Source organism: Pelmatolapia mariae, linkage group LG14 (assembly GCF_036321145.2).
Source record: "Pelmatolapia mariae isolate MD_Pm_ZW linkage group LG14, Pm_UMD_F_2, whole genome shotgun sequence".
NCBI lineage: Eukaryota > Metazoa > Chordata > Actinopteri > Cichliformes > Cichlidae > Pelmatolapia > Pelmatolapia mariae.
Genome location: NC_086239.1, coordinates 20,230,622 through 20,374,800, shown reverse-complemented (window position 1 = coordinate 20,374,800; position 144,179 = coordinate 20,230,622). Strand labels below are relative to the sequence as shown.

At 40.2% G+C, this 144,179-nt stretch overlaps 2 protein-coding genes across 6 annotated transcripts; both read left to right on the top strand.

The window, feature by feature from the left end:
- The first annotated feature begins 29,312 nt into the window (after positions 1-29,312).
- Positions 29,313-80,800, top strand: elna (elastin a). Of its 3 annotated transcripts, XM_063493691.1 has the most exons (48): positions 29,313-29,602; positions 41,504-41,572; positions 43,273-43,320; positions 44,394-44,474; positions 44,681-44,707; positions 55,734-55,784; positions 55,867-55,917; positions 57,440-57,502; positions 57,807-57,875; positions 59,618-59,665; positions 59,785-59,847; positions 60,201-60,227; positions 60,340-60,414; positions 60,943-60,984; positions 61,078-61,161; positions 61,250-61,282; positions 61,392-61,469; positions 62,206-62,235; positions 62,416-62,613; positions 63,104-63,202; positions 63,332-63,493; positions 63,610-63,738; positions 63,873-63,983; positions 64,943-65,020; positions 65,135-65,161; positions 65,339-65,416; positions 65,508-65,546; positions 65,825-65,932; positions 66,119-66,145; positions 66,252-66,284; positions 66,524-66,607; positions 66,707-66,736; positions 67,202-67,254; positions 69,041-69,068; positions 69,175-69,189; positions 69,312-69,341; positions 69,888-69,914; positions 70,837-70,884; positions 72,146-72,178; positions 72,271-72,357; positions 72,851-72,907; positions 73,483-73,527; positions 74,322-74,360; positions 74,948-74,995; positions 75,980-76,012; positions 76,872-76,904; positions 79,226-79,303; positions 79,390-80,800. In XM_063493691.1, exons 1-48 carry the CDS (start codon positions 29,527-29,529, stop codon positions 79,434-79,436), a joined length of 2,919 nt encoding a protein of 972 aa, XP_063349761.1. In that variant the 5' UTR covers positions 29,313-29,526; the 3' UTR covers positions 79,437-80,800. The 3 variants fall into 3 exon arrangements, with proteins under 3 accessions (XP_063349761.1, XP_063349762.1, XP_063349763.1); XM_063493692.1 differs by lacking the exon at positions 75,980-76,012; XM_063493693.1 differs by lacking the exon at positions 67,202-67,254 and having other exon boundaries at positions 66,707-66,738.
- A 2,638-nt stretch (positions 80,801-83,438) lies between these two features.
- Positions 83,439-140,725, top strand: limk1a (LIM domain kinase 1a). 3 transcript variants are annotated; one of them, XM_063494293.1, is made up of 16 exons: positions 83,439-83,669; positions 86,710-86,809; positions 114,974-115,112; positions 130,243-130,352; positions 131,414-131,629; positions 131,960-132,065; positions 132,421-132,635; positions 132,777-132,963; positions 133,216-133,302; positions 134,286-134,417; positions 134,577-134,636; positions 135,288-135,353; positions 136,044-136,212; positions 136,332-136,387; positions 136,979-137,136; positions 137,541-140,725. In XM_063494293.1, exons 1-16 carry the CDS (start codon positions 83,612-83,614, stop codon positions 137,707-137,709), a joined length of 2,028 nt encoding a protein of 675 aa, XP_063350363.1. In that variant the 5' UTR covers positions 83,439-83,611; the 3' UTR covers positions 137,710-140,725. The 3 variants fall into 3 exon arrangements, with proteins under 3 accessions (XP_063350363.1, XP_063350364.1, XP_063350365.1); XM_063494294.1 differs by lacking the exons at positions 83,439-83,669; positions 86,710-86,809 and adding an exon at positions 100,037-100,103; XM_063494295.1 differs by lacking the exons at positions 83,439-83,669; positions 86,710-86,809; positions 114,974-115,112 and adding an exon at positions 124,669-124,890.
- The last annotated feature ends 3,454 nt before the right edge of the window (positions 140,726-144,179 follow it).

Below are 144,179 nucleotides of genomic sequence, written 5' to 3'. Positions count from 1 at the left end.
GTACATTCACGTAGTTGTAAAAAGCATGATAATATATTAAGTAATCCAAAGTATTCAGAATACGTTACTGTCATTGAGTAACGTAACGGAATACGTTACAGAATACATTTTGGGGCATGTATTCTGTAATTTGTAATGGAATACATTTTAAAAGTAACCTTCCCAACACTGTCTATAAATAAAATCGACTTGACTTTTCTAAACATTGCATTGTGTGTAGTATATACTAACACTCACATTGTTAGTTAATGAACATGGCTATGCTAGCTTTTAATCACTTAGCACTGCAAAACATTTATGTGCATAAGGTGTGCCACTTGTATGGCCTCACAAAATGTGATAAGCTTTTAAGTATATGGAGCAGAATACAACAATAAACGTCTGCTCCATCAAAAAACAAAACTAAAAAAACTGGCATATCCTAGATACAACTTAGTTCATATTTTCCTTTCGTCATTCCCTCCCAGGCGAGCACAGCTGCAGCAGAACAAGAGAACAAGAGGCGCTACGGGAGAACTGGAGTAAGACAGAATGATTCGGGGTGGGGGGTGTTTTTGTTTCCTTAGTGCCCAAATTGTGACTAAGCTGGCAGTGCTTACTCAATTAGCTTGAATACAGAACAATAATGCCAAACCCTTCCTGACCATGTTCAGTGGACATATCACAGACATGACGCAGTCGTTTTGCCCCATTAAGCATCCATATTTTAATGCCAAGAACCACATCCAGAAATTAACAGACCAGCTTTGAGAATGTGGCACAAGCGCAACAATGTGCCAATGGGATTGTCAGGAAAGGCCTCTGCTGTTAAACTGTGCATCTGTTCACGAGGAAATGTTCAGTCTCAAGTCTTTACTTCCACAGTGCACATAATTACAGTCTGTCAGAAATGCCATTAGGCACTGGTTGTAGTGTGTTCTTGGAAAAGAAAGCTGGCTCTGTTTTGTGTGGGTTTTAAATTTTTTATGTTTTGAATAGCGACAAAACCAACAGGTTGGTTTCCATCAGTCAAACTCATTTATGCATTAAAATTGAAATTACAAACCAAAAAAGCTGTAATATTGTTTAAAATGAATTTTTTTTAAATTTACAATAGAACATAAAAAACATATTAAATGTATAATTTTAATAAAAAATAGTATCTCATTTTGAATCTGATAGCAGTGCCCTCTGGGAACATCTGGGAACTGAGGAGAGCAGCTGCTTGACCTCTGGGAGAGGAATGTAGTCCCATTCTTGTCTGGTATAGGATTATATCTGCTCAACAGTTCTGGGTCTTCCTAGTTGTAGTTTTCATTTTATGATGTAGCAAAGGTTTTCAGTTGGTGAACGGTCTGGACTCTGGGCAAGTGGTTTGGCACCCGGACTCTTCTACCATGAAGCCACACTGCTGGATCATGTTCACATGTAGCTTCTACTCTTAAAAAACAGAGTTTTAACTTGTATTTGTGGATGTAAGGGTGAACTGTGTTCACAGACTATGATTTCTAGAAGTGTTCTCGAGCCATGCAGTGATTTCCATGACAGAATCACACCTTCTTTTTTTAAAATATGAAGGTCACAAGCATACAGTATTTATTTTCAGTCTTGCCCGTTGTGCACAAAGCTTTCTCCAGATTCCGTTAATCTGTCGATGATTTTTTGTACTGTAGATGCTAAGATATTCTTCTTTGCAATTTTACGTTGAGGAACATTATTCTGAATTTGTTCCAGAATTTGTGTTTTTTGCAGTTTGGTGAACCTCCACCCATCTTCGCTTCAGAGAAACTCTGAAGTAACTCTAAGATGTTCTGTTTATACCCAATGTTACTGACCTGCTGCCAGCTGAACTAATTCATTGAAAAATGTTCTTACAGCAGTTTCATTTTAGTACACTTACAGCTTACTTTTCCAGCCTTTTGTTTCTCATCTATTCGCTTCTGCTTATCCTTCTCAGGGTCGCGCTGGAGCCTATCCCAGTTGTTTTAGGGCGAGAGGCAGGGTACACCCTGGACAGCTCGCCAGTCTAACACATACACAGAAACAACCAATCACACTCACATTCACTCCCCCATTCACATCTATGGGCAATTTAGTGTTTCCAATTAACCTATCCCCACTAACTACATGTCTTTGGACTGTGGGGGGAAGCCAGAGTACCCTGGGAGAACATGCAAACTCCACACTGAAAGCCCCTTGGTGGAACTGAACTCAGGACCAGTGATGGGAATAATGGCGTTACAAGTAACGGCGTTACTTTTTTCAGTAACGAGTAATCTAACTAATTACTATTCCTATCGTTACAACGCCGTTACAGTTACTAACAAGGAAACGCGGTCCGTTACTATTTTTCAACAAACAGACGGTTGAAGCTGTGTTCAGCTTACCACATCTTATATCAGTAGCACGGAAGTAGCTATAAGTAATCTGGACGCTACAGCTTTAAGCAGCTGCGCGCTCCCGCAGACGCGAAAATCACGATCACTGTCTAGCACAACACCTGGAGCTAAGGGGGCAAAACAATCGCATGAGTGCTGCTGTTTGACTGAGGAAGAATAAAGTAGTTGTGGTAAGCCAATCACATGACCACTTAAAGACAAAGCAACAAGGTGATATATACCAGTTTTTAAATTGTGTTGATAGGCCACGTAAAACCAGAGTCATGATAAACAATATATACGCGGCGTTTTTTCCTCAATAGTTTCGTCACGTTTACTGTCTAAGGACAGCGCTAGCAAGCACTCTCTGCTTATGACCAAAAAAAAAAAAAACAGCGGAAGTTTTAGGAGTGACGGCGAGAGAGACAGAGAGAGAGAGAGCGAGTTTTGAGATGTGAGAGATTTGTGACGTTTAGTGTGTTTGGCGTGTGTAGTTAATGTGTTGTCTTGTGTAGTTAGTGTGTAGTGTTGTGGATAGTTTTGTGTTGTGTGTCAGAACAATAAGGTGACTGCTGTCTCCAGGTAGAAAAAGGAGTGATACACCTGCTGCTGTCAGACCTGCAGGTATCAGGCTGTGATGTTCTCCTTTATAGTGGACAGAAATATTTGGAGTGGCACAAATAATTTGTGTGGCATCTTATTGAATGCAGAACAGCTGATTGTTCTGTAAATAGTTTGAAATGGTTATTTTAAAAAAAGGGTAAAAGTAAACTTGTGCATAGGATTTTAAAATTGACAATTTATATTTGCATTTAAAGTTATGAAATATGATTCATTAAAGATGTTTGTGGTTGTTACAGTAAAAAATATAACTTTTTCTACTCTGATTTTATGGTTTTTGTCTGATTTTAGATCAATTGTGTTAATACAGTATGTCAAAATGAAAACATAACTGTAAATTCAGACACGTGAGGTTGTGCTGAAAAGGATGATACCAAACAAGGCAAAGTAAATAGTTTTTAAAGGTAAAATGTGGAGGGAAAATCAAAAGTAGTTAAAATGGCCAGTTATACCCTGGACCCCAGAGGGTTAAAAAAATTTTTTTTTAAAGTAACGCAATAGTTACTTTTCAAGTAATTAATTACTTTTAGAATATTGTAACTCAGTTACTAACTCAGTTACTTTTTTGAAGAAGTAACTAGTAACTATAATTGAATTACTTTTTCAAAGTAACTTGCCCAACACTGCTCAGGACATGGTGCTAACCACCATGCCATCGTTCTGCCTTTTGTTTCCCCCATCACAATTTTTTTTTTTTCATATTGTGTTTTTAATGTGTTGCTGTAACAGGGAGTATTAGGGCCACATTAAGAAAAAATTAGTCCCAATTTTGAGATTAAAGTCAAAATTGCAAAAATGTGAAGATTACAGCTGTCGTTTCAAGCCAAACAACTTCCATGGCTCCTATATACTATATATCTCTACAAAATGCTTTGTGTAGAGGAGTTAGTGAAAAAAATTGATTAGATGTCTTATTCTGTCTTGTGATACAACACACATCTTCTTTACTGCACGAGGGTGTCACCATCGGTACACCTTCGTCTGTTCATTTTGCACAATTCTGCCCAAGTTTAAGTGCCTTTTTTCCCTTTCTTAACAGATGCAGCTTTGTGCACCATCACTTCAGTGTCCCTATATTTCTTCCCACATTGTGTTTATGTGCTAAAAGAGAAATAATTTCCTTAATTTCACTAACTCATCTATACAAGGCATTTTGTATAGAGTATAGCAGCTGTACCAGTTTGTCTTGAAATGTCAAGTGTTATCTACACATTTCAACTTTTTCCTTGAAATTTCAACTTTATTCTCAAAATGATCGTGGTTCTTCAAAAATAACAAGATCAAATGTAGATACATAAAATATAATTTAAACATTATTAAACTTCCAAAGCTGAACAGGGTGAATATAGCACTCAAATTATAATTTTAAAAAGAATCCAGAATTTAATCTTGTTCATTATTGGAGTTATTTGGCAGATTGGATATCATCAGTATTAGCTCAACTCATCAGAGACAGAATCATATTCTGTTTACGCACTTTGGTCACAACATCGGTAAATGGTCTATGTGCAGACTACGTGACACAGGACTAAGGAGACTCAACAGAACAAAATGTTCACATTCCTTAATGAAAGTGGGCTTTATACAGCCATTAGGAGGCTGGCTGGCTGGCTGGAATCACATAAGATGCTCTTACCCCTTACCCAACCACATCTAACAGAAGGGATCAACATTCCTCCAGTTGTGAAACATTCATCCTGATTCAGGAATGCTCCCTCACGCTCTGATGAGACCCTTGCTTGTAAGACACGGGCAGCTGCGTGGCGACATATGTTGTCTTGCTAAGCCTAACCTCAGTCAACACTGTATGGAGTGAAACTAACACAGCACAATGACAAATGTAACTGTGAGCAGCCTGATTTTCCTGCCCACTTATTAATGTTACTGAAACTGTTTTGCCACATAAAGAAGAAACACAGGCATAATGTTAAATATTTTACTATTTTAAAATATTTATAAATATAAACAAGTCCATCCATCCATTCCCTTGACCACTCATGCAATTCAGAGTCCAGGAGTGCTGGAGCCTTTCCCAGCTGTCAGTGGACATGTTGCCAGTCCATTAAAGGGATAATTCAGAGAGACAGACAACCATTTATTCTCAGATTTACACCTATGGCCGATTTAGAATCACCAATTAACACCCCACCTTGAAAATGTGTTAAAATCAAACCCATGAAAGTTAATGCTCTGTAAGGTTCGGGCTACCCAAAGCTCCCTACTTCCACTGAGTCCTACTTATTCATGGGCTGAAGCTCATTCAAGGTTGCTTTCGAGCAGTCCAAAAAGTTACCTCCTACCTCCTTTTCCTGCCCACTTTACTTCAACTGTAATGGAAAATGTCATGAGATGAGGGAAAGGTGTTGAGAAGAATTAATAAGGACTTAGAGAGAATAAGTGAAGCACGGTGTGTGAGAATCTGGCTTTTTATACCTAGTTTCGTTTAATGTGATTGTGGATGTTGGGTCTGCAGTGGTGAAACTACAATGTCCTGGAGACAGACTGCAAAACACTCCTCTTAAATGCTTTGGCACATGTGTTGTTACCGTGTTCTTTAATGTATCTGATAGAAAAAAGAACCATTTGGGAAAAGTATGAGTTAATTACCAAAACTGTCATTTTTAGTCTTCTTCTTTCAGCTGCTGTTGAGGTCATCATAGTGAGCCCAGGTATTTAAACTCCTTCACCTTCACTACCTCTACTCCTCGCATCTTTTCACCTGTGTCCCTCTCATTCACATATATGTTCTGTCTTGCTTCTACTGTCTTTTCATTGCTCTTCTCTCCAGAGCATACCTCCACCCCTCCAAGCTCTTTTTCATCTGCTCCCAATTCTCACTGCAATGTCATCTGCAAAGATCATAGTCCACAGAAAAAGGAATAAACAGCCCATAAATTGACATGAAATGTTTGTCACATTGAGATTGGTTGCTCATCCTGTCCATTCATAATTTCTCTTCCTGTTGGAGATCCAGTATCATCCCTGTGTTTATGAAGTCTTCCTTGGACTGAAGGCAGATTAATGATAATCCTAATGAAACTGTTGAGGTTGCTTCTCAAAAAAGTAATGTATTATGCATTACTTTTTATCATTTAAAAAAATTACGCTAACTACTTCCTGGATAAAGTCATTCCTTTCACTGCTTTTTACATTAATTTTTCACTACTCCATAACATGGCCTTAGATGCATACTCCATAGATGCACTGTCACATCATTACCAGCTGAGGGTACAGTCCCACACAGAGAGAGAAATCTCAGTTTGAATTTTAACACAAAGCTGTCGGGAAAGTTGGAACCCAACACAAAGAGATATGTTGGCCCCAGCAATTCTACTAATTCTCCCAGTTAAAATACAAATAGTCACTTAGTATAAATAATCATATCTTTAGTATAAATAAGAACATTTAAAAAAAAAAAAAAAAGGTGTAGACACATGTGATTTCTCATGTCTGTTACCTTTGGCTGGGAGAAGCAGAGTCTACAAAGCACAGAGTTCAAAACAGTCTTACAACCTCCCGGAAGAAGTTGTTATTTAGTCTGGTGGTTCTGCTCTTGATGGTCCACAGCCTGAGGGGAGGGGGTCAAACAGTGTGTGCTGGGTCAGTAGCATCTTTTCAGATAGAACAGGCCCTTTTCCTGCATCTGCTTATGTAGATGTCTGTGGTGGTGGGGAATCTGCTGCCAACAATCCTCTGTGTAGATTTCACAACCCTCAGCAGAGGCTTCTTCTCTGCCACAGAGCAGCTGCCACACAGTGATGCAGGAGCACAGGACACTCCACTACGCATTTGTAGAATGAATTCAGGACTGAGCTCCAACGTCCAGCATGCCTCAGCCTCCTGAGAAAGTAGAGGCGCTGATGCGCACTCTTAACCAGGAAGGAAGTATTGTGGCTCCAGATAAGATTCTCCGTGAGATGTACACCAAGGTACTTAAAGCTGGAGACCACTTCCATGGCGGCTCTCCTGATAGGCAGGAGTGGAGGGGAGTTTCTGCCCCTTCTGAAATCCACAGTCATCTACTTTGTTTTGTTGACTTTCATGCAGAGATTGTTATCCCTGCACTTTCTGGTTTTTTTTTTTTTTGTTTGTTTGTTTTTGTTTTTTTGCTTTAGCAACATCTCGTCACTGCTGTGTCTTCTGTAAATTTTACAGCATGACAACTCTGACATTTTTCTCAGTGGTCATAGGTCAACAAGGTGGACGGGAGGGAACTCACACCACAGCCCTGAGGAAATCCTTTGGGGCAATAAAGCTGTAGGTAATGTCAGCCATCCTCAAAAGTTGAGGACTAGCAGTTTTCTCCTCCCTCCACACAAACTAAAGTCAGATGACTGTAGCAATAACCGCACAGGAAAAAAAAGATAATTCTTCTATCAGTCCATCATCCAGATATATGAAAGAACTGTAACACACAAGTATTGATTGTTTGCTTAGTAACTTTAACACAATCTCTGAATTTAGTACTGGAATGTTTTACAGGATGCAATTACAGTAAAGTCTCTTTTACACGCTGTTAATATGCTGATCAAAGATCCTAAAAAGTGAATGATATCTGATAACTTCAGGTGACTACAGGCGAAATAAGTGCTGGCAACACAAAGTGGGCAGGACCCACAATTAGTTTTGGATTCATTACTTAAGAAAAGTAATGTATTTAATGTCTTACTCACTAATGTAAGTAATATACTTCATTCCTCGGCCAAAGAGGCGTCAAAGTGATCACCGCAGTAATTCTGCTTTAGAAAGATGAACAGGCAGAAATGGAGGCTACGGGACCGACTGCTCATCACTGTTTTTGTTACCTCTTGAAGTTCGGGGTCTGCCTGCTGGGCTGCAGTAGGCATAGATTCAGCTTTAACGCCACTCTGGATTCTTTGCTAGCTTTGCATTAGCATTCTGTCTGCTAAGTTGTGTTAGCAGTATAATGCAGATGTTTCTTTCCTGGATGCAGTTTTCACTTTTGTGCAATAAAAATTAAAGCAATGTCCATATCGTCACACCTCAAAAGCTAGATCACTGAACCACTCCAGCATTTCCCTCCCACCCACTCATGAAGTGAAATCAGCTGATTGCAGCATGAGCGCACAGGAAGAAAAAACAAATGTCTGTTTGATGTTTTTTTCTTTCTATCCACCTGGTGTGCAGATAACTGAAGAACCTTTGTAACACAGGTAACAACACAATTGTAACTGTAATGCTGTAATGTAATTACTGAATTTAATAGAATAATTTGCTACTTTGTAACATTTATTGCCCAACACTGCCAGTGATAAACTGAAGAGACGACTAATGAGAGTGATGATTACCATTGATTAACCTATGAGCTGCTGTAAAATTTAATAGAGGGTCACCTAGGCAACCAGGGCCTGGAATCTCTGCAAGCAACCAGCGACTTGCTTCCAGTGTGCGCATCACTTTTCACATTACTTTGTAACATAGTAATGTTGAATTATAGCAAACCTTACATTCACTTTGATCATTTTAATATAGTTTAAAAGTCTTTTTAGAGAGATTTTTTAAATATAGAAATGTACATTTTTCATATTAGGCAACAACTAGATCAGCAGAATTTGATACAGCAGCATAATGTCCATAGCTCACCTGTGTGTTTAACAGCATGTCACTGCTTCAAAACAACATGGCTTCAAATGGGAAAGTCACTGCTAATTAACATTTAGATTATTCATTGTCCAACCAACACATAATCACCAACAATTTCTCTTCTCCTTTCATAATGCATGGGGCTACTGTTGAAGAATGGCCTTTTAATTAGCTTTCATTTGCATTTAAAGAAGCAAACCAGCTTTAGCTATCATACAGATATTTCAGAGCCAGTTCACACAGTTAGTGAACCTTCCAATAAAATGTATTCTTTAATAGTAGCCCCAGGCTCACTTTCACATGTTTGCAGCTTCTAGTCTGTATCTTGCACAGTTGCACCAATATCACACTTAAAAATCTCTCCACAAACAGACATATAAACACTTTACAAAGTACTTAAAACCCATCTGTTACACTTCCCACAGTAGGCCCATGTGTGTGTCATCATTTTGCCATCACACACACACACACTAAACAATAACAGCCTGCGGTCACAGTTAGTTATTGTTTACACAGCTAATCTCTGTCACCTCATTTTGTAAGCTGTGCATGTTGTTACCACATGTTACCTAATTTAGGTTTGTTTTATCTCGTGTTTGTTACTTTGAAAGTGTTTCAGCTATGACTATAATCATGTGAAAAAAAAGTTCTCACAGGAGTCGGCGCAGCCCTGTGAAAAACTAAGTGCACACCTCGATCAGTAGCTTTATCTGTTATCAGTTCCTGTAGAACATCTTTAGCAGTGAAAACCTGAAGTAATTGTTTTCTGTATGATTTTATCATTGTGTCACACTGTGCCTGAGGAATTTGGACCCACTCTTCTTACCAGCAGCGTTTTAATTCTTCAATGTTTGCAGGCATGTTCGTTTATGCACGGCTCCCTAAAGGTCCCAGTACAAAGTTTCAATTGAGTCGAGGTCTGGACTGGGCCCAAGCAGCACCTTGATTTATTTATGAATTTTAAACTATTTAACCATTCTGTTGTAGATCTACTTTGTTTGGGATTAGGATAACATCTGAATCTAGAATAGTTTGGTATACAGAGGAGTTGACTCAATGACTGTAAGGCCTCCAGGGTCCTGTACTACAAAGCAAATTCAACATAGCCAGGGTATCTTTCTGTTATCTGGATTCACTTATCCTCACATCAGCAATCAGGATAATTGTTCACACGAAACTGGTTATGAACTCGCTAAGTTAACCCAGGGTTTTCTCCTGCACATTCACATGAAAGGGGTGGCATTGGTAGCATCTGACCAGTCGCAGTTATGAATAACAGTACTGTCAGCAGAGTGGCTGATTTTACAAAAGAAGATAAAAACTATAATACTGGGAAAACATGAAGAGGTTACACACACAATGTAATACTGTAGAGTCTGAGAAGTAGCTCTTGGGTTATTTTCTGATCTTAAGATGAATTTCTTGGGATGTCCATTCCTGGGAAGATTGTGCCATTAAATGTGAAAACACACCTGAATGCGTCAGACCAGCAAACTGCCAGAACTGCCTTTATAGAGGTGCTCACACTTGCTGATGATCGCATAACGGAGTGGATTTGATGAACAGCACCCGGCTGTTAATAATCATCCTAAATCCCGTGGAAGCAGTAAGAATGTCTCGAGTCATTTTCACATGATAATTCATTTATGTATGACAGGAAATTGTGACAGTTGTTAGTACTATAAAACAGTTGATCACGTCAACGATCAACACAAAACATTAGAATCAGTAAACAAACATTTATGACTATGCTAATAATGTAAATACCAGCATTACACAGCACAAACACTACACTGACAAAACACCACGACAAACGTTCGCTACTATAAATCACCATGTCTAATTATTTCAGTTCAACTGAGGACCAAAAAATGATCTAATGTCTTTATATAGAGTAAACATCCTGCATCACTGTAATCATCTCCTCACTGTTTTAATACATACATCAAAGCAACAAAAGCCCATATGCATTTTTTTCCTCATACTGTTTCAGTAAGTTTAACATGTTGCACATTGTTTCTGTCAGTGATGGATTTTGGTAATGATTTCCAGTCATTGCTTAAAATAAAACTGTCCACTGAGCCCATCTTTCTCTGCATTGTTGCATGTGGTTATATATGATTCAGCTGAAATATTATAAAAACACATATTTTACCATGACAAGGACTGTCAATGAACCAACCCCAAATTGAAAAGACAAGAAAAGTGTCTGAATTTTGATATTATATTTTTTAATACTATATTATAATTTTTCCTACATGAATATTGAAAAGCTAAAAAACAAACAACAAACTGAAGTATGAATTGTGCTATTTTTGGACTGTGCAGCTAATAATAATAATAATGATCTGGTTATACACTGGTCATAAAGCTGTAGTAGTACAATGTTATTGTCCCTCACAGCACACTCATTACGTAAGATATATTGGAAAAAAAGGAGTGAAGTCAGTGAAAAAAGATAAACTTACTCTTACAAATTTACTCTGACTCATATATTAAGACACATGTGTTTATACAGATGGACTGTGAGTATTCGTTTTTCTTATTTTTAATGTCTCTTTCATGGTGGGAGACTTCTTTAAAACTGAACAACTGTAGAAAATATGAGAACAATCCCCAGCCATCTCACAGAGTGGTTAAAGTCCCTTTTCATACACTGCTACTAATATAAGGGGTCCTAAAATCTTATTTTTGCAGGTCCAGTGTTTTTTGGGGGTTTGACAATTCATGCATTCAACAATAACAGTAATCAAGAGTTCCCATTTTTCTTTTATATAAACATGACCCAGAGATTCAGATCTAAAATATAAATGGCAAAAGGGCCAAGAGAAGAGTAGAGTCTGTGGGAAAACAGGACTCTGCAACACATGAGTATAGAAATAAGAAAAAAAGGACTGGGTCAAAGCAAATATACAAAAAGGCAGGCCACACGGATGGACAAAAAAATGAAAGCGGTAAGGAAATACACAAATATAGCACCAAAGATAGATGCCACACTGTGACATCAGTGCTCTCTAACTTGAAGACTGTATCCTGCTTGTGTATGTTAAATCAAACTATACTCTTTCTTAACTGTTTATCTGTTTATCAGTTCAATTCAACTGTAGTTATATAGTGCAGCAGTCACCTCAGGGGGCTTAATACTGTAAGGTAAAGAGCCTGCAATAATGGAGAGAAAACCCCAACAATCAACAATCAAACCCCAAACTCCCTCTGAGCAATCATTTGGCAACAGTGGGACGGAAAAACTCCCATTTAACATGAAGTACCTCAGCAGCACGGTGGCACAGTGGTTAGCAATGTTGCCTCACAGCAAGGTCCTGAGTTCTATTCCACCATCAAGCGAGTCTTTCTGTGTGGAGTTTGCATATTCTCCCCATGTTTGTGTGGGTCCTCTCTGGGTACTGTTAGGGTACCTGGGTCGTTGACTCAGTGGTTTCAGTTTTGTACCTTTTTATTTGTGTTCTTATCTTAGTTTATTTATGTGAAGGTTTTGGTTTCTGTTTTGCATTTCTATTTTTTCCCCAGTTCTTCTTGGTGTGTGATTATGTGGTTCTCAAGTTTTGGTTTCCTTACTCCTTCTATTCTGTGTCCAGTCAGTGTCTGTGTCAAGCAGGCACTGGACAGGCACTGGACAGGACGAGGACGTCCTGTCTGGCCTGCACGTCCTCGTCCTGTCCCACGTCTCTGTTCCCTCTGTTGCAGTGCCTGCTTGTGAGTCTGTGTCTGTAAGTTCAGTCTGTGTTTCCTGTTTTACTTTAAAAGTCTGTGTCTCATGTTAATGTGTCTGGTTTTGCTTCCTTTGTCTCGTTAGGCCTGATTTGCCCCAGCTGTGTTTCCCTCCTGTTTCCCATTCCCTGATTGCTCCCTCTGTGTATTTAAGCCCTGTGTTTCTCTATGTCCATGTCATGATCTACCCTCATCTTGCTGTGTGTTCTGTCTGTCTGCGTAAGTTTATTTTGGATTCTCAGGTTTGTTACCTTTTTGAGTTCAGCATTAAAGCTGTTTTGAGTTCACGTTTTGCCTCCGAGTGTCTGCACTTTGGGTCCTCCATATCACCACTCCTGCCTGCACACAGCCTTCACATGACAGGTATTCCGACATCCTCCCAGAATCCAAAGACAGTTAGTGGGGATAGGTTAATGGGAAACTAAATTGCCCATAGGTGTGACTGTGGCTGGGATAGGCTCCAGCCTCCCCACGACCCTGGGAAGGATAAGTGGCATAGAATGGATGGATGGAACCTCTGGCAGAACCAGGCTGAGGGAGGGGCAGCTATCTGGTGGTCGGTTCACACCGAGAGCCAATTACAGTAAGTATCACCAATCAAGATAACATCAATTACTTGTAAATATGGGAAGATTCAGACAGTGATAGCGTCTGAACTCAAGAAAGGAAGGTCCCCAGCCAATTCAAACCTAGGAAAGTCTTGCTGTGAGGTGACGATGCTAACCACTGCACCACTGTGGTGCCTATGGATATCTTAAGAGTTTCATGTTGCAAAGCTCAAATAATATCAAATATGTTGAATTTTTGAGTTTATTAAAACTGTTCTGAGGGGGTCCAATTCAAGTGAGTGTTAGTAATCACTGTCTGACAAAATTTATTTCATAATGAAATGCAAATAAAAATGTTAATTTAAATGTTAATTTAAACCTGATGAGACATGTCTGCCCTCTCTAAATTTCATATGCCATAAAAGGAGGGTGTGTTTCAGTCTGTAATGCTTTTTCTAGGTTGATGGCCATCATTCAGTGTGTTGATCCTGGAATCTGGTTGCAGTGATTCAGTGTGCTGTTATTTCATTAAGCACCATTACATCTGAGTCATTTTTACTTGGATGTCTTTTACTATCATATTGATTTATGGTAAAACATTAAAAGTGTTTGCAGTTCAGTTCAAGTTTTAGAACTTTCTTCATAAAGAAGTACCACAAATTAAAGTATTTCAAACTTAGTGTTTTTTTTTTTTGTTTTTTTATTTATTTATTTTTTTTAAATATAATCATTAGTTTCAGTTACTTGTTGCCTTTTGAAGGACCTCTGAATTGCACTGATATGGTATCCGGAGTATATTGTTTATTGCAGCTTTAGTGGCTGTTTTAGAGTGAGTCTTAATGTCAAAGTGCACCGTTTGCCCAGTTCTCAGGCCATGTGCTTACATGTGCTTACCACATGCTCCTTACTTGTGCAGCCAGAAATGGTTGTGAGCTGAAGTAAACAAATGACTAGTTAAGAAATTCTAAATGTTAAGCAAGCGAAAAACACCGAGATTACTTTTGTCAGGAACTGCAGTCAAGCACAGGGTCGAATAAAATTTAGCTGCCACGCTGCATTTATGTTGGACTGAAAGTCGAAATCGAGACTTTAGTGCGGTGTTAAGCTGGTCCGTTTTTTTTGTTTGTTTTTTTTCTGGATATGCAAGGAGGAAAGTGTTTTCTGATATATTATCCACAGGACGACCTGTTGCTGTGGCTTTGTTTTGGTTGGAAAGAGTAGAGTTCACTTTCCTGTGTCATAAAGACGGCACCTTGGTGCCTTTTTGGCTTGTAGATTCCAGCTGTCCTGTTGTCTGTTGTTGTGTATAAGCAGTAAGTAATGTATGTTTCAGGGTTTCCTGCTTTTTTTTTTTTTTTTTTTTTTTTTTTTTTTTTTGTGTGTGTTTGTTTTTTTTTTTTTGGGGGGTGTTGTTTACACTTCAGTTATACATTATCACTGATATAATCCAGATGATTTTCTTTCACAGAATTTACTTTAAAGGAATAACCCTATTAAAATACCATTGTTATCATTGGGTGTATTTCGTTAGTTTGTCAGGAATTTCCAGCCTGCTTTGCTTAGTGTCAAGTAAGGTAAGTGGATAAGGAGATGGTGGTGTATTTGGTTGCAAAAACAAATTTCCTCAGTGACTCGAGTTCAGTAAATGGAAGATTCCTTTTGATTGTTTATAAGACCCCCAATTTTTTTTTTTTTTTTTTTTTTTTTGTAAAGTGTCTCCTTTCAGGGTGTGACCCGGTTTGACTTTCTGTGAGATCCTGCTGGCTTATCTAGGGAAAGGGACCGTTTGCCAGTCTTTCCTCCAAGGGTGTTTATGATAATGGTATTAATTCATGTTTGCACACTATAGTACTTAGTACTTATCGTATCTGAGCTCCCTTCTCTGGTTCCAACAGTTCCGTTATGGAGGAAAAAAGGAAGTCCTAACAATGTTAAGGAAGTGTGTTGGTATGCCTGTCGGAAATGAGTGTCACTGCTCTTAGTTTACCCCGCATCTCTCGGTTCAATTAACTGCAACTAAATTTCATTTAGAAGTATTTAGTATAATTCTAACTTTGATCTGTAGAAGAAGGAAGTTTCATGTTTGTTGGGGGCCAGTGGGTGGGGGTTTAAGTTGGGGAAAACTTGGTGAAATGCATGGGAATGGTTATATTTTTGGCCTCACTTAATTGGTTTTCCCATGCCTTAGGTACAACAACATTTTGTTAACATGTCAACTTAATGTTTATGGTATCCTAAGCATTTCTTTTGCTGGGCACCATCTGACATGATGAAAAGTTGTTTCATCAGCATTTCATATTGCCCGTGTACTCTGCTGCCTTCACTCTCTCTCACTGTGAAGTGGCACACTGCCTGATTTCTGTCCCCAAGCCCCAAAGAAAGCCTGAGAAATTTTCTGATAAGGCAAAAATAAAACAATCTACAAATATGTAAGCATCACTTCTCACTGTGAAGGGATATTGGCTTACAATGCCAGGACTTTAACATGTAAAATAAAATAGGTCTTTTAGGTGATGCCCGTATCAGTATTTAATGTGAGTGATTGACGCTGTAATGTTTATTATTTCAAACCAATGTAGATCAATGTGCCTTTGGCGAGGGTATACAGTGCAAGCTCCCTATATTTGTTTTTCCATTTGTGTATTATTCTTCCCATTTTATTTATGCTTGTTTGCTTTTTGATACTCTGTTGCTATTTTTTTGGCTGTCTTTGCTCACTATGGATGGTTTCACCTTTATAATCTTTTACTTCAAATTTCAACAAAGTTGTCATGAACCGAAAGGTTCACCCAGGAAAGTGGACCCAAAAACGCAGACAAACACGGGCAAGGAGTGCTTTACAGTGATATTTATTTGGAACAGTGACCTAAAGTGACGAGGGAGGCCCAATAAGGAAGAGAGAACTGGAGCTTGATCACTAGAACCTGGAGAATTGTTTGCCTTACTGTGCCAGTCCGGGTTAGTATCACTGAGGGGAGGGGAGAGAGGTCCGTGGAAAGCGTCTGGAGGGTCTCAAGCTGAAGCGTGGAGGTCGGAGGGCAGGCGGGTGAGCAGGCTGGGAGACAGAGACTGCCCGAGTAAGGTGAAGCCAGGGTTGGAACTCCGCTGAATGAAGGGAAGACAGAAATTACTCCAAGAGATAAATCACATGAGGAAAACCACGAAGGGTAAACGTCATTTACCACCGAGAAGAGTAGAGCAAACTGGCGAGGAGGAGCCAGTTGAGTCAGCTTAAGTAGGTCTCCCGCTGATTGCTCGCAGATGAGGCTCAGGTGAAGCACTGAAGTCTCCGCCCCCAAGGGATGGCTCAGCAGCCACAAAAGGAAAACCCCTCCAGGTACTCCCACGGACCATGACAAACATTTATTTACACAAATTGAGTATCAATATTTCTATACTTATTACAAGAACAAGCAATAACATGTCTTTTTTTGAAATTGTGCTCCAACTGGCAAATTCAAATGTAATATTTCAGGTGGAGTCTAAGGCTACGTTCACACTGCAGGTCTTAATGCTCTATTCAGATTGTTTTGTTTTTTTTTTCCTTTTTTGTTTTTTTTTGATCAAAAACGATTTTTTTGTTTTTGTCTGCTTGTTCACTATACAAATAAAATGTGACAGCAAACCCCCTCTGTTTAGACCCAGACCAAACAATATTGTTTGACTGATGGACCTTAATATAAAGACTTGTTTCGGACTTTACGTTTCCCAATTTTGCTTTAAGTTATAAAGTTATTTTGTTATTTACATATGGCCTAATAATTATCCTTATTGCTGTTTTAGAGAGGAGCAGTGCTTCAAAGGATAGTTGCAGATTTCTGTCAGAATCTGCAGATTATACAGTACAAGTAATGTTCACGTTTCTCCAACGTTGTCTTCCCAACAGTTTCACTAACATCTACACTGGATGGCCAGGAAGCGTTCGCGATGTCTTATCGGGTGCTTCTCCGGCACTGATGATTGGCGTCTGTCTTGTGTCAGTGACGTAAAAGACGGATTTAATACGACATGACCATTCAAACAGCAGTCGCTTTCTAAAACATCAGATATGTATCGGATTCAGTACCACATACGAAAGTGACCCAGATTGGATATGAAAATATCGGATTTGTGCCGTTCACACTGTCATACCATGATCGGATATGGGTCGCATAGGGTCAAAAAAGTCGGATTTGATGCGCTTTCGCCTGCAGTGTGAATGTAGCCTAAGACCTGACCTGACACATAAACATAGACAAACAGGCACACACAGACACAAACATGCATTCCCACTCTCATGCACACATGTACAAATACTGAGCACTCGCTCAACATGGAGAGACAAACAGAAATGAAGACTGTACACACACTCACACACCCCAAACATAGGCCACACACACCCCAGGGCCAATCCGCCCCCAGACCCAGGAGATGTTTCCCTTTACTCTGGGGTGGAGACAAGCAGTAGCAGGGAGGCACAGCATCCCAGACCCCGACCAGATGGCTAGTTCCTTCTCCCGGCCCCCTGCCCTAGACGGCAACCAAACAACGGGGGTGTGAAGACCCCATACCTTACTCCACCACATATATGGTGTTCCTGGGTGCTGTTCTAAAGTGCATTTAAAACATGGGAGGGGCATGGTACCCTCTGCCAGATAGCAGCTGGTGTCAGCACGGCCGCTCCCGAAAACCCTCAATGTCTACATGTATTTAAAACTGAGAGGTGGGCACCAGCACCAGAGGTGAGGTTGAATAAACAGACCATCCTCTGGATGCTGTTTAGTATACATTTTCACTGCTATGCAGATGACACCCAACTTTATCTATCCATGAAGGCAGATAACAGACACTAATTAGTTAAACTGCAGGAATGTCTTAAAAACAAAGACCTGGATGACCTCAAATTTTCTGCTTCTAAATTCAGATAAAACTAATCAAATCAGATTTTTACTCTGGATGGCCTCCAGTAACACTGTGAGGAATTTTGGTGTAGTTTTGTGGATATGTCTTCAGTGCGAATACTAAACAAATATGTAGGACTCCTTTCTTCCATTTGTGAGAAATTGAAAATGCATGCCATGATAGAGTTCGGGTCTTCGGAGGTTAATGAATTTATTTTATGATTTCACCCTATTAGAGCACTTCACTCTCAGACTGCAGGCTTACCTGAGGTTCCTAGAGTATTTAAAAGTAGAATGAGAGGCAGAACCTTCAGCTTTCAGGCTCAACTTCTGTGAAACCAGCTCCCAGTTTGGATTCAGGAGGCAGACACCCTCACTACTTTTATGATTAGGCTTAAAACTTTCCTTTTTTATAAAGCAAATAGTTAGGGCTGGATCAGGTGACCCTGAATCCTCCCTTAGTTACATTGCAATATACCTAGGCTGCTGGGCGCTATCCATGATGCACTGAGTATTTCTACTTTACTCACCTTTTTTCACTCACTGTGTTTATACACCTCTCTGCATTTAATTATTAATTATTATTCATCTCTGGCTCTCTTTCACAGCATGCATTTGTCCTGTCTTCCCCCTCTCACCCCCAATCATTCCCAGCAGGTGGTTCTGCCTGGTTCTGCCGGAGGTTTCTTCCTCTTAAAAGGGAGTTTTTCCTTCCCACTGTCATCAAAGAGCTTGCTCATAGGGGGTCTTATGATTGTTGTGGTTTTCACTGTTTTCTTTGTATTATTGTATAGTCTTTACCTTAAAATATAAAGCATACTCAGGCAACAGATGTTGTGAGTTGGCGCTTTATCAAAAAAACTGAAATGAAATTGAATTGAATTGAAAATATATAATATATACAATAGATAGTTTTGTGACTGACACTTGGGGCTTGGATTTGGATGGCATATGTGTCTATGAAGGGTTGTAATATTTCATTAAGGTGGTGCACAAATTATCCAAACAGCAGAACATTTCAGCTACAGGTCACATGGGCACATGAGCTAAACTGACCCAATCACGTAACTCTTCCTGTTGTCAGAAAAAGAGAGGCTAACTCCATTTTTATAAACTATTGATCGGCTGCTATTACTTTACTTTTACTGGCTGTACTGACATGTTGATATAGTATTTTGATTTCATAACAGTGACAAACAGATGAAGCAGCTTGCAGAGTCATAAAAACATAATTGCTCAGTGTTATAAAATATTAAGTAATTGCTGTCATGGGTCAAATTTGAAATTCAAATAGAAAATTATAAAACAGAAAGTGAAAAACAAAACTGACATGCAAAAGAGATGCTCAGCAAACAAGAGGCCAAAAGGGCAGGTGGTTGAGCACCACCTGGAGTCTGTGCACGTGCCTGCAAACAGCTCTGGACAACCCAAAGCTTTACACATGAACCAACTACGCAACTTTTATCTCTTTAATAAGTAAAAAAGCAAACAACTGTCTCTGTGCTGAGTCATCCTCAAAGGATGTCATGATGAATAGTTGTTTATTTTTCATTCTAACCCTGAATTTGGAAAAAGGTCAACCCATTTATCTTGTAACCCTGCTAATCAGAGAAACTTAGGTTACCTCTGTAATGATGCTGGTCTGGGCTTTATTTTACACCAGACTGTATATGCCTGTGAGACCTGCGTTGTGAATTTAATTATCACTGCCAAAGATGACAAAAAATGATACACAGAGATTTGAATGTTTTATTTGAGCCCTTGCAAAGCTCACTGAAGGTCTGAGTCTTGAAGATTTGATGCCAAACATGAGTCACCCTGCTTCCTGGGTTGGCTCTTACCAGAAGTCATCAGTTTTCCCTGGGCGCCTGGGCTTAGATCTGATGTTCCCTGGATCTTGCTTCATATGCAGAGCAATGCTAATTGCAGAGAAACAACATCTGGAGCATGGTCTGGATGTGTGAGTGTCGAACTCTGGAGGTAGGCCAGAGTGTGTGTGTGTGTGTGTGTTTGCTGGTGACACCACAGGCCACTAATGTTTGTATGGCATCAGGGCACTTCTCATCTACCAGTCTGTGAGGCTGCACTCTGCAGTGTCCCACCTCAGAGAGAAACAGAAGACATGGGCTGGAAGAATGCCTTCATCTTGCCTCAGCACTGTGGTTTACTCTTTGCACGTCTTTTGGAGACTTAAAACAAACTGAGGGTGAATGAACATCAGACCAATCTGTACAGTGTCAGCTGCAGATTAAGAATGGCCCACGCCACATAGCTAAACAACTTCACTCTGTGATTATCTCATGATGATGACGCCAGAGCTGATCCACTGCAGCAGTCTGCAGTAAGATGTAAGCACTTAGCCAGTGAACAAAGGTTTATTGTACCAATGGAAGCCCATGTGTGGACAGTTAAACAGTGAGTGCCCTCATGCTCAAAGAAATATACAAGAAAACAATGCCATCTGTATCAGCACAGTGGTTGTTTGAACCTGAGATCACTGCAGGAAGCAAAACTAGTTCACTGATGATGCCACCAGCATAGGTAATATGTATCTGTTTAGGGTGCTTGATGTTTGAATATATACATGTCGCGTGATGTCCATGGGTGTACAATGGATAGTAAGTGGGTAGGGGCCTCAGCTTCATACAATTTATGTATAATGTAATTAAGCTGGAAGCCATGAACCCTATCCTGTGCTTAATTTGTAGCAGATCCAGCTTTACTTTCTGGTGTCACTTTGGCTGATGTGCAACATAAGAACATGGAAGAACAAAATGTTAGAAATGTTCCATTTAGAGTTGTGGTATTGTGTTTTTATTACCTGCTAAAACTCAAACAAAACCAGACATTCAGAGCAAGAAACACTTTTGGCATAATTTTATTGACAACCACCTTACACTGTGACTTATTTACCACTCTATGGCAGTGTTTCCCAACCTTTTGGAGCCACGGCACATATTTCACTTTAGAAAAAAATCACAGGGCACACCACCAAACACCAATGTCACAAAAAGCACATTGATCATTTTCCCCCACGCACCGGGTATAGCAAAATTGGCTCAGTCTGTCCCCAGTATACATTTGCTTTCTTCTGACCACTACTCATGCTAGGGCCTTCATCTGGGTTGGAATTTTCTCCAAGACCCAGGTCAGACTGACTACTTTTTCTTTTCAAATACTGTTATCTCACTCACAAAATGAGTATTGTGTAATTTCTTCTTCATCTTCTTCTGTTTTACTGGCAGTTGGCAACCCATTTAATCAGAGCAGGTAGCTGTACTGCCCTCTAGTGGAAGAGAATGTAATTGTTCTGCCCGTTTCTCACGCAGATCGGTGGAACCAGATCTTCTTCAGTTGAGATAAAATTTGTCTCTGGAATACTTTGTTGTACAGAAATGTTCAAGGCTCAGTGACTGCAAGGTATCCAGGTCCTTTGGCTACAAGACAAGGCCAAATCATTACCCCTCCACCACCGTGCCTGACCGTTGATATGAAGTGTTTGCGCTGGTTTTTGCATTTAGCCAAAAACATGTTCAGGTGTAACTTTCAGGTAAAGCCATTCTGCCATATTTTTGTTTTAGAGAAAAGAGGCTTTCTCCTGACAACCGAGAGTCTGTTTGTAGTCTGTGCGCATTTTCACACCGATAGAATATTTACTCTGATCCAAATCAGTTGATAAGATGGTAAACTTGTAGATTTTTCCTGTGATTTGGTTTCTTTTCTTACAGGAAAACAAAACTACAAGGGAACCAAAATATGTCACTACAAACCACATGACGACATTTAGTCAGCTTACTGATCAGATGTGTCTGGGGCAGGAGCAACAGAAGTAAATAAGATAGGATAAGATAACTCTTTATTTTCATTGCACAGTCATACTTAGTACAATAGTACAATGAAACTGGAAAACTGTCCCATGTCGGAACTAAGCACAAGTAAACACAACAAAACACAACACAGTAAACTTTAAAGTAAACAAAAAGTTGAAAAAAGATATGAATAATAAATTAAAGAATGAATGTTCACTGCACATTATTGCCCCCCCAAAAAGTCCAAGGAGGTAGCTAATCAGGTTAGCTGTTAGCATTGATTAGGGCTATTGCTCTTTTGTAAAAGATGTCCTTGAGTCGGTTTGTCCCCGGCAACCAGAACCTCCTGCCACACCTCCACCTTCAAATACAGAAAGAAGGTGCTGTCTTCTGGCTTAGTGGGCACATGGAGAATTTACATTACATTAATGTACTAGCACCACTGACTGTGTACAGAAAGGTTTTAGCTCAGACTTGCAGCATACATCTGTTGGCTCTGATCAGGTTCACACCATAAACGACCTGCTCTGGAATTCATTTGGAACTGGATCCAGACCACCTCCTCCAAAGTGTCTCGCTGCTTGTGTTTTGGTGCAATTATCATGTTCGCACCTGCCAAATAAACCACTATAAGAGGGAAAATGAAAGCCCAATTTAAAAGGACTAAACACCACAGATGTGAAAACACCATTAAGTAAAATGCTGCTCTTGGGTTTGTTGCAGTTGCTCTGAGTATTGCACAGTCTGGCCTCTGGGTGAATTTGCTGGGACGTCCACTCTTCACACTTGCTGATAATTACTTAATCAAGTGCACCACCTGGCTGCTGGTTACCCTTTTAATTCCTAAGGAAGCAGTTTTTTTTAGTTTTGAACAGAGCTGCAGAGTCCTGTGAAAACCTTTTGTCACGTGACTGTTTAGCTCATTTACTCTGGTTCTAAGTTGGTGAGTTTGTTTCTTTAAACAAAGAGAAAATGCCAAGCAAACTCTAAACAAAAAAAAAACGTGCGGCATACACCCGATAAATGGTTTAGACTGAGGTGGATCACATTCTCAACATAAACAAGTCTCTGCAGATCTGGAGTTTGTTTGGAGATAACCTCCTCCAAAGCGTCTTAGTGTGGTTGTTTTGGTCTACACCCATGTTCACAACCGAACCACACGGGCACACACAAGGCCTGAAAGCAAGACCAACATAAACAGGCTAAACACTGCATGTGTGAAAATATCCTTAGATTAATCATCTCCACCAATGAGGTTATGTAATTATTGTGGTTTGTCTTTTTTTCCTTTTAATTTCCTTGTTTGCTTATTTGTAAGCAGGATTACTCCATTATAGGTGGATTTGCATTAAAACCTTTTTCACAGCTTGGCTCGACTTAGAAGTAACTCCTTTTTGGATTTTAGATCAAGGGTCTGAGTACAGGAATGTTTGCCACTGCAAGGCAGGGCAGAATTGAACATTTTGCATCATAGCTTCATCAACAAATATCAAATTTAAAGAAGGAAAAACTAAGAAAGTATCTAAATGTTCCCACAAAATTATCACTAACTAATCATATTCCATTTGGAGTCTCAGTAAGATGCGAAGTCTCAACTGCTCGTTGCTTTATAACATCTATTATCTGTCTGTTATCAAATTCTGAGGAAAACTGAGGGAGGAAACTGGGTCAGTAAGTTTTGAAGTGGTGAATTTATTTGAATGCCTTTGACTAAATCTTCAGTAGGTTGGAATTTAATATACTAAAGTTTATATATAAAGTTTGTGTGCCTTCTTGGAGAGCCCTCAAAAGTTGACTTTACAGACTTTATTTCCTTTCTAGCAAAGCCAAAATTCAAAGTGGATTATATTCCACGGCTTTGCCAACTGTAAAAGGTCTTTTCTAATCCTTGGTTAAGACAGTTTATTACAGTGTGAAAATCCAAATGCTGTGGTATGTTGAGCAATGCAATGTGACACAAAGAGGATCCAAAGTCTCACAGAGATTTACACTGACAAATCAAAGGAAAAACCACATAAAGTGTCTCAGTAGTAAGGTGTCAGGAAACCACGTGCCACAAGAACTGCTTCAGTGCATCTTGGCATCGACTCTCTTGAACGCTACTGAAGGATGAAACTCCATCCTTCCAAAAATTTTTTCCATCATTTGGTTTTTTGATGATCGTGGGTGAGGTCTGTCTAAAACACTGGCCCGAAGTCTCCCTTCAGTTGCTTGATGATCTGGTCGTTTGTCAATTTCATATTCATCAAACAATTCTGTGACCTTTGTACCCTAAAGATTGAATCCAAAAGAGATCACTCCCATCAGGGCAGAAACATATTTTATTAGAGGATACAGTCATGTGAAACTTTTCACAAGGCTCCGTGCAGGCCTGTGAAAAGCTAAGTAAGCCCATGATTCAACAGCTTGTAGAACCACCTTTAGCAGCATTATCTTGAAGTAATCATTTTCTGTATGACTATCAGTCTCTCACATCATTACAGGGGAATTTGGGCACATTCTTCTTTACAACAGTGTTACAGTTCATTGAGGTCTGTTTCGGTCAGGTTGAGGTCTGAACTTTAACTGGGCCATTGCAACACCTCGATTCTTTTCTTTTTCAGCTATTCTGTTATAGATTTCCTGCTGCGCTTGGGATCATTGTCCCGTCTCGTGACCCAGTTTGGGCCAAGCTTTAGCTGTAGGACACATGGCTTCACATTTCACTCTAGAGTACTTTGGTATACAGAGGAGTTTATGGTTGACTCAAAGACTGCAAGGTGCCCAGGTCTTGTGGTTGCAAAACAAGGCCAAATCATCACCCCTGTACCACTGTGCTTGACAGATAGTATGAGGTGTTTGCACTGATATGCTGTGTTTGGTTTTCTCCAAATGTGTTGCTGTTTATTATGGCCAAACATCTCCCCTTTGATCTCATCTGTCCAAAGGACATTGTTCCAGGCGTCTCGTGGTTTGTTCAGAGAGAGAACAAAGCCTGGCAACATGTCCAAACAAGCCATACTTGTTCAGTCTTTTTCTCATTGTACTGTCATGAAATTAAACATGCTAACTGAGGCCTGTAGAGTCTGAGATGTAGCTCTTGGGTTTGTTGCAGTTTCTCAGAGGATTGCACACTCTGGAGAAACTGACCTTTGGGTGATTTTGCTGGAACATCCATTCCTGGGAAGATTTTGACATTGTGTTAACACACACCTGCATGCTCCAGACCAGCAAACTGCCAAAACTTCTGCTTTTATAGAGATGCTCACGCTTGCTGATGATCAGTTAATCAAGTACATTTGATTAGCAGCACCTGGTTCCTACTGAGCCTCTTCATGCCTATGGAAGCAGAGAGGGAAAATGTTCTTTTTCACATGACTGTAAAAGAGTTGATTCCAAGCAATTTGTACTATTTGCAGTGAACCTCTAGGTTTAGAAACTGACCCAAACCAGAACAATGTCCTCGACAGCATAACAGAACTATTACACCACCATGGCGTCACGGGATTTGGGGTTTTCTTGAACTTGTCTGTAAGTGTGTAATTCTTAGAACATAATCATAAGGTGTTATTGAACAGCAACCTTGTCTACTAGCTATTCTTCATTGATCAATTTTCTTAATCACTGAGGATCTCTTGAGGTCTGGACTTCTTCCAGCTGTCAGGGGCAACCCTGAACAGGCTGCCTGCCCACCAGTCATCTTAATTGAAAACTAACATTACAGTTATACAGTTGACCTAATTACATTACATTGCGGTGAGCCAAATTAGTGAATCCATGTCAGACTAGCTCCTGAAGATTGGCTACCGCGCTGAAAAACCATAAATTCTGGACAATTTTTCCTTGTGGAAAAAGCAAAGAGAAATCGCAGCTTGTTAACCCATCAGAGAAGCTGTTACAAAGAACCAATAAGTTCATTGTCTAATTAATAGCAGTGGGCTTTGTGTGACCTCTCATCAACCCTCACCAGAGTCCATGTTCAGTCTCAGCTCTTTTGGCAAAAACACCATCCAACTCAGCCCAAAGGAAGAATACCAGACATGAGCTAAAATAGACATTTAGCCTCGTGAATAAATTGAGAAAAACGAAGCTCTCATCCAGAATACACTTGTTTCCCAAACAGAGTAGTCAGCTGGGGTTTTTGGTTTGAAACCAAACATGGAAAGAATACTGCCATGCAGAATGCAGGATTAGGTCAGTGTCGTCCTGATGTTTGGATTGTAATTAATGATTTACTTTAATCATAAGAGTTGAGAGCAATTTAAAACTTTCCAGGATCTTGACTGGAATAGACTGTTTTGGACTTGTTCGGTGTGTTTGATGAGTTTACCGAGGACAACACGTGTTTTCATTTACTCTTGAAGTCTGACTTGATAGAGTGTATGATAGAGTGATATTCTAAGCATATATAAGTTGCCTTTCGTTATGAGTGGTGATGTGGGGTGCACTCCTTCAGGAAGATGGGCATAAATGGAAATTATTTGTAATTAGCTGAGAAATTGAAGCTGATCCATAACAGCATGACTCAACATCATAATTCAAACCAAAATATATGCCTTGCCTTCATTCTGATTGAACCTGTAACAGCTGATATTGTTTGCATGCCTTACCTAACGTCAAGAAAATCAACACGAGGGAATATGAACATTAATGGTGGACGTCACTACTATGAAGGATACTGTGTATCTTGGAAGGCAAGACCCATTAGCATGCATGCAACAACCCAGTCTGTCAGGTTTGTGTCTGAGAGAGTAATGGCTTTGGCCGCAGCTCTCGCCAGTAAAAAAGTACCTCTGCTTAACCTCTTCCACTTAAAATCCAAAATATATGTCCCAGAGCAGAAAAAAAGAGATGCACAATGACAGCCTTGTCAGCAGTGAGGTGTTTTGTAAGTAATGGCTCAGCGTGCGGAGCCAAGATCAATCTGCGCGCAGGTGTCTGGAGAGGATGTATCACGTTAGTGATCTAACAGTGGTAATGTTGTGTCTATGAAACACTCACAGTGTGACACAGTTAATGAGTGGGGAGGTAACGAAGTTTTTTTAAACTGATTTGTTGGCGTTGTATTTTTTTAAACCATGAGTAGAAAATACAATGAGCTGTTTATCTGCTATATTTTTCCCCTGAGGTAGTTTTTGTCACCTGCACATTCAAAGACAAATACATCACCTACGTAAAAGTAATGATTTGTAAGGAAGATTTGTTGAGCTCAGCTTTGCAGGTGTTGTTAAATATGCTTAGGCAGGACTGACTGAGAAGAATTTGGTTTGAAGAAGTGGTGAAGTGTGAAGATGGATGCTCCAAGGATCAAGTCAGTGAGATCCTTCTATTACAAAAGTGAAAACAGGATAATATGAAATAAATGAGATAGAACAGTTGCCTCACAGCAAGAAGGTCCTGAGTTCAAGTCCACCTTCTGGCCGGGGTCTTTCTGTGTGGAGTTTGCATGTTCTCCCCGTGTTTGCCTGAGTTCTCTCCAGGTACTTCGGCTTCCTTCCACAATCCAAGACATGCAGTTAGTGGGGTTAGGTTAATTGGTAACTCTAAATTGCCCATAGGTGTGAATGTGAGTGGAAATGGTTGTCTGTCTCCATGTGTTAACTCTGCAACAGACTGGCGACCTGTCCAGGGTGTACCCTGCCTCTCGCCCTAAGACAGCACGATAGGCTTTCACAGGTGGGTTTTAAAGTTCCACATATGTGGACATCACATTTTGGGATGTCTAGACGAAAATACTTAATTTTCTCTACAAGGGCCTGATATCCACTTACGAGGACATTATACTGCCACTGTTCTATCAAAATTTAAAACCAGTGTCCTCATACGTTGATCTCATTTGTCTCAGAAACACAAATTGGGTAAAAAAAAAAAATCTGGTAATTCTTTGTTTTTACATTCCTCAGGTCCTAATCCACCCAAATGGCAAAGAAAAATTTAAAATGCATGCCATGAAAGAGTTTGGATCTTAGGAGGTTAAAGGTATTAACAGTGTAAATCAACCAATGTTAGTTCTACAACACCTTGGAGCCACATCCTCAAAAGCACCATTTCTCAGCCTGGACTGAGGACACTTTGGTCAGTAGACCTCAAAGTCTGGCAAGTTACATAAGGATTATAAAGCTCACTGACACAGAACATTGACTATGAAGAGTACAGAGAGTCCATCTATCAATCCATTTTCTTCCACTTATCCAATTCAGGGTCACAGGGGGACTGGAGCCTATCCCCACTGCCATAGGGCGAGAGGCAGGGTGTGCCCTGGAGAGGCTATCAGTCTGTCACGGGGCTAAAACAGAGAATCAAATAACCACTCACACCTATGAGCAATTTAGAATCACCAGTTAACCTAACAACACTAACTGCATGTTTTTGAACTATGTGAGAAAGGTTAGTACACAGGGAGAACCCACACAAACACGGGGAAAACATGCAAACTCCTCACAGAAAAGCTCTGGCCAGATGGTGGATTCAAACCCAGAACCTTTTTGCTCTGAGAGAACAGTGCCACCATGCTGAGTTCAGGAAGTGATCACCAAAATCTTGAGCTAAGCCTTAAACTTTGTCACATGACCTAATAAGAAGCCTTGTAGCAGCCTTCTGGACCTTTTGTAGAGTGTAGGGTGATCCTTTTCCTTTTTCACAAAAGATCAAGTTAGTGTTGGATTGGGTGACCCTGTATCCTCCCTTAATTACACTGCAATAGGCCTAGGCTGCTGGTGGCTTCTTATGATGCACTGAACATTTCTTCTTCTCCTTTTTCTTTCTCTATGCATTTACACACCACTTTGCATTTAATCATTAGTTATTATTTATCTCAGGCTCTCTTCCAAAGTGTGTCTTTTCTCCTGTCTTCCCCCCATCCCCTCTAACCAGTGATAACAGATGGCTTCCCCTTTCCTGAGAGAGTTTCTTCCAGTTAAAAAGGAGTTTTTCCTTCCCACTCTCGCCATTTGCTTGCTCAAAGGAAATGGCGAGAGTGGCGAGACAGTCATTGTATGTCTATATAGAGCAAACCAAACTGAACTGAATTTGATCCAGGGATGATTTGCTCAGGCAATAAAATGTTTTGCAGATGATAAAAACAGGATCATACAAGACAACCAACTTATTTAGGTTGAACAGCTGATCAAATGTAAAGCTACCAAAGTTATCAGGGGCACAAATAAAAACTTCACTATTTAAGGAGCACAATTACTTCAACCCGGAAGCCTGACATTGACTGAGGTCCTCATGAACTTTCTGAGACACCGAGTAGCTCCTAAGAAACATCATCCTTGGCTTCTTCACACGGTGTCCTCTTTGAGTGATGATTCCTGCCTTTTGCATCGCGGGTTGCCGGGCACAGCATGTTTCAGTTTCCCCAGCTGTTTTTGGAGCCAGGGACATTTTTAATATGTGGCTCTTATATTTGGTGGAAAGATGCTGACTCTTGCTGTGTTCCTTTTCACCCTCTATCCTCAGGTTTTTGTGATTGCTTGGTTAAAAGAGTTGCAAGCTCGTGGCACTGCAAGTGTTGAAAAGCAACGAGCTGAAAATTAAAGCCACAGAGCGCAGGTAATTATCTGGGTTTGTTGTTTGCTCTTCCTCAGTCTGTAACAAATAAATATGCTCTGTATGCTCTGCAAATGCTTGGCAGTCAATTCAATTCCTTCTGGATGGGGGTCTTTCTTGCTCCCTCTCCCGCTCCCTCTCTGTATCTGTGTGTATGTCTCTTGCTCTCTCTCTCCCTCTCCTTGCTGGCAGGAGCGTCTGTGCTGCTGGCAGGAGTGACCAGAATAAAAACAGCAACACCAGACATAGACGAGGAAATAAAGCAAAGTGATCCATTGAACCAGAGTGTTTGCCCTCTCATAATTACATCGAGCTTTTCCCTTTTTTCACCCTCCCCCTGCTTCTTTTTTTTTTTTCATCACTCTTTGAGACTTCGGGGCTAGTGGTAATTAGCCAGAAGAGAATAAAACCAGCTGATCGGGAGAGGGGTGGTGCATTTTGGAGCGAGATGGCTAACAGAAACATTCTGTTGCTCTTCTGTGGACTCTTCCTCTTAGCACTGATTCAACCCTCTCTTCAAGGAGGTAAGTGCATAACCGCAGGTGAATGGAGTCATAATTATTGCTGCATCAATCAAAGGTTTAGAACAGGTGCAAAAAAGTTTTGTTCCTAAACTTAAAATCCTCAGTCATCAAAATTTCTCCTGATGCTTATTACCCACAAGGCAGCAAGAAGTACATATAAAGGCTTTATATAATAAATAAAATTGATATTGTTTGCATCAGATGTTAAACTTGTGCAAAATAAAAATGCAAATTTAAAAAGAGCTCTGCATTATATTGCTTAGTATGCTTGGTTTGCTAATTTATTGATGACTGCTGCTCATTTGATTTTTATTAATTCCCACAATACAATCTATATAGAAAAGAGTTCTTATTTTATGTTTCATGTTCGCAAATAGTGTCCATGTGCATGCTGTCTATGACTCCACACTTCTGTCCCATGAGTTTAAATATTAAGTTTTAAAAGCCACATATTTATCTTAATGATTGCACTCCCCTATTGCATCATTATTATTGTGCAATCTAAATGTAAACCATAACAAGACACCCCTCAAGTCTCCGAACTCGCTTCACATGCATGTGTTTTAATGCATTTCAAACGCTTGAACTGGCTCCTGTGTGCACACCTATCCATATGCGTGCTTATGTTTATATGGCTGCAGATCCAATCCAAAAAATGTAAGAGGAGGCTCCAGCTGGCTCTTCTTTCTACTCAGGAAAAAACACATACTTCTGATTCACTCCTGATGAACTCCTGCGTTGGACAGAGTGAATGTGAGAGTGACTCTAAAAGCTTTCCGCAGCTCTTGTAGCATGTGTGTGTACAGAACCGAGGAGCTAGTTTCAAGTGCAGTTTGTAGTTGAGACTTATCAGTTTCAGACTGAAAGGGAGAGAGTTTGCCTCCCACTATCATTCAGCTAGTGAGTTTGCTTTCTCTCCTCTGCCTGCATTGCTTTGATTGCTTCTTAGTCTGGGATTTGGCTGAGATTCTGAGTTATTCAGTCCCCAACTGGAAAACATGTCAAGCATCTGGGACTGGGTATGCTGTAGTCCATTTGTTGTTGTATTTATTTGCTTAAAAGTTACAGCTGTTTATATTCCTTATCTTCCAGTGTCCAAGTGTACTTTTAGATGCATTATGGCTATGCTGTTAGAGTCCTAAAATAAATATTTTGTCCATGTAAAGTCTCACTTTTTCTAGCTGTCTTCATCTGATTGTAGAATTTCTTTATCCGCTCTGCCTCATGGCACATCCATCATGTCTTCTCATTTCTATGGAGATTTTGAGGTACTTTCATGAAAAATATATAGCAGGTAAAGGAGCCAGCAAATATCAATATTGGCTTAGCAGCGCAACTTTGATCTCAAGATGAGTGTTGAATCTATCCATTTCAAACATTTCTGTGGTGCTCAAACTAGTTCCATCTGTGTCTGTGCACTCTAACCTGAAAAAACCTTCTGGGCACGGTCCAAGGGTAAATTATCTGTGAGTAACACGAACCTCATTAACACCCAATCCACCCATTTAACGGTTCTGCCCAGAAAATGCCTCTTGTGCTTGACAAATTCACGCTTTGAATTATGGTGGACTGACACCCTCTCTGAATAACTTCAGTCAACAAATGTAAATGAGAAATGGTACTGGAGGAAATATACAGTTACTATAGTTTGTTTGTTTGGATCTCCCTCATATGATGAAAGAGGCGGACCAACTTGAAGCTTTTTAAACAATGCGTCCTATAGAACACTAGCTATGGTTTTAAGTATCTCAAGTACCTCAGTCCATATGTTGCATTCACACAGACCATAAAACAATTTAACTGGCCTGTGCCACGTTTTGAGCTTGGCTTCAAGGACAAACAAGGACAGAGTTAATGGCACAACTCTGATTGGCAGGACTTGGCTCTGAGCTCTGATAAAAAGGGGGGAAAAAGCAGTTTTCTTCCTTCAAAGTGTCCAAAGAATTCAGGAGTTTGGGATTTCTTTTTTCTTTAGTGCTGCTGGAAGCCAGTTCCACTCATTTGGCATTAGTCATGATCAGCCTCGAGGAATATAATACATTAATCGGTGCCAGTCGTCTGGCTCTAGGTGAACTTAAATGCATTGCAGAGTGGACTGCCATGCAAAAGCCAAAACACCAGTGTTGACATGCAGCAGTACCTGAGAGTTACTGGTGGGTACCTAAACTCGATGCACTACTTTATTGGTAGCATGTGCTGTGAACACTTCTTTGGCTTTAATCCCTCCTCTGGTGGGGTGGGTTGCCAACCACAGTATACTGGATTAATGTGACATATAGGTGCTCCCAGCGCTCAACAGCTCTACTCTGCAATTACTGAAGCAGTCTATTTGAAGTACCGTCTGAACAAGATGCAGGTTTTTTTGGTGGCGGGGGGGAGATTTTTCCAACAAGGTTCTTCTTCTGCTTCTCTCTAGCTGGAGCCACACAAGCATTTTAATTTGTTGACGTTGAGCGGTTTGGTGTAATTTCCAGCGAGGTGACTTCATTCAGTACACATTTGGATAGAAGCTGTTTAGTTACAAGCACTGATTGGTTTGTTATTGTGAAAGAACTTTTATTCCATGTATACATGTCCCACTCTGGCGCATTTCCTGAGAAAGTGTTAGGGAATTGTACAATTCCATCCATGTTTTACATCAAAGAGGTTTTGCAAAGTCACTCTCTGCATCAAAGCACAAAGCCAGGAGCAATTACTAACATGTTGGCTTTCCTATCGCTCTTTCTTTCTTTTTCTTTTTTTACTATAACTACTGTTAAGAAGGTTACACAAATCGGAGCAGAGGTTTAGGATGGATGAGTTGTTTTAATACGCATTATGTAATTTGAAGAAGAATGCACTGCTAATATCCAGGGAACAACCTCTTAGTTCTTGCACTTCTTTTTTTTTTCACTACCAGTCTTGACTTTATAAACCCAGCACACAGTTTAATGGAAACCAATTCTTTCTCTGACTCACTGCTTTGCAAACCCAATGTGTTACGATTTAAATGCCTACAGGTTTTGGATAGTAGTCACTTCTCACCACTGCTACAAAAACATATCAATAATTTGTTTAGCTCTTACTCTTTGTGTGTAAATGTCAGTCTGAGCATCTTCCAGTCAGATGTTTGGTCTGCAATCGAGGAGTGCCAAGTGTTCAACAAAGAGGCACATTATCTCCGATGATTCATTCCAGCCACTATGCAAGCAGCCCTCACCAGGCTGCGAGCTGGTAGGTGCAATCTTACCGGGCCAGCAATCTGAAGTGGCTCCAGTCAGGAACTTTTTCATCTTCGGCCGCCACGGCTGATGTCCAACTTCTTCTTTTAGGTTTACAACAAACACCACGACAGCACTATTTTTTTTATTTAAAAAGCCACAAAAGAGGATGAGCTGATGAGAAAAAATGGAAAGAAACTCTAATTTTAATCAAATGCATCACATGAGGTTAATCAAAATCATCAAAGTCCTCTGCGGATAAACAATGTATCCTGTGTTGTGATTGATTTTTTTTGGGAGGGGGGGTGTTGTTTTGGGTTATTCACAATATGTAGTCCTGTCAAAAACCAAATACACCTTTACTAATTTCATAAGAATTAAGAGGGTAAGTTGCAGCCAGATGCTGGTAATCAAATGCACTTTATTAACTGATCAGCAGCAAGTGTGAGTATGTCTATAAAAGCAGAAGTTTTTTCAGTTTGCTGGTCTGAAGCATTCAGGTGTGTGTGTGTGTGTGTGTGTGTGTGTGTGTGTGTTAACACAATGCCATCTTCCAGCATTGTGATCAGTTCCAGCAAGTTAACACCAAGGACAGCCTGTGCAATCCTCAGAGAGACTGCAACAAACCCAAGAGCAACATCTCAGACTGTACATGCCTCAGTTAGTATATTCAATGTTAAAGTTTCAGACCTGAACAGCTTAGGTTTACAGGTCTGCAAACCATAGTGCATGGCGCCATGTTTGGTAAAACCCAAACACAGCTATCAGCACAAAAATCACAGTCCTGGTGGAAAGATGATGATTTTAGCTTGTGTTGCAACTACTGAGCCTGGGCACCTTGCAGTCACTGAGTCGACCATGAACTCCTCTGTACAACAAAATATTCTAGAGTCAAATGTCAGGCCATCTGTCCGACAGCTAAAACCCGTTATTTCACTAGCTGGGCCCACGTCCTGATTTTAAGTTTGACAGCATTTTAGTAAGTAAAGGTGAATGCTTGGACATGAATTGAGCTGCAGTTTGGGGAAAGGCTCGAAGGGGACTGGCTGCTGCTCCCGGGCCTGGCAGATTCCCATGTACTAAATAGAAGTGAAGAAGTTAAAGAATTGAAAAGGTAAGGGAGGGTGGGGCACGTAAACGAGAATGAACACCTTATAGAACTGGGAGAACCTATATAGATGAAAACTGGAAGGAGCATGTTTGGAGGCGTGGTCCCGCTCCTGAAATTCCGATACTTAATCTCCAATTGACCATGCAACAGGACAGTGATCCCAAGCACAAAAGAATGGAAACAAAAGTGTTGCAATGGCCCAAAGTCTAGACCTAAACATGACTGAAATGCTGCGGTGGGTCCTGTGAAAACCCTCCTTTTCATTACTTTATAGGGGATTTCTTTGCAAAGCACAACACATTTTGAGAAACAAAACTTTTTTCATATCTTAAACTATATTTTAGTCGGTACAATTCACAGTGGTGTTATGTTCAGTTGTCCCATCAGTTAACTTGGTTTTTACCAAGTCAAAAGAAATGCAGGGCACACATTTTGGAACATTGCAAACAGTGGATAATGATTTTAGTCATTTATGGTCCTTTTAACATTTCATTTGTAACTCTGTTGGTTCCACTGGTTGATACAATCACATAAATCAGATTTTGGAGGGGAGTCATAACATGAACAACTTGTTCCATTAGCTTGTAGTGATTTCACATGGTTGATGGTTATCTCCAACCACGGCCCAGTTTCCTCCGTAATGCTCACGTTTGCAATCCTCACACAGGAGAGCCCACAGCAGCTGCTCCAAACCCATGTTTGGTTTCAAAGGCATGACTTTCCTAATCTTGTAATGATACCCTGTCAGCTTCCAGTAGAAAGCTTCACTAGAGCCACCAGAAGGTGAACACTGACAGGACTGAAATCTGGTCTTGTGAGTTGTTAAAATTCTGCTCACCACATGCTTATGTTTCGCTTCAGTCACTGAAACAAGATGGGAAACTGTAGAAAGGGAAGTTGAAATCAGTTGGGGGTGAGACTAACATAGATTTTAACTTTGAAAAATTTCATTTTCTGAACTGCTTCTCACATTTTTCCAACATGCTTTGGAAAATAGTGCAAAAATAGTGGAATGGATGACTGATTGGCCAGCTGTCATGTTTCTGATAACGGGAGATGTAAGAGTGCCAGGAACCGCAGTGTTTGCTTCACTGCAGTGCTCCTTGGGTTGCGCTACGAGAGCTTTCCATAAAGAGAGAACCAAACCTCCTCTTCTGGGACAGCGGTTTTGGATACATGATGTGAATACAGCAAACAGCTGCTAGTTTGCCAAAACATTTTAAAATTTTATCTAAAGCGATAGAAATACAGGCGCAGAATCATGTAAATGTGATGTAAACACTGTCCAGATCTGCCAATACTTCACAAACTATGCTCTGTGAACACAATGGTAATGGCTCTGTAAGCTTTTTATGAAGGGAATGCCTTCATTAACTGTTTACGAGGTCGTGTGTGTGTGTGTGTGTGTGTGTGTGTGTGTGTGTGTGTGTGTGTGTGTGTGTGTGTGTGTGTGTGTGTGTGTGTGTGTGTGTGTGTGTGTACTCACACACGTAAGCGTGTTTTGCATACACAAGTCAGGCAAATTGCTCAATCAACTCCAAAGACCAATTATTAAACAGCCACAGCACAGGGTCAGAGAAATGTCACATTACTCACCCAGCTTGTTGTAAATGAAGTAAGACGAAGATCTTTCAAAGAGCAATTGTAAAAACTGCCATTAACTTGGGTGGTACTATGGAAAAATCCGTCATTGGCTTTGGTTTGATTTAGTAACAAAACAAGATCTGACTTACAATTTCCTACCTTCTCTACGAGCCAGTCATTATTTTTGGGCCCAGTAACCCATATCCTCATAAAAATCAAGTGTGTAAGCCAGTGTACATTTTCCACTTAGGCTATAATTTGTGATAAATTCATGAATTACAATGGAAGGCTTTGCTGCCAGTTTTGATGCTCAGGCAATACATCAAATAAATTATCTTGCCAGCTGAACAGCTGATAAACATGTCACTTTTTAATTTCCAGGCTGACACTCAAAACATGACATTAGGCAAAGCTAAACATATCTGGATGCGGGCCTTTCCACTTGTTAGCTTGTGTCTAGTGAACTACGTCATTTTAATGAAACTCAAAACAAGGGAATTAGGCAAACCCAAAACACTACGTCCACATATGTGGACGCGTGTGAAAATGATTTCTATCTAAGCCTTCAGGCTTTTCACAGATTGTCCTCTTTGTTCTCCATAAATGCAAATGCAAATTCCCTGGAAACGAAATAATCAACTCTCGTCAGAGTTTGAATGTCAAGTGTTGACAAGATTTTCACGCTTCAAGCAACCCTCATTGCTGATACACAAATTTAGAAAGTATTTTCCTTGCATAAGGTAAAAATATAAATGATGTGAGGTTGAGATTTTCCACACAGCTGCAACTTGGCTGTGATTTATATAAGACTGGAAGCATACGTTTTAAATAAGTGGTGCGCCTTGAGCTACCGATAAGAAACTGTCTTATAAAACAGTGGCTATTTTAAAAAGTAATAAAAATCTGACTAATGACACTTCTGACACCTTTGTAAGAAACGTGTCCCTCTCTTAGGGAGTCTAGGAAATGTTGCGAATCACTAAAATAACAGAATACATGACAGGGTGAGGAACACTACATGTTGTAATGGGGTACTTAAATGCACCAACACAGTCTAGAACTGTGTGTTAAGCTATTCACAGGGGCCCCTGTAGGTAAAGTGAATAATGTTGAGCATTTTGCTGCAGTACAATGATCTGCTGGGAAATCTTAGGTCCTTGCATTGACCTGGCCTCCAAACTTCCAAATCCCTTTCCAATTGAGCATCTGTGAGAAACATCAGAAAAAGCTGGACCCAGAAAGGCCCCACACCACAATCCATATCCCAGTGTCAGGGAGCGCAGGATAGCCCTATGGATCCCCTGTCTCCCCTATCTATGATGCTGACTGGGTGTTTTTTTGGCAGCAAGAGGGACCACTCCACAATTTGACTATCCAAAACCTTTTTTTATTAGCTGTTTTTCCCTTAGCTAGGAGTGATGAGTTAGCTGTAGCCTATTCATGCTGTCATAGGTCCAGAGGTTAGGTAACCCCAGATCAGGTCATTTATTTGACACAGGCCTAACACAAAGACACACGCTCACTCTGACATCAACACCTACAGTACGGCCAATTTAGAATCAGCAATTAACCTAGTGAGCATATTGTTAGACTGGCAGAGCTGCAGAGAACTCCACTCATTCATACAAGTACTTTTTTTTACATCTACTTGTTTTTCTACGCTCTGGTGGATGCATCGGCGAGCAACATGAGGTTCAGTATCTTCCACAAGGATACGTTGACATGCAAACTGGAGGTCACTGCAGCCATTGTTTTTGCCTTCCGTGGTGGACTTTTAGATCTTTGAAGCTTTTTGCCGGTTCTCTTGTCGCTCTTTTCCCTGTTCTGGCCCCAGTGTCAGCCGAACAGCAATCAGCAGAAGCATCCAGCAATGCACAGAGAAGCTCTTGGAGGATTGCACAGGAGTGTATGTGGGTTTGGTGAAAAACCCTCTTTTCCCCATTAGGAAAGTGACAATCCCCACTAGGGTTTAAATACCTGGGACTATCCACCATTTGGTTTTAGAACTGAAGAAGCCTCTTGGCTGAGAGGTATGGAAGCCCATTTCTGCCACTAAAAAAAAAAAAAAGTATCCATAACTCGAAATTTCGACTTATTTTTATAGTTCGACTTATTAACTTGAAATTTTGAGAAAATTAACTCAAAATTTCGAGTTAGCTCTGCCCATCAGTAATCTACGTGGAATGCGCACTCAAAGCCGGATCTCAACAAATTGGCGCTTTCGAGAGTACGTTTGCTGATAGTAACACCATGTGATTCAGCTAATAACACAAGGATTTCATCATTTGTGAAGCCACACTGAAAATAATCAGCAATTTGTGCATTCATGACTGGCTGTAATACTTGTAGCTTAGCTGTAGCATTTATAGCTGAGGGCTTCAGCTTCCAGGTAACAAAGAAATGACGTAATTCACATAGATTACTGATTGGCAGCGCTAACTTGAAATTTCGAGTTATTAACTCAAAATTTTGAGAAAAATAAGTCAACATTTTGAGCTACTTTTCTCGAAATTCTGAGTTAATAAGACAAAATTTCAAGTTATTAAGTCGAAATTTTGAGTTATGGATCCTTTTTTGTGTGGTGGAAACAGGCTTCCATAGAGAGGTGAAACATCGTCACGAAAATTAAAGAAGTTCAGTCACTTTCTTTCTAAACTCCATAGACTACTATGACTTGAATGACTAAGAACCTACACAGACAGACTATAAACTATGCTTGAGGTCTGTCTCACACAGTAGTCCCGCTTGCGCTTTTGTTAATCAGAGGCAGCCAATCAGAAGAATGTTTGCTTAAAGTACTAAAGAAAAACAGCTTATTTCAGACAGTGGATAAGCTGTGTGCACCAAAACCTCAGGATAGGGATTATTGTGTAAATGATGAAAAAAATCCTCTCTTACAGTCCAAGAATCAAATGATGGAGGTGAAAATGAGGATAATAGGCTGTGTTTTATATTATGACTGATCAGTCTGTGTAGATTTGGATGTGAGGTTTGGATGTTAGCAATTATCCTGAGGGTTACAGACAGTACAAAAGTGACTTCTTTTCCTTCTCTGTCTTTATTTTTTGCAAAGTTAACCACTGAAGTGTAGCTCGGAGTCGCCTAGTTTACTGGCTACACCACATCAAAAACTTTCTTGACATCTCTTGACAGGTTTCATTGCTTGTCTTCAGTCCCCCTGCCTCCAAAATGTGGCGTAAGGGTGATTCATATCTGGCAGGCCCTTAGACACCATGTTAGGTGAAAGTGGCGAATTATTATGTCTTTGCCTTTGTGGTGGGTGGAGTGATTGCTCTAAATGTTGCTCCCTTATGTTACACTCAAAAGTGATGCAGCAATAGCTATTCCTGCTGGCAGGCTGAATTATTTAATGTGGTGAACCACAGTGAGGCAAACTCCATCTTCCATTATGAAGAGAAAACTAGAAATTTGTGTTTTAATCTTAACATTGTCTTCTGTGATTAGCATGCAAAATACCACAGGAAGTCTCAGGATCTCGCCACCAGATAATGAACTTTGTACTTGCGACTGGCTTACTTTGCTGATGACTAGCTTACTGACAACCCATTCACTAAGAGTCCCACAGCTGGACCACATTCAAGTCCAAAGTGAAACTGGTGATAAGTCAAAATTGCTGCCAGGGTTCCTGTGAGTGCATGTACATCATCACCCTCTTAATATGCACAGAGCACTCTGCAGAAAAAATACACTCTGTACACCCTATTTAGGTTGTAACAGTCATTAACATTTAACCGATAACAAGAAAGCTTATTTCTCCCTAAACAGCACCCAGTAATTTATTAATATTTTCTTTTTCCCTTCTTATTTATCCTAAGTTGTCACAACTTCTTCTGTTCCAGTGGAGATAACCTGCACCAAGAAGGTTTCTACACATAAAATTAGATTTGTTATGATTACCTTTTAGCTTTTACTCTAAAAAACTGGGGCCACCAGTCTTCTTTTCTCAACACCATGCACGTCACAAACACCCAGCAAACTTGACTGTACAGTACATCTAAATCCTGCTTGCTCTCCGAGTCAGTCTTGTCCTCCACACACATTCCAACACATTCCCATGACCTGGCTGAGTTCATGAGGAACATAAGCACATGATGATGGTGATGATTAAGAAAATCATGAAGAAATCTTCAAATTTATTGACGTAGGTCAGAGCACTTGGCAGAGGTCAGTTTGTGCCTTATTTGGATGCACAGTCTTGGTGAACCCGGTGCACTCTGTGGATGTGGTACAGTAGCACGACTGGATTCTAAGCAGAAGGAAAACTGGAGCAGACCCGCAGTCCGTCCTGCCTCACTTACAATGCCAGCACAGGAAATCCTCCTTTTGATTGCTAAATGAAGGCGCAAGATTGAGAACAATAACTGTGCGTCCACTGTGTAGTGCCTTGCACTTGAGCTCTATGCCATGGAGCCACGGGCATGGGCAAACTAATAGAGACAGACAAACATGTGCACTGCATTTCAAATTAATACACAGCCCTTTTTTGTTTCAGTCTGCAAGGCCAAACCTCAAGAAATGTGATCAGTCCAGCACTCTGATCCTTCCAGCAAGGATAAGTTAAGAGACACCCTATCATTTGTCCTACACTGCAGACAACCACAGGGGTTATAAGACCTTTCTTGGCGCATTACTTTTTGCTCAACACAACATTTTATCTCTTCATCATAAACAATCGTGTTTACCCCTTAACTATCAGCACAGTTGCAAAGTATCTGAATGAGTGCGACACTGGTGTCCATAGCTTCACTGCAAACCACTTACAGCTGCGTCAGTACATTTAAATGAAAGATTTTCATACATAGCTTCCTTGTAATTCAATAATCCAGCTGTGTGTTAAAAAATATCTTCTTCTTCCAGTCCAGGTGGTTCCTGCATCATCCTCTAGGACTTCGCACTTCACTAGTTCCCCCCATTGATTAGCACTGCTTTATTAGCCTCAGCTGTAAAACTGATAATACAGTTGCACAAATCAAAAAATATATCACAGGTTGTTAGCGCTTTCTTCAATCCGGCATACTCGATAAAATGCATGGGCTGTTTTTTTTTTTTTTGGTTTTGGTTTGTTTGGGTTTTTTTGTGGCATGTGTGATGAACTTTGATTCATCCAGCTTGGACAGTAATACCTTGTAATGTTCCTCCTCTAATGGCCTCACTCAGTGGACGGAACCGAAAGCCCAGTTTTCAAAGTGTATTCTCTAATAAACACATGAACGCCTTTGACATGTGTTTTAAATTAAATTGCCTTCCAACACATGTAAGAGCCATTAAACATAATCATTGTGGTCTTACAGCCACATTCTCTCATTTACATTGTGTTTTTTGTGATATAAACCAGGTTTTCCCCTCAAAAAATATTACTTGTAATTTTGGCTTTAGCTCACCGGTCCCGTTGGATTTAGCTGTTAGTCGTCCCAGAACAACTGCAGTCATTTTTTTTAAGTCTCCATTTCTTTTTATTTCTCTTGTTGTTCCTTGCACACATGAGGCCACCATGTCTGGGATCCAGAACGACCATCTCAGGAGTTACTCAGAGTTGCAGCCAAAAATCAGGCGAAAAATAAGGCTAGGGGATGCAGGTGGGGGTTGTGGGTATCCAGAGTGGTGCAGTAGGATTCAGAAAGAAAGTTTCCAACTGCAGTACCTCATCAGTATGAAAACGATTTGAATTTTCTCCTCATCAAACTTATAAAGTTTCCCTTTCACTGTGGATTCGGCTGGAGCTGCTGTGTGCACGTTTCATTTAATTTCTGCAACCTGGGGCGGATGTGTATACCAAGGACAGATTCCATTTTTGCTTTATGGGTCACAGATGATGGAAGTGTTTAAGAGTGTTTGTCCAATAAATGAGCTCTTTGTTTAGAAATGCTATTAGAAGCAATGTGCTTTTTAAAGAAAAATATATGGCTGCATGCCCATATTTCTAGTTAGTGTCACATGTGTTTGTGATAGAAGATAACTTCTTGCTTTTTCTGATCTGTGCTCCAGGTGTGTATCTACCACCTGGTGCTGGGTTAGGACCAGGAGGCGGTGGAACAGGAACTGGATTCTTTCCAGGTAAAAGAGCATCCACCAAGTGTCTGCACAATTTAAAAAAAAAAAAAAAAAAAACCAAGAACGCAGCCACTATAAACAAAGTCTGCTTCTTTTTAGAAAAGGTATGAGAGGTAAATCGAACTACCGTGGAGCAGAAGTTTAACTAAAAGAAATGGTAGTATAAGAATCACTGCAATGTGAACATGCAATTGACTCAAAATAAAGACACTTGCAGTATTATGTGCAAAAGAATATAAGAAACATAGCAATCTACTTGGCGGTGCTTTGTCATCAAACTTCAAAGCTGAGTTGATAGTTAAGTCTTGGCACTGATGATTCAAATGATTGAAAGTGGCTCACACAGATTTAATGTTCTTATTTATAACTGAAACCTAAGGGGTCTGTTTCTGTCAAAAGCATAAACTGGAAAGTCTGAAACTGTCTGAGTAAACATTTAACTCAAAAAGTCTTTCAAGGGTGAAAATGTGCATGTTTTTGACATGTAATCATCCTTTTCTCTTGTTGTATGTACTCACAAATATACACTCGTGTGAAAAAGAAAGTTTTCACATGACTTCATGCAGTCCTGTCAAAGCACACTCTTACCGCCTCCAGAAGAATTAATAAGGTAAGTAGGAGCCAGGTGCTGCTAATCAAATGCATATAATTAACCGATCATCAGGAAGTGTGACCACTTCCAAAGGTTGCCTGAAGAAAGCGTCTTCTCTCTAAAATAAACATGACAGCATGGCTTAGGCTTGCAAAGCTGCATTTGAACAAACCACAAGATTTCAGGAACAATTTCCTTCGAGCCAAAGTAGAGATGCTTGGCCATAACGCACAGCATTGTGTCTGCTGAAAACCAAACACAGCATATCAAACACATCATACCACCATGGTGCAGGGGGGATGATTTCTGTTTATTTTGTAGCCACAGGACTTGGGCACCTTGAAGTCACAGAGCTGACCCTGAGCTCCTCTGTCTCAAAGTATTCTAGAGTCAGATGTGGGGCCATCTGTCAAACAACTAAAGCTTAGCTCAAACTGGGTCATGCAACAGGACAGTGATCCCAACACATTTACAACAGAATGGTTGAAAAAGAAAAAAATTAAGGTGCTGCAATGACCTAGTCAAAATCCAGACCTCAACCTGACAGAAATGCTGTGGTCGAAGCTTAATAGAGCCACGCATAAACAAATGCCTGCAAACCTCAGTGAACTGAAGCAACCTTGTACAGGAGAGTGAGCCAAAATTCCTCTGCAACGATGTGAGGGGCTGATAAAGTCACACTGAAAATGATTACTTCAAGTTATTGCTGCTAAAGTTGCTTCTATAAGCTATCGAATCATGGGGCATACTCAACTTTTCACCAAACTGCATGGAGTCCTGTGCAAAACTTGACTGTATACAATCAGTGTATGAGCACATGCATTCTGTGGTTTATAGCATATACCTTATTGTATGCATGTGCAGCATTGTCATTTCTGGAAATAGAACATAGATTCTGAACCTCACAAGCGGACTTATGTGACCCCGCTTCATCATGATATAAAAAATTATGCAAGTATGTAGTAACCCTCAGAAGATGCCACAAGACACGCTCCTGATGTCCTGACAGAACTTAGGACACAAGTCAGCTGGCATGATGATAAACTGTCCATTACCTTACTACATGTAGGCAAACTATAAATCAATAGTTGTATGACTGTTATTTTACTAGGGGCTGCTGGAGGGTTCCCTGCGGGCTATAAACCAGCTAAAGCTGCAGGTGAGTAGAAGAGATTTTTGATTTATGACTTTTTCCCCCCCAAAAAAATATAAAAATAACTTCCCAAGAATTGCATCTGGTTTATCATGAACCGGAGCATTCATGTCTCTGTGTGTGATGTGGACAAATTAAACAAAATTATATCATAAAAGTCTACTTCAAATATGTATTTTGGAAGAATTGTTTTTTAGCCTCATGAGGCTCGAGCTGCGCATGGATCAAGGCGATTTTATGATGAATTCAACTTGGTTTAACTCATTGCCTTCCAGCTACTGATTAATATTTATACATTTTTAATAAGCTTCAGTATCATCTAGGCCGCTGGAAGAGAGTCTTTCATTTGGCTCAGCCTAAATCATAGATATTTTCCATGTAAGTTTCTTTAAATCGAGAAAGTAGTGTCACCACAGGCACAGATATTCAGTCTGGTGATTGTCATTTCACACATCAGCAGCAGATACTCACACACACCATTTTAGCAGCAGCTTTACACACCCTGTGTAGTGCCCTGGCAGGGTTTCAGCTCCCATTTGCTGAACAAGTTTGACCTTGTGCACCGTTTTTTTTGTTTTGTTTTGTGCTATATTTTATGCTAATGCTTTTTGAGGGCTATGCACACATTAAGTTTACGACATTAAGCATACAACAGTGTAACATTAGTTCTATAAGAAACAGACTGCTGTCCTTGAGACAAATTTCCCTGTGAGCGCTTGGATTTGGTTCGGCCGGATCAGGGGGAAACAACTGGTGAGACTTCCTTGTCACGCCACCACAAGCTAAGATTAATTAAATCCAAGGGATATTGCTGAGGCAGTAAAACAATGTGTTTGAGGGCTGACCGCTTTTAATAAGACTGTTTGCTGGAAGGCATTATGAGTTTTCTCTTATATGCGCGCAGTGGTCTTTAACAATGATTACCGTGATAATTAACAGCCATCTCCAAATGGTAACGATGAGGACAAAATGACGACATGGCTCGAGCATCGTTACAGAAACAAACACAGCAGTGCGACCGTGATCAGCCTATCATTAATGTTGTCATCACTTTTATCATCATCTGCTGTTTCTGTCAGGAGGTTATGCAGGAGGAGGTGGAGGCCGAGGCGTATTCGTGCCAGGGGCAGGTGGCCAGGTCATTGCAGGATTGCCAGCAGGTATGAAGCAACTGCGCTTAATTGATTTAGCTGTCGACCAGCAATGCACCTGCCTTTAGGAGCCGCTGTCATTACACATAATCAGGCAAAGCATTTCGGCGTCTTAAGTCATAGCTGTCCGTTTGTGTTAAAACAGTTTAACAAATTATGTCACAATCAGATAATCACACAATCCTCGCATATTATGTTTGCTTTGACTTCAACAGGACAAGGTGGAAAGGCCCCTAAACCAGGTAAGCTGGAACATTTTTTAGTGTTATTGTGTTTTTTATTCGATCATTTTACTGATATTAAAACAGACTCTGATTTTTACATGGAGCTAACACTAATCTACACTTTCACAAAATATTTTGAACCCACTATTTTTGCTCGGTTTCCACATGATGCAGTATTGCAATAATAAAGAGATTTTACTCCATGTTGGACAGTCTTGAAAGGAAGGAAATCTAGTCACTCTATGGTCTGCATTACCTTTACCCACCCAGTCGTTAAAGAGGCAGTCTTTTGATCGGGTGTCAGCAGGTTGTCCTTATCAGCCCTGGGGTGTTTTGCAGCGGTGGGGTTGGCATCTATCTGGGGAATCCTAACTGGGTGGGATCATACATACATACATTTCTCTACCTCTGCTGCATGAAAAGGATTAAGGAGTGATGATTGGCAGAGTGCAAACAGCTATCAACGCCTGCCAAACAGTGGTGCCAGAGCACTGATTAATGTTATTGTAAAGCTGGACCCTCACAATATCTGGAAACCTCCGTGTTGAAATTTACCACAGCCCTTCTCTCCGATACTGTACAATAAATATTTTCCTTTGCTATATTTTAGTCTGCACCGCGTTGGTGCTCTAGTAAATTTAGCCATCATTTAATTTCCCTCAAGCACCGCTGATACAATCGCAGCCTACCTCTGTGTTTAGAAAGATAAGGAACCAAGCAATGGTTCTATAGTCCTGATAACACATGGAGCGGGGTCCCTCTGGAGTGCCACACCCTCACCCTCCAACCAGAGAGGCTGGAAAGCAGTTTTGTGAAAATGACCTAATATCCAGCATTTGGTGGAAGTTGACTTTGGCCAGGGGCAGCAGAGCATTACTGGAGAAATATTGCGCTTTTGTGTGCATTTAAGACCCCTCTCTTCCTCACCGTGTACACGGCAGGAATTAAATTGGTGAGAAAAAGGGAAGTGAGAAATGTTTTAAAAAGCTCCTTGCGTGTTTGTTTTAGATCAGTGCTCCGCTCTGAATCCATACTAATCTTTGTTGTATGGAAAATACTCACAGTGCATTGCTGGGGTTTAGCTAAGATGCTTTTTTTTAAATGGAAAAGAAGACTTAAAGTCTCAGGGGAGGAGTAATATGTTCCGCTTCATGGCTGTTCACAATGCTTTGAATGTTGGTTTCCATCAGAGGAATATTGCCTGAAGCCTTACAAGCATGAAGCCTCCATTAATACACAAATGTATATCTACAGTTCACCTGTAAGTAAGACTCACACAGCGGCAGGTAGAATCCATCCCATTGGTCAGTGTCTGCAGGCTTGTGCTGCAGAGAGAACATGCAACTATCACGTGAAAATTCACTGACATGTTTTTAGTTTTTCATTAATCTTTAATATTAAGAGCAGGATTGTCTTTCTAAGGACACACAAATGCAAACACTGGTCAGCTAATCTCAGATGCATGCTCACATAACAAGAGCTGCCATTCATTCTTCTGATGAAGTCAAGCAGTGACATTGCATTCCTCAGATATGCACCTTGCCTTTGCAGTAATGGAGAACAGCAGCTGGCTATGTGAGTAGCGTGACTGCAGTGAATTGCAGCGTAACTCATGCAAGACCTTGTAAATGTTACACTAATTGTGAAGTCTGTCAGCATCCAGCTCTGACAATACAATGAAAGGTGGAAGGAGGAACTTTCTCCTTATGAACAGCTGTTGAACACCTTTTCTTTTCTTGTGCTGCCTCAAGCGAAGGTGGATTCAGTACTCATAGCGTAATTGCTGAAACTTGGATCTCGCCGACCAGCCTCTTGTCACTTTCAGGCAACGTGAACGCAGTTAACGAGAAACATAGAGGTTACTGTTTTTGCTGTTGGTGTAATTTCTTTGTACGATTACGATGGTCTGTTTTAGCTTGAGAAAAGATGTGTCTGTGTGGGAGAGCTGCAATGTGTTTACACTCAGCCTACCAGTGGACTCTCCAAGAGTAATAAACACTGAAGATCATAGACAACATGTTGTCTGTCTTAGTTTTCTAACGCTGTCAGAAGCTGACAAGAGCGAGCCTCAGCCTTTGAGCAATGAAAACGTATACGAGCCATCGGGATCTGTAAGCAATTTAACAGACTATAGATCTCATACAGTAGATGGATGAAATACTGCTTGTATATAGTTTGTCTGTCGAAAGCATCAGTGGCAGTCGGGCTTTTATTAGTTTCTAGGCTCATAATGTTATAAAATAGGTATGTGTGAGCAAATAGCAATGACTAAAGGAAAAAACTAAAGGCTGGCTGGCAGCAAGTCGCAAATCTGAAGAAATTAACATCTCAGGAGAAGACAAGTAGGCATCAGGTGTCACTTCTTTCTAAGAAAGTCCAACACTAGCTTTTAGGAAAGCTGACCCTGAACAGTCTCTGTGCTATTCAGGACAGCTGAGTACACTGAGTTTCTGAGTAAGCTCTGCCAACTGCCATCCAACCAGAAAGAAAGACGGAAATTGATATTGTGAGCCTGGTAATGTAAGCCCACTGTTCAGCTTAACCTTGTGATGCAACTGCAGTGTAGTACAACTCAGCATTACAACCAGAAGTCTCCAAAAAGTCTTTGCAAAGGCGCAGCGGGATTTGTTGCCGAGCCGTTTATGAATAGATAAGCGTACTGGAAAAAACTGGCAGCTGAGTGTAAAGAGTCTCGCCTTTTCTGCGGCTCTTCCACTGAAACATGATGATGAAAAGTATTGGAAAATGTAGTCAAAAATCCTCCTCGGAAAATTTGAGATACATGTAACATTTTGGTCAACACAGAAACATGTCTCTGAGTTGTTTTGGCAGTCATATGGACCTGCGTGGCGGCAGGCCAGCAGAGAGTTGTGGCTGCTGATTGCAGAAAATACATGCAGGTGGTGGGCTTGAGTGTTCGCAGCACTTTAGACTGTTTGTGAAAATCTGAAATAAATGAAGATATTCACTTTAATACCATCACTGGAAAAAAAAATGCCCCTGTAATTCGTAAGAAAACAGTTATTTCAACACACGCACTTCTTTTTTCTTTTTTTTTCACCTAAAAACTCTTTTTCTGTTTTCAGTTAATCTTTCTAGGATTTAAAAAGCATGGCCCAGAAGTACACCTGCTTTTCTTTTCCTGCTCATCTTCTGGTTCATATCGCGGTCATTGTTTGAAGACGCACCAAGTGAACTTGTCTTCTTCAAAAGCAGGAAAGGCAGAGAAATTGAAGCGTGCAGTGGACACGGGGAGGACAGACAAGAGACAGGCTAAAGCAAGGAGAACGGAAAGGACCGATAACTCACGCGGACATGCCGTATATATGTCATACGCGTACACCACCTCTCACCGCCGCGCAAAGAATTATATGCGCATTCATTCGCACAGCACACATACCGAGAGAGCTCTGTGAGAGAAAGGAGACTGATAGATTGAGGTGAGGATTAAAGTGTTTAGCCAAAAGAAGATGAGCTTTGAGGAGGTTTAGTCTCCTGGAGCACATGTGTTTTTCATTACCGCAGCTCAAACCTGTCCTCTGAGCTGTCAGAGACTGGAAGCATCTGCATGTGAATATGTATGACTATGATTGTATGTAAATATGTTTATCATCTTCATATGTGCGCAATTACGAGAGCGACCGCATGTGCGCGCGCCGACACAAACACACACACAAATACCGAATATGTATTCTGACATCGGTTTGGAGGCATTCGGCATGCCTTTCAGCACATAATAGACACACTTGTTTATGCAGGAAAAATGTGAATTATGGACTTCTCTCTATTCTTACTCAACTATCTTTCCTCTTAGTCCGTTTAATCTGCCCTCCACCGGCTCTCTGCGTCAAGCATTCAAGATCTTGGAAAATAAACTGTCTGCAACGGAAACTTTCTGATATCACCCCCACACTGGACTCAGCCCACCCAATATGCACACAGCCAACACGGCTTATTTGTTTGCATTGCAAGTGCCTGTTGTCTCCCAAACAATTTTTCTTGGACTACGTCACCAGTTGTTGACGTTCCATTTTCTGTATCCTCGCGAATTCATCTCGAGAATTACATTTATATTGGATTAAAGCTTGATAAGAAGCTCTTTATTAGTTTTCATTGGTGCCTAATCAGTCAGGCGTTCCACACATCACTGTTTCTAACTGTGGTATTTCCCCACATGCAATTATAAAGTACTTTCTCTCTGCTTTAGTAATATCTCCTCAGGCCCTCACTGGCCAGTTTTGTATTTTGTTTGCACGGTTATTTTCCTGGGAACGTTACTACCGATGCATTTTTGTCCATCTCCGCTTTGTTGGTTGAGCAACTGTCCCATGACGATACTTCTCACAACCTCTTCTGACACTCCCTTTGCCAGCAGGTCGACAACGTGCAACTGTACTTGTCCATCTGGCTGCACAGCCAAAGCGTTATTTATGTAGTGATAGAGAAATTTCTTTCTGTTGCTTTAGTAAGAGCTTATGAAGACAGAGTGAAGTCTGTGAGAGCCGAGGGCCTTTTTGTAGATTTGTTTAAGAGTAAGCATTTACAGCGCTGTTGCTGTGGGTTGGGTTTGAAGAATTTAAAGGGCCATTAAGAGGAGATTATTTGTTTGGAAGGTTTACTGTATGCATTCCAGTCTTGGTGGGTATAAAGGATCATGCATCACACGGCATCATCAAAAGAGTGGCGGGTGATTGATACATACACAGCTCAGGTCTGATGCAGGGCCTTAAAAATGTTGTGATGCAACATGTGTCATTTTAAAAAAGTCACAGCACTGGTGCTGATGTCTTGTCCTCCCAGTGCAGGTTTGCTCATTCATTAAAATGCTCCTAATTTCAAATAATGGGAGTCGCAGAAATTATCTCACCCCTGTGAAATGTCTCTCTTGGATTTCTCAATCAGGCCCAGTGCCGGGCTTGAGTAACCTGGGATGATAAATGGGTTCTGAATGACTTCAGCTTTGGCCCTTGAGGCCTCGTAGGTATCCTAACGCATTAGTTCATGCAGCAATGCCTCTGCATATTTGTAACGTGCTATTTAGTAAACAGCTTTCCCACCATCAGTGACAGTTTATCTTCTCTTGCTTGCTTTCCTTTGTAGAGTATCCCATACAGTTTGTCATAATGAAATGCCTCTCGTGGCTGAGCGGTGATAGCAGCCTTTTTCATAACGACAGAGGAACTTGGAAAATGCTTTTAAGGCCGACTCGAGGAATCCATCGTCAATGTTTTAATTTGCATGTTATGAGCTGAGCCGACCTGTTGAGCACTAGCCTCCCCTCTCGGCCCTGAGTTGTCAGAAAAGCATTCAGTGGAATGGCAGTTAGATGCATATGTGGACCATCTGGGAGAGGAAACGCACTTGGCCAACTTTACATACCATGGCCACAGGCTGCATTTGTTGACTGATTTTCTTACACCATGCATAATTTGCACAATTGAACCTCCCTGCACATGGAACCCACTGATCACAAATGAGCAGTTTTTTTTCCCCTAAAACTTCATTCTACCCCAGCACATGTACTCCGTGCTTTGCTGCTCGATCTAATGCCTGTGGTGTGTTTCTGCCTTGTCTGCATGTCTTTACAGTACATTCTGTGAGTGTGTGTGTGCCAAGCTACAAAATGAGCAATGGTATGAGCTCTGAGTTAGAGATACTCTTCAGACATATTCAGGGGCTTAGTGTTGGCAGACCAACTGTGACATTCCTTTAGAAGTGGATAAAAAGGAGAAGAGCAGAGCCTCTCCACTCACACACAAACAAGGAAGCGGGAGACATGTCAGGTCAACTTGAAAGCCTATAGCATAGCGTGTTCTGCTCTATATGGCTCTAGTATAAACAATTACATCAGAGGCTCGGTGGATATTGTGTAATGCGTGGTGTCGAAAATTAACATGGTGTGAATTAAGACATGGGAATAATAGTCTTTTGGACAAATGTGCTTGAAATAATGCGTGTTTGCAGAGGTGAGAGGCTTGAAAAGACTCGGGCTGGTGGGTTCAGACTGCCACAGACGTCAGTGGGCATGGCAGCCTGGTTTGGCACAGCGGTGCTACTTTAAATCCAAAGAAAGTGTAATGGTGACTTTTACAGTTGCCTTTAATTTGAAGCCGTTCGCAAGAGTTGCTCAGCGCCTCACAGATGATGTATGTGTTCTGATGCCCAAGTGTGTGGGTTTGTGAGACTTTCCAAAGATACCCAAAGTTTTTCTTGCACTGTAGGTGCCCACCGCCAAATATCCCCTTTTAATTTTTTAGTATGATGCAAAGCTCCCTTATAAAAGTGAATAATTGCTACCCATACCAACTTACTGACACCTGACACTGATCTTAACCTGGATGGTGTGAGAGTGTACTTGCACAAGGTAACAGCAAGCATAGATGTCAGAGAACGAGACAATAACAAGACCTTTTCCCTGTTTGTCTGTAGGATCTGTGACAGTTTTGCACTTGGGGTCATTTGGCAGAGAGGCAGGATCAGGCTTTGGGACCTCTCATTGATCGTGTCAATGACTCCATGGAAAAGGAAAAGCAAAAACAATATAAGGCTTCCCGCCAAAGTCGGCAAGCTCACATCAGCCAGCGAGGGAAAGACTTTGTGTGTAGCGGTGTGACTGTGTAAATACTTAATTAGTCCAACATGTGACTCGTCCTGCCTCTCACAGCACCGCGTGTCCGTGACTGACAGCACAACCAAATCTTGAGGTGACCAAGAGCAGGGGAGGTCACAATGGAGGGAGGGGGGAAGAAGAGGAAGCAAAGGGGGAGCTTCAGTGTGTCCACATGTCTCACGCGATCTGGAATCACCGTCGCACGTCACGTGACTCTTGCTTCCATTCAACTTGTCCTGCGTCACCTTGTAAGAATGCAACTTATCCACCAACTTGGAAGCAAAACTGTGTGATAATTTGATACTGATAAAAATCTGCTGTCATGACAGTGAAGGACAAAATGATGGGCTTAACTTTCAAAGTGAAAATTTATATGGGACCACAGCTGAACAGCAGAATCTGCCTGTCAGTCACAGTAAAACACTGAGTCTCCTGGGCTCTTGAAGAGGAAGTTTATCTTCATGAAGATTTTCCATCACATTACAGAAAATTACAGCATTTGTATTATGCTGTAGCACATCTTTGTGCTTCTTGCAGCTACTCTACTCTTCACATGTTTGTTTGATTAGCCATTTTTTGCATACCAGCACCAGCTTCCAAGTCAGATAACAGTATTAAAGATGTGTATGAGTTACAGTACAATAACCTCCCCTTGTGAATTAACCACTTGTTCTTATGAAGCTTCCCTGATTAAATATGACCTGAAACCAAGAATACAATGAGAAACAAGTCCCAAAAATTTCCTGGACATTCCAGAGCTCCAGCTCCGAAGTCTGCTCTCCTCGCGTCTGCCGTCAGTTACAGTGGATCTCTGCCATGGAATTCTTTGCTCTCTTAAATTAAACCCTTCACCAGACCCAGCTGGTTCACAAAGCAGAGAGCGAGAGAGAATGAGAGGGGAGAAAGGGGGAGGAAAATGGAGGGGATGGAAAGGAGCGAGCAAATATTTCTCTCACTTCTCATGTTTGGCTTTCTCCATTTGCTGCTATTAACACCTCATGTCTGGTCTGCACAAGCCCTTAGACACCAACTGGAGAGGAAAGAGTGAGAGGAAAGAGACAAGGATGGTTAAACCGACAGAGGAACAGTAACAGAAAAAGACTGTGCTCCGAAAATATTGTTTTGATTAATGTCTCTTGTATTCCTCTGGTCCCGAAACAGAGAATTACCTTACCTAACCCCAACGGAGAATGAGCAAGACGTTTCAGTGCAGAGATTGAAACCAGATATTTCTGTTCACACTGGCTCACATCCATCACTTGTACTGGACTTGTGTTTGAGAACATGACTGGTGACTGAAAGTACTAGCCACACTGTCTGGCCAGTTTTAATCCAGCGTAAGTCTTCGGTTTAAATAGCGATCTGCAGGAGGCATGGCTGCCTGTCCTTCGTCACGTTTTCATTCCACTGAAAAACAAGATTCCCTCTTCTTTGCCGGAGAAGCTCTAAACTCATGTATCCTCAGTGAAATCATTCTTAAACAAGCCACTGCAAATGAATCACCCACCATTGCTAGGCAATGCTCAATTATTCATAACCGCAGCACAGCAGATTTCACCTCAACAACCTGTTTGTGCACTTGCCACTTCACAGCTCAGAGCCAGGGGTCTTTTCTCAATGGAAACTGGCTAGTAAACAGTGTTTCTGTCACATTTCTTTTTTTCAAGGAATCTAAATGGAGGAAACTTTGATGCACTGCTGCGCCGCATCACTTACCTTCCAGTTTACTTGGCCCCCAGTCCTCCCTCCTGTGTAGTATTGGGTTTCTGTGCCATTTAGAGCACAGGCCTTCTTTGGGTTCTTTTGTCTAAGGTCCAAATGCAATTGGGGTTTCAAGTGGTCTCTCGGGCTTTTCATTACGACTCGAGAGTCACTGAGAAAATTCGGAGCTGTATTAATGTACAGAAGTCCTTCAGCTTGACAGCAATCAGCCAAATATTTGGAGCGGCACCAAAGAAAAATGATGATTTGATATCAGGGTAACGGTGCAGGCTTTGCAAGTGTGTAGACCATGACAACAAACAGCAATGGTGTGGACTCCCGCTAATGCGTGAGCTAAGTCGGGTCTATTTGTGTGAGCTGACATGCTGTAATAGTAGTAGTCCAACAAAAGCCTGCTTGTTTGGACTCACAAGATGGTGTAAATATAGCTAAACAGAGGGCTTTTGTACAAAACTCAACCCTCCATCTCCCAAAGACACAATCAGTGGATGAATGCCAAACTGACAAAAGTCCAGATTTTGTTAGCGTGTCCTCTCTCTTTGAACTCAAACATACACAACCTCCAGGGTAGCTTTTTTAAAACTGTAAAGCATTGTATTTTCCTACGCTCCAGTGATGTCAGAATTACAGAAAACGAAGTTTCCCTTCTTTTCTTTCTTCTCTAAACTTTGCCTCTGCCCAGGGCCTGCACTCATAGCCTCTCGCTCACACACACACACACACACACACACTCAGAAGTATTCTGGGTGTCTGGATTGTGTCTCATGATCTCAATCAGACAGTTGAGCTCAACCTGGCAGATGCTGGACAACCTTTAAAACCACTGCCAGGTTGGGCTGTGCATGTGCGAGCACAGGTGGGCCAGATGATGGATGAATAAGCTAAAAACCTCCAGGGTCCTACCTGTCTTCACTCTCTTCAAGTCTTTGGTCCACACTAACATGCAAAAGCCTCCTCTTGCTGTAATCTCACACCTACAAACATGCCTCAGGTTGGCCAGTGAGACAGTCTAGTGCTCTTAGTGTAAAGGAACACATCAAACCAGACCTGTAACACTTCCATTTTTATGCCAGTTCTTTAACATTTCTGGTGTGCATTGCTCACTGATAAGCATGAGACAAATGATTCCTTGTGTCAGCCAAAGACACATCAGACAGATTTATATAAGAATTGATTACTTCGAGGTGTGGCTGGGGATGGTTGAGCAATCGAGGGGAATCAAGCTGAAAGCTTTGAAGGAGATGAATTATCACAAGGACGCTCAGCTTAGCCTTTGGACTCATATTGCATGCTAAGTCTTGTTGCCAAAACCTTGGCAAGGCCGGTGCCCACATTTGTTTTGACTCGGTCATGAAACTCCACTCTCCATCTTCCCCTCTGTCTCTCGCCGCACATTCCCACCCTTCGTCAGTATCATTACCTGCACCCCGCGGCTTGCTGGACCGACACCAGACCTCTCGCCCTCCACTCCGAATCTCGCCTTCCCCCCCCCCTCGCTCAACTCATTTCCCATGCTTACTCGTTCTCACCCCGGGATTATTTTTTGGCATACAAGCGTTGATGAAAATAAATTCCTTGGTCGACTAGCCCATTGGCAGCATCCAAATTTCTTCTGGTTTCAAAAACAGTCATTACTCCGACCTGTTTGTCTCTGATAAAAGAATTTGGTTAACTCACAGCTTCTTTTAATTTAACTCTGTGAAATACAGCTCTGACATTAATGTTCCTAACACGTTTTAAAACATCCATTCCCATATGTTAACGCTAAGTAATAGGCATTTATCACTTTGGCAGCTGTCTGGAGATACTTAAGTTCAACATAATGCATCTAGATGTGAATAAAATTACACCATCTTGAGGGGTTTTTTCTTCTTTGTTTTTCTGTCTAAATTACAGCATGTTTTGTATCTTAAGAAATCTAACATATAAAGTTAAGTATTTTATAATCTATTAAATTACCTTTTTTTCAAATGATTTAAAGCCACTAAATTCAAGCAATCTAAACCTTTGTCTGACTGTACTTTCCAGTGTTGAATTTTCTAATAGTGCTTGTAAATATGCTTTCTTAAGAGTCAGAGCTGAGGCAAAGCAGAATCTGTTTTCTGGAGGGTTTTTTTTTTTAATACTAATCTAGTCTCTTATGATCAATAGGCAGGTGGTGGGCATTTTTTCTTTTGCTCTTTCCCCCTGTTCTTCTCACATTGTTTGTTCCCGTCAGCTCGCAGGGATATGGCTTTATTTATGTGTCAAGTGAAGCCAAAAAGATTAGTTTGGGGATTTAGGGGCTCAAAAAGAGCAGACTGCTCCATCCAGTGTTTAGAATTAAACATAACCAGATAGGGAACCAATTTTTTTATTGTATTTCTCTCATGCGTTTTAGCCAGTTGGGGTCAGCTTTATCCCATGTACCCAAAGTAAAGTCCTTGGCTCTAAAAACATACACGCAAGTGTTTTCAATCAGATTTAATTGGGCACACATGACATTATATCTTATGCCATGCCATTTATTTTTTTACTGTATGGTGCGCTGTACTCACAGGTCTTGGAAAATGTTTGAGTGATGGCTTAATTTTCTTTAGGAGTAACTACTGCTGGGTAAACCACATCTAACTCATTATAGCCACATTGAAAGAAAACTGTGTTCTTTTCTTTAATTTGCTATCATCTACACACTTCAGTCCATTTGTGAACTGTCACTTTTGTATTATCCAGGATATGGAAATCTAGGAGGTGGCGGCCTGGGGCCTGGAGGCTATGGAGGAGGTGAGCTGAAACTAGAACAGCTATGTGTATGTTAAACACGGGGGCAAAAACTCCCTAACCTTTAACCTTTTGTGTCGCTTAGGTGGCTACGGGGGCTACTATCCGGGAGCTGGATCAAAGGCTGCTAAAAGCGGTAAAATGCAGGGCAGAAAATGTCTGGGTAGAAATGTAACATCGGCTTCTTATAAAAGCGCGATGGCATCAGCAAACAATTTTTCCTTGATTTCTCATTGAGTGCAGTGGAAACTGGGGGTCTTCAGATAGGATCATGGGATAATGGCTGTTGGAACGAGACACCGATTATGTTTCAATTACTTGTTTTGATTACTGAAGCGATATTATGCTTCTTTCGAAATTTGGTCCTGATATCTGAGGTCTAAAAATGCCTCAGGACTTTAAGGACTGAAGTAACTTCCAGGATTACAGTGAAACATCCCTGCAGAGGTGGAATGAGCTTGTCTGCCATGTGAAAGCTTGTTGTTAAACAGAAACATTGCCTCCCTCTTATGTTAAATCTGTTTTTGTTTGGATAATTGCAAACTGACATTACCGATGTCACTGTAATCTGTTAGGTTCTGTCCACTAAACAAAAAAATGACACACATTCACGGATGAGGCTCCTGCATGGATCTGAAGTGCATCTGAAATTCTGGTTGTCCTGCTCACAGGTGCAGGAGGCAAGCTCACGTTTTGGCCCGTTGACAGACTACTGTACAGACCAGACTGACACTGACTGAAGCGTTTTGAACTCTGAAAGATCTGCATGCTCAAATGTTAGGAGAAAGCCAAAGTGAATGTTTCACATTAATGGTAACTCAGCATGAAAACACAGTTTGGCAAACATGCGTACATTTTTACCATGTACTTGCAAACCTTAGACAGTGTGAACCTCAGCAGAGCCTGGCCTGACCTGAGAGTCCGTGCTGTATTCAGACACATGATTTGCCTTAAATTAGTACGGCTGATTAAAAATGAACTCAAGAGGGCTCAATCATGGCCAAGACTTGACTATGGCACAGAGCCTACCGTTAAGTATTGATTGGCAATGGCAAAAATCAGTCCGTAGAATCAGTCTGTATTGTTTTCATGACACTGAAAATAACAGGTCCTTCCTCTGAAAGAGCGCAGATAAAACAAAACATTCCCTTGCCAGAGTTTGCCTCACCAGTTCCCCCAGAACGCATACTTACAGGCAGTGCGCAATGTCTGTCCAATAAAGTGTGTGGACTTTAAGATAAAAAAAAAAATTAACCAAATAAACCATTGTGTTTTATCCTGCTGCCAAGCTCCCTTGCAAGTGAAGCTGACAGCTCATTTCCTGCAGGAGGGGTTAGCCAGTGAAATGAGGCATTTGATGAAGTGAGGAAAATGCCATGCATGCTGGCTGCCGTTTCTGATTAAAGCAAAAGTCAAAAGCCATGTTGCTTTTGGTCACGGGGGTGATGATAAACTGCGAGCTGCTCTCATTACCGCTGACCAGCAAGCGGACTTGCCACAAGCCACAAGGCGACTCATTGCTCATCTTTAGTGGCATAGGGCCCTCTAGTGGTGTTGGGATGTACAACTTTACATTGGTACAAAGCATCTTATTGGTGTCAAAGACTAACGCTGAACTGAATGTGACTTCAAATGTATGTTTGTCTGCATATGAACAGGGGTTGGAGGACCAGGAGGAGGTCCTGGAGTCACTGGAACTGGACCCGGACTGCCTGGTGGAGGCAAGCCACACACCTCATATCATTTTCCACCTTTTCTAATTTTTTTCATTTTATTTTGGGTCTGGTTTCTCTTTCATGACGAGTAAAATTGAAAACCAGTCTTACTTTTGTTAGGCACACACTAGAATAGATTGTAAATTGTACATTTTCTAATATATAATAGTAAGAAAGGAATCAGCTGTGTGTAGAGGCAGAAATCCCAGTTCGGCCAGGATGTGTGTGTGTTCTGGACACTGTGTCTTTTTCACACTCCTTTCCTTAAGCAAAATAATATTATGGTTTCTTTTCTTTTTGTTTTTTTCAGCACCTGTTATTCCTCAGACCGGCCTTCCTGGAGGTGGTGGCGCAGGAAAAAAAGCTGCCAAAGTGCCAGGTTTTGTAGACTCAACAATAACCTCATGAGAGTGAAGACAGACAGGATGCAGCCCACCAGGCAGTGCAGCAACATCAAAAATATTTTCCAACAAAACATATAAATCTGCCAAAAACTCCAGAAAAGCTTAAATAGACAGTAGTGTGCAAAAGTCTTGCGTTACCACTCGTTTCTTTATATTTTGCTAATAAAATGCGAAACATGCGCAGTAATTTATTAAAACATGTCCAAACATACATGAAAATAGAGGATATAGCGTAAAAACAAAGAGAGCTTGAAAGTCAGTTTTGATATGTCCAGCTTTATACTTTGGCACAGCCTGAACTCTTAGTCGAAATTTCTTGTAATTTAAAAGTAGCCTTCAGAAATAGTTCTCAAGGACATTCAGAGCTCTCCTCTGGATGTTGGCTCCCTTTTGTTCCATTCTCTGTCAAGATGATCCCACACTGTTTAACTAATGTTGAGGTTTGGGCTCTGAGAAGCCAATCCATGACTGATAATACTCCATTATTTGTTTTTCTATTCACATATGCTTCTCCTGCCTTAGCAGTGATTTGGGGATCACTGTCATGAAGCCAAATGAAGCCATTCCCAGTCAGACATTTTCCAGATGGTATTGCACAGTGGATCAAAATCAGACTCTTCTGCTTTGATAATTTCATAAGTTTTAGCAAGATTCCCAACCCCACTGGCTGAAAAGCAGCTCCAAACCTGTGTTCTCCTGACCTGAACCAAAAATGTCTTATTTTGAATTATTACTCTATATAAGACCAGCCCAGTTCTTGTGTAGTTTAGCATACCTCAGTCTTTTCTCAGTAAACATCATATCTCAAGTCACCAGACATGACTTCCAGTTGCTGTTCATCTGCTGTAGATAAAGTTTTAGGTCTGCTGGTTCTTTTTTTGTCTTCTTTGTCTTTGTCTTCCACAAGGACACACTGCACACCATGCTGACATATGCCACGTTTTCAGTTAGTAGCTCTTTGAGAATCACTTGGTTGCTGTAAAAATACAAGTTGTGTTGTCTTTAGCAATTTGTTTTCACAAATTCAGCTAAAGAAATGGGAATACATTATGTGTTTTTGTGACGGGATGCTAGTAACAAAGTCCCTAAAGATACATTTTAAAATGGATTATTTGCTACACACTGCACTGATTCATACATTGAATTAAGGACTTCTTTATGCTTGGGCGATTCATAGGTGATTAGCTGCTTTTAAAAAACAAAAAACGTTCCTCTGAAAACAGTCAGGTGCAAGACATGAACTGAAAATGAAAGACAGAGAAGTATTCCCTGCTTTAAAAAAAATAACAAAGCGCCTTAGAAGCAAAATACTGTATAAAGACATGATGGGAGGCTCAAGACTTTTGCACAGTGTTGTACATAAAAGCAAAGGATTATACTGAGTCTTGTCAAATGTCGCCTTAGAAAACAGCAAATCAACATTCTTTCAAAAGAGAATTTCCCTGATAATATATTAAATGTAAAGGCATTTTTACATTGCTGAAATAAATTTAGATGAAGGTGAAACATCAGTGTATACAGTATAATTCATTTAGTTATAGAGGTGAATTCAATTTGTATCAACCAGGCAAAGGCTCAATATGTAAGCATTTTCCGCATCCCATTTGGCTTCCTTTTTCTTTTTGTGGTTTTCGGACATCTAAATGTTCACCGTCAACACTGCTGTTGATCCCTCACATATATTTAAACATGGTTGTCTTCTCATTGGCTGTGGCAGGTGTGGGTGTACCTGGCCTTTATCAAGGTGGACTGGTGCCTGGACAAGGTTTGACTCTTTCATATATTAATCTGGGGAACTTTTACCCCTTTGTTAGTTTCACCATGCAGACTGTCAGTCATTTAAAGACAACTGCAGGAATTTCTGGTTTCTTCTGGCTTCTTCAGGGTTTGGTGGACGTGGAGTTCTGCCTGGAGTGCCCACTGGGTCTCAACTCAGTCCCAAATCAAGTAAGTTCAAGTTTTTACTCATGTAAAACTCGTGTTTTACTCATGTGTCAGCTGATTTATTTTCAGTTTTATTTCATTGCCAGTGAATCCCAAAAATAGTAAATACCAGCTCTACAAAGGCTTACACTACAGACAATCATTCACAGACAATATTAGTAGAGTTCCCAGTGTAAGACATATTAAACAAATGTAGATGAATAAGTAAAAGTGCTGGTGTGGGTCCAAAGAGTAATGCCGTAGCACTGTGATGCATGGTTTCAGTGTGCTTTGCTTCATCGCTGCAGCTCTGTTTAATACTCACATGGAAAAAATCTTCGTGTGTCTCACTGGAATATCTCATTTTTCTTATGTAGTTGCAGGAGGAGGAGGAGGACAGCAAGGTAACTTTATCAATGATTGTTTGTTATTATACAAGTAAATATTTCTGGGGGGGTTTTATCCACTCTGTCTGCTATTATCTAACCAAGATTTAAATGTTTTTCTTCTTCACAGGTGTCCGTGGGTATGGGGGACCAATGCAGCCAGGAGTGTTCCATGGATACCCCCTCAAATCACCCAAAGTGCAAGGTGTGACATGAAATTATTCAGTATTTGCATTAATTCTTCTACAGGCATGTAGTATAATATATAATTTTGTGGTTTAAACCCTGCTAATGTTAAATAACTTTAACATCAGCAGGATTATTATTATCATTTTACAGACTACAGTCTTACTTATCTTATACTTACCTGTACTCTAAGATTTTCTGTGGCAGGTTTAGCACTGTGTTATTCTAATGAGAGAAGAGTGTATTTGGGGTCTCAGACAGATCGCTTTTGTTTTGTTCGTCTTTCTGAAACCGAACCTTTGTGTTCGGGAGCTTTCAGTTCGGGGTCGAAAAAGTTGTTTCTGTTCATCTGGACGTAGCGTTTTCAGTTTGAGAAAGGCACTGGATGAGTGAAGAAACGTTTCTCCCACTGAAAACACTAGGATCAGGAGAAACAGAGTCAACCTTTTGGGTTGATTCTGTTCACCTGAACGTAGCGTTTGCATATGATGATGTGGGCACATATAAAATAATTCCAGCCTCTTTTTTTCACTCTTTCTCTCTTTAGGTGCCTATGGAGCAAAAACTGCAGGTGGAAAACTTGCGTATGGTAAAAATATGTTTATTTTTTAACATCTTTGAAGTTTGTTTTCAGTGGAAATTCACCCTTTAGTGATCGGTCTCGTTGCTATCCATGCTTCAGGTTATGGCGGCTTTAATGTTGCACCTGGACTGCCAGGAGTGCAAGGTGGCCCTGGGTCGAAGCCAGGATATCCTGTTGGAACTGGTAAAAGTTTTGACAATTTATTTATTTATTTTTTTCCTACGAGATGTGGATTAGAGATATGGAATTCACTTTTTTCCTTTTTTTGCAGGAGTGGGACTTGGGGTCATTTCACCTGGTCAGGGTAAAGCTGCTCAGTGTAGTAGTTTACCATACTGATTGAAGTAAATGCTTCCTGTAAAATCAGTATGTCTGCATGTAACTGAACTTTCTGCATTCTGCTCCATGTTTAGCTGGTACTGGAGGCTTTGGAGCTGGTGGTGGTGGCTTTGGTGGCACTGGTGGACTGTATCCAGGCCAGGTGTCAGGAGGTACGATATCTAGCACTTGGCAAGAAAGCAAATGCATACCGGCACACATGCAGAAAAAAGTCACACAGCAGTCAAATGAACTGTAAGATGATGGGAAATGTAAAGATTTATTTGCAGGCCAATGCCCTGAAATGGAAAAAATAATATTCGTGGGTCAGCTCCATATGATCATCTTTAACACTTTCATGCATGAATTATGACAACCTCAATCAGGGTTTTCTCTTAAATATTTTTATTCATCTTTAGGCATGAAAAAAAGATTTTTGAACTTAATTTTTTTTAAAACTTGTACTTTTTGTACAAGTTGAGTTTGTTGAGTTTGTTACATGTCGACTTAGGTGGACAACAGACATTTTGACTTATGAATTTGACACACGAATAAATAATACACACTGTGTAAAAACTATAAAAAGACAAATATTTTTTTATAAAAAGATGAAAATATAACAACAGATATATAAAAATAACTATAACAAATATAATATGGAGTGAGACATAAGTGTCCAATGTGCAAGTGTACCATCAACACTGACACAAATACAAGAAAACAGCCTTTGAATAGCTGTCCACTATAGTGACCACTATGCATGAAAGGGTTAACTAACTAGCACAAATATTTCACACCGTACCTTACACCTTGTTTTATTTTGTGCTTTTTTTTAAAAAAAATTTAATTAAATGTTCTTCAGTTGCTAAACTTTTATCATATAACTCACTATCGTTATGTTGACGACAGGGTATGGAGCTGCTAAGGCTGCCAAATATGGTGAGAATGTTTATGTTTTTCCTTATGTGGAAAAAAAAAATACTTTTAATCATTTTTCATACTTTTTTCATGCATTTTTTCAGTAGAGTGAGAAAAAATATAACTTAACTAATATAAAATTATGTTACATTACATGGAAAAATTATTTACATGGACAAATTACACATATGCTTTTGTCAGGAGTACCAGGAGGTGTACCTGGGGGAGTACCAGGAGGTGTACCTGGGGGAGTACCAGGAGGTGTACCTGGGGGAGTACCAGGAGGTGTACCTGGGGGAGTACCAGGAGGTGTACCTGGGGGAGTACCAGGAGGTGCACCGATTGGAAGAGTTCCAGCCGTTGGTGGATATTCACCAGCAGCAAAAGCTGCTAAATATGGTATGCTTTATTATTTGTGGAACTGTTACAAAGAAAACTAACTAATGACATTTTCAGTGGAATAACAGAAAAAGTCTTCAAAAAACTTTGTCTCACTGACTTCTAAGACCATGATTTTCAATCTACAGGCAACATTTATCGCCAAATTGAAGGAAAAAATGATGGCAAAATATTTGTGGGGTGGGACCTGGCTCAAATAGAAATATGGAGACAAATAGAGACAAATGGAGGGGGAGGGGGAAAGCAAAGGATTATATTGAGTCTTGTCAAATGTCGCCTTACAAAACAGCAAATCAACATTCTTTCAAAAGAGAATTTCCCTGATAATATATTAAATATTAGCAAAGCTGAAAGCTGCTAAATGTCGTATGCTTTATTAATTGAATTTTACTATTTATTTTGTGAACTTTTTAAACATTGTATCAAACTGTAACCTGTAAATGTACTTCTTTTTTTCAAAAGTGCATAATTTTTTTTCTATTTAAATTAGGAACGGGAGGGCAAATAGGCACAGGAGGGCAAATAGGCACAGGAGGACAGCTAGGAACTGGAGGAGGATATTATCCTGCAAGCAAAGCTGCCAAATACGGTATTATTAATAATTGTTTTAATTTTTATTGTGAATTTTCTGACATCATGCCAAATTTGTAACTTGGCACTTATATTTTGTCTTTTTTTTTTTTTTTTTTTTTTTTCAATTTAACCACATGTGGGACAGGGGGACAACTTGGAACTGGGCAACTTGGAACTGGGCAACTTGGAACTGGGCAACTTGGAACTGGGCAACTTGGAACTGGGCAACTTGGAACAGGGCAACTAGGAACAGGGCAACTAGGAACTGGAGGAGGATATTATCCTGCAAGCAAAGCTGCTAAATACGGTATTATTAATAATTGTGTTAATTTTTATTGTGAATTTTTTAACATCATGCCAAAGCTGTAACTTCTAAAGGTATTTAAAATGTGTCTTTTTTCAATTTAACTGCATATGGGACAGGAGGGCAACTAGGGACAGGAGGGCAACTAGGGACAGGAGGGCAACTAGGAACAGGAGGGCAACTTGGAACAGGAGGGCAATTTGGAACAGGAGGAGCCTATTATCCTGCAAGCAAAGCTGCCAAATACGGTATTCTTAATAATTGTGTTAATTTTTATTGTGAATTTTTTAACATCATGCCAAAGCTGTAACTTCTAAAGGTATTTAAAATGTGTCTTTTTTTTCAATTTAACTGCATATGGGACGGGGACAACTTGGAACAGGAGGGCAACTTGGAACAGGAGGGCAACTTGGAACAGGAGGGCAACTTGGAACAGGAGGGCAACTTGGAACAGGAGGAGCCTATTATCCTGCAAGCAAAGCTGCCAAATACGGTATGCTCTTAACTGTATTATTGTCTGCATGTTTTAAGCCCATCGAGTCGAAGGATTCCCATCGAGTTCTAGCAACAATGATTTTGCCGTTTCATGCACAGTTTTCTAGTGTCACAAGAATCGCTGGTCCTCCTAGAGTATTGGTCAACAAAACAAGTTTGAATTGACTGTTTCTGAGCCTCCTCACTTCTCACTGGATTTTAATTCTCTTTGGTTTGTGCAGTATAGCCAACCAATGATAACAAAAGTGACCAAGAGACTGTGGTTGGAGGCAGTTTACCATTTAAGCCACTTTAAAAGTATTTTCCAGCTTCTGATGGCTGTTTGGAAGCCTCAGACTCCACCACCACAGTCTGTTCCAAACGATACATTTAGATTTGTTTTTTTAACCTCTTTGAAACTGAGACTTTTTTCCATTTTGGGAAAAGTTTCTTTAATTAATAATTAATTTTATAATTTTTAATTTAACAATGGATAGTTTATTTATCTTTAACAATACAGTTTTATTCCACAACAAAATCAAGTATTAGTAAGACTCTTTTCCGCTGGGAAGTGACGTGGCGGTCCTGCCATTTCCTCCGCGGATCTTCTCCTCTCTCCGTTCACGTTTGACCTCATCTAGCATCTGCTCCTCTTCCTGGAAAAAAGACAGAAAGAAAAACACCTCCCTCACCCAGCCTTGATTATTAATATCATCTAACAATTTGTTGTGGAAGTTTCCATTTAATAAAACCTGCAGAGAAACGGTGAGCGGTGGCTAACAACCTTTAATCAAAAAAGAACAGAAACCCAAGCTTGGTGAGAGAAGCCATCCTCGCGGGGCTGACGGTTGGCAGAGTCGCTCCCTGAAGCCAGCAGGGCCTTGAGTTTAAATACCATCATATCATTTAAATAAATGAAAAAAAAAAAAAAGAAAGGAAAAACAATTCCAGACCAAATAATTACATTTTTCCTTGAAGGTCAAGGTGGTGGAGGGTTTATTCCAGGTGTTCGTGGAGGTGGTGGAGGAGGAGGAGGTTTTTTACCAGGATATGGATGTAAGCATACCACATGGACATAATATTTTTAGATATTTCAAGGATTCAAGGATATTTTTCAGTCTTATTCACTTTGTCCTGCTAATCTTTCCTTTTGTCCTTACTTTGGTGCAGCTTTGGCAGCCAAACCTCCTAAATATGGTGAGACTTTGATATTTACAGTTTGGTACCTCATAATATTTGCCAAACGTATTCCACCTGTACAAGTCTATCAACATATTAATACATAAATCCAGTGATACAGTTTTAAAGATTGTGCCTTTAATGCAATATTGGATTTATTTTGGTTTGTTAAAGCTGTGCTGACACATTTTATAGGAGTGCCAGGAGCAGGCCTAGGAGGAGGGGTTGTCCCAGGGGGAGCAGGACAGGTAGTCCCTGGTGGTGGATTGGGTGGTAAGTCGCTAAAGGTTTGGGGTCTTTTTAAAGAACTTCTTCTATGTCGTTTGTGATAATTCAGCAGCAAACTTTGTTTGGTTTCTTACAGGTTTTGGAGGTGGTGCTGGAGTCAAACCACCAAAGTATGGTAAGGCTTTTGTTTTGATTACACTCTAGAATAATATGATGAAAATAACACCAATGCAATATGGAGAGAAATACTAAACTGTATTAGCAGCAGTACATGGATCACACTCCCCTGCTGCAAAAACTTCTAAATAAGGAGGCAGAAAAAAGTATAAAATTACATAAATCCTGCACGTTGAGAAATATTTCCTCGAGCATGAATGTATTCTCACTCATTAATCTAACTTCACTTTAGATTTTAATACTTGTGAACTAATTGTACCACCTGCACTAATGTAGGAGTTCCTGGAGGAGCCGGAACAGGGCTAGGACCTGGAGGAGTACCTATTGGAGGATCAGGAGTTGCAGGTGGACCGTACTCCCCCGCCGCAAAAGCTGCTAAATACGGTAGGGTGAAACGACCACACAATCATATAAGTGCTGCACATATTGGACACATTTCCTTGATGATTCTGAGAGAAAGAGTACAGTTTTCTGTCACTTCAAGCATTTTTCACTTAATCGTTTCTATATATTTTTATATTGTCTTAGTTGCAAATTAATGATCCAGCTGGTTCTGGTTCTTTTAATTAGGAGTTGGCACTGGAGGTCTACCTGGAGGTACTGCATGAAAACACCAAACAGCCATTGAGTGTGATTTATAGAATTCAAGTAACATCAAACAATGTCATGATATGAGTATTAATGACATTGTGTTTTTACACAGGATTTCCAGTTGGAGCAAAAGCACCAAAATACAGTAAGGAGAACCTCAAAACTAATATAAAAAGCTACATTGTTTTATAATAAAGATGCAAAGATGCAGAAGTTGGTTAAAAGATAAAATACCTAATCACAGCCAATTACAGTCAACTGGAGTAAAGCTTTATCCACCAATGACATCAGGTATCAGGGTCCATGTCATGATGGGAAACAGGTTAGGATTCTGGCAAATTATAGACAGAATTTGGATGAATTTAAAATGTTGTATCATTGCAGTAGTTCCAGGAGTGACTCCATACACACCTGTCAGTTTTCCAAATGGCTCTGTTGTACCTGGTCAATTAGTTCCTGGAAAACCAGGTAAAGCTTAGAGTACAGCTTCTTGTTTGTTTTTGGGTTTTGTTTGTTTGCACCTTTTCATAGTTGTAAATTTTAAATGATCCATTATTGCTTCCACAGCAAAGGATGTCAGTGGAACTCCTCAGCCAGGTACAGTGAAATGTCTCAGCTGATTACGTACTGTATGAAAGGAGGATTTGTCTGCCACAGTTAGAGTATTTCTATAATACAGCAAATGTAAAAAGTTAACAGCAAACTGAAGGGACTTGTGGATTTTCATTTTTAAGCCTCAGAAGCTTATTGAGAGCTTCAGCACACTGCTTGCACGACTTTAGCAGTAAAACACGCACACGGCTCACCTGCCACGCCATTTTTTTCTTGTTTTTAACAGTTGCTCTCTACTTTGTGGTAAACGTATTTGCCCCCTTTTCTGCCCACACAATTTCCCAGTTTTAATAATATTGCTACAAGCCGTTGACCACCTCCAGCTTTACAGCCTCCAAGCTGTGGCAGTGCTTTGGTCCACTTCACAGCTTCTGCCTTTTCTCATGGCTCTCACTCTGTGCCCGTGGAATTCACGCTGGATCAAACTGGTACTTGTCATCTTTTTGGCAGAGCCCACTGATATTGCCACAACTGGCAAGACCCCAGAGGTCCCAGATCCCAGTAAGACTCGGTTTGCTTGAAGTCTTTGACCATAAATTAAAATATAAGGCATTTATTTGATGTTTGCAGTTTTTGGCAGTTGTAGTTGAGTTTTGATCTAATATATATATTTATCTATTCAGTATTTCAGAATGTGATTTTATTTTTATTTTATTTTTTTACTTCATTTCATCACTGCATTCAAAAACATCATTTTTATGATTTCACATTTAATTGGAGTCATTTAGATGATTTGGACCCTTTTTGCTTCTGTCTTGATAATTATGTCTATTTATTTAAATCAAATTATTACATCAAGAAATTATGCCTTATGAGAGTATTTATAATTTATACAAAGCTAAATTAAATTTTCCAAGATTCAGAGAGTTCACTTTCTCAAATACTGTTTGGAAATACTATAGAAATGTCTCATGAGCATGCATTAGCTGTAGTAAGTAGTACTCCACTTCTTTTTGGGACTGTAAAGATGGGAACCGATTACCTTTTTTACAGTATTATATATACTCTGCTAAAGGGAAGCAGCATTATGTACTCTGTCAAATACGTGAGAGAGCTGTCTCACATATAGTCCCTGGACACTGTGCTTCACAAAGTCCTGAAAGAAAAGTCGTTTTAAAGCAGACCTATTATGCTTGCTTCAAGCTCCAGAGTTTTATTCTTGGACTATACTAGAGTAGTTTTGAATCATAGCTCAAAATTATTCTTTGTTACCTTATTTGAACATTAGTGCACCTCAGTTTTAGCTATTCTTCCTTTAAGCCAACCTTCTTCTGATTGGCTGCCCCTCACTAAAAGAAGACTTCAGCAGCAGGTGGGTGGAGCTTCTATGCAGACAACCAGAGCTGTGTGTCTGATATGATGTCCCTCTTTGACATCATACAGATCCAAGAGTAGGAAAACTGTCTGAAACTGAGTATTTAGAGCACAATGAAGGCTTTTGGTTCACGTGGATTATTTAGTTTTATAAGGATTAAGACTTTATGTTTAATATATCCAGCAGTATTCACATCACCAAAACAAATAAGTGAACACTTAAAAATAAAAAGAACTGCAGCATAATAGGTCCACTTTAACCTGTCTTGCCTCTTCAACGTCCTGTTAGTGTTGCATAATTTGGGGCTGCTTTTTTTTCTTCTTTCTCTAGCATTTACTCAACTTGTGCACTCCTTTACTTTTTTTACCTCACAGCTTGCTGTGCTTGATGCATTGCTTTCATTATAGCATCATAACTGCAATTTGTGTACTATTAACTGCATTAGTCCTTTAGAGGGAATGGGTAGATTAATGGGATGTGATCTTTTCTGTTTTAATTCCTTGTATTCTCCACAGAGGTTTGTTTAGGAACATGACTACTTGTGCTCATAGTTTGACAGTTTTTTGTGATATTTACACAGTTTAAGTTTGTAAAATCACTGCACTTAAAGTCCTTTATTATTAAATAAACACTGAATAAACTGAAAAGCAGCTACTTCACACTTTTGATTATTTAGATTTGTTGTTTCGTAGTTGCATGAAATCCTAAAAGATTATGTCTTGTATTTATTTCCTTGCATTGCCAAATGCAATTAATGGAAACCATTGATTTTGTTAATATTAGTTGGGCTCATCTGAAAGGACAAAAAAGTAAAAGGCACTTTCTAACTTTTTTTTCTTTCTTTTTTCTTTACTCTCATGGTGGATGGGTGAACACAGGTGGTAAGTTGGAAACAAACATGCAGGTTTTTGCTTCATTTGATTCTCATGTGTGTCTGTTTGTTTTAATAAATGTTATTTCCGACTCCTCTGACAGTTTCTGGTGGAATTCTTCAGCCTAGTCGTAAGTAGTTCACATTAATCCTGTGAATCCTTGTTAACAGTGAAAGTATGCTTACTGTGCTTATCTAAACATTATTATACTTTTCCTTTTTTTTTTTACCTTACAGCTGGCACAGGTGTTGGTAAATATGTCAAAATCCTCTCATACTGAAATATACCAAAAATACTCAGAGGTTCATGATTTGGGCTTCATTCAAACATTAAACGTGACAAACCTTTTACTTTTGTGTTTCCCGTGTGACAGTTGGAACGGGAGTTGACGCTCCCGCTGGTGGTAAGAACAGGTTTCTTTTTCCTTTCTACACGTATTCAACATGTGCCATTAAGCAACTTATTTCAATTGATCTTTTAACAAAAGCTTGTAGCATCTGTTAATCTGTAAGCTCTATGACAGGGGTGTCAAACATAAGGCCAAGGGGCCAGAATTGGCCAAATCCGGCCAACTGGACAGCTTTGAAGGAGGGCATCAATTTTGTTCTTTTAACTGTATTTTCAGTTAAAACATTGTGGTTTATATGTAAAGGACAGTTTGGACAATGAGCTACCAGAACTTTCTTTGTAATCTCCTTACAGTGTCACACTGTCAGATTTATTTCATTTACTACAACAGCATTTATTTATATTATAACACATATTTATTTCTTATCTCTGGGATTAAATATGCACTTAAACTTCTTTACACTAACAGCATGAGCTATATGTAGCCCTTAATGTGAAATGAGTTTGGCATACTTGCCCTATTACATTTATTATTACTGAAATTGCATTACTTGTCATTTTGACATATTTTAATGAATGTAACCGTTGCCTGTGTTTCTAGTTGACACTTCACGCCAAGTTCAACCTGGTAAGTTTACGTTTTTTAATCAAAATTGAGCAAAATTTACTGATTAATTTGCAATTTACAATAAGGAAAGGGAGGAAAAAAAGGAAAATAGGAGTTAAGTTTCACCCTATCAGGCCTCACTCATTGGCCACAAAAAGGTGTTTTAACATTCCTCAGAGATTTTCGTCCATATTTACGTGATGGCATCACACATTTGCTACAGATTTGTTGACTGTACATGGATGATGGAAATCTCTCGTTACATCACATCCCAAAAATGGTCTATTCGATTGAGTACAGAGAGCTCAAGAGAAAAATGACAGGAGGCCAAGCTGAAGATGTTAACTTTGGAGACAAAGTTAGAGAAGCGAGGCTGAGATGGCTTCGACACATGCAGAGAAGGGATAGTGAATATGTTGGACAAAGAATGTTAAAAAAAATGGAGCTGCCCAGATAGAGGAAAAATGATGGATATAGTGAATGAAGACATGCAGAGGGTTGGTGTGGCTGTGGAGGATGCTAGGAACAGGGTGAGATGGAGGCAGATGATCCACTGTGGCCACACCTAAAGGGACTGCACAGATGTACCTAATGAGGTGGCCAGTGAGTGTAATTCTACCCGTTCTTGTGACTGTAATAGTTAAAGGAACTAAATCACGATATGCTAAATTATATGCATGTTGGGCTGTTTATTATTCCATCTGTTATTTTAATAATAATAAAAAAATAAATATTTGTTCAACAACAGGTCAAATATTTATTATTTTATTGATTCAGGAGCGCCGTGTTGTTTTAATCCCTCAGTCTCCTGTATGTTTTCTAACTTAAAGTTCATGAAAGTATGCTGGATCCATCTGGCCACATGGTGGAGACCAATACAAACATACCTGCTGTGGGGCTTTTTCTCTTTGACTGTAAAAGTAAAAGGCGTGGCTGTTTTCAGGTCCTGGCGTTGGAACAGTTGGAAAAGCACCCAAACCATTCATACCAGGTAAAGAGGAACTAGATCTTTTAACTATCACTCATTTGTATGATAAAGCATAAGATATTGTCTCTGATTCTCTTGCATGTGATCTGGTTATGTTTATTTTCCTCACTCCTTTGACACAAAATACTAGATGTGCATTTAAGGAGTTCAACTGAATATTGTCTGAATTTAGTACATAATATTTTAGCCATCTATAGTTCACACCAAGCCTAGATGTTTATATCTGGATTTATACAGTTTGTAAATGAATTTATATTTAAAAGTTTTTAATTATTAGAGTTGTGCATTATACATATGCTCAGTATGGCACAGTTAAAAGACTAAATTGTGACATATCACAGATTAATTTCAGCACTACTGTCATGTTTGCTGCTGCTGCTCATTACTTACACAAACACACAGACAGCATCTTAGCTCCGTGAAACCCTGTCATTTTAGTCTCAATCCAAATATTGATTCATTTGTTTTTATAATCACATCCACTGCTATGCTACACATGATGCATCCTTCTTAACGTGCACTCTCTGTGCAGACAGTTAATGATTCTTCAGCCTGGATCAATGAAACCAACAAAAAGCTGCATCAGGCCAATTATACCTGCAACAGACTGAATAGTCATCAGTTTTGTGCATCTGCTGGTTTGCACTTTTAGGGCATTTTACCTATTGTGCACTTTTTTTTGCAAGCTTTGATGTAATTTTTTGAATAGAATTCTAAAACTGAGAAATTTTGTTGGTAACAGGAGACTCTCCTGATAGATAATTAAAAATAAAAACAAAGCACTTTTTTTGTACTAAGATTAAAACACAAGATATGACAAAAAATTAAACGTTAAAATATTATAAACTCTCAAGATAAAGTATTTGTTACCTTTACATTGTTTTTAATTAATGTAAAGGATCATCAATAACACTGTGATACCCGAGTAGAGTCTGTTATTATTTTTATTCTCTGTTGATTTTGTTTCTCACTTTTGTCTGATGCCTATCGAGTAAATCTGTTTTTCCCAGTATTAACATGGCAGGGATTTGAAATTCCACGTTATAATGAAGTCTTCTGTTTGACTTTTACTCGTTTGTGCACTCAGGGTAAATGTTATGTCCAAACTGTTGATTTAACTAATTTAACAAATGTAAATTTTCTGTGTAATTTTGTTACATAAGCACGTATACATTCAGTTTCTACAGAGTACATTTTATTTAATGATTAATCACTTGAATAAATAAACCTTTGATTTTTGGGGTCTTCTATTTTTACTCCCTAGGTACTGGCTATCCTTATGGAACACCTTATGGAGGCAAGTTTCCTGTTTAAGTTTATTGTGTTTTGGCTCTCATAGATTTTGTTTAAAGAGCAGTGAGTTATATTTCTACTCTTTTTGTGCTTTAGTACCTTTAGGCACTGGACCCGGAACTGGACCCGGAACTGGGCCTGGAACTGGAACACTGCCTGGAGCGAAGCCTCTGAAACCTCCAGGTACTCGAATCCATTTCTACTTTGACCTTCAAGCAACCAAACTGTTTTAGTAACTAAAACTACTTTTTAAATATACTATAAGACTAAAGCTGGTGCAAAAAACGCCTATAATCGTTTCTTTATCTATGAGAGACACTCTAATGTCTTATAATTATGGTGTAATCATTTTTATGCAAAAAACAAAGTGGAAAGACACTGGATGAACAAAACCATAGGATGTAAAGTCTGAATGAATGCATGTACAATATGTTTCATTTTAACACAAAGTGTAGTCATAGTCAAAGTGTGTTTCATTGTTTGGTACTTTATAACAAATTCAAATTAAACAATATTCAGAGTACTGAAATATATGAAAGTTTCGACTGTCAGAATTGAAGAACTAATAATAGGAATAATTGGATAAATACAGAGCACAATAACTGCTGTAATGTTCTTGTTTTTGCAGAAGCTTGTGCACATGCAGTCTCAGCATTGTTGTGTTTTGTGTTTGTAGCTGTGGGTGGCGTTGGAGAGAGACCAGGAATCCCACTGGCTGCAGGAGGTTATCAAGGTCAGTGAGCCCTAAGAAAATTTACTTGCAGGAAACTAAATTATTATAACGTATTAGTAATTTTTAATCAGGAAATAAGAGTGCATACTGCTTTTTAGCAGGACTTGTTGAAATCAGGGAACATTGTATTATCATTAGACCCTTTTTGTAATTCCTTCACTAACGCCTTCTCAAACTGTAGAAGATGAGTTATCTATTAGATGTCACCATGATTCAGGGGGATACACTCTGCTTGGACAAGGTAAAGGAGACGAGCCTGTCAGCATTGATGCCTAATGTTTCCCTGACTTTAAAAAACAACAACAAAATCATCCAGTCCAGTGCACAAAGTGACAGTTGGTGAGGAGATGTCATCTCATGGCACTTCCTGTGCAGGAAATTGGCCAAAATGCTGATAAGTTGCTGTGCAGGGTGCAGCGTATCAGGAATGAGAAACCACTTTAAGGAAGGAAAACAACTGGGGGCATTATTCAAAGAGTTTCTCATTCTTTATGTTGCTCTGAGTCCTAAACAGAATGGCTATAGTAATAGATTAAAGGGTCATTGCATGTAAGCCAGTTTTCTCTGTGTGACAGGTGGAGTTGTGTATCCTGGAGCTGCAGCTAAAGCCCCGAAACCAGGTAATGTAACAGGCCGGTACTGCTGCCGCACATCAAAGCACAATGTAAACATGGGAAATGTGCTGTGAATGTGTTTTCCTATAGCTTGTGGCCACACTGTGTACTTTATGTTGAAAACACAGTTTCCCAGAAACAATGTTTGGGAAACGTCCACCTCACTTCCTCTTCAAATTAAGCCTCAAAAATCTTTTTAAGTAGTTTTTGTTTTGTTAGCAAGTTGCTATCAAACCAAAATCACTAGATTTACTCAGATTACTTGTATCAAAAAGACACTTTGTAGAGATTTACAGTACCATATTCTCTCTCTTTAGCTGAGTTTGTTTACCAGTGAGAAATGTGGCCTGAAATAAAGTGATTCAGCCAATTTTTTTTTTTTTTTTTAAATCCAGCTTCTGCAAAGGCAAGCTCCACCAAGGGCAGTAATCCCTGCAGTATTTCTGTTCCGTTAGGAGTCTGTAAATGGAGCAAGTCAACAACACATCATTTTGCCCTGGAGACCATATTACTGTGCAGAACATCACTGTGGGATTGTTTGAAGATAACACAGCCCCCCTGGGGAGTCCTGCCCTGAAATAGCAAAATTCTGCCAGGGGAAATTTGGATGAGGACGTTAATGTGACGTTAGCTGAGCCACTGGCCACATGCCAGTTTAGGGCCTGAAGCGACAATGCTGGAGTAATGCACACAGAAAAAAACTACAATCCATAGAAATATGAAACTTAGAAAGTTGTATTTGCTGTATATCAGAAGAAAAGAAACATTTGAATTGTTTCTTTGTCTTTTAATTTGAGCAGGCTATGGCAATATTGGAGGTGGTGGCGGATACCAACAAGGTGAGGACCACAGTGACATTTTTACCACTCAGTCCCTCTCCTTTTTATTCTTAAGCAGTTTAAGATGATGCATATTTCTGTTCAGAGGTCCCCAGCCATATTTACACTTGCACAGCTTTTAGACCTGCCTCTTCTTCTCTTCCTCTGCCCACCCGTGATGGATCATTGCAATCACACAGCAGCAGCCGACAGTACCGCCTGCTCTCACTTCCCCACAGATACTGCCCGGCTACAGCTAGTCATAAAAACTGTCTGCCCTAATCCATCTCCCAGTGAACACAGACACATCCGTCTGTGTGAAGTGTTACTGCAGATGGTTTAATAGCTTTCATTTTTGCAGCACAGTTTTTCCATCAGGGAGGTTTGCCAAACTGAGAGATCCGTAATTATGAAAAGCAGGTCAAGTTGTCATATTCAGAGTAATGCTGGGTTGTTTAATCATAACTAACTTGTAAAACATTTAGTGCAAATGGATTTACTGCCAACACAAATAGATTCTATACATGAATCCAATTCATATCGTGTGATATATTTTCTATCTGTAGGCCTGTGAGGTCTCCATTAAAATTGTTTTTTCAAATTTACAGGTGTAGTTCCTGGTTACAGAGGAGGATACCCCCAGCAGTACTACCAAGGTAAAACAACTACTTCCTTTATGCACATTTTGATTAAAGTATATTGATGAATTCACAGCAGACATTATGTAACATACTACCTACTACCTGTTGTTGGTGATAAACACTTCTGTGTAGTGACCTTTTAAGGGCGCAAGTTGTGCCATAAATCAGTGTTGACAAATGACAAAATAGAGCCATTTATCTTTAGAAGGTGGGATCAAAGGCAGAGAACAGTGGTAGGATGTTTTAAGAGTGTGTGGCTGTATCGGAGGTGGACTTTCACGCAAGAATAAGAACTCCAAAAAAAGAGGCTCTAATACTACTTTTCAGTAAAGCAGACTGAAATATACTCATAAGCTACTTTATTAGGTGTACCTTGCTAGTACCAAGTAGGACCAATTTTACCTTCAGAACGGCCTTAATTGCTTGTTGCATAGATTCATCATTCATTCATCAGCTGTATTGTCACAGCAGACAATCTTTCCAGCCTTCTGTTGTTCAAGAAAAAAGAAACAAAAATGCAAATCTTGGTTGTAACAAGTGGTTATTTGAGTAACTGTTGCTTTCCTGTCGAATCATGTGGTGATTCTCCTCTGACATCAGCAAGGCATTTTCAGCCAGACAACAGCAACCTGCTGGATATTTTCTCTTTTTCAGCCCATTCTCAGTAAACCCTAGACATGGTTGTTGGGGACAATCCCAGTAGTTCAGCAGTTTCTGAAATACTCTGACCAGCCAGTCTCATAACAAAGTCACTTAAATCAAATCGTCTTCTTTTATCATTCTGATAAGCAGTTTGAAATTCAGCATGCTATCTTGACCCTTGACTGATTAGATATTTGGATCAACAAGCAGTTAAACAGGTGTACCTAATGAAAAACTGTAATTCACAGTACATTCATAGCACTGATAAGTGCATTGGTAAAATAAACCTGCCTCCACCGAGCGAAGGATTTAGCGCACGGATGATTGTTTAACTGTTTGTCCTTGTTTCTGGATCAGGAGCCGGATTAATGTTGAGACGCTATTACCCAGGTAACAGGAAGACAGGAAACTGCCTCCACTTTAGAGCTTAAAGAAAAGGAGAGGGGAGCAACAGAAGGTTTCATTTTCTTGCAACAATATTCACATGCCGTAAATGATTCGGAAACCACATTAGGAAAAATATTACCTGATTACCTCATCGGTATTTATTCTTCCCTCTCCTTTCCTTTATGTCGGCCACTTTCACGTAAACGCAGCTCCAGCTTCTGCACAGTTTCCATGTCATGCTTATCATGATCTCTTACTCATTAAGTCACAGTAGAGATATCTACTGTATCCTCTTATCCAACTAAAGAAATCTCATATTAAAATTGAAATGTCTGGAATGTTTTAGTTTAATTTGAATTCGATTAATTATTCATAAATATTTTTGACTATCCTAAACACTGAAGGTTGGTTTTTTGTTTTGTTTTTTTTAGACCAAAAGGATTTGTGAACTTTTCCATTTTAAGTTTAAAATAATTAGATTTTTGACTCCCCCCCCCCCCCTCCCTCATTTAACATGTTAACCCACATTTAACTGACATTTCTTCAGTTTAAGCAGACAAACCTTATGCACCTCTATCCACAAGATTAAATGTCGGTATTTTAAATACAAAACACAGACAGGAGAAGACTACTGTCTGCATAAAATCTGGTCACTTGTCTGCACTGAAAATGTGTCTGGAACAAACAGCTCAGCTCTACATTTAAGTGCCTCCTGTGCGAGCCTCTATAATGTCAACAGTTTAATTCTAACCACATCCTGGCTGGGAGAAATGAATCCACCTGTGTGACAGACCCAAAGTGGTTTCATCCTAACATTGCTCTGCTGACACCTACTCTTGTATTTGTCTTTCCTGTTGTGTAGGATATGTGCCAGCCCCGCTGACTCCTCAACAAGGTACCAAAGATCCACGTCCTCTCATTACATTACTTCACACATGCAAAAAGAAAGCATTACTTTTTTGCACATTATAAAGGCATTGTTTCAGTGAGCGACTGTTCCCTGAAGCTCTGCTCATTTTCCAGTTTATCTCTCATTAAATCTACTTTTTGGCAGAGCACGCCAACATGCCAGATTATCGAGATGAGTTTGGAAAATGGGTGTGTGCTGGTCAGTGCAGATGGTGTAGCTCAGCCCGTATGATGAACACACCATAATCTGTATCTTCCTGAACTAAATTACTCCTGCGAGTGGGATAATTTCATAGAAAGCGCATGCTATTTTAGAGGCTATATATCATTCGTTGGATCACTCAAAGTACCTGACAAACAGCTTTCAAGGGCTTTCAAGTCTCTGAATGAAATCTGAATTAGGTTTATTGCCAAAACTTTAGCCAAACCAGGATTTTTTTTATATATATAAAATGCCCTGAATAAGCATGTGTTAGTGTAGCATGTTACTTATAACGTGACTGGAGGATCATTAAGCAGTCCAACTGTAGACGGGAAGAAAATGTTCTTGTGCCTTGAGGTGTAGGTCCTAATGGTCTGCAACCCCCTGCCAGAGGCAAGTGACTTAAAAAGCCCCTGTGGGAGAAGTGCAGATTCCAGCCAGTCGCCTTCTTAGTAGAGCAGACGACATGGTGCAGTCAGCCTTTGTGTTTGGCAGCAACATATAAGGTGGTGATAGAGATGTCATTAATCACAAGATGAGGCGTAAACAAAAAGTGAACCTTAATTGAATCTGATTTCAAAGTCTGATAGATGATGGAAACAAAAAAGGGACACAAAGATTACAACACATGCTGAGATAAAGACTGAAGGGGAGACAACCCTACACATGAGAGTAACTAGGAGAAGTGGATGACAAGATGCAGGTGAAGATAATCAAAGACAATTACACAGGAGAAGTAAAACTAAAGTCAAGAAGCTAGAGACGGGTATCTATCAAAATAAAACAGGAAGGAAGAATTGTAACTAAATGGGGGAACACAGACATGTGAATGATCTTAACATATGGGATCAACACAGTAAGAAGATAAGACAGGAAACACAAAGGAAACAACTAAAACTTTAAGACTAAAGGTGATGGAGTAATAATAATGTATACTTTATTGATCCCTTTAGGGGAAATTCCTCTCTGCATTTAACCCATTTACTCAGTGAAGCAGTGGGCAGCTATTGGGCGCCCAGGGAGCAGTGTGTAGGGACAATACCTTGCTCAGGGGTACCTCAGGGTAGTCGTCCAGTGGATTCGAACCCCCGACCTTGGTGGGGCCACCACTCTACCTACTGAGCTATCCCTGCCCTGAGTAGAACAGATTGTCAGTATCCCTTCTGTAGGCAGACTCATCCCCACCTTTGATTAGCCCGATCGAGGTAGTGTCATCTGCTAATTTCACAAGGTTGACGGACTGGTGACTGGAGGTGGAGTTGTTGGTATGCAGGAATAAAATGAGGGGAGAAAGCATGTAGCCTGTAGGGGAACTGGTGCTGATGGTCTGAGACATGTATGCATATTCATGTCATGCCATTACATGACCAGTGAGGGTTTTCACATCCTTCCTTGGGCTGGTGTATAGTGGCGCAGTCCAGCAATGATGTGACAAAATGATCTTTACTAAAGTACTTGTAAAATAAGTGTGCCTCTTGGCAGCCATCCTAAAAAGTATTTCACAGTCACCAGGACTCAAAAACTTTATATGTAGAAGTTTATTATAAATATTATTCATCTCATCTTGGTGGTGTTGATTAGATTAAGATAAAGTTCTTGTCCAGTATATCAGCAGCTGTCTGTCATATATCACCTACCTTATTAATATAACTTGCTGAGCCGGTCTGCAGTACAAACTTCACTAGTAAATCCATCTACAGTTTAATTTCCAGCGCCCGTGTTTGGAGCCAAGTGTCTCCTGCCTTAAACGGCATCCTTACAGGGAAACGTGAACTTATCAAATGTGAACTTTGATAAGACATGCTGAGAAAAAGACAAGTTGTTAAACATTTATGCACTAGAAGAACGTTTTTTTGTTTTGTTTTGTTTTTAAAGCAAATGAATCATATTGTTGCGTACCAGCTTTTACACACAGAAAGTTTTTCCTTGTAGAAATAGAAACAAAAACCACAAAAAAGCCAAGAGAACAGTTGAATATTCAAATATATGCGTGGAAAATAGAGGGACAGATCTGCCCACTGTCCATTCAGGTAATCTTCTGGCAAACATTAAGGCCAGTACCCTCAGATTGGGAACATAACCAATATTGTTTCGTTGTTTTGCAGCCAAAGCAGCAAAGTACGGTGCTCTGCAGGGCTTCCTTGGTGGCGCAGGTGGAGGAGGAGGCGGAGGATTCTATAGAGGTAAAAGATTTGAGCACATTGTTGAAGAAGCATCCTGAAAACAGAAGTTGCTGCAAAGACTAAAATGTTGCCGGTGTTTGCTGTAGGTGGCGTTGCAGGATGCCAGGGCAAATACTGTGGGAGGAGGAAGTAGAGGATCTCTCGAGATCCAGTGACCTCAAGAAACCATGGTGCTACTGCATGATCGAGAATGTACATTTTATATGCAAAGCCCCATTAGACAACCTGTAAAGATGTTTGTTTTTACTTGACTTCAGTGTCTGTTTTTACACAAACCCACCGACCCAGAATTTTGTACATGTGACGTATGTTATTGACAGTGCCTTTAATCATTAACAAGTTCAAGTTAACCAGCTTTAATTCTGTACCGCACCGGCCCACCATGTGTCGCTGCGTCCGTGCACGCACGCCTGCACGTGGGTGTATCGTTTGTTTGAAACTCTGTCTGTACCATCGGCTGTCAATGTGACCCACAAGTGATTTCCCTTTCTGCTTTAATCCTAAACTAAATCAAGGTGATCCGTCTCACTGGGCAGCACAGGGCTCGTCTGCTCCTCTCCAACCTGTCACAGGGGTGGGGTTGGTCATAGCTAGGCCGAAATCTGATGATATCCAGCCAATGTCAGTGCGGTTCCTGGCTCCCCATTTTCTCTGCTGCCATTTTTAGGCCTGCTGGGTATAAAGCGGTGGTAACTGGGGCTCCAGCCAACCCATCTGCTCTCAGCAACTTTGCTGATTCTTGTTGCTGTGCAGTTCAGTTTTCTCAGCTTTTTTTGTGTTAAATGTTGCCAAACACTTTCTGCTGAAGACAGTCAAAAAGCAGTGGGTTCAAATATCAATCAGACACTGCTTGGTATGTACGCGACGTGTATGTGCGTGGTTGTTTCATTATGTGTCGTGTTTAAGTCGGCTTCAAATGTTTAGTCTCATTTACATTTATGTAACTGGTCATTATTCAAGATTTGTTGCACCATGATTTGACTCATAGCTTTTTTGTTATCAGGAATGTGTGAGCATTAAAAAAAACAATCCTTTGCTTTTGCATTTATTCACTGTTATTAACTGTAATACAGATTAATACTTTGTTTTAATGGGAGTGCCGCTGTGTTTATGTGAGGCACAAAATCCCTGTTCTTTATTTACTTGAGCTGCTTTAAAAAAACCAAAACCAAAGGCTTTACTGACCAAAGGTTCATGAGCGCTGTTGCCAAGTGACCCCCATCTCTTCCCGTAACTGTGTACTGTATTTTGTACTAATTTGATGGCTTCAGTTCCTTCACTCGGTGCTGTGTAAGAACTGTCTTTGAGCCTCGCTGGGTCAGACCTTGTCTTATGTGGCGTGGGATACTCTTCATCTTTATTTAAAACTGTTTTTATAAGGAGGAACAGTGTGGTTTTGCACTTTTTATGTTTCCACGGCACACATGTGACTTGTTCCCGGACATCCCGGCATTTTATTTGCTTTAACAAATAACAAAATAAAATGTGTTTAAAGAACACGCGTCTTCTTATTCATTACTTCTTCCTGTCCGTCCTGAGGGCTGATCAAAATCACCTGTTGGGGAGTGTTGAATCAGTCCAATGCTGGAACAATAACCTGGGTTCAAGTCCTGCCTGTTTTAGAGCTTTTTTCATATGACTTCTGTTATTGTTCCACTAGGAAAAACGAATCACTTATCAGATTTATTGTATGTGAAGGATTTCTTCTCTATAATAAAAACAAACCTCAGGTTAGATGCGAACACTTTGCCAGAGTATGGCGACTATGAGCTCTGTTCTTATTGTGCCAGCTGGAAGTAATGAACTCATACTGCTGTTCCCTGAAGATCTCCTGGGAGAGCCAGTGACCCGTGATCCACATCCTGTAAAAGTAGCTTACACTGTTGTTCCAGGAGCAGAGGCTTTACTGCAGACATAAAACAATGTCACTGTGAAACTCTAGTCGAATTCTGTTTTTCTACAGCTGGCAATTACACATTTCTGTAAATCTGTTTGCTTGATTTTCCTAGTATTAGTTAGCTTACTTAATTTCTAACAGGAAATAATGTGATTGTGTTACTTTAGCCAACATATAATCGGTGTAGGCAAACCCTTTGTACATACGTGTACTAAATCAGTTACCTGGCGACCTGCCGCTGGGACAAACAGATCAAACCTCTGGCCCTGGCTTAGCTCTCCCACTCCCATCTCCCCACACCAACACTCCTGACGCTGAACCAGCGCCACTGATTCTTGAAGAAAAAAATTACGTTTTTTAATATCAAAAAATGTGTCTAATTGTAGGAAGCCCCTTGGGAAATACATATATTTAGTAATAATAATAAATTATTATAACCCACATAAACTGAGAATTTTTGGAAAAGCGTGCATTGCTCTGTGTATTTTGCACACTGCCGGCTGCAGGTAGCTTTAAGAAGCGTTAAGTTCATCATGTCTAAGCAATGATGATTTTTAAGCAAAAATATTTCAACTTGGTGCCCATTAATGCTATACTCAAACATGAGAAAACAGTGTTTGGAGACTGCAGCACAAGCAAAATTATTGTGATTTGTGTGCTTTGAAGACGGAGACCGGGTATGCAACCACCCGCAGTGAGCTGCCGTCCTCACTGCGGGTGAGGACTGTCCCGTTACCATTTTATTGCTGTCTTTAGTGCGATAAGACTGAATCAGTCTGCCATGAATCTGCTGGCAATTACATGTTAATACTACAAACCTAATAATACAAACCTGTTGCTGTCTACATTTACATAAGTCATCCAGTTGAAGTGACGTGTTACAGAGGCGTTAAGGTCAACCAGACTCACTCAGAATTTAAAGGGAAAAAAGGGGGGGGAATCCATCCTCACCACCACGTGGAGCAGGTGCAGAGCCGAAAAAATGTAAACATAGAAAAGAATTAACACACACTGCAGAGCTCCAGCTTCCTTATTTATTGCATCTAGTAGTGTGTGACGTTTCGACTACGTCTGCTCTTCTTCAGATAATGAAACGTAGGACGGCACCATCTTAAATCATCTGTGATAGATCACATGACCATGACCAATGGCAATAATATCCAATCAGAACCATGTCTTATATAGATCTCACTCAGATTTATTGCAATATGTTGATAGCCTGTCTGCATTTGAATTTGAGTTTGCCATTTTATGTGCACTCTAGTGTCACATGGTAGACCGGTATCACCTGCACCTCAACTCGCCTCCGTATTTGTTGTGTGTGAAATTGGCACTAATTTATGTGTGTTTCAGAATTGCTGTGAGACAGTGGCTGATTGGGTTGTTTTAACTGAAGCTAGTTATATTTGATTGCTCTTACACTCTGGTCCTTTGATATTTCACACTGCAAACGCTGCTGTTTCACTTGTGGCTCTTTGTGCAGGTATGTTAAAAATTCCAGACTTAAGAAGGTTTAAATTAAAAATATTTTTTATGTTTGGATTCTGCTGTGGTTCTGTGTTTTGTACAATTAAATTTCAGAGATGATTCGGTTATATAATCATGCTGTACACACAGAATCCGTGTGTTACACTGAACCATAAAGGAAAATGGTCAGTAATGACCATTTTGTAATTTCTGAATTGTGCGCTCACTCAGGCTTCCGTTTCGTGTCTGCTTTACACTTCTTTGCACAGCTAACTGATTTTATGGCTCCTAAATTAAGCCCCAGTTAATCTCATGAACAGCAAAATTCACGATTTAGACATTAAATAAAACCTCAGTTTTTATGCTGCTGACTACACTGCAGATTTGCCTTCGTGGGTTTCAAACCAGCCAACCACTTCATTTTCTTTCCCTTCGTTCCAGCTTCTTTTTATGTTGCACCCTTTGTTTACTGCGATTGCACTTCGATGAGACACTTTACAGCTACTTCCAGCACCTCCACCTATCCCATATCTCAACCCCTTTCGCCACTATCATGCATCAACGTGTTAATATTTTACCTGCCTTTCTACAAGAGCGCACTCTGTCTACTTGTAGTTATCTTGTAGTTACTATGGTGGCGTTTCTGCGCCGTCTCTCCCCCCTCCCCTCCGTCCCTCCTCCACCAGACTTCATTAAGCAGGGCGTGTTTGTGGTTGGCCAGCCCCCTGTTTCCTCCGCACTGCTCGGCAGCTTCATTGGTCAGCGCCTCTCTTGAATGAAGCGCCGCAGAAACGTGCAGGCAGCGGGCAGAAGGAAGCTGTGTGGGCCGCCGAGCGACCGACGCGCAGCGACACGACCCCCGGGCGCGTTGCGGTGTGTGTCGGTGAACACCGTTTATCCGTCGAGCAGAGACAGTTGGCTCTCTCCCGGAGCTCCGCGTGTGAATGAGGTTGATGCTGCTCTGTTGCACCTGGAAGGACGAACGCATGGGAGAGGAGGAAGGTAAGGACCTGCGTGCTGGTTACGCGCTTCGGCTTTTGGGGCGGGCGATGCGGAGACCACGGCGCACTCCCTGCTCCTCGAAACGCAGAAGATGCTCCAACAGAAAAAAAAGCTGCACACTGTACCGTTTCTGTGTTTACTGTACAGAAATAGGTTCGTGTGCAGGGAGCGCCAGGCTCCGCCGCAGATGAAGCCATTCTTCGAGTGGATGCGGCCAGCATGTTTGTATGCAACGTAAACCCTCAGGCCACCACCACCACCACACTCTTCATCTGCCGCCAGCCTTCTCCAATAATCCAGCATGCAGTGCTTATAAACAGGTTGTTACATGAGAAGTAACTGTCCTTTAAGAGCTTCCTTCATGCTGTGTGAAAACACACAGATGGCAGAGTTTCCTGTTGTGCCTGCACCAAACTAAGACTCCCACAGACTCCATGATTAACTTAGGTGTGTGACCGGTGTAGATTTAATCGTATAAATCAGCCAGATAACCTTCTGATCTCATTATTAATGAAGCTGTTTTAATTGCATGTTTTTTAAATTCATTGTTTTCTGGATAGTGATTCAGGAAGCTATGGCTCGAACAGCTGGTAAACCACATTGTTGATCTATGTGTGTGTATTTTGGCATGTGGTGTGAGATAACTGTGCACACCGAGCTGTCAGTCAGCTTCACTGAGGTGAACAATGGACGTCCTATGTAAGGTTTCACTTTGCATTGCAGTGTGGTTAGCTAATCTGGAAGTGTCTGCTTTAAGTCAGAGCGGGCGGGGCGTACGCACCTGTACCTGCACAGGTTTTACAGTTTGTGCCAGAATGTAGGTGTGTTTCTGTTTGCCTTGGCTGCCCTCTCTGAAGTCAACAGGAGGAAAGAGATCATGCAGAGAAATGCTCCACAATAAAAAATGCTAAAAAAAGAAAAGAAAAGAAAAGATGGTAAAAAAAAAAGTGTTTAAAGAGAGAAGGGCTGGAGGAGTGAAGAAGAAAAGCATTAGCACCAGACATCAGCACCCAAAGCTCTGCCAAAATGGCTTTCAGTTCACAGGATGGATGAATAATTGAAGCTGTTGTGCAGAGTTAAGTTTTATCAAGACTCTTCCACCAGTATCCAGATTACATGTTGTGGCACTTTTGAACTTAACCTTGGTCAAAATTGGGCCTCTTTATAGCTGCTTTGTATGTGGAGAAGTACTCTTGTTCCTTCTTGTTGAAATGTCATGATGAAGAGGTGCTACGCTCAGCTGTTACTCTGAGGTGACAGTCGTGATGTTACTCTTGGGTGCACCGCAAGTTTAAGAGCTCAGCAGTGAGAGTAATGCGGGGGAACCTGAATCAGTAGCATCTGTGCAGTCTTATTCTTTACAAATCAAAACAGCATCCCCACAGATGAAATGCTTTCAACTGGCTGCCATGTTTGTGTTTGCTGTTACTCACTGAGTCTTGCCGTGTGACTTTTTTTTAGGCAAATGAACTCAGGCAACAAATGCATCTAACACAGCATAACGTCGGCCGCCGCCTCGCCCTTTGCACCAGATGAACCCTTACTGCAGGATAAATCGTCCCAACTCAGCCAAATTGTTTTTTTCCTGAAACTCTAATCATAATGAAGATTTTCCTCAGAGTTGGATTCTTTGATCTGCAGCTAATGAGATTCCTCTCATGGAAACGGCTCTTATCAGAAAAGAAGTAGAAGAAAACCGATGTCTGGTTTAATTTCTGTTTAATTTGCTTTTCTTTTCTGCGTTAGTTTGCATTTTGTAAGGAAAATATAAAGTATGCCTTAGAGGTAGTGTTTAACTCCATGTTATTAGCAGCTTTGATGATAACTACATTATTTTAAAAGCGTACATCTACCTGCCATCATTTTATGAATCATCTCAGCTTCTCTTTAGTTTCTTTGTGTCGTTTCCTGCTTTTACCACACGCACCCACGCCTCCACACTCATGGTGCGTTAAATTTGAAGTCGAAAGTAGGAATTTCTGAGTTTCCAGTTGGGAATTTTCATCTGGAATGGCCCCCCTTAATCTGAAGTTCCAAGGCAAATACAATGCAGCATCATGATCACCCTGATTTCTACACTCAATTAGTTTTGGACTTGTTATGTTCACCAAGCTTGCTTAATAGAATAGCTCATTTCAGCTGCTCCCTTATTCACAAAGGGGTCGCCACAGCAGGGAGCTCCACATGTTTGACGTGGCAGATTCTCACACCAGATGTGACACCCAAGTGGGTCTGTTTCTCCTTCTGGGACTGAACCAGGTATCGTTCGTGTGATAGAGATATGTGTAAACCATTACACTATAGAGCCGCTATAGAGCTGCCAAAAACAGTGTTTCCACCGTTTCCTCATACCCTTCCGAGCAAGGTTATGGTAGAACATCGTAAATACTTGTGCTGTGGCTCATTCTGTGGCCTTTTGTACAGGTAAATTGTGGGGAAAAAACCCAAAACAACAAAAAAAAAAATGGAAAGTTTGTGACTAGAAAAAAGGGATAAAACATCCAATTAGAGGTAGGTTTGGAAAAGTAAAATAAAAGCCTTTTATTACTTCTCCAAACTGATCATAACTACCTTTGGAAACCTGGATGTTTTATGCCTTTTGGTCATAATATTTCAATTATCCTCATTGCCAAAGTTTAAATAGTATCCTATAATTCTAGGCAAAAAATTGTGTTTCTTTAAATGTTATGATTTTTTTTTAATAAACAAGAGTTTTTCTATTAAACATGGCGATGCAGCAAATTAGTGGTTTCGCCCCTGCTGAGCCGTATGCTCATTAAAAATGCCCCTTCAGATGGTACATCGTTTCTGCTCTGGTGGTAACGATGGAGGAGACGCTGTGTGGTGTGTTTGTTTGAGTTGTGTGTTTTTAGAGCTGGGTTATAAACCAGCAGTGATCATTTGCATAGCCAGATAAGCGATGGAGATGGCATACAGACAGAAACACAAACACACATCTCTTTGTACGAACTGTTTATAACTTTATGTTTAATGAGCTTTAATATGGTGATATCAGCACGTCGGTCTCCTGTCATTACAGCTGGAGGAAGTTTGCCCGTGTGCGCGGGATGCAAACAGAGGATCTACGATGAGCAGTACCTCCAGGCCCTTAACAATGACTGGCATACCATCTGCTTCAGGTACTGTTCAGCGCAAACAGCAAACCAGACTCAACATATAAACCCAGACTTTGAGTGCACACATGTCTTAAAGTCTCACTGAGTTTTTGGCCACTTGGGAACAACACTGAAATATCACAGTGCATCTTGCTTATTTATCCATCCTACAAGTCTGTCCAGCTAGAGCAAATACAGGTCAAAAGTTCACTGGCATTTAGCGCTGTTCATAGAGTCGACCAATTCCCGAGGGGGAATTCTGCCTATCATTTAGCTGCTAAATGTTCCACTGTGTTCAACAGCCGGTTACCAAGTGTCTACTGAATGGTATATTACTGTTATTAATATATCACTCATTATTACTGCTTTAAAGGACAGTGAAGGAGTGAGTGAAGTGAGTTAATGGTTGCACATATAAGGCATAAAAGTACCCTAGAAAATAAAATAAAAATACCAAATATTTGCTGTTTTCAGTTTTTAAAAGTCCTGTGAGTCCACAGTCCAGCGAAAAACCTTTTTTTCTTAAAATACTGGTTCCACAGGAAAATAAAGGCTAAGTAGCAGCCGGATGTTGTTAATCATATCCACTGACTGTCTGATCATCAGTTTACAGGTCTGAAGCATTCAGTGTGTGTTAAAGAGCCAGACAGCATGGCTTAGGCTTGAAAAGTTTCATCTGAACAAACCACAAGGCTTCTGGAACAATGTCCTTTGGGCATGTTTGGCTGTAATGTACAAACACCTCATAGCAGCAAACAGGCACGGTGGTGGAGGGTGATTATTTAGGCTTGTTTTCCAAGCATAGAACGTGGGCACCTATTAGTTATTAAGCTGATGATTAACTCCTCTGTACACCAAAGTATTCTAGAGTCAAATATGAGGCTATCCATCCAACAGCTAAATACTGACGCAAACTGGGTTGTGCAACTGGTCAGTGATTCCAAACACAGCAGCAAAGTCCAGACCTAACTGAAATGTTGTGGCGGGACCTTAAGAGAGCTGTGCAAAAAAAATGCTTGCAAACTTCAATGAACGGATGTAATGTTGTAAAGAAGTGTGGGTCAAAATTCCTCCACAGAGATGTGAGAGACTGATAAAGTTATTGCTACTAAAGGTGGTTTAATGAGCTAGTGAATCATGGGGCATACTTATTTCTCACAGGACTGCAGAGAGTCCCGTGAGAAACTTTATTTTTCACATGACTGTGTGATTAAAAAATGATCAGGTTTCAGGATGTTAGATAAAGCAGTTTATTCATATCACCTTGGGAAACTGTAATAAAGATATTAAACGGGAGAAATAGCTGGCAAGTTATGTAACAAGTTTAGTTTTAATTTTTTGTGGTTTCAATGTAGGCTTTGTACTGCAGCATTTCCTGGAAATAGCTGACATCACAGTGAAGCGCTACTGTTACAGACTCGTTCCCAGGCATGTCTGTGCCTGCTTGTGTTTTCTTTTTTTTTTGAGAAGCTAAAATTCCCTGAAAACATTGAGTTTTCATGTTATTGCCCATAATCACATCTTGTTCCTTGTTTAATCTTTTCTTCACTGTAGTGCTAACACAAGTATCCTCCTCCCACCACCTTTTCTAAGAAAATCTCCTTAAATCTGATCTGTATTTTTCTCACAGGTGTTTCCTTTTTGTGGGTGAAGGTAAAGGTAAAGTTTCAGATTTTGCTGTGTTTTCTTGTACTTTTAGTTTTTGATGAATTCTGTAACAGACATGACCTAAAGTAGTCCTGGCTGCAGACCTGCGTCAGACAAGTGATAATGTTGAAACCTTCACATGATGCAGTAATGAAACTTTACAGGTGTGTAGCTGAGATCAAAATGAAAATTTGGAGTTTAATGGGTGTGATCTAATTCACAAACACTGAGCAAAGGGCACCAGAATAATATTTCCAAAGACAGACATTGGCATTGTGGCTGTTGAGACATCTTCTCTAGTTTTGACCTGTAAAATTACAATGTCATGACACCTTAACAGTAAAGAAATTGCGAAAGATGCAGATACACATAGACACAAAGTCACCAGCGGTTTAAACAAGTCCTGACTGGCTCACAGTCAAATGTGTGCTTCTGAAAAATGACATTTAACGCTCTGAGAGCTGAGTCAACTCTAACTCTAAGCAATCACATTTTGTAATTTTCCTCACTTATAAGCGTCTCCTTTAACATTTTGCTCACAACATATGCGTACTTGATTATTTTTATGTAACTATTTTACCCATCGTGTATGAAAAAAGTGGAGAAGGGTAATAATTCAGGTCTGTTTCCACTTCTCTTGTCTATGGTGTGCCACAAGGTTCTGTTTTGGGACCTTTACTGTTTCTTTTATATTTGTTCCCTCTTCAGTACTTTTCGAGCACTTTTAAAAACTTTTCTTATCATTGCTGTGCAGATAACATTCAGTTGTATCTCTCTTTTAAGCCACACAATATTTTTAAGCTACAGATCTGGCATAGGTGCTTAGGCGTCATTGAAAGTTAGATGGTAGACCTTTTTTTCCAACTTAATGAAGAGAATACAGAAGTCCTTGTTTGTGCTCCTGACAGATTTAATGAAAACTAGGTCCCCTGGCCACATTTGCTACATTTTTTGTCAGGAACCTTGGGATGACCTTTGACTCTCCTTTCACTCTGGATGCTTACGTGAAATCTCTGGTTTGCTCCTGTTTTTAATCACTTAAGAAATACCGCTAAGCTGAGTTCCATTGCGACATGCTCTGACCTCATCACATCTGGATTTCATCACGGCTGCAAGACTTTTAACTATTTTTCCAAGTACTCATGTGTCGCACTGTTGTTAATTCAGTTGCATTAGCTCTCCATTAGCTTCAGAGTCCACTTTAAGATTCTGGTTTTTGCTTTTGGAACTCTGCGTGGACAAGCACCAGCAAACATCAGACAACTTTTACATCCATACGTCCCCAGTAGGCTTCTGAGGTCATGTGATCAGGACTTGCCATAACAGCTTTCCAGTAAGCTGGTACTTGGCGCCACATTACCTAAGCAGTTTCTGACGCGTGCTCCACAGCTGTGCGCTCAAAGTGCTCACAAGCCCAAACTTGGCTTGGCCTCTTCATGCAATTCTTGTCCCAGTTGACTATTAGTTATGCAGCCTAACCTTACATTGTTAACTGTTGCATTTTTGAACTGAATGATTTAACCCCTTCCCCTTAAATCCCCTTAAATGCAGTAACCCAGCTGGTAACTGCCCCCTAGTGTGCAAAAGTCCAATAACAACAAAAGCAGCATGTATAAAGAAAACTTTATTTAATTCCTAAAAACATACAATACTTCTAAAACATAAATATTGTCTTTAAGTTTACCATATGAGTGCTGTTCTCTGTACTTTGACTACATTACAGATAGTTACAGAAATGTTCAGACTTGACCTGTCTGAAAACCTGTTATGCAATTTTATGGTTTACACAAACCAGAGCAACTCATAGATAGAGGCACTCGCATACCTGAAGTTGCTCAAGACTTTTTCTCCTAATCAACCAAAGGGAGTCGTTCTTACTCCGATGAAGCATACGTTGCTGCATCTCTTGTGTCAAACCTAAAGCCACCCGTAAATGAACATTTCCACAGTCTGTGGATTTGGAGAGATGAACAAGCAGGTTTTAGTTTCAGACTCAGATTCTGGTAAGTTGCACTACACCATGTTGTGTGTGGGCAGAGAGACTGTGTGTGTCTCTGTGTGAAAGAAATCTATGAACATTTTTGAATTTTAATTGATTTTCATGAGCAGAACTGATCCTATCCTGGTAGACAAAACACAGAAGTTTTTAACATTTCTGCAACTGAATATCAAATGTTGGAGCTTGCATTAGAGTCCAGATCCATCCATTCATTAAATAGATTTAATATTTAATAGGTCAGTCCTCTTCTGTATAAACAAGCTTCCAGCTATCACAAAAGACTTTATGGTCTGAAAGGAAAGCAAAGAGTGTTGTTCGTCTCCTGTTACTTTTCATCCTCTCTGTTAAATATCTTTCATTAGGAGCTCTTATGTTAAGACTGCTGCATGCTGTCCTAAGTTTAAAAGAAAGTTAAAGTGCAGGCGTCACTTAACATTCAGTCAATGCAGCCGCCTTGGGTCATGTGACACGAAGCTCGGAGCAGACAAATTAAGACGTAGTTGCAGATGTTTCAGATGCACTAATGGTGATCGATTCCTTCAGCAAGGCAGAGCAGAGGAAAAATGTGTTTTTATGAAATACCAGAAATAATCACACAGATTTCTGGGAGGAATTTCCCTTTAGTAAACATATTAATTCTGTAGATTTCCCTTCTTCTTCTTCTACTCCATCATTTCACTACTCCTTTTAGTGGTCGCCACAGCGGCTCATCTGCCTCTATCTCACCCTATGCCTAAAATCCTCTGTCACACCCACCCTCTGTGTGTACTCCGTCGCTACATCCATTTATCTTCTCTGTGGTCTTCCTCTTTTCTTCCTGCTTGGCAGCTCCATATTCAACATCCATTGTCTAATATTTTCCTAATTAAACTAAACTGGATATAAACAGTCCAGGACTCTCACTTAGTTTAGCGAGTGGAGATTATTAACTTTAAAAGTGGGCTTATTTTTAAATGACTGTTTAGTTTTTTTATTAACAGGACACACATGATGCCGCTGCTTTTCTTACTAATCACCTTATGTAACGTTTCTTTCTCTTTCTCTCGTCTCTACTCATCTCACATCCTTCATGGAGATAACCTTGTTTGTGAGAAGCAGGAGAACAAACAGCCACTCGCTGAGGAGTCCTCCTGCTGTTTAAGCACTCAAAGCTTCACAAGTCAGCCTCTGTGCCTCTGATCACTTCTTAAGAAATGAGTATTACTTTATCTTGTTTTTTTAATTTCATAATTAATTATGAAAATAAAAAATAATCTGAGATTGAAAAGATCCTTTTTGAGTGGGTTCTGACCAAGACAGAAAACAGCTCAGGCAGAACAGTACATATAAACACATGCACACAATGGTTTACACATAGAAGTAAATTAAATGCATTAATAATGAAGTGTACTGACGTCAGGATTAAAAATGTCTTAACTAAAGCCAAAATAAGCACTGTAGGTCAAACAGGGTCAATGATGGTCACGTATAACAGATGTGACTACCATATGTGACTTCCTCCAAATGTACTATAATTCATCCTCAGCAGTTTGAAAACCAGCTTTTCAAACTGCTGTATAAACAGAGGTTTTTTTTAGTGTTTTTTTTGTTCCACACTTTGTTATTCCCTTTCCCAACCACACTGCCTACATTACCCTGAATGCAACTCAGACACCGATGTGTATTCACAGATTCGGGTGTGCTGTCATGAAAAAGTACAGGCAGTGCAGACGAGACAAAAACTACAATTCATCCAGTGCCACTTGAGGCTGGCTGCAAGTGAGTCAATTCAAACAGACTCCTGTGGTCAGTTTTTACATCAATTTGTAATGTTTGTGTATTCTGAAGACAGATAATACGGTCTGCTGTTAGGAACAGGGCACCCTGAGATCTCTGCCCCATTTTTAGAAGTGAAAGTGAAACTTGGTAGTTCATCCACCTTTACTGTTTATGGATGCAGCATGCTAACCAACTTTGCTGTGATTGTGTTAGCTGATAACTTGTCCGTGCTGTAAGACTTTTTCCCAGTCTGTTGTAGCATACTCCTCAGACATTATACAAATGTGCTGGGCCACCGAAAGATTATATATACAGCAGCTGCTTGGCCATGGAAACCCATGCAATGAAACTCCCGGCACGCAGACTGTTAGTGAGGTGCATTGTACCCTTTACGTACTGTGTAACGTTATGCACTCTGCCACTTCATGATGGAGTTCCTAAAAGCTTACACTTTGCAGTAATACCAGTTAGAGTTGATCACTCCATCTAGGATGGAAGGAGTTTCACAAAATGACTTGCAGAGGTGACGTCCTTTTAAGCAGTGCTTAATTCAAGGAGCTCTTTAGAACAAACAGTTTTTTCACAAATGTTTGTAAAGGCAGACCCCATGGCTACGTGCTTCATTTTATACACCTGTGGCCGATAGCTGCCCACACACAGGTAGAAACTGTGTTTAATATGGGGACTGGCAACTTTGGTTATATTAGACAAAGACAAAAACTTACTAATTCACCTATTCTTAGTATTTGAAATAAAGTTTGAGGGTCAATATAGCAAAAGGTCATTGGAGATGTCCTGGAAAACCTAAAGTAACAGCAGGCATGGAGGTCCTGGTGGTTATGTCTTTCTTATAATGTCAGTCTGTGGATAATGCAGTGTCACCTGTCTTCGAACAGAGATGAGGAGCAGTTGAAAAGGTCACATTTCTCTAATACCACATTGTTTTTCCTTCATTTAAATTTTGATCAGTAAATTACTCAAATGATATCACCACATGTATAGACATAAATTCTTTAACCTCCTAGGGACCTGGCGTCCACATATGTGGACATCACATTTTGGGTTATTTAGACCAAAATACTAAATCTTGCTCTACAAGGGCCTGATATCCACTTACGAGAACATTATACTGCCACTGTTCTATTGAAATTTTAAACGAGTATCCTTATATGTGGCTCTCATTTTTCTTACAAACAAAAATAGGGTAAAAAAAAAAAATTTGGTAATTCTTTGTTTTTACATTCATTGGGCCCCAATATGCCCAAATATCAAAGAGAAATTAAAAATGCATGCCATGAATGAGTTCGGGTCTTAGGAGGTGAAAAAGAGAATTTTAAAGGTTGAAGAATCTTCGGGGTTATACAGAAACAAATACTAATACAGAGCTGGTGCTGCTGCCTAAATCTATTGGCCGAATGGTGTAGCTGTTATCAGTTGGATCGGCTTACATTCAAACACACTCACAGTGCCTCCACTGGTTACAGGTGGCACAGTGCAGCCAAAAATTTGCATGGAGACCTCTTCTTGGTCATTGTTAGCGGGCATCACATGTAATCAAAAAGCCACATTTCACTGATAGTAGCTTTTAATAGTTGCACTGACTCAGCTTTATTGTCTATTGATTTTGACCGGCTGTAAAGGTAGTAAATGTCCAGCTGCGTTTTCGAGTCTTGCCTCTTGTCGGTTCATCCGAGCTGGTCAGTGGGTTGGCTTGAAACTCAGCTCTGAGTGGGTCATTAATGATTTCCTCCTGGCCAGATATCTGAATGGGAAATCTGAGGAGGGCATCCTGGCGTAGGGTTGAGTCCACAATGGTTTGTGGTATCTATATGCACGGTGAGCACAGATAGGGAGTTACATCTGACTGAGAAGGGCTGCTGCAGGTTTCTGTGCATGCTTTTTTCCACCCAGACTTGTAAAGTAAAAGCACTTTTACTTGTGTTATCTGCTGTCAAGAGCCTCGTGTAGCTGATTCAGACGTGAGCTCTGTGTCAGTTCCATCACACTTGTTTGAGGTGTCAGATATCAGCTTGTAGCTTTCAGCCCTTCTGCTCCTCCACCATGTAGTGATGCTACACACACCAGAACTGTTGAATTAACAGGAGAGAAGCTGTGTGTGTGATGGAAGTCTGTAAAAAGAGAGTTTTCCCCCTCGAGAGCACAAATGGATAGAAATTAGAACAGGATCTTCAGAGAGAAACGGATTTCCATGGTAAATGAAGGTTGAACATTGGTGGGAAAATGAAGAGCGGGACAGGGACTTTCTGGAGCTTAAATCCTAACCCAAAAAAGAAGTTTTCCTCTGAAAACAGCAGGAGCTAGGCTTCATGGGAAATCGCAGTCAAGCTCTCAGTATGAACTGGTTTTTTTTTTTCCTTTTTTTCCTTCCATTTGCATTAAAAGTTGAACAGAGACTCTTCAACATTAATGCATCCACAATATTTATTCATCTGTACTGATCTGAAACTTCCATTATGTTGATTTATTCAAACATGTTGGTTGTAATTTGTTACTCAGAGACAGATATATGTTACAGGCTTTCTTTCTTAAATATGATCCACATATTAGATTTTACATCTGATGCCCATCCTGAAGCTAGCCTTCTCATTTATCTGGGCTTGTGGCCCCCTTGATCACAGTAAACAGACTGGCCATGACCTTTGACCTCACTTCCTGTACTTTCACATTTTTCTGGCCTTTTTCAGCTTTATTTGATAGATACAGTGAAGAAAGGACAGGAAAGCAGGGGCAGACAAAGTCAAAGGGCTGCGGATCGGAGTCAAATGTTGGGGCGGTCGCTTTCTTCCGTATGGCGTGTGGTCGCCTGCTTAATGCACTGAGCTAAACCGGCACCCAATAAACAGTACTTTGATGAATAATAAAAACATTTATGGCGTTTTTAATGGCTTGTAGTTAATTTCTTGCTGCCCCGGCACTGAATAACTCTCCTTCTGCTTAATCAGGTTAAACCTTCACTAACGTTTCTCATTTTATCTTGTTGTGAGTTCACTAGTCCGACTAAAACATGCTGAACGTCTCAGTGCTTCATCATTTTTAATTATTCATTTTTTCATTATATCTTAAAAGGACCATAACGAGTCAGAAGGCAGTGAGAGTCCCTTTGTAAATTTCATGGATTTGAGAACCTTAAATTTAGGAATTAAACAACTCCATGGAAAAATTGTGTGGCTCAGGATCACTATGAAAGGAGTGCACCTCAAACTGCTATGGCCTCTCAGATTTAGGGGATAGGATGGTTTCTGCTTGTCGTCTGTCATGGCCATGGGTTTGTCTTGTAGTCTGCTTCACCAGCTTACAGTAAAGCTAAATAATGACTTTTCTAATTTAGAATAAAAAATAAAACAGCTATAAAATGAGTTCATTAAATCAGATAAAGCTGAACTGAAAATCAATATTTATTTTTCCCTCTGAACACTCGACTGCTGCTGCATTTTCTCTGCAGTGCGCTGCAGCCCCTTCCTGCTCGCAATAAAACCATTTCTGCTTGACAGTCACTACCCCAACTGTCGCCCCAAAGGCTTCTGCTTATTTAGCACTTTAGATAAAATCCGCTTCATTCATCCACCACATCTACACATGTGCACGTCTGATCACCTGCAGTGGTTTTTTTTCCTGATGCTGATAGTCCACAAATGCTTATGTGTTTCCACACTGTGTTATCAACAAATATGGAGCTTTTATGATGGTTTAAGGAAGGATGAGTATACTTTAAGCCTGCTGCTCTGCCTGCCTGCACTGTGGGGCTCACACATTTACGTCTCCATCTGTCCTGTACGCTTACTCACATCTGCAGGACAAACATTACAGCCTTCGTCAAATTTTAAAAAGTGATTGAGATAATTTATTAGTGGCAGCGCTCTGCGATACTCATTGTGTCAGTGACAGAAAGCACGAAGAGGCTGCAGTGACTCAGCTGCTTCCACCTGCAGATGAACTCTGCCTGGTAACAGAAGCTCCAGAATGTGACGGAGACTCGACGTCAAGTAGTGGCAGGCTGTAAGGACAGAAAACTGCCTCAGGAAAACAAAGTTGTTTTAAATAAAGGTTTGTTAAAGATTAAACAGATATTTGAATAAGAGAAAATACTGTACATCCTTCCATATACAGGGCTTTGCAGAAATCTTGAACGGTCCCTCATTTTTTTATGTTTTGCTTGCAAGTTAGACTTTCTTGTAATTTTTTTTAAAGTGGTCTTGAGCAGTAGTTCTGCAGGTTTTCCAAAGGTCTTTCAGAGTTTTTCCATTGGAAATTGTCTGCTTTTTCACTCATGTAAGTCCTCTCCTTGTACCTGAGCATTTTTAGAGGAATTTCTTTTTTGTTAAGCACTGATCATTCAAGCATAAAAAGGGCACCTCACTCAAGAATTAAGCAGTGTTGTGTCCACACATAACAGACAACTTGGCAAAGAAGCTATTTTAAACTATATCTTTAGGCACGTTGATACTAGCAGCCTGTGACAAAAACACAAGTTTGTTTCCATCCTTTTCTATTGAATCAGGTCATCTTGACCATGTCTCCAGGCCTAAAAACATTTAGTTGCTGCCATGTGACTGGGTGACTAAACATTTGTGTTAATGTCTTGATGCATGATCAATCAGCTGGGTAAGGAAATCCCAGAAAGCTGCTTCTGTTCATCTAGGCATTGCGTTCTCAGTGGGAGTACAAAACCAGTTGTACCTAATAAAGTGAGTGCTGAGTGTGTACTCATACAGAAATCTGATAAGGAATAAGACACAGGAAACGAGACAGGGCTGAACACAATCAATCAATGAAGGGAAGACACAGAGGAAGCAAAAATGAAACAGGCCATCACAGAGAGCAAACTACAAAGTAAGACAAAGGAGGCTAATCCTAGCCCAACCCGCTATAACAAGAAAACGTGTAATAGACACGCCAGTCCCCTGTGTCCATTGTACGCGCATGCAGAATTTGCAGTAAGCTACAGTAACAGCAGAGGGAGCTATTTTATTTCACGGCAACATGAAAATAATCACAGGTGGGTGTTTAAACAGACATTATTAACACATTCACACTTATACACATATTAGCCCCCTAGCTTAATCGTTTCCGGCCCTAGAATTTACTTAAACCGTTTTTTGCTCACTACAGACTTTGTGGCTTTAAATATATTATCTCCCCCTGCTGGTAGTGCAGTTTTTGCCTAGACTCAGTACAAACCCTGGCAACAAGTATGGGCAAGGAAACACCCAGGGATACAGGGGGGAGGGCAATGACAACAATCTTAAAATACTAGACACCTGAGGCCTGTAACTATGAAGCAATATTTAATGAAGTTACCCAGGTAGCTTTAGAATTAATCCTGGGTTTTGATAATGTGAATGTGGGTCGTTTCTCACTGTGGTATTTTGCCATGGTAACTTATGCTGCTGTAGAGCATTTCTGGAAGATCCCTGAGACTTTGGTGCATGGTGAATAGGGAGAGTTTACATTTTTTTAGTACTATTCAAAGTTTTTGTGTTTCCCCTGAATATTCTTATATGTAACCATTTCATTTTTTTGAAAGCAATAATATACTGATCCCAAAACAGAGCAGCTATCGGTACTTATTGATCCCATATCAACTTCACACATAATCTAAGCCTTTGTTTGATTTTTTTTCGCACCGAGGCTGCGGTTTAAAGAATAAAAACTAAAATTGTCTTTTAAACCCTAATTTAAAGAAACACTTGATAATAATCCGTCGGATTATCCCATGTGTTAATGATAGAGTTGTTGGACTGACAGTCAGCGTTTTCGCCCGCTATCTTTCCTGGCTTCAGATAAGTTAAACTGTCTTAATGTAGCCGCTTTTTGACAGCCTCATTGGACAAAGCGCTTAAAGTGCACACGTGTTCATTCAGTGCTTTAAATATCAAACTACTATGTGGTGCTCTTTCTTTCATATTGCTGCTTTCGGTCAAGTTATGTGTTTAACCTCTTAATATTGGAATAATAGTTTCATTTTCCTTTGTGAAATCCGCTGCTCTGCTGGCATCACCCCCGCTTCCATGTGAACATGCAGGAGAAACCCTGGGTTAACATACAGAGCAGATAACCGATTACTGGATTGCTAATCTTAGGGTGAGTGACTCCAGATAACAGAAATATACCCTAGGTATGCTGAACTCACAGACCTCAGAAAACACAATGAACTACACTAACTCCCAGAAAAATATCAGTAAAATACTAATACTATAAAATATTGAGGAGATTAGAGCAGTAATCCTAATCCTAAATAACAAAACAGAAAATTTAAACAGAAACTGAAACTTGAATAATTCTCTAAGTGTTCAAAACCACAACAAATTACACAAAAGCTCTTTTACTGGAATCAATAAAAAACTGAGAACATGAAACCAAACAGAAAATACCCCCCAAAAATAACAGTACTAAAACTCCAAAAATCCCAAACATGCACAATAATTCTGTCAAACAAATAAAATGTGTGGAAAAATATAGCAGCAGAAAAGTAAAACATGAAGCGCGAGTGTTGCGAAGTTCTCTTGTAAGTAAATTACTTCACTAAATTTTTAATGTGTAAGCTTAATAGCTGCCTCTAAAGTGCTGATGGAGCTCTAACTTATGGAGGCTTGTTTACGCTACTGAATTTATATACTTTTTTTAAACTATTTTACTATTTTTATATTTTTTTCCTCAAAATTTGGGGTTATGTCAAAATTCTTACTTACTCAGAAGTTTGAATCAAAATTATTATTAGACATAATAAAAAAATATGACTTATGGATGGGGTGGGGGGGTCTGTGGCAGAAACAAGCTTCATCAGATTCATCAGGGCTTCCACAATGAGTGGCTAACCAGTCAGCAAGCGGTAACTAAACTTTCAAAATAAGAGCATGGCAATTGTTTCCTTGAAAACAGATGAATAAAAAAAATGCTAACCTGCTTCTGTTTCCTGCAGGAACAGTAATTTGTTAACATGATTATGTGCTGAAGGTAATTTGGTGTGTGGACTAACTGTGACTGATTCTATTTCTGAACTATCTCAAAAATATGTTGATTAGCTGATATCAGCTTATCACTAAAGACTGCTGTCTGACTGGTTTGAAAGTGGTTAATGGGGAAGCCTGTCTCCACCGCTCAGCCAGCGTAAGTCAAAATTTTAGGTTATTATCTCAAATTTGGAGTTAGTTACCTCAAACATTTGGACTTCAAACTTCTGAGAAAATATCTCCAAAAAAAGAAATGAAATTGAAATTTTAAGTTACTAAGTGAAACTTTTGAGACGGTGACCTGAAATTTTGAATCGGGTGGCATTTTTTTTCCTCTTTTTTCTGGGTTAGAAACAAGCTTCAACAGGTTGCTGATTTCTCTGTGAGTAAGGTTACATCTTACTCAGGAGCTGCTTCCTCTCTTCACCTCACCCCATCCTTCATAAAACAAAGCTCTCTGGTGCTCCTGTGAAGAGGTTGGTAAATCTAATAGTTTGAGAGGCGGTGGAGGGGTTTAATAGATGATGGATTTGAGGAAAATTTGATTTGCTCCGCCACAGCCTTTAAATGGATTGACGAGTGCAGGAAATTTGCCTCATGAAGTTTAAACAGAAGAAATGAGCTGCTGCGAGGAAGGCAGGGCTGCTGTGGGCGAAGCCTCTGCTGTCACAGGGTCGAGTCTGCTCCCAGAGGATGAGCGGGGAGAACAGGAAGTGGCTGATAAAGAAGTGTGACCCTCTCTGTACACAGCTGCACTCAGAGAGGAAGCAGAGGAAGGGAGAGACACTGACGCTTGTGACAGCGAGGCCGTGAAGCCGGGCGAGCTTAGTGAGTCAAACATCAGAGCTGCTGACATGAGTCTGTCTTCGGACTGTCTAAACAACACGTTTGCTCCCTCGGGTGACATGTCAGCAAAGAAGCAACGCAGCAGGCAGCCCAGAGTGTGAGTGCACCCATCAGTCTATGTTTATAGATGATAACAATGATGTTTGAGCTGCTGAGAGTGAAACAGAACTTTAGCTTGGACGTAAGTCGTGCTCCGAGCTTATTCGAAAACTCTTGTTTAGTTCAAAGTACTAAACAAGTGTAGTACTTTTTGTGGACTTTTTGTTCTGGCTGTCCATTTGTTGGTCTTATTTGACAGTGTTGCAGTTTTCAAAACTTTATTTAACCCTATTTACCTTGACAAACCATTATTTTCCAATCTGATGAATGTGTTTAAGGTATAAAATATATAAAAACTGTTTAAAGGAGGATGTTTGTGTTGGACTAACTGTTCAAAAGTGTACGCGACCATCCTATAAAAACTCAAAATCTTCATTTTTGCTTTATAAATCATTTAAAAAATAATTAAATTATTAGACTAATTAACAGGAACAGATTAATCAAAATGTATTTGCTTAATTCTGTCAAAAATTGGACTAAGAATTGAGTTTATGGCTAAATTTGTCCTAAAAATTAACCTGTAACTCGTGATTATTTTCGCTATGGATTTATTTACTGGTAATATATTAGTGACTTATTAATATTCTCATCTATATTTTTTTTCTTGGTGCAGCTCAAAACCCAATTAATTTATAGACAAAAAAAGGCAGTAAATTAACCCCAAAGAGAAAGTGTGGTGGTTAGTTAGGAGTGTCTTTCACTTTCTCTGTGCTGGCATGAAAAGCAGCACTAAGTGTATTCTGATATGCATGAACTATGTTCCGTGTATATATTCTGACCAACAGTCTTTAGGAATGCGCTTGAGGGTGATGCAGTAACTGAAATTAACTCATTTCTCTTAAATTATCTCTCACTTCTCCAAAGTGCCGGCACACATCAGTCCTCGGTGTCGTTCACACTTCTGTCTGTCTGGATGCAAAACCCCCTGAACTTCCTGACTTCCCTCTTTTAAAAGTGCCACTATGAATCAAACACTGCTGTCCCACATGTGACTGACACCGCGGGCTCAACGACGTTTTTTTTTTTTTTTATCGGATAGACATGCTTGCGTCACCACCCTCGAGCAAAATCATGTTTTTTGTGAGTCACGTACTAGATGAGAATGCACTTTCTGGGCTTAGCACGTTTATTTATTTTTTGGCTGTTTGTGTCTTAGAAGATAATGTAAGCATTATCCAGAACAACCAGACACTCTGAGAGGACACTCAGTCCTCTCATTAACAACAGAGATGGTGGTGGGATGCGCCTGAGCCCTAAAACGCTGGTCAAACTGGATAATACTTACTTGCTCCGATGCTCTGTTCTGTTAAGTCTGTTTTCATCTTTTTTTCACCATGTTTGCTTCTCTAACGAAGAGATTTGGTGATGCGACTTATTTTTTGTCAAGTTTTTCTTCCAATATTCACTCAAATTGTATTGACTTCCTCTTTTGAGGAAATAGAAAGTCATTACTTGTTTCCTCTTTTACGACCTTGAGACTATCACAGGAAGTTCTTAGGTGTTAATGTGGTATTTCTTCAGGATATTGGACAACATTTAACATTTCCTGTGTTGTTTAATGGCCGCAATTGTAGCTTTTGAAAATCTAGAAAAACATCATTTGAGTCTCCTTCCTCTGCCTGCACCTCGTCAAATTCATATCTGGAGTTCATGCCGGCTGATAATATTTGCAGCGGGGAGGAAAAAGTCGTCCTGTGTGACGGGTGTATTTTTATTAATCGCCTTTTTCCCAGCTCTAACCTTTGGCACTCGCTCCTGTGCTTTAATCACACTTTAAAAATTCAATTTTGTTCTGTTTGGAGGAGATGGAGTCCAGACTTAAACCCTGAATGGGATTAAAAAAGATGAAGAATATTAAAGCCCACAGTTTGTCACTGTTGAGTGAGTCCTGCCAGTTTCATATCTGACCTTCATCATTTTACAGGGACAAAAAATAAGCTCACAAGAATAAAGATGTTCTAGTTTTGCAGCATGATTGTGTTCAGAACAGCCCATTAATATTTCAGCATGTAGATTAGTTTGAAAGCCAAAAAACTTCACACCCTACACTTCAAATATTTTAGCAGTCATTAACAGGAGTGTAAAAAAATGTAGGGCTCAAACTAAAGTTTACCTAAGGGTCCGGGCAGTAGCATCATTGTTTTGTTTTTTCCTTCCAACGATTTTTGTTGGAAGGTGGGTGTGTGTTGTCCACACCCACCTGTGATGCCTTACCCACGCAGTAGAGGACTCTGTGACACCAAACCAGGAACAATGACATGATTATGTGATTAATGAGTTCAGAAACAGAACTATAAAATTCCTTCACTGACACATCCATGATTCACTATTTTTTTTCTTTTTATCATTTTATTTTCACTAAACAAACAAAAACACAACTGTAACAATAAAGTCGCATACATCATAGACAAAGATGAGACAAACAAGCAAATCCTTTTAAATGAAGTGTGCGTGTGCTGGTAACTGTATGTTTGTGTACACCTGCTTGAGTGTCATAATGTGTTATTAATTCAATTCAATTCAATTTTATTTATATAGCGCCAAATCACAACAGCAGTCGCCTCAAGGCGCTTTATATTGCACAGTAGATTGTACAATAATAGATACAGAGAAAAACCCAACAATCATATGACCCCCTATGAGCAAGCACTTTGGCGACAGTTGGAAGGAAAAACTCCCTTTTAACAGGAAGAAACCTCCGGCAGAAACAGGCTCAGGGAGGGGCGGCCATCTGCTGCGACCGGTTGGGGTGAGAGAAGGAAGACAGGATAAAGACATGCTGTGGAAGAGAGACAGAGATTAATAACAGGTATGACTCAATGCAGAGAGGTCTATTAACACATAATGAGTGAGAAAGGTGACTGGAAAGGAAAAACTCAACGCATCATGGGAATCCCCGGCAGCCTACGTCTATTGCAGCATAACTAAGGGAGAATTCAGGGTCACCTGGTCCAGCCCTAACTATATGCTTTAGCAAAAAGGAAAGTTTTAAGCCTAATCTTAAAAGTAGAGATAGTGTCTGTCTCCTGAATCCAAACTGGAAGCTGGTTCCACAGAAGAGGGGCCTGAAAACTGAAGGCTCTCCCTCCCATTCTACTTTTAAATACTCTAGGAACAAAAAGTAAGCCTGCAGTGCGAGACCAAAGTGCTCTAATAGGGTGATATGGTACTACAAGGTCATTAAGATAAGATGGGGCCTGATTAAGACCTTGTATGTGAGGAGCAGGATTTTGAATTCAATTCTGGATTTAACAGGAAGCCAATGAAGGGAAGACGATACAGGAGAAACATGTTCTCTCTTTCTAGTCCCTGTCAGGACTCTTGCTGCAGCATTTTGGATTAACTGAAGGCTTTTCAGGGAGTTTTTAGGACATCCTGATAATAATGAATTACAGTAGTCCAGCCTGGAAGTAAAAAATGCGTGAACTAGTTTTTCAGCGTCACTAAGAGACAGGATATTTCTAATTTTAGAGATGTTGCGCAAATGGAAGAAAGCAGTCTTACATATTTGTTTAATATATGCATTGAAGGACATATCTCGGTCAAAAATGACTCCAAGGTTCCTCACAGGGTTACTGGAGGCCAACGTAATGCCATCCAGAGTAAGAATCTGGTTAGATACCATATTTCTAAGATTTTCAGTGCCGAGTACAATAACCTCAGTTTTATCTGAATTAAGAAGCAGAAAGTTAGCGGCCATCCAGGTCTTTATGTCTTTAAGACATTCCTGCAGTTTAAATAATTGGTTTGTGTTATCTGGCTTCATGGATAGATAGAGCTGGGTGTCATCAGCATAGCAGTGAAAATGTATACTATGTCTTCTAATGATACTGCCTAGGGGAAGGATGCATAATGTAAACAGAATTGGTCCTAGCACTGAACCCTGTGGAACACCATAATTGACCTTAGTGTGTGAAGAGGACTCTCCATTTACATGTACAAATTGGAGTCTATTAGATAGATATGATACAAACCACTGCAGCGCAGTACCTGTAATACCAACAACGTGCTCTAATCACGCTAATAGGATATTATGGTCAACAGTATTGAATGCTGCACTAAGGTCTAGCAGGACAAGCACAGAGATGAGTCCACTGTCAGAGGCCATAAGAAGATCATTTGTAACCTTCACTAAAGCTGCTTCTGTGCTGTGATGAGCTCTGAAACCTGACTGAAACTCTTCAAATAAGCCATTCCTCTGCAGATGATCTGTTAGCTGTTTGACAACTACTCTTTCAAGGATTTTTGATATGAAAGGAAGGTTGGAGATTGGCCTATAATTAGCTAAGACAGCTGGGTCTAGAGATGGCTTTTTAAGTAAACTTTTAACTACAACCAGCTTGAAGGTCTGTGGTACATAGCCAATTATTAGAGATAGGTTGATCATATTTAAGGTTGAAGCATTAATTAATGGCAGGACTTCTTTGAGCAGTTTTGTAGGAATGGGGTCTAAAAGACATGTTGATGGTTTGGAGGAAGTAATTATTGAAGTTAACTCAGAAAGACCAGTTGGAGGAAAAGAGTCTAACTGAATATCAATGGTACTGAAAGTAGCTGTAGATAATATTACATCTGTGGGATGATTATTGGTAATTTTTTCTCTAATGATTAAAATTTTATTTGTGAAGAAGTTCATGAAGTCATTACTAGTTAACGTTAAAGGGATGGTTGGCTCAACAGTGCTCTGACTTTTTGTCAGTCTGGCTACAGTGCTGAAGAGAAACCTATGGTTGTTCTTATTTTCTTCAATCAGTGATGAATAGTAAGATGTTCTGGCTTTGCAGAGGGCTTTCTTATAAAGCAACAATATTAGAAGGTAGAGCCAAGAAGGACATGCTTCAGGTTCAGTAAAGTGGAGCAGCATCAGTAACTGGGTTGATTCTGTCTCAGTTTATCAAGTTTAAAATATTCCAGGGGAAAGATACACTTTGTATAAGGAATTATGCAAAGTTTCAGGTCCCTATTGTCCTAATATAGTTTTCTAAATAACATATTGAGTTGCTTTATTATTATCATTATTAATATGTTCTTTGAAATGTTCTAAATCAGGTGAATTGCTTCACAGACATTTTGAATACAGAAAAACACATTTTCATTTAACTTCAGTGTGATACTTTCCTGGTGTGACACCATGTACCAAATCTAAATCTGCTTATGTTTAAGGCTGGTTAAATGAGAGAGAGTATCATCATTATGTCCTTTTGTTTATGAGAAGCTGTAAACAAAACATTAGTCGCCTACCTGCAAATTTGTGGTTTCTGCAGGCCTCCAAATCTCCAAATCTGCAAACATTCAAATATGTTCCATGCAACAAGCCTGAGAGTCCACATTCACAGAGCCATGGTACCAGATATTTGCCCTAAAAGATTAGCAGTGGAAAACTAGCTAATGTAGTTTTCTACATGAGCAAAGTCCTCCAGATTTTAAAGTGGTATCTCAGTTAAACCCATGCTAGAAAAACGCATTTTGAGAACAAAATTGATAAGAATTTAGCATAAATCCTATTAAAAGTCTTTGTGTTTTTTTAATAGTGGTCCATGTAGTTGTTGATAATTCAGTAAAATAGTCTGGTGTGTGACTCACCTGTCCAACCATATAACCTCATACTTTGAGCTCATAGCATTGGTTCTCATGATTAATGCTAACAGTAAGTGTCCGGATAAAGCTTTTGTAGTGAGGCACTGTTATAACCACTGAACAATTCACTGGTTTCATTTCATTTGTTAGTGTTTAAGCTCGGAGTTGGTCTGTAAAAGAAACCTGCTAATGAATGAGACCTACTAAACAGCTCTCCCAAAGCTCCCAGATACCTTTTATCATCTTCCTCGATGGAACAAGTGAGACGGCCAGCGAGCTGACTGCACTGACAATCGGTCAGTCTAGATGGCTTAGCAGTCACAAAGGAAACTGCTGCCGTGCACTCCATTCACTCACAGTGTGCCAGAGCTCCTGTTTACCAGCTGAATAGACCGCCGGGCCTGGAATAAAGAGTCTCTCCCACGGGCTGAAACACTTGTTCAGCAGAGTTGAGCCTCAGGAGGATGTCATTATATTTACTGTTTAAAATGCACAGCCCTCTCTCCTTGGCTGGTTCTCGATTCCTTAAGAGTAGCAGAAAACATGAGGGGTCAGCGTGAGTGTGGATGCTGCTGAGTCTGCCAAGGTCAGGGGAGCGGGGTGAAACCTGATTGGCTGCGCTGATTTCCGGGTACCACCCAATAGAGTGAGACTGAGGGTGAGCAGAAGGTGATGAGGTAATGCCTGGTTTATTATGAGAGAGGGTGACATCATCGTTGTGGCATTTTGTGTTGCCGTGGAGAAGGAGGAAGGGGGAACCAGGCAGGGGGAGGGTGATGAAGAGGGGGCGCGTGGGAATGGGCCTGATGAATGTGTCTGTGCTGTGTGTTAATGTGTAAAGGCTGACTGAATCAAAGAGTCCAGCTCAGACAGAAAAAAGTCCTCATAGTCAGAGTTTTAATGCACATGATCCTTTTATGTCACTGACATGTTGGACATCCTCCTTTCCTTCCTGGGAAAATATCAGGAGTGGAAATTTGGCTCCGGACCAGCAATCTAATCTATTTATGTCTCCTTTGAGGGGCGTCCCCCAGACAGTCGTTTCCTCGACTTGACTTTCCCCCCTGTGTGTGCATGTATGTGCGTGTGAGACCACCCCTTCGTCTCAGTGCTGCTTTCTCTTTTGCCTGAGGAAGGATTTGAGCCTATCCTCGACACACAGTAACAACAGCTGAGTGCTCACGCTGGGGTTTTTGCACAGTAGGCAAATTTGTTTCTATCACCGTCAAATATCATACACGTTTGATGTCCGTTGTCTAATTCTTCTAGATTTTTCTGGGCAGACCTGTTCATTGGCTTATTGATCAGAGGTACTCTCAGCATTTCAGCTGTCTTTGCAGATAGAAGGAAGATGGATGTCCTGAGCTTGACTCGGATGATGGAAGATTTAATAATTGATGAAGAGATGCTTGCGTGTGCTGGTACGTGCGTGCGTGTTTGGGAGGTGCAGCGGCTCCTCGTAAATCTTTCAGCCTTGCATCTGATCCAACACACATACTGTTTCCTTTTGAGCCCTCCCGTTTCCTGTAGCCACCTCAGCCTTCACCTCATTTAATGACCTGTGGTTATATGTACACACCCACACACAAAGACACATCACAAAATGCTGACCAGGACCGGGTGGGCGGCGGTGTTTGTGTGGGAGACTTGTTTGCTTTTACTTCACTGCGAGGCGTTCGAGTCATCAGAGAATAAAATCTAAGACATGTTTTCACGTACTAGCAAGTTAGCTCAAACTGAGGCGATGGTACTTGCATATATTTAGAATATGTAATATGGGAATTTATTGGTGTGTATTTTAGTCAAGAAAAAATACAGGCAACATATGCAAAACTGTGCCGTTCCAGCTTCACAAATGCAACCCTTTGTTTCTTATCTCACGTTGTATTCAGTGATCGTGAGCTGAGCAGACTGGTTCAGTATGTCAGCCTAGTCTATGGGCAGTTAAATGGCATTTTATAAACTTATTTAAATTAAGTCTTTAAAAAAATCTTGAGGTTACTTACTACTTTAAACCTGATGTCTACTTTGATTACATGTGGGAGAAAATAACTGTAATCTTGCTTCCTTTTGTATTTGCTACAGTGCAGATTTATATTTACGAGCACAAAGCTCTGCATGTCAGTTCAGCCTCGCCATGACAGCTGAAATAATGTGGACATTTATCCCCAATAAATTATTCATTGTCTGTTTGCACGTCTGCTGTGTATTCCTGATTGACGCAAACCTGTAGAAGTGCAGGAAATTCTTCTCGCTGTTGAATTATCCTGTCTTTTTTTCTGTAGAGATTAATTTCTTCCTTAAGTATGAGAAGTGTTAAAATTTTCCAGAGTCCAAGTTAATGTGTTTAAGTGTCCTGCTAAGCAGTCCAGAACCCAAAGATAATCCTTTTTTAAATTTTGCTGTGAGATGAGCAATGTATTCTCACAACTTGCAAGAACTAAATATTTTTTCAATAGTGCACTTTCCTTGACAAGCAACTTAAACAACAGATCAATCTAAATATTTGTGGATCAGTTTCCCTGCAAATTGGCTAATTGACAAGAAAACTAATTAAAATAAACTAATTTAACTAATTTACTAACAAATCATTGCAAATCTGATGAAAAAGACTTTTCAAAAACTCCCAATATAGACACAGACTTAATTTAATCCAACGCTGGGTAGATTCACTTCACCGCACAAGAAAAAAAAATCGAAAAATAGAATGATTGGTCTGTTTTTAGTTTAATCACTGCTAATTAAAAAAGCAACTTTAATTTGTTTATCCTTTCAAATTTCATGTGACATTGATATTTTCATTTTAATATAACGGAAAATATGATGATTAATAAAGTTTGATCAGCTTGTTGTAATTTTACTTCAAAGCCACATAAATAAATACAATGTGGTCTGTTTACATGTTGAAATGTACTGTGTGTTATTTCAGATGTGTTCGGTCACATGCGTGTCGTCTTGTCTCATTCATTGTGTTTACATTTCCAATTGAATCTGTCAGAAGATACATGTCTCTCCATTCATTCATTCATTCATACCAGCTGGACAAGCTAATCACGTTAGGTATCGACCCCGGTCAGGCTGTCACTGTAATGAACAGATGAAGAGTCATTCACAAACATATTACATCATAGAGCTGTCCAATGAGATCATCTGATCCATCACTGATAGCGTTTCAGCACATTTAGCAGCATGTTAGTCCTACATACACATTTATGGATATGTCGTGTATCAGAATGGAAACATTTTATATAAATGCACTGATTCAAGCTTCTTTTTTTTATCTAGCCAATTTGGCCATTAAATGAAAAATGCAAAAGAAAGAGTCGTCTCAAATTCAATGTTGTAGTTTTGTTTTCTTGGATATTTCATAATAACCATAAAACATATTTGCAGTGTGCATCAGAAAGAACAGAATCAATTGAAATAACCTCAGAAGTTTCATTCCTTTCTTTTTCTTTTTTAACCAAACCAGCCCATTTTTCTATTAATATAGCTCAATACTGCAATCTTAAACAATGTTTCCACACAGTTATAAGAGATATTTGTCAAATTGCGTTTTTAATCCAGTGAAGATTCATGTTTGTTGAGCTTGACTAAAACCTTAAAAAACTTACAGAATACAGAATTCAAAAAACTAATTTATTCTAACATTTCAATATTAAGACTGTTCTCTGACCAGAAAGAAGTGGTTAGGGTTAACCTGTCATAGACCTGGACACAGCTTTCAGATCTTAAAAAATGAGACTTAAGCCTGCATTCTTCATAATGGGCAGCAGGGGGCGAGTCATCTGCCTGTCTGCCCATATTCACTCTCTGACCACATTAGGTACACCTTGCTAGTACTGATCTAGACTCCTTTTTTCCTTCAGAGCTTCCTTAATTATTAATGCCAACAAGGTGTTGGAAACATTCTCCTGAGATTTTTGTCTGTACTGACAAATCTGCAGCACAAATGTGCTCTATTGGATTGAGATCTGATGACTGTGGAGGTCATTTGAGTACAGTGACCTCATTGTCATGTTCAAGAAATAAGTTTGAGATGATTTGAGCTTTAAGACATGGCGTGTTATCATGCTGGAAGCAGCCATCAGAAGATGGGTGCACTGTGATCATAGAGTCTGGACATGGTAGGCTGTAGCATTTAAATGATGCTCATTTGGTACCAAGAGACCCAAAGTGTGCCAGGAATATATCCCCCACATCGTCACACTGTCACCACCATCCTGAATCATTTATACAATTCAGGATGGATCCATGGTTTCATGTTGTTTACACCAATTTCTGGCCTTACCATATGAATGTAGCAGAAGAAACCGAGACTCATCAGACCAGGCAAAGCTTTCAATCTGTAGTGGCACCCAGGGTGGTCTTCTGCTGCTATAGTCTATGTTGTGTAAAACTTAAAGATAGAAGATTTTCTCTGAGCACAAATGCCTCAACAGACACTGAGTAACACGTGATGGCACTTGGATAGAGAGCAGATGTTTGTGGTGGAAGGTGAGGTGAGAGGCAGGGTAAAAAAACTGCCTCCTTTTGACCTGGAAAAGGAATGTATTCCTCTTTCAGATACTTTCAGCTAATTCCACCAGGGATCCAAGCAGGAGGGGGGGAACAGTTGCAGATTTACTCACTCCCCTCCTTTAATCTCAGCTCTTCTGTCATTGGTTGTTTCCTCCCCTCTGAAATCCAGCTGGCATTCATGGTGTCTAAAATCTGCTCTGCCCCCTCTCACTGGTCTGTGGGAGTTAGTTATGTCTGTGCAGCCTGCGTGTGCATGTCTTTACCCCTGCCCCTTTTCTAGTGTTTGTCAGGTCATTGTAACTTAGATTAAGTGAACCATCAACACTGCTTGTATTACAATAAAATATATATTGTTTTATTTTATTTTCAGAGCTCAGCAGGGTATGAAATACTGTTAAGCTCTCTGCTAGTTAGATTTTTGGAGCATCATAGCAGAACGGGCAGAGGCTCTAACTGAGTCTTTCACACTGATAATCCTCTTACACGTCAATGCCACCACACACCCAAACACAATCACACAAAAACACCAAAAGAGAGCCAACAAATACACATTAACACACTAACCGGAATCTCACTATAGACATTCATTTTTATTGTGGTGGGGCTTTTTTTTTCCCACCATGGGAGTCTTGGGTTGTAATTCAGCTTTGCTGCATGTCTGCTTTACCTCAGAGATAGGATTCTTGTGCTGAAGGCAGAAATGTTGCAATCTCCTCCTGGGAGGCACTAATGTATTCACTCATATCTTTAATACGCTGCTACCCCTCAGGACTACATGGAGACAAATTTCAGAAAGTAGCAGACCCACTGAGCTTTACAATGACTCCTAGAATTGCATGCGTTCCACCCAGGTATGACTTTGCCTCAGCAGGACCTCTCAGGATGTGTACGTGTGACGTGATAGACAGTTATTGAGGGGCAGAGAGCTAAGACAGCCGAGTAGCTCCTGGCTCGGCACTGCGGACGTCTTCCGAAAGCCTTGACCCACTTCCAAGTCTCCTCCTCCCCCCTGCTCACCCAGACGCGCTGCATACTGAAGCAGCTCTGCCACAATCTGCTGAGCTGCAGTGAAGCTCTGCATGCGGACACTGGGGAGACTGAGTGTGTCTGTCTAATAAATAAATTGCATGTGTGTCAGTATGTGCTGCAAGGTCATGTGTTTGTACACAGTGTGTGGCTCACACAAGGTGAAAGGCCTCGGGCAAAGTCACAGAAAGTTGCTGCTTCTGCTGAATATATTAATGAGTCTCTCAGTTTTTACTCTAGCAAACACGGACAGGTATTCAGCAAAGTGAGTAAGAATCCTTAAAGTGCAGCAAAGAGAAAAAAAGGGAGGGGATGCATTTGCTGCACCACATTTCAGCCCTCTGCAGAAAATCCTAGGAGCTTTAATTTTTTGGGAGGGGGATAAATGATCAAAACAATTTCCTTTTTTTATTGTGTTTTGCAACCTAGAATTCAAACCCCTAGATAGTTCATTTAAAAAAGAAATTAACAAGTCTGCACAAATAAGAAAAGACAGCCAGGAAATTGGAGACATCCTTTTCCCCAGCCACCGCTCAATCCACATGTCCACCACACAAGTCCTACAGTACTTCCTGCAGCTGTTGTGTAGCTTTTTCGCATGGCATAAGGTCCAGCAACAAAGTGCTCACCCAGCCTTAGTAACCCTGTCCCAGTCAGAGTAAGTAGTCCTTGTTTCTTCCTTCTTTCGTAGTAGTTGCTCTTACTCTGGCCCCTCACCTAGAATCAACTTGTATTATTCTGGCTCAGGGATAAAGTCAATTATTATGCTCCAGCTTCTGAATCCATAATATGTTTAGAGCAAGCAGCCCTTGTTTTAAGCTGCTCTGAGCAGAGATGAGCCCAGACGGCCAGCTGATGGGAGGCAAGCTCCACTGGGAAGGACCAGAGATGCTCACTTAGTCATGGATGCTAGACGCACAGATTTAGACAGATTACAAACAAGCACTCACAGTCCGTAAGCACGTCAGCAGTGTACTACCTCACCAATGCATTATCATATGCATGGGGGATTAGCACACATTTTGATTTATGGACACATGCAGAGCTATTGTGCCTACGACTTTCACAAAGTCGTGCAATGTGGAGAAAAAAAGCGATTGTTTTCTGATCGGCTGGAAAATCAGGAGAACTCAACCTGTTTTTTTATGGACATTTCTTTCCCAGTTGTGTGTTCAACAAAAGTCTGACTCATAAGAGATTAACACACTGTTCCCATAGAAATACTTTTCTTATCTGCCATCAGTTACCAGGAAAACGCCTGGACTTATTTTGAATGTGACACTCACATGTGTATCAGTCTGTACTATCTGCATTGTAGGTGAACTTGGAAGTTGTCTGTCTCGTATCTGTCTCATTGTCTATCACCATACGAACAGCTTTTTGTCTGTTGCCGTCTCAGCTGCCTTCTGTCTGTCATCATCTGATGTCTATCAGGGTGACTGACTGGTTTTGCGATTAAACTCTGGTGATATACTAGCTCTAGAGATAAGGATCTTTTTTTGGGCTTACTATCAGACCGTCTCCTTAGTAACTGTTGTAGATTCAGGCTCAGAAATCATACCACAACACTGGCTTATTTTCAGACAATCAAACGGGAGCAGCCTGATGACGGAGTGTTTTTTTTTGTGTGTATGTCTGTGTGTGTGTGTGTGTGTGTGTTTTAAATTCATGTAAATAAAATAAATAAATTTAAAGTTATGTAGGGTAATGAAAATTTGCATGTTGTGTGGTTGAAGCATGTATTCTTGTGAAATCTGTATATACAGTGATGGTTCCTTTCCAGGTGTACAAGCTGCATGTTGCACAGGGACTAAAACACCCTGGTACCATCAGAGACACAAGCTTTTGAACTGAGTGCTGATAACAAGCTGGATGATCCTGCTTCTGGATCACGTTCTTCTTTGCATCGTAGAACTTTAATCTGCAATTGCTGATTGTACGGTGAAATGTACTCACAGACGATGACTTCTGGAAATGTTCCTGAATCCATCCAGTGATTTCCATGCCACTTGAGTATCCCAAGATCCGTCGTGTTTCCAGTATTGGTTTTTGGCCTTGCACCATGCACTGGGGATTTCTCGATTACTCTGAATCTGTTGATGATATTATGTAGTGTAGATGATGAGATATTTGTTCTTTGCAATTTTACATTGAAGAACATTTTTTTGAAATTGCTCCACAATTTGTAGACTCAATGTTTTTGCAAATTGGTGAACAACTGCCCATATTTATTTATGAGAAACTCTGTCTCTCAAAGGTGCTCTTTTTATATCCAATAATGTTACCAATCTGTTGCCAGGTAACCTAATTGATTGCGAAGTGTCCCTCCAGCAGTTTCTTCTTAGTCAACACCGCTTACTTTTTCACCCTTTTGTTACCCCATCACAGCTTATTTTTAACACGTTACTGCCATCAAATTCAAAATGAGCTGTTTTTTTCTCTCCCTAAGGTGGTAAAATGTCTCCGTTTAAAAAAAAAAGTTTTCTATGATCTGTTGTGAATAAAATGTGTTTATAAAATTTGCATTCCTTTTTGTTGACATTTTACACAGCGTCCAAACTTTGTTGATATTGGGGTTGTAAATTAATCGAAATACGATAAAGATAACATACACTTTATTTATCCCAAAAGTATAAAAATTGTGGTGTCAGGGACAGTCAAAACATTAAAAATAATACAAACAAAGTTGCCTAGGATCAACAAGTTAATTACACCAAAGGCTGGAAAGTTAAATCGAAAAGATAGAAAAACTCTAAATATTGTTGCTGTGCAGTTTTTCTGTAGTTCCGGAGTCGTTTCCATGGCAACATTTGCCTGACGCTGAGAGCAGCTGTCAACCTCTGTCAACTTTAATACATCAGCGGTCATTTTGCTGTGTGTTTACCTTTATCATCAAGCGTTGGTAATGAATTGAGAAGTATTTAAAAACTACTTACTTAAAAACTACCTAGTTTATTGTTTCTCCCCGTCTAAGGTATTCTAGGTTTATGCTAGCTTACTAGGCTAACTTAGCCTAGCTTACTAGGCTACGTCGGTTGACGTAGTTTTTGCTCTGTTTATCATTCATGTTTTCTATTTGCTGTGACTCTGTTTTGTTTTTCCAGTCATAAGCTGTGGGTTAATGTATTATCATTTGCCTATTGCGTGGTGTGTGACGGGGCCACGAAGGAACTTGTTATCGCTATGAAAACTATAATTTGGAGCTCTGCAAGGTGTCATTAGGAGGGTTAAAGTATGGTTTACAGAGAGCAGTACAATATTATGTTCTGTCAGCACAATAACAAGTCAATCTGCTGTGCACCACTTAACTTTCCTGGAGGTCTGACCTGCAGGTTGACTGAACTACTCTGAAAATAACAGCTGATGAATCTGTTTATAATATTGATCAGCAGTAAATGATTTTACATGTAATTGTTTAATTCATCTGTTTTTTTCTGCCCATTTTAAATATGAAAGCAAGGGGAGTTTATTTTATTTCTTTTTTTATTAGAGTATCGTAAATTGGAAAAACTTTTGGTTTGGTTTATTGCAATTCAAATATTTCATTCTGGTTGTTGTATGTTTTTCATTTCTGTGTTGTCAAAAAGTTTAATTTACTTTCTCTCTTTTACGACTGCAAAGGGACTTGATCATCTTCATTATGTTTGGATTATTCATGTTTAAGGGAGCAGTGGTATTACTTTGTCTTTAATCTTCTGTTAAATTAATTGTTCTTGTGTCCATTTCTGTCTCCTCTCCTGTTAGGTGTTGTGAGTGCAGCGCCTCGCTGTCCCACTGGTATTATGAAAAAGATGGCCGGCTCTTCTGCAAGAAGGACTACTGGGCCAAATTTGGGGAGCTGTGCCATGGCTGCAACGACCCGATCACCACTGGCCTCATTATGGTAAGAGGATCTGCCACTTAACTCATCACTTAGCACCCCCACGGTTCTTGGTTTGCTGATAAACCTTGAGTTCAGGCCGTGACAGACCCATACACACATCTGAGTCTGTACATTTACAGCCTCACTGGCTGCTGTGTGCCAACAAGCGTAGATTTTAATAGGACATGTGCCAGACCTGTAACTGACCCTGATGCCTTTGGCAGCTTAGAGAGATCTTCTTACAGACCTCCAGTGAAAGTCAGAGCTCTTGTTGTGACACAGGAGAGGTTTGAGTGCACAATAGATGTGGCCACAGTGCTGGAAAGCAGATAAACTTGGCTTCTGCTGATAAGTGCTGCTGCATTATAGAAAAGACAAGATACCAGCACCAAAAGAGACTTGTGTCTATTTGTTGATTAGTGATGGAATCACACACATTCAAAGCCTGGAGAGACCGATTAATATTGTATGTTGGTGTAATAAAATATGTTGTCTTTATATATCTGAGGGCCCAGTTTCCCTGCCAGTGCAATGCCAGCAGTAGCAGAAATGCAAATGGATGGCGTTTTTTTTCTGATGTTGTTTTGTGCTTGTTTGCAAATCTCCTGGCATGTTAACTCGCCGTTGCTGCGGTGGTTGGAGAGATGCAGCCAAGATGATATTTGGATGGTTCACACTGTAATTTCAGCTGCAAAAAACAGTCTTCCTATGCTGCTAAGATCACCTCTTAGCACAAACATTAGGCCATTTCCAAGAGATTCCCTTACAAAGCAAGTTCAACACACCAAGGCTATGTTTTCTGTATCTGAATCTATATTTCTTACTTGACCTTATCTATTATTCCTGGCTACAATCAACATCCCAACTAACAGAGATATTCCAGGAGTGATTATGCGATTTTCCATAGAATGATTGTCACCCTGAGGTGGTTTTGTATATGTTGTTCTCTTATCTCTTATCTTGCTCCTGAGCAGAATAGGCCTGCAACAAGTTCCCATGGCAGTGTAGCCCTGTGAGAAGTGAACCGGCTTTGTGATACCAAATACTCACTGTTAACACTGATGTTACCTGGATAAGCCCAAATATAGCTACTTATCTGATCTTTTGTTCTTGTTATTTTAGAAAAGTGAAAGAGCAGTTGCTGCATGCCTGACCTTAAATGTCTTATTGAAGTAACAAACTTGTAAATTTACATAGAAATGTGGTCACTGTGTACAGTTTGTTCATGAAGCAAAGCATCATTAAAGTAAACAGCAGTTTTGGTTTTTGGTATCTCGTGTTCACGATACCCATTAGAGCAAAAGTTATTGTTGCAGGTGTTGCAACCAACAACTTTTACTTCGAAAGCGAACATTTGTGCCACACTGTTCACACCTGTTAGCAGTGAAGAGTCTGTGTCTTCCATGCAAGCTATGAGCGATCAGGGCTACCTGCTTGCGACCAAAACAGGGAGGTTTTTGCTGCAGCTGTCTAGAGGTGCAACATTTTACCATAGTAAAATGTGGTAGTTGCAGTAAGATTTGTCTAGTGGCTCTTTGAAGTAATAGTGCACAGTTATTGCCACCCACACGCTGGTGGTCCTTTGATGGGGGGAAGCTGAGTTCATTCTTTGCATATCGAGTATCTGGTTTTCCACATTTTCCTCCTGGTCAGAAGCAGAAGCTAGCAGAATGCAATGTTTGGGTTCATGTGTGTATTTTATCATTCCTCTGCCTCCAGACAGCTTGCCCTTTGCTGTGCAATCTCAGTAATGATACAGAGGAGACTGTAAAGTGAATTAGGTGGAGTGATTGCTACCTCTTTCTCCTTCTCTTTCTTGTTTATTGCTTCTCTTACAGTGCAGAGTCACTGATTGACTGTCTCTGCAGCTGCACTTTAGCAAATTTAAGATTGGTGAGCCAGTCAGGCTTAAAGATGGCCAGTCCAATTGTATCACTGTGCACACATGCAGACCAAGGTCAGCTCCCTACATCTGTGCCACACCCCATAAAGAAGGAGAAGCCTACTCCCATCCTGCACAGTCACTCTGACGCCTATGCAGATTAGTAGGAAAGCACAATCCTATTTTTAAAAATCACTGATGCCACTGCACCTTAAAAAGCTGCTGTCACAGTCGGTGAAACCATTTTGAGCTCCATCATGCAGTGATGAGTCAGAGTCTGCAGACAAACATGGAAGAGCTGTTTTTGTGTTTCATAGGATTTCATCTCTCCTGCTACAGTAATGTCCACAAGCAACGCCTAGATTTAGTGTTTTTTCCCCTCTTTGTGTGTTTACTATGTGCAGTTTATTGACATACAACAATAACACAGCATCATCAGTGCTTCATTCATGATGCATCCATAAAAATGCTTGTCCATAAATCAAATCACAAAGCTATGGATTGTATGAAATGCCCTCATGCTCTTGCTTTTAAATGTTTGGGGTGTATCAGATCATTTCAGTAATTTTCCCAAACTAACAGTGCAACAAGAGTGCCAGCTTTGTGCAGCAACTTAGTGTGTGGAGATAAGAAGGTAGGCAAAAGCTCACTTTCACACTTTCCAGAGACAGTTATTGCTTGAGTAAACAATATGAATGCCTTTGAGACAAAGGTGCAAAAGTCTGAAAGTTTTTCCATACACAGATTAGAGAAGCTTGGAGGAGTTAATAAGCTATTTGCATCAAGCTGGTATATCAGAACGCTTGTGTGACTGGCCATTATCCTGTACATTTTAGTTCGTTTTCACATCTCAACTATCTAATACAAGCAAAATTTGACACTTGTTTTTTTAAAAATCACGATTACACTGACAAAGTAGAAAATGAATTAGAACTAGGAGTGCACTAATTGACCAGGCAGGGACTGGAATTGACCGGTCATCCTCACACATGTCCAGTTGCGAGCTGGTCTGTTTCATGGATGTGGAACAAATGCACAACAGTGTAGATAGGCAAATAGTCATGTGCACAGTCACACACAACATGATAGACTTAAAGTAAACTGCAGGGGAAACACCATGAAAGCAATTGTGACAACAAATCACATCAGACTCTTAATTCACCTTCACCCAGCTGAACATGGACATTTAAGGAGGCTAACAAATTCTTAACATGCCTGTAATATAATTCTAAGTACCTGACATTTGTTTTGTTAAATATGTTGTATGGGCTTCTGTTTGGTAAAGAAAAAGATCTCTTTGAATTTGGGGGTTCAGCAACTCATTTTCAGTTAATTATTTACACCTGCTTCCAGAGTAAAGCACTATATTTTTAGCTATCTATAGAAGATCCTGTAACTCACTGCAGCTTGGGGGGAATTATAAAGAAATTGTAAAGTTTAATAATGTCTTTTATAATGAAAATTCAATTTTGCATTGAAGAAAGTTGACTTTTACTTGCACATGCTGTCATTTTTAGAGAGGAAGTCAGAATTTAAAAAAATGGTATCTGTGGGTCACACTTGGAGAAAATCCAAAAATGGGATAGGCCAAAAAATTGCAGTTGATCCTTGTCTAATCAAAACAGGACAAAAACACAAAGTCTGTGCAGTTAAGTGATTAAATTATTTCTTCAGTGTAATAAAACATCGATTCCAGATGTTACACGGTTACTCTTCAGAAAGACTGAGTTTGACTGGTTCTTTTTTCCTTTAGGCACTTTAGGACTTTCTTGTAGTGGCTCCACAGTGCAGTAGTTTACACCTTTGCAGATCCTTGGTTTGATCCTGGGAGAAGACAAATCCCTTGAGGAATGTGTCAGGAAGTGCATCCTGCCAAATCAAATATGCGGAACTCCCTCCTACGTCGATCCCTTTTAAATAAGGGGAGCAGCTTTTCTTTTAGGACTTTCTTGTACATATCAGGGTAATATTTTTTATGGTTTGAAAATCCCAGAAGAAGAGTCTCTCGGTGGAGACAAGTGTAGATTATTTTGGCTACTACAGTTTCCAGGATCAAGAATGAAATATTAAGCTTGAAATGCTTTGGTGGTTTCAGTCTCCCTTTGAATTTCCTGATTGCTCCGTGTGTCTCTGTTATTGTTTTGGACCGTAACCACTGCTACCCTGTGGATGGGGCTATTAAACCAAATAAATCTAACAATATGTCTTAGACTGTTATATTTTATTGAAGGGGCTGTTGGTGTGTAAACAGGTGTGTGTCTACAACCTCTGCTGCTTTCAGCACCTTAAGCTGGAAGTTGACAGAAGTTAATTCAGGTAGAGAATAACTCTTAGTTATTTACTACCTACCTGTACTTGCACTGATTTATGCAATGAACAGATGGAATTGAATTCCCTCTCCTCTCATCACTCTTTCCCTCCATTCATCCATCGCTCCTCCTCCTGACAAATGAATCTGCAGTAATCCCAGCTGTGCCCCCATTCAGTTTAGAGTCAGTCAGCCTTTCTGCAAACAAATCAGGGCCAAGATCCATCCAATGGAAACTGTGCCAGACATCGACCCGAGCCTGGTAATTATCCAAAGGTTGAGAGTGGATTGTTTTGACTGTTTCTCACTCTTACTTTGTTATCTTTGCCACAGCGCTTTGCTGTCAGTCTGCCCTCCATGCCAGCAGGAACTTTTGTTGTTGTTGACTGTGATGGCTGTGGTGCAGTCTGAGCTCTGATTCTGGACAAAGTGCAAATACAAAGTGCTGTAAATAGAAAAAATGAATAACACTTTTGGAATACTGAGTTTTTTTCTAAGTTGGGTTTACTTTACACAAGTCTAAATTACATTCTTGTTTATTGCATGGCTCAAAAAATCAACAGATTCACAGATTTCTGTTAGGCTCTACCTTAACTCTTTGAACTTGTCACAGTACATTTTTGGATTCAGTCCTCTTTGGTCCCTGACCATCTCCACTATGCTTAGGGATGTAGAAGCTCCATTCATATTGTTGCTATGATAGTTGTTTAGGGCTCTGATAGTATGTTTGGCCTAGTTGTCATGCTACAGAGGGAATTTCAAACACCTCCCTGATGGTAGTGCATGATAGATATGAGTCAAAAATGAGTAAAACTGCTTCACATTGCTGCATATTTGAGACATACATGAGTAGTTTTGAAGAAGTAGGAGAGTAGAAGTAGAAGGAACAAAGTAGAAGAGGAAAGGAGCAGAACAGTTCAAGATTGAGAAATGTGGAAATGTTTTAAGAGACATTTTAAGTTGGGTTGTGTAGCAGTAAACACAGGTTATGTGTAAATATGCTGCTGTATAAAGTCTGCAACCAAAATACTTGGCAAGAGGCCGCCTGCATAGTAAATCTGATGTGATTTTCAGCTCAGGTTGCATATACAGTTGTATATGGTTTGTCTAACTGAGCCAAAATTAAGTTAAAATGGAAAATCAAAAGAAAAAAGGGAAGACAAAAACATCTACAAAGTAAGTCAAATATATGAATGTGCCTGACATTAGCGCTGCTGCCTGTACTGCCACTTCTGCTCCTACAGAATCATACAGTTACTAAGGCAAAGCTCTTTCCACAAAAGACAAACCAAATCAGATGACTAGTTAATAAACATGTTGTATAAAAGTGTAAAGTTGATGGGGTAATAAAATGCACTGAGGATACTCACAGGAAGCACTGCACTTGGTTGTTCATGAGAAAGTAAACTTTTTATATTAATTTAAATTATTACTGAACAAAATGATTGTATGGCCTGAGTTTATATGCAGCGTGTCCATCAGGTCCCAAACCCTTTCCAAGTTTGCTGTTTGTTAGTTTTCATTGCGTTGTGTTACTGACAGCTTTGGAGAGATGACGGTTATTCTGGCCTGACAGGCCTTAAACAATAAATCTCAGGGACTTTTCCCTTGCTGTGTCTTAGAATACAAGATGTACTGAAACAGTTGGAGGTGAAATCCGAGGCGTTTCCCCGAAATCACAAGTGTTTCTGAGTCTTTGGAATTTTCTTTTCTTTTCTTTGGCATCATGTGTTCCTTTATGAAAATCTCAAAACCATGTTACAACATGTGCTGTACTTCTGTTGTGTTCTTGACACATTACTGTTGTTTTCAGTTTCACTCAGTCAGATGTATCTGAAACTTTGTGCAGTGTTAATGATTACATAGATTAGCTTATTATATTAAAATAAGTTAAATAATGAAATAAAAGCATTTGTGTACATAGTTTTTCATTTGAACTGTTCAGCAGATTTAGGTTGAGTGAGGGTATAACCTTATTAGTGGTATACAAATGTTGCTTTTCATTTTTAGTTAATATTAAGTAATACTTGTGTTTGGGTTGGCTGTAAAACCAGTGGAAAGTCCCAGATCTACACTGAACTTTACCAACTCCCACTGGTCTGATGTGTCTTGTGTGTACATGGGAGTCTGCCAGTTGTTTCTGTAAATGCCTGATGATTCTTTTGCCACTAAGTGAGGACAGATACATATAATGTGTTGCCAAAACATATGTTTAAGATGCTGCAGTTCAGATTGTGGTACTGCTTTTTCGAGAGCAGCCGTTGATCTCATCAGTAACTAACTGGTGTAAAGCTCTCTTTCAGCATGTTGTAATCTCTTTAATTTGCATCGTATTTTGAAGTCTAAATATGAACTCCCTCTCAGAGGCCAGGTTCTCACACTGTGCCCTGTTTGATGGCAGGAAATAGATTATGTTACGATCACTTCCCTGTTTTAAATATTTTAATCAGACATAGTAATCTGCCAATGGCCTTCAGTAAAATGTGTTAAGACACTTGTTTATCATTTCCTCTTCCCGGTGTGGAAACACTGATGAGAACAGCCACCTCTGTGGGCTGAGTTCCCCCCCGTAGGGTAGCTGTGGGCTGTTGGGTTTCACTTCTGAGTTCAGTGCCGGCAGCTTGGACTGAACTTAACTTTTGCTTTCTGCAAAGAGGCCAGTTTAGTGTCACACACTATACAGGTTACTGATGCAGTTTTTCACTCCTGTTGCTAATTCTTTGTACTTGAATACCTCACGGATTGTATTTAGTTCTTTGTTTTACAACAGTTTGTATGTAGATTTATCTAAAGTTGATTAAAGTCCCGAACCTTGCTTTGCTTACAGCTGGAAATATATTACAGAATATTTCAGTCTTCCCAGCGTTCATCTGGTAATTGGGTTAACATTTCTGCATCGCTTCCACAGAGTGTAATAATTTAAGGAAGTTTGTTTTATTACTCATGAAATCAGCTTCTTAAAGAATATAACACAATCCTAATTAAAAGGATATTTACTTCATAACATACTTGTTGTTGATGACTGCACAAAATACTATTTGTATCCTATTTTAGTTACATTTCTGAGAAAATACTCAGTTCATAATTTTCTAGTGACATCACAGCATTATAAAAATAACCACCTGGTGAACAGAGGGTGAATTTCCTCCACTGCATGACAGTAACTTTATCAGATGGGAAATCAAATACTTAATGACTGCTCACTGAGCTTGCTTAGTATGAGTAGAGTACGCTCCTGCATGCAGACAAATAAGCACAGTAGCAATCCCTCCCTTTTTCTCAATTTGTAAGCAGTGACAGTTAAGCTGAAGTTTTCATTGGATTTCTATAGTGAAATTTGATCATAATGTTAAGCCTGGTCAGAACTGCGCGAGTAGCCATGAAGCTAACAGTTGATGAATCAGCATTACTTAGTTATATAATTAACTAATTAGTATTCTGCATACTAAGACAGTCAAGAATGTTTTTGTTTGTTTATTTTTGTTTGTTTTTCTCTGCCTTGGATCATGAATAACAGAAATATTTGCCTATTCAGATAGACAGTATAGTGTATTATAATGCTTCTTTTGAAGGATCAGGTTTCTTAGTGACTCTGGTCCATGTTTCCATGACAGTGCCATGCAGATTTGTTGGCTGAACATTAATAATGCAAATCACCTGTTCTGCGACTTCACAAAGATGCTGTATTAATTTGATATTTGAAAATAAAACCTCACTTTCCTGTTCTAAGTTGACAGGAGTGGCACAAAGTGTGGTTTTTCTTTCAGCGAGTTCTGAAATACAAAACTAGCCCATGTGGAATCAACAACCATGCCACATTCAAAGTCACTTAAATCACCTTCCTTCCTCTCATGAAGCTCACTTTGAACTTCAGAGGTCATCTTGACCTAAATGTGTGCTATATGCATCCTGGCATGTGACTGGCTAATTAGACATTTAACAACAGCTTAAATAGGTATACCTAAAAAGTGTCCAGTGAGTTTAACTAACCATACTTTTGTACACTTTACATCCTGGCTACAGTGTCACAAGTGGGATTGTTAAGTGGGTATAAAGATTAAATTTAAAGAATCCCAGCTCTGTCTCTGACTTAGCATTAACATATATCTGTGAGAACTGTGTACGCCTTGTTATATAATTTGTTTACATTTCTGTGTGTAAACCTTTACTGATTATTTTCCTAGAACTTCAGTCTCTCCTACCAACAAAAAACCCTGCTTGGTTAATGCTGACTTGGCCCAGGACCTTTTGCAAGAGACATTCTTTATATTCAATCTTGACTCCCATGTACTGTGTATTGTTATTAGATTAGCAAAGTTTGGAATCATTATAAAAGCTGTTTGTCACTAGACCTTCCAATAATCACATTATTAAGGTAATATGAATCCATATCATATGCTTGCCTGGCAGCTGTCTCTCACTGCAGTCTGTCTCCACCACTTTAACGTGAATGGGTCTGAATGTCTATTAATATCTGCACAGTACACACTCAGATGGTCCTCCAGCACCGGTCTAAAGTGAGGGCAGAGACTTGGACTTCTTGGCATGCACGACATGTTTGTGCCGAACTGTTCTGTACAAGCTAAGACGGGAAAAGCGCAATAGGACACACCTATTTTACAGTAAATGTAACACAGAGCTGTCTCTGAACTTTTTTTCAACTTTATGTGGTGAAATCCTGCCTGTTGTAATCTGACATTAGCATAGGACAAGACTTAAAAAGTATTTACTATTTAGTTATGCATTTCCATCGATCTGCAGGATGTTGAATGAAGCTTTAGTTGGTCAGAAAAAACATTTAAAATAAAATATTAATTATTATATTAAACAGTTTTTAAAGGTTTAACTGTTGTATTATTTTTGCTTGGGCTTTACTAGTTTTGTTGATTTGGTTGAATAGTAAGCTTGTGGCTTGCTTTCACTGTGGTTTGCTTTACTATTAATATTTGAGATTTGGAAAGAATCAGTAATTGCATTTTTATCAAGTTTTTATGTTTAAAGGAAGAAAATGATAAGCCCAATGCATTCACTTCACCTAGTTCAGCACAACACAAAATTAAACATGCAACACAAACAAATTAGTCCAACCTAAAAAAAACCAAAAAACTTTCCATAGCATAACATTCAATAAGTCAGGCCTGTGACTGTTGCCACTTTCAAAATGTGATTACAGGAATAGGGGGAGAGGGAAGGAATTCTCTGAAGACACCGTGGGGGGTTGGGCGGAGGGGGTGCGAAGCAGCCGGCAAGCTGACAGCGTGTACAAGAGTGGGCTGGGCCAAACAGGAAACGATGATGTCATAGCAAAAGTGAGCGAGAGAGAAGGGGAAGGCAAAGTGGTTGGGAGGGGAGAGGAGGAGTGGCACTGATTCAGAGATGAGCTCAGCTGCATAGGCGTGGGTTGCTCGCTCTCTCCTCCCCCCTCAGTGCTCTCTTGCTGCCTGCTTTGGCTGCTGCCAGTGTTTTGTTATGACAGCGGGGGAAATCGCCTGCCTCAGTAGAATGAACTAGAACAGCGAAGAGGAGAGACGCCGGCTCCCGTTGACATGGTGGGAGATTTATTTTTCTGGAGCTTCTGCTGTCTCAGGCTGTGGAAAAGGGATAAGAAGGTGAGCCTATTCGCTGCTGCTGCTGCTGATGCTGACGCTCTGGGTGTCTTCTGAGTGATTTATAGTATTCATGAGCCGGCGAGGAGGCAGCGAAGCAGGTCCCTAAGCTGGTTCAGATAGTTTGCCGGTTGCTTCTGCACAGTCTTGTTCCAGCATGTCTCTTTAATGTTAAAGCCAGAGCATGAAACATGGTGTGTTTTGTGTGTCCCTTTAAACTGGGTCAGTGTATTGCTTTTTCTAATTACAGATATGCGTCTTTTTTTCTGCTCCAGTGTCATGAAAATGTGATGAGCCATGGCACACATGCTATTTTTAGGATGCGTTCTTCCTCACATCAAAGTGCTAGCACATTCAAAAAGATTATTTTTAAAAATCACTGTCAGGACATTTTCATTTATTTATTTATTTTTTATGACAGTGGATTTGAGACTTGCAGAAATGGGGGGGGGGGGGGGGGGGGGACCCAGCTGAATAGCAGCTTTCCAAAGCGGAGGCCAGGGTATGCTGTGGCACTGTACGGTTTGTGACGGTAGGGGGTTTCCATTCAGACAGCATCAATGTGACCCACTGTCTTCCCCGTCAGCCTTTCAGTCTAATTATGTTTGCTTAAATGATGTGTACTGTAGCTTCATCATCTTTTTACTTGATTTCTTTTCAGCCAGCTTTGATTGCAGTTTTGTGGAGCATCTTGACCATACTCTGTGTGTTTAAGCTTTAGGAAATCCCGTTGACAGATTTTGGTATTTGACCCAGTTGTAGCTCAATCTCAGTGCAGCAAATCAGGTATCAGATACACATGCTCTTCTGACTATTCCCCCACATGATGTCATTTTTTTAAACACAGCTATTAAAATTTCGTTTTGCTTTCTGTGAACTCAGTCACATATGGACTGTGTATTTCTGTTTAGCTCATGCAGGATGCCTCAGAGGAAAGTTCATTACATCAAGGACGGGTTTAAGCAAAGCCAGATCTCCTATAATCCTGTGAGTCCATTCAGAGTCACCCTTTCGGTGGTTGATATGAGGTCATTCTTTCACATTTTGCAAGAGTGTTGTTAAGTCAGAGGATCCAACCGGTGCTTCTAGCTGCAGGGGTTCAGTTTCAGAATGTGTGCACCTTTATTCATGTTTGGTGTGTATGCCTAGGAAATTTGTACAAATAGTCAATGGTTTGGATATGCAGACCTGCAAGCGCCTAGTGATGTTATCCTTTGACTGTGTTCCTGTGGTGTCCCAGAGGCATCAGATTTCCACTAATGTATTCCTTAAATAGATAAGTTAAAAAACAATGTATTCAAATATATTTAAGTGTTTTCTCATTAAGCATCTCACATTTACTTTGCTGTTAAGATAGTTTCATAAAAATCATTATGTCTTCACTTTAGACGTGAGATCAGTGTGTCAACCTCCCAGTTCTTTGGCCCTGCTGTTTTCTAGAAAGTACTTCACGTCTGCGATCAGACATGTGGCATCTGTTTGTGGTCCTTTGTATTCACTGCTGCTGGTTGGCATAAAGGCTTTCATTAGTAAACACAATCAGTGAGGAAAATGTGAAATGATGTGATGAAAATGCAAAAATGTCACAAAGAAGATATGAAAGACCTTGAAGCAAAACCGGAGCAAAACAGGAACTAAATGATTTGGGTTGAAACATGACGTATGAAATAGAAATGAGAGACTGTCAACTGTAAAAACGTGTCTTTGAAATTTTATATAAGGAACTGCCACCACTGGTCTGCCTTAGTTTTTTCAGTCCATGTCTTTTAATCTACACGCTAATTATAACTGTATCTAGTCAGACCTCAGTGTTGTTGTTTCAGCTGTCACTGAGAGTATTACACTGTTGTAAATTCCTAAAAAACAACCTCCAAGGGTCACTTCACATTCCACAGCCACTCTAAGGTTGCACTTATAAATCATTAAAAAACAAACAAAGTTTGAAGGCTACATTAACCTAAAAGTGTCTGTGGGTGATGGTCACACGTTGGTGGTAATGAGGTAACACTCGAAACTACTTAGAAATTTTTCTTCCCCATAACCTCATCAGTACTTCTTCACCAGAAAACCCCCGCAGACTGCAACCACTTAATAATGTGGTGATAATGTATGCTAAACTGTTTAAGGAGTGAGCTCTTTAAACTTGAGGGATCCTCAGTGTTTGGAGAAAATTCAGATAATAGAATTTAAAAAAAAAAACGAAAGTAGTGATGTATCAGACAGTAGATACTTTTATCTAAATATAGTGTGATATAATAAAAACAAGACTATGATGAGGTCATTGTGAAACTTTCCAGCAATGAGTTTCACAATTTATCATGAAGACACTCCTTGATTCTGTTTCACACGCTGATGATGATATTCTGCTACTAAATTAAAGGCTTCTCTCCAAACATGACTTTTGTTAGATTCACTTGTATGAGCTCTTCTAACATTTAGCCTATGTGTTGTAAGATTTACCCAGCTTGGTTAAAACTTGTTTAAAACTTGTTTCAAGTGCCCAGTTCCCCAGACATGGATTAGCCACAACTTTTTTTCTTTTTCTTTTTTTTTTTTTCCTGGGATTAGGCTTAATCCACATCTTGGAAAAAAGCTAAAAAATAGTTTTGATGTAGAGATGAGTCATTCAATTCAATTCAAGTCATTTCAATTAAATTCTGTGTTATTTATATGCCGCTTAATCACAACAACAGCGGCCTCAAGGTGCTTTATAATGTCTACAGTAATAGAGAGAAAACATCAATAATCGAACAACCCCTATGAGCAAACACTTGGTGATGGTGGAAAGCAAAAACTCTGTTTTAACAGGAAGAAAAACAGGTTCAGGGAAAGAGAAGCCATCTGCTGTGATCGGACACAAGACAGACTGTAGAAGAGAACCAGCGTTTAATAACCCTTATGATTAAACTTAGTAAAAAATAATGTACCAACTATTTGGCAAGTGTAGTTGTTGTGTAGCTAACTTCTATCAGTTTGCTGAATATTAAATTAACTGAGAAGATTAACTAAACTAATTTCAAGTTACAGTGCACTAGGCTGTTAATGACACCAAACAAACCAACTTACTTCATGAAGGTTATATATAGAATTACATATATATATGTAGAAGAAATTAGCATTAAAACTACACTTTTAGTAAACTCCACACTCTTTAAAAACATCATTAGTATAAACATTTGAGCACAGAAGCTACAAAGACCTCAACTGTTCTTTAGCTTAATTTCTCTCTGTCATCCCATGAACATGGCGCTCGTGGCAGCAGAGTAACGGCAGCTTGACCCGGTTACTCCTGGACCCCGTGGACCCACTTCCTCTCCCCCCCAGGCAGACATGTGTTCTCTGTTTGGTTTGTGTTCACTCGAAGAGGACACGAGGCTAACGCACACCATCGCACACACTCTTGAGCATGACTATGAGCTAATGCGGACTCGACACACACCCACAGACCTTATGTCAGGATAGGATGTGGAACCAATGTTTTTTTTAATGCATTTGGTGTTTCTCAAACCTTTTTTTCTTTGTTTTTTTCCATTGAGTGATTTCGTATTTCATCTTTTGTCCTTTTTTTTTTAAATCACTCAATCCACACTTTAGAGGAAGACCACGTCCTAAGTGTGAGGGGAGCAGCTGTCGCCTGTTACATGCGGGTTTAAAGAGGGTGTGTGTGTCTGTTGTGTCTGCATAGCAAGCAAATGGCCGCCACAGAGTCAGGGCGTGCAGAGCCACACGTCCGTTTCATCTCCGTCCAGCTGTCCTCTCTTCCTGTCTTCTTAATTTATTTGCAGGGCTGCACCTAAGAGAAATCTACACCTAAGAGAAAATGTGGCGCTAAAAATAATCGGGCAGCTTTTGTGTTTAACTTTACAATGATCTCCCATTCTCACAGCACTTGCTGCTTTAGGTTGTGTTTACATGTCCTTTCGAAGTCACGGTGTAATTTTTATGGCTCCTCTTTTTGAGACTGCTTAGTTGACGAATAAAGAAATTAAGCTGGTCGATTAACCTCGCAGCTGCCTCGTTCCCTGTGTCCCTTACAGAGCCTATTTTCCTTTTTCTCCTCTTTTGTTCTTAGGATACAAGTTGACTCTTATTCTCCTGTTAGTGGCAGACTCTAATTTTTGTTGTTTTTAACTTCAAAAGCAGAAACTGAAATATTTAAGATACAAATAAATCAGGATGGGGGCATATTTTATTGCTGTGTAGCTGGAAGGAGCTGAATTACTTTAAAAAGCCATAAATTAACTGCGGGGTCTCCCTTGCTGCAGCCCAAGGCCTCGACATGTGTTTACTTGTTTGTGTGTCTTCACTGCTGTTTTCCCAGGAGGGAGGAGTAGTCGACATATGGCTGTAGACGGAGTTTTTCATTGATTCTTTGATCTTCACTTTTCCCCTCTCTGTTTTTAGGTTTACTACCATTTAAAAGTAGTTCTGCTTAGAGGCTGATTCAGGTTTGCAGCCATGAGTCCTTTTTATAATGATCTGAATCATATGCAGTATTGCAGGGGCACAGTCAACGTTAATATTTCATCAGGTATTCTGGTGATTATTTCTCCACTAGTTTATCAGAAAGTTAAATAACGGAACAGCTGAATGAGTAAATTCTGTTTGCATGTGATTGATTATTCTTTGTCCAGCTCTCCTCCATGCGGTGCCCCTTCTTAGTCCTCCTGTATCTCATTAGCATTGTAAATCAGTGCAGTTGAGGAGTGCTGTCAAGGGGTCCACTCCCTCCAAAAATTTCTGCCACTAAAAGCGAAAAATGGACTAACAAGCACAGCCTCTGGGGAGCAAATGGCTCTCATGGGCTTGACCTTAGGTACTTAATTTCATGTCTCATGTTTAATCATTAAGCCTTTGAGTGGGTGGGTCGTTTGCATGGACAGGCGCCACATTACCTGAAGGAGTCGATAATAATACATCGAAGGCTACTTAATCAATTATTTTAGTCGATGAGTGTCGCAACAAGCAAGGACAGGGAGCGGCATTAAAAGTGGGGGTGTTGATGCTTGATTTTTCTGGTCATTTTAGTGGTCTCTGGTCTGAGGAACACCCAGAGGTTCACCCTCAGAGCTGCCAGTATGAATTATCGGCTGCTCTGTTTTCTTTATTGGCCATAACTCAATTCTCTCTCTTGTTTGCAAAACTGCCCCGAGCTCTGGAGGGCATCTGGCAGCAGCAAACTCGATGCTTGAGCATGAGACTAATGATTACCCTCAGTGACTAGACCTTGCCCTTCTTCCCAGAGACAGCCTCGTGTTGCTTGTTGCTCAAAAACCCTGAAATATTGCTAAGTTGCAGTCACACTCCACCACTCTGTTTACATGTTCATTTGTGTGTATGTGTGTTTTTTAACAGGTCGCAGGGGAACAGAAATATCACCCAGAATGCTTCACATGTCTGAACTGCCGATCGTTCATCGGTGATGGAGACACATACGCTCTGGTGGAGAGATCTAAACTGTACTGGTGAGCATCCGTCACTGTAAAGTTAAAAAAAAAAAAAAAGCTGAGGCGCTTGCTTTATGTGTCTCATCCATCATAGCCTGTGAAACTAGTACTCATGATCTTTCCCCAGTTTCATCCTCTGCCATAAGCTAATCCGCTCAGAATCCCTAGGAAAGCACAAAAGTGTGCCATAAGCTGCTGTTGATTGACAAAATCTCAAATTTTTTTAGCTTATTTCTGGCTTCAAAGGGCTTTTTGTCAACATTATGACAAACTGGTGACAACTGGCAGAAGACATGCTCATATCTGAGTGTGGTTTTAGCATGAAACCAGTCATAAAACCATTAAACTAGGAGAAGAATACTTTTATTATCATATAAACAGCAGCTGCAGTTTGAACATCATATTGTTAGTTGCTAGCTTCCAATAGCTTCAGGGTTGCTTTAATGTTCTCGTCACAAGTTTCAGACTGTATCTATCAGAAAATGTCATCAGAGAGAGGCAGCTAATTGTATTCTGCAGCAACATAATGACATTGCAGTGTCCATAAAGACTTAGATTCAACAAGAACAGTGAGTCTGGGGTTACATGAGAGACAGAAGACACTGAGACAGCCTAAATCTACAGAGCTATGGCACCTCCCCCACAATACTTTTGAATTACTCACCTTGAGAGCTGGTGTTTTCTCAGATCATTACATTCACTGAGAGAGACGCATGTTGCTGACTGACATGACACAGAAAGGAGATCAGCAACTGCTGTACAATTTGGGGGGGGGGGGGGGGGGGCTGTCCTTGTTTGTCATCACCTAATAGGTTATTAGTCACTTCATAAGATTCTGACTTATCAAAGGTCAACCTGACTCCTGACTCAAAACAGTGAGTGTACAGTGTTGTCTTGGCTGAGCCGAAGCAACATGTGACACTGTGAAAATTATTGTAATGAGAAGTTGATTTTTCATAGAAACCTCACGAGGATTCCTATTATCTGTTTTATTATCGCTGTTCTCATTTTTAGAAAAATAAATAAAAGAAAAATAAATTCCATTCTTAATCTCTACTTCTGTTCCTCTCTGGCTCCAGTGGTCACTGCTACTACCAGACCATCGTGACCCCGGTGTCGCTGCCAGACTCGCCATGCTCACGGATCCCTCACACGGTCACACTGGTGTCCATCCCGGCCTCCGCCGATGGCAACAATGGCCGCAAAGGGCGCGGTTTCTCCGTGGCGATTGACCAGCCGCTAAGCCCAACCAACGGCTACAGTCCCGAACATGGACACACCGTTAGAGTCTCCCAGTGAGCCACGTTTGTGTTTTGTGGATAAAATGAATATCGTGTTTCAGTTTGTGGAATGTAGAGCAAGTGGAAAATGAAGAGGAAAGGGGGAATGAGTTAAGAGATGCAGCATTAGGGAAGGTTAATGGTGGAGGACAAAGGATAAAGGAGGGGGATTTATAAATGGAGGCCAGAGTGATAGATGAGATTCATTTAAAATGTATAATAGAGTGGAAGGATAGTCACTGTTATTCAAATGAGCTCAGACTTATCTGCTCTCTGGACAGTACTAAAAGAAAAATGTTCCCTGTGTGCACAAAGGTGTTTAAGGAGATTTTTCTTTGTTTCCAGGGTGGATGCCGACTGCATCAGCCCAGATGTGAAAAATTCCATTCACGTTGGAGACCGGATCTTAGAAATTAATGGGACGCCCATTCACAACGTTCCTCTGGATGAGGTATTCATCACTATTTTTATGCGTTTGCTGCTAAAAGATGATGCTTCAGTTTCACTCAGGCGGTTCTCGGTGTTCCTGTTGTTTTGGAGGAAAATGGGATGATATCCATCTTCAACTTTTGAGGATTTCCAGTGGCAAGATGAGACTTAATATAACCAGCTGTTTAAATAAATAAATGTTTCAGTAAATTCATAAGGGAAGTTACTGAAACAGTGCTTCATCTAACCCTGAACTTATAAGCAAATCCAACCAGAGCACTTCAATGAGCAGATATATCCTTTTAAGTTATGAAATGCATTAGTGCCGTTCACTTTTTGATCTGACCATCCTGTCTGATCTGTCTCTTCCTCTCCAGATTGACCTGCTGATCCAGGAAACGAGCCGGCTGCTGCAGCTCACCATCGAACACGACCCTCACAGCCAGTCGGGACAGGAGGGAGGCTCTTCAGAGGCTGAGGACCAGGTGGACGGTCCGTTGTCCACCCCAATTTCAGAAGGACCCCGCCCCATCCTACCCATCACCCAGCCCCCCAATCCAGACATCAGCAACCTGAAATCCCGCATCATCACGTAAGACATCAATGCAGCAGCTAATATACTTTTATCACAGTTTGCTACAAAGAGTAAATGTATGTTCTCATCTTCCCGTTGATAAAGTGTGAACACCTTCCTTCATGAAAAGGTTGATTTCTTTGTTTTCCTCTCTCTTAGGCGAAGTTACAGCACTGATAAATCGCCTGGATCCAGCAATGCCGCGTCACCAATCTCCCAGAGGAAGGACATCAATCGGTCTGAGTCACTTCGGGTCGTCTCAAACCGGACTCACCGTATCTTCCGCCCATCTGACCTCATCCACGGAGAAGTGCTGGGGAAGGGATGCTTTGGACAAGCCATAAAGGTAGATTTGAGTTGGCAGAGACTCCTTAGACTCATTAGTTGCATGCTACATTGTAAATGTAGCATGCAACGAGTCATACTGAAACAAATCCAGAAGGGGGCAGCATTGAGATGAAAGAAGTGTATAGTGGAAGGAGGATGGAATGACTGGGGATTTATCACATCAGGGAATTTTTCTTTTTTAAGTTTTGTCTCTTAACATTGCTTCAGACAGTGTTGCTTAACTTGATTTGTGCTTTGTGTCTTGTTAAAGGTGACACACAGGGAGACGGGTGAGGTGATGGTGATGAAAGAGCTCATCCGCTTTGATGACGAGACTCAAAAAACATTCCTCAAAGAGGTGAGTGGAGACAGACGATCACAGAGACTTCAGACTGTGAATGAAACATAACACAGAGCGGCTTGTGCACAAAAGTTATTGTTGTTTTTTCTTCTACAAGCCAAAGCTAAAGATTGTAGTTAAAGTGAGCCATTCCTGAATGTGGGAAAGGGGTAAATGAAAAAGGCAGACGTCTCACACCCGAAGAGAAAATGAAATTAAAAAGGCATAAACTCCCCTTTGAAATAATATCAGTTCACTATGCTCACATAGTCCTGTCTCCCAAAAATGATGGCTGGGCAGATTTTATTTTACCGCCCACATTAAACTTTATCTCTCTGCCGACCTCCCTAAAGAGAGCTGATAGCAGAGGATGACTCAGGTTCAGATTTCTGTGAGGCTTTTTGGGTTTTGAGGATCTGAATCACTCCTCGTGTTCCATTTTGGCGCTACATTAGCCTCATTCATCCAGTTACTGCCTCCTAAATGGGATGTTTGAAGCTCAGAAAAATGGTTCCACTTTAGTTGTGGGTGTTTATGAGTGGTTATTTAGCTTTATTATTGGGTTGAAACAGTGATGAGTCTTTGCTTGTAATTAGAAAAGTGAGTAAAGAGATTCGCTGTAAAATGAGCCCCAATCACAGCTAAGCAATGATTATTACTCGTGCTGGCTGTTTCTTTGTAGGTGGCCCAAATCTTAAATTACCGAGTCTCGTGTAATCCTCATTGGTGAAGATTAGAAAAGAAGGAGGCAAACATTTCAGATGTCATGTGTAACAGTGGCGTGCTGCCTCTTCCATGTGACTTTAGTTTTACCAGTAGTGTAGTCACATTTGTAAAGTAGCAGAAGTAACTGCAAAAATATTAACACTGACTGTCATAATTTGTTCAGGTGATAGTTTTTTACTGTGAATATTTAAGATCCCTTACAGCTACTGTGGACTTTTCCCAGGGATGTTACGACAGTGTGTTAAAATAAATAAATAATTATTTGTGTCTTTAAGGTGAAAGTCATGCGATGCCTGGATCACCCCAATGTGCTCAAGTTCATCGGAGTCCTCTACAAAGACAAGAGACTCAACTTCATCGCAGAGTACATCAAAGGAGGAACTTTGCGGGAAATCATCAAGAAAATGGTAAACAAATGGGGGTGTGTTTGTTTCCTATATGGAATTCCAATGCACGGACTAGCATGGTTATTATTAATAATGATAATAATAAAAATAAAGAAGTAATGATTCATCACTTTATACCAGTATGTTACATTAAGTTGTGTGTTTTGGTTTTTCCTATAGGACTCAAACTATCCCTGGAACCAGCGGGTCAGTTTTGCTAAGGACATCGCTGCTGGGATGGTGAGTATATATACTGTCAATACACTCTGGAAAACAAACCAAGGTTTTTCTGCATGGTGAAAGTGGTTTAGATCATTATTACTGTTTTGCCACTGCATACACAAAAACACAGAACACGACACTGCCAGACTCTAAAACATACAGAGGGAAGTGAAGATGGTGTGGTTGTATTGTCAATAACAAAACATAACCAAGATCATAACCTTATGAATAAAAATCAAATCCTGTTGAGCCAAGAGAAAAGTAGAGGTCAGTGGCTGTGAGAGATAACCACCGCCTCCTGTTAGATGTACTCTGAATATCTGCTGTACACATACTTTTTGCTTTAGTCTTGCTGTTGTCTCCCTCTAGTGGTCATGTTTGTGAGCTACAACACTTGTGGGGTACTTTTCTTACTAAATCAGAGCATAAATTCCTGCAGGATAAGAACACAGGTTCTCTGGATTTCCCCCCAGATATCTGTACAATGATGCGTGTCAAGCATGACTGTGTTATTGTATATTCAGCAAGAGCTTTTTGAGATAAACCCAGACAGTATTGTTCTACTTGGCAGTGTTCTACTTACAGATTTTCAAAAGACTATTTATTTATTTTTATTCTTCCTGCCTTTCCTTCCTCTCCTATCTGTCTGTCTGTCTGTCTGTCATTCAGGCATATCTGCACTCCATGAACATTATTCACCGGGACCTGAACTCTCACAACTGTCTAGTCCGAGAGGTAAGAACTTGTCTTCCTGTACACTTTTGTGTTTGTGCCGACATACCTCTGCACATACAGCATGTTTTCTTTAAGGATTTAGTACGGCGCACCTGCCATTCGCTCATACAAAAACAAAAAAGGCCTTTGTTCGCAGTTGCTATGGGAGACTAAGACGACTTAAAAAACACTCCACACAAGAAGCTTAAAGCAGAAACATTCAGCTTGCCGGACCTAAACAAGGGGAGTGCTGAACACGTGTCACATGACAACAAAATGTTTGCCTGACAGCCTGGAGATTAATTTTAAGCTCACTAGAGAAGCTTAAACCTGATTCACCACAGATATATCCCTGTCATGTTTTTTCAGAAGTGATGATGTTGATAGTGAAAAGAGTGAATCCAGAACTAGTAACTAGCAGGTTGACGCTTTTTTCAGACAGTGTTTCCCTCAAGCTGTAAAGCAAATGAACTAAATAAGCCCATTTCCTTTATGAAAAGAGAACAAGTCATTAAACCTGTCAACCTGTGGTCTCACACACAAGCTGTCCCCTGCTGTCCCCTGAAAGTGATTTCATTGCATCTGACATCATTTTATATTGTGAATGTCATTAATGTGAATACTTTGTGTAGTAAAAATCACATTTAGTGACTTTTGGTGAGTATGCTTGTTGCATAAAAATAAAAAGTTTTGGCATATTTCACTTTAAAGAACAACACAGTGGTGGTGGCAGACTTCGGGCTGGCTCGACTCATGGTGGATGACAAGAACGGGGAAAAGCTGACGCAGGGAAAGTTGTCTGGCCTCAAGAGGCCCGACCGCCGGAAGAGATACACGGTGGTGGGAAACCCCTACTGGATGGCTCCAGAGATGATCCATGGTATGAACTACAGGAAGTGATCCATGTCCTTGCTTTCCTGTGCTAATCACAAATATTTTTTTGAGTATGAGATCACCAAAATCTTAACATTAGTCTAATTTTGTCTTTTTCCATCGCAGGGAAGAGCTACGATGAGAGAGTAGACATCTTTTCCTTTGGTATCATGCTCTGCGAGGTAAGCTATCCATCAGCTGCTCTGGATATTTTGGATTCCTGAAGTTATATTTTTTTCATGAATAAACCCGGAGATCTCAAATGTCTTCAGTGCCTCCAGATGATAAAACCAGTCTAAGGTGTTATTCTGTAATTAGAGGAAAAAGTTAACACTGTCAAACGTTGAATTTAGCCTCATATGAAACACACCATTACATTTTATGAGGGGAACAGTCTTCCTTCTCCCAAACTCCACATTTCTTAGAGGGGGAAAACTGCTTTCCGACTGAGCATCCAGCGCCACAGTGATGAAGGCTTGCAGCCTGGCCACACACCATCCACATAATTTGGGCTCAACAGTTTAGGAGCTCCAGTATGAGTTCTCCAGATGAACGTTATTATCCAGAGAACATTACAGGGATTAGAGGGCAGGAAAGCAAAGAAGTCTTCATGTGGCTGCTGACGGGCACACAAACGATAGTTGTGGTCTGCTAGCACCATGAGCTTCTGTTTGGAGGGTTTGCTGGTTTTCAGCTGGAGGGCTGACCAAGACTGGGGGAGACTTCTGACACTTCGATCTTTAACTCTTTTTGCTCTTTCTCGCTCTTTCCAGATCATTGGCAGGGTGAATGCTGACCCCGACTACCTCCCCAGAGCGACGGACTTTGGACTGAACATCTCGGGTTTCCTGGAGCACTACTGTCCCCCCAACTGTCCCCGCGCCTTCTTCCCCATGGCTGCTGTGTGCTGTGACCTCGATGCAGACAAACGGTCAGACACCAGATTCATTTTGACATGTAACCTAAAGGGACAGTTCACCAAGAGTTGGATTATCACAGGAGCCAGCTTTTTATTTAAAGAGGTTTTTCTGATACTAACCAACCGAAAAAAAACAATTTTCTCGATCCTTTGAAGCTGGCCTAAACTTCCAGTTCTAACAACTTTGGTTACTTCAGCACATTAAAAGGATTAAACAAGCATAAATCCTTCACTGTGTTGTATGACTAACTCAAGTAAACGCCCGTCAGGTACCTGGATTTTTCCATTCTGAGCAAGAAAATCAAGTTTTATTGTGTTTTGAGGTGAACTGTCCCTTTAACAAAAGAACTTAATAAATACAAATAAATAGGAGAGGTTTACAAACTGTGGTGTCCGTCTGCTTTCTTAATACACAGGCCTGCTTTCTCGAAACTGGAGGAGTGGCTGGAGAACCTAAAGATGCACTTGGACATTGGTCTGCCCCTGATGTCCGAAGTGGATCAGCTGCACAAGGCCTTCTGGGAGCACCACAGCATAACACGTCCTGAGAACGGCCTGCACACCCACCCCGAGCAGCCAGAGTAGGCCCAAGCACAACAGGGACAAGTGGGACGTTATCAGTAACCCCCACAGGGGTGGCGACCACCTTGCCTGGATTGGCGCAGTGGGCGGAGGAGTCATGTAAATACCCCTCCGTGTTTGCGGGAGCAGACTGGCTCAGGCTCAGTAAATAGACTCAGGGGGAAAAATGTCAAACTGAGAAAGCCACCTGCGTGAGACGCACACATATTGACTTTCAAAGTAAAATCAAGAGACATTAATTAGAATTGCTTGATTCTGCTGCACCTGAAGCTAGAGTGGAACACGTCATATGCAATCAGACCCGACTTTCAAATCACAAATCAGCTCTCGAATCATGTAGATTTAACTTTAGAGGTCATACCAGGTCAAGAATACTTGCTGTACTTACTGTGGTGTGTATGTTCATGTGGAAATATAATCCCCCCCCCCCCCCAGCCCTAAAAACAATGCATACAGCAGACCTTCACTTTAGGCATCTACAGAATATATTGTGCAGTAGGTGTTTGCAGGTTTGGTTTTGCTTTCTGTTTGGACATCAAAGACTAGGGAGTGTGGGTGTGTGTGTGTATGTCTGTGTGTGTCGTTTAGAGGTTTAGATCGACTCATGAAGCAAACCCTTTCAAGCTTTAAATAGTTCACAGAAGAGCGCATGACTGTAAATAATGCTGTCAGGTCAAATCCTGGTTCTTCGTGTCCCTCTGACCTCATTTGGTCACAAACCACTAATCTACTTGTGTTGCTGCCCCTCTCCCCTATTTCTTGTGTAGCACTGACTTTCACATGGAGGTACACACACCCCTTTTTGGCATAGATTTGGTACGTTGTCTCTCAGTTTTAAGAGCTGTTGGCATATCTCATCCGCACCGACATTTAAACACTTAGCAGTGTACATAACCTATGACAATGTAAATGTTTTAAATATAGTAAATGTACAGACATATTTTATATACGTACGCGACATTGCCATATTTTTATTGGCTGACCAGAAATGGAGAGTAGAGGTTTGACTGCAGTTAAAAAGGCACAGCCGAAAGGTTTTTTTCTTCTCCCCCTCTTCTCTTTCTACATTTCCACCACTGTGGCAGGTTTGGGGCTTTTACTGTTCGACGTATGTGCAATCTTAATCCCTAAAACGTCATTTTAAACCCCGTAAATGTTACATTTTTGTCTTTTCTCTCTATCCGAAAAAGCAGCAGTCAACCTGGGAGCTTTTGTGTTGCCACAGATGTCCGCTGGAATAAACGTTAAAATAATAATGGATCAATCTAATCGCATCAAATGGCTTTAAACTAGCTGAAACTCTAAGACTACATATTGTGATCAGCTCTAATTATATGTGGTTTTGAGAGCAATCAAACAGTTCTTAAGGGTTCCCTCTTCTCTCGTGTACTGTACAGTAGTTAAGGTACTGCCTCATTATGTCAGCTGTCTGTCCCACACCTCTGTCTCTTGTTTACATGTAAACGCTGGCTGTAAATATCACTGTATTCCTTCCATTGTCTGTGTGCATCCTCAGAAATAATCTCCTTTGCACCTTCTAACATGAGACATTTATATCTGTTTGTTTGTTTGTTTGTTTTATTCCTGCTGTTTTCACAAGCTGCATGATATTCTTGCTAGGTCTGCTCAGCTTCTGAACAGAGTTATTTTTGTCTTTATTTGAGATTTAAAAAAAATTATAAAAGAAAGACAAAAAGTGTAAACAGAGTAAGCCGGGGTTTTAAAAAAAGGAAAAAACAAAACACAGCATCCCTCTCTCTCTTTTTGTTTTTAATAGCTATATACCCACTGAAATCTTTTTGTACACATTTGAGTACTTTTATTTGCACTATATAACCAAGTGGCTATTTAAAGCCACGTTTGTTAATTTTTCTCTCTTGGGCTACTTGTGATAAGGAAATAATGTCAGTTCAGGTTGAAATATGAATGCAAGACACTGATAGAGCCTTTTAACTATAAAAAATGGGATCCGGGAAATTCATCCTCTCGATAGCAAACTGTACCATGTTTGGACCGTGCTTCTGATTTATTATGAAGATGCATTTACACGGTTAAACTTTTAAATACTGTTTTTTGGCAGGAGATTCGTCAACCCCTCCTCTCATATATTTGAGGTAATATTGCTAATAGTTTCGTTTCAGCACCACTTTTTCTACCTAAATAAACCTAAAGTTTCCGAGCTTTTGCTACCGTGAGGATGAGATGTCCCGGCTCTGCCTGCTGCCTACAGACCAGTCCTTTGCGAATGATGTTCTGTGTTGTTTCTGACTGCTTGTTCCATGTATGACGCCCACAGAGGATGCAACCACTGCTGGTCTTTCTGACAATAGAGCACTTCCTCACCTTTTCATTGTACTCTTTTTGGCTCAGGGCCGTAATATTCTGGAGCTTTTTCTTGATTCAGTTAATCCAGCAGCTTCGCAGAAAACCGCTCCTCAGCACCGACACTGAGAAAACATGTAAACTATGTCAGTATGTAGGCTCGTAACACAAATGCGCTTCTGTAAAGTGAGCCCCTCCCAGTTTATGTGTTCGTCCGTGGGCACATTTTCTTTCTCCATCCCTGTCTGAGCCATGTTGAGCATGTTAGGTGTGTCTGTGAGGAAGTGTTGATGATCGCCGAGAATGTCGCCGCAGCACTTCTTTGCAAAGGATCGTTACCTCTGAACAATGCTGTGCCTTTGTTGTAAGCTAGCCTTGCCAACGATTTGAAAACATGAACTGATTTCCCTTTTTTTAATGTATCATAAGTGCAAGCCTGATTCAAGTGGGTTGATTTTCATTGCTGAAACCACGTTGTATGAGATTTCATCTTGTTCTGTAACGTATTTATATTTTCCAGATCTCCATTGTTAGTTTTGATATTTTCATATTTCTTTTTTGTCTTATTTAATTTTTTTCTTTCTTTCTTTTTTTTTACACAAGCTGTGAAAACAATTCTGCACTTTAATCCTGAACGTTTAGACTCTGAGGAAGCAACTTTTTTTTCCATTTTGTCACAGCTACAAATAAAACTGTTGCTCCTTAAAATAAACCAGGTGTCTGTTCTTCTTACACAATACTATGCAACAGTCTGGAGGCAGCCTTTGTTTCTTTATATGTTGCGAGGAAAATGGGAAATGTTTGCAGCAGTTTAATGAAATATGCAGACATGCATAGAAATACTGTATATAAGGCAACAACAGAGATCCAAGCTTGAATGTCAATATTTGTCTTGACCACCTTTATTCTCCAACACGGCATGAACAGGCAGCTTTCTTGTCATTTGTTTAAGCAGTCTTCAGGAATAGTTCTGGTTCCTCTGAAGTGATGTATATAAAAAATGATGTGTCGCTTAAGGCTTTTGTACAGTATTATATCTATATTCACTCTGCGATTAACTTCCTTTCACTACTGAAGCACCAGTGAGCTCTAAATATGGTTGTTCCGATGACATGTGCTTATCTCGGAGAGCAGTATCAGCACTATCTGCAGAGAAACTGTGTGGGCAACATTAAAGTGATAAAAATAGTGCTTGTTTCAACTTGGGATGATGGAGGGAGGGAGTATTTTAAAAAAGTGTTTACAAAGCAACCACCAGATGTCACCATCTGTCTCTTATTATATCCGCTCATCATTTAGATTCATTTACAGTTAGCAGTATACACCTGTCACTACTACTGTTAGAAACAATAAACAAACACAGCATGAGTGGAAGACATGTTTACAGCTTTTTCTTAAATTAAAGCGCACAGTTTAAAGATAATTTTATTAAATCAGAAACAGTCCAGCTAAAAGCAAATATACTCTTGTAGTACTGCTGAAGTCTTATTATTTAAGCATAAATTTCAGCGTTGAGTTGTGGAGGTGCAGTTTTCAGATTCTAAAATGAGAATATGTAAGTAAGAAACTAGTGAGAAATGCAGTTATCACAGCTTCAACGAGGTGTCACCCTCAAGCGTGTTGCTTTGTCACATCAACACTTTGCACAGATCTTCAGCTGACTCCAATCTGAGACGATACAAACTGCAGATCTTCATGTCTGAGAACCATGAAAGAGTTGAAGTTGTATCCTGCTTTATTCCCTTACTTGGAGTCACGGTTTTCATTTTTAATTATAAAGAGAAGATTCACAGTCAGATTCTTAAGTGGTCTAACGGGCTGATGAGTGTACATCAAACAGTTGCAAGGGTTGGATGTGCAGAACAAAGTTTAAAAACAGCTTTACTCCAGCAGCCATCACTCAGATGAACAAATTGTAGCCTTGTCACTTTGTGGGTTACTGAATGCTCAAAATGATTTAGTTCTTTTTTTCAGTCTTTTTGTACTATGCTTATCTGTTGTCTGCTGTGTGTTGAAACTGTGGATGTGAGGATTGATGACTCAGGATTACAGAACAAATCTACCTATGGATACAAATAAAGTAACCTGAACCTGTTTATACATCAAAATCAATTAATTATAGATTGGCACTAACTAATAAATACACATGTAAAAGCTCAAATTTTAGGCTGGTTAGACGAATGTTTCAGCCTAAGCTGGCAAAGCATCTTATGGGTGGAAACAGCATCTAGCTACTGAAAATAATAATATTTAAAATAAGTAAATTTCCCCCAAAAATGTAAGTGCAATATTTTGGTGAACATCTTGAATCAAAGCCAGATGTCTACACTTCAATCACATCATGTCAAATATTTTGCGAAACTGAACAGCGTCACCGTCATATGTTTACAATATTTTTGTTCGATTGTAGAATTTTGATAGACGGAAATGACCCCCAAAAAAGAACTAATCACCGTCTCCTCCCTCAAAAAGAAATACTAAATAAAGTAAAAACTAAATTAAAAAATGGAGTTTAGCTTTGGCGTTATTTGTGACGCTCCAACGCTCACACACACCTGTGTTTACCTGTCCTCCTCCGATGCTAACAGCTTCCCCGGAGTGCTGCAGTTTATTCCTCTGAGACACACGTGACCGTTCTTCCCGACGCGCATCCACGTGCGATTGTTTTCATTCCGACGATGCTGCGGCAACCGCGGCTGCTCTCTGACGTCACCGAGCTGGCAGGCAGGAGGCGGCTCGACAGTTTGAACCGCGAACGGAGAGAGAGTGTGTGTGTGTGAGAGAGAGAGAGCGAGAGAAAGAGTGTGTGTGTATGTATGTGTGTGTAGACACGGGTTTGTCCGGTTACGGCACGCAGGCGAGTGTTTTACAGTCACTGTGTTCAGATTCGGAGAGGAAATTAAGGAAAATACCGACGAAGAAGAGGAGGGGGAAAGAGAAGAAGAAGAAGGTCGCGGCCGTTGGCGCTCAGTGAAACTTTAAGATGGAAAATTCATCCAGCAACAGCCGGTTTCGGTCCGCAATGTTCAACCACGGTGAGTCCTCACATCCGACACTGAATGCGGAGATGCTCGTCTACTTTCTGAATAGGACCTACCTAAGAAAAAATAAATAAATAATCACATGTCCTTCCTTTTAAACTGTATTATTGTTATAATTTCATCAATTAAACACACAAATCGTCACAATCTTCATCATGTCAGGTCTGTTTGGCTACAGCTCCGGGTTGTAAGCCGGTGATATAAGTGCAGGTTTTATTTTTATGGGTCTACTCAGACAGACAGGCAGGACAGGATTGAGGGTACACTTCGTCCCGCTGAATGAAAAATCCTTGGAAAGCCTGGCAGCAGCCTGAGCTCCACACGGGACGATAGCACTGTAATTCTGCAGCTAAAGACTCACCACACCGAACTATTTCTGGACTACGCAGCTCTGCAGTCAGCTCCATAAATATTTGGACAGTGACACTGTGTTTTTTGCTTTTTTGTTGTTTTGTTTTTTTAAATTTTCTCTGTAATCTGCTGTGTTTAGCATCAAAGGATTGAAATGAGCCCTTACGAGGTGATTAAAATGGAGACATTTGGCTTTAATTCAAGAGGTTTAACAAAACTCTGGAAGGGGGGGCTATAGACATCAAGTGCAGAGTTTCCTCCCCTTCCAGCTGCCTTCACTTGGCTGGTAATTAGTGTAGCTATGTGACCTGAAAGGGTTAATGCAGATAAGGACCACAGCTTCATTGTGTCATTATAAAACCAGTGTGGTGAAGTACAGAGGCAAAATGACTGTATTGGGGAGATAGATGGAGAGCTTAGAGTGTATATTACACCATCACCATAAAACAAGAAGTTCTGGTTCAGTTTGTTGCCTCAGATTGCTTTTCACTGACACCTTTATGTTTTTCTTTCTCCTTTGGATGTTGTGAAATGGCATTCGACAGCCCAAAACCAAACATTGGGCTCCACTGATGGGTTTTTCTAAGCCAAGATATTTGTAAAGTTTTCGTCATTTTCAGTGGTATTTTAGAAATTTGTGGACACATTGTGTTCTCTTGACATCAAATAGATTTGGTTCCCTGTTGTAAACAGTTTGAATCTCACCTGTATCTTATCGTGTCGGTGTGGGTACAGAGAGTAGTTTATCGGGTGCAGTGA

Excerpts from the sequence above, each read along its gene's own strand:
- elna (XM_063493691.1), top strand. The coding sequence starts at position 29,527 with ATGGCTAACAGAAACATTCTGTTGCTCTTCTGTGGACTCTTCCTCTTA. Across the intron at positions 65,547-65,824 it reads AGTCAAACCACCAAAGTATG|GAGTTCCTGGAGGAGCCGGA; the intron begins GTAAGGCTTTTG and ends GCACTAATGTAG. Across the intron at positions 76,013-76,871 it reads GTTGAGACGCTATTACCCAG|GATATGTGCCAGCCCCGCTG; the intron begins GTAACAGGAAGA and ends CCTGTTGTGTAG.
- limk1a (XM_063494293.1), top strand. The coding sequence starts at position 83,612 with ATGAGGTTGATGCTGCTCTGTTGCACCTGGAAGGACGAACGCATGGGA. Across the intron at positions 83,670-86,709 it reads ACGCATGGGAGAGGAGGAAG|CTGGAGGAAGTTTGCCCGTG; the intron begins GTAAGGACCTGC and ends CTGTCATTACAG. Across the intron at positions 86,810-114,973 it reads TGGCATACCATCTGCTTCAG|GTGTTGTGAGTGCAGCGCCT; the intron begins GTACTGTTCAGC and ends CTCTCCTGTTAG.